At 43.1% G+C, this 121,896-nt stretch overlaps 4 protein-coding genes across 10 annotated transcripts; 2 read left to right on the forward strand and 2 right to left on the reverse strand.

The window, feature by feature from the left end:
• The first annotated feature begins 48,631 nt into the window (after positions 1-48,631).
• epn1a (epsin 1a) lies at positions 48,632-92,289 on the forward strand. Of its 6 annotated transcripts, XM_084336905.1 has the most exons (14): positions 48,640-48,653; positions 49,275-49,333; positions 55,433-55,619; positions 56,072-56,173; positions 56,572-56,730; positions 57,013-57,141; positions 70,435-70,555; positions 72,674-72,831; positions 72,997-73,110; positions 76,897-76,980; positions 77,708-78,002; positions 79,113-79,277; positions 79,910-80,161; positions 90,837-92,289. In XM_084336905.1, the coding sequence occupies exons 4-14, from the start codon at positions 56,105-56,107 to the stop codon at positions 91,289-91,291; spliced, it is 2,001 nt and encodes a 666-aa protein (XP_084193031.1). In that variant the 5' UTR covers positions 48,640-48,653; positions 49,275-49,333; positions 55,433-55,619; positions 56,072-56,104; the 3' UTR covers positions 91,292-92,289. The 6 variants fall into 6 exon arrangements, with proteins under 6 accessions (XP_084193028.1, XP_084193027.1, XP_084193031.1 ...); XM_084336900.1 differs by lacking the exon at positions 72,997-73,110; XM_084336901.1 differs by lacking the exons at positions 49,275-49,333; positions 72,997-73,110 and having other exon boundaries at positions 48,636-48,653.
• A 2,812-nt stretch (positions 92,290-95,101) lies between these two features.
• Positions 95,102-100,838, reverse strand: foxj2 (forkhead box J2). 2 transcript variants are annotated; one of them, XM_084336457.1, is made up of 10 exons: positions 100,589-100,838; positions 99,823-100,171; positions 99,113-99,187; positions 98,876-98,974; positions 98,524-98,685; positions 97,402-97,855; positions 96,921-97,025; positions 96,706-96,807; positions 95,972-96,319; positions 95,102-95,555 (listed from the first exon to the last, which is right to left on the reverse strand). In XM_084336457.1, exons 2-10 carry the CDS (start codon positions 100,144-100,146, stop codon positions 95,443-95,445), a joined length of 1,782 nt encoding a protein of 593 aa, XP_084192583.1. In that variant the 5' UTR covers positions 100,147-100,171; positions 100,589-100,838; the 3' UTR covers positions 95,102-95,442. The 2 variants fall into 2 exon arrangements, with proteins under 2 accessions (XP_084192583.1, XP_084192582.1); XM_084336456.1 differs by having other exon boundaries at positions 98,870-98,974.
• Positions 100,839-101,767: 929 nt separating this feature from the next.
• On the reverse strand, positions 101,768-110,700 carry isoc2 (isochorismatase domain containing 2). Its single transcript, XM_084336458.1, has 7 exons — positions 110,563-110,700; positions 110,294-110,381; positions 108,969-109,093; positions 107,236-107,448; positions 105,962-106,032; positions 103,298-103,415; positions 101,768-101,896 (listed from the first exon to the last, which is right to left on the reverse strand). Coding segments are annotated over exons 2-7 (594 nt in total). The 5' UTR covers positions 110,295-110,381; positions 110,563-110,700; the 3' UTR covers positions 101,768-101,830.
• Positions 110,634-121,546, forward strand: atg12 (ATG12 autophagy related 12 homolog). The gene is made up of 4 exons (XM_084335705.1): positions 110,634-110,858; positions 116,562-116,698; positions 117,867-117,929; positions 121,230-121,546. Exons 1-4 carry the CDS (start codon positions 110,756-110,758, stop codon positions 121,287-121,289), a joined length of 363 nt encoding a protein of 120 aa, XP_084191831.1. The 5' UTR covers positions 110,634-110,755; the 3' UTR covers positions 121,290-121,546.
• Positions 121,547-121,896: the final 350 nt, after the last annotated feature.

A 121,896-nucleotide genomic window follows, 5' to 3' on the forward strand; every position in this document is an offset into this window, starting at 1 on the left:
AAACAGAGGATATGGAGAGTTTTTTAGATTAATGCGTTAATTATATTATCGCGCGATACTAGTATAGCGTTAACGCAGCACGTTAACGCCGTTGACGGCCCAGCTCTAATATATACACACAAACTCAAAATATTATAACAACATAAAGAAATGAGTCAAAACAAACATAGAATAGCTCAATAATAATAGACAAAGAATTCTAAACCAGAAAGAAAGTCGCTGGATCGATAGACTACAGGCCACCTCACTCCCAGGTTTAAATGATTCCATAGACATGGTATCATTTTTATAGGCCAGTAGAACACTTTATTTATTTATTGTATTTATACATTGTTATTTATTGTATTTTGATAGACTACAGGCCACCTCTTTGCAGGTTTAAATGACTCTATGGACATACTGTCACTTTTATAGGCTAAGTAGATTACATTATAGTATTATTTTTTGTCTTGCATTACTCAATGCTCTTACATTGTTGTTTTTTGATAATTTTTGATAATTGTTTATATTATTATTGATCTATTCTATGTTTGTTTTGACTCATTTCTTTATGTTGTTATAATATTTAGAGTTTGTGTGTATATATACATATATAATATACAAATTTGTTTATTTCTATTTAGTATTATTGTATATTTCCTCAACTTGAGAATGTTGCTTTGCCTCCATTCATTTGGGACCAGCTGTCCCCCATTGTAATTAGTCACTCCCTGAGTTATGTTTTTTCCTTTTTTCCTCTATTTAGTCACAGTATTGCTTTTGTCACAGCTACAACACCCTGAAGAAGGCCATGTAGGCCGAAACATGTCGGTTTTTTAAAAGACATTTTCTAAATAATGTAAGCCAATAAATAAAGGCTTTTTAAAAATGTGTAGAGCTGCCTTGGATCTCAACCTTTCTTTTATACGTGTGCATAGTGTTTAAGATAAGTGAATTCTGCATGCCCACAGGCTTGTCCAGGTCTGCCCCGCCTACGCACCCCTCAATATTCTATGGCTACGGCTAACTCTGAGAGCTTCAAGCTCTGCTCCTGGAATGTTCGAGGTCTTCAGAAGTTAGCTAAGAGGAAGGCGATTCTGACCTTTTTAAAGAGGGAGAATGTCTCTATTGCTTTTTTACAAGAAACCCATATGGGGCCCAACGACACTGCTAAACTCCAAAAGAGTTGGGTGGGACAGGTCTTCGCCACAAACTATTCTACATTCAGTAGGGGAGTGGCCATATTGATCAATAAAAATCTCCCCTTTAGACTCATAACTTCCTCCTTAGATAGCCAAGGTTGCTGTGTGATTATCAAAGGGGTTCTTAAGGGTAAATAAATGACATTTATGAATGTATACTGTCCCCCAGGCTACTCCCCTGACTTTCTATCCAAAATATTTACTGAATTTAATGGCCTGGCCTCTGAGAATGCTTTTGTGGGCGGAGACTTTAACTGTCACCTTATACCGTCTCTTGACAAACTCCCACCCAGTCTGGCTCCCCCCTCTAGGCAAGCAAAGATGCTCACCTCCCTATGTACAGACATCGGATTCTCAGATGTCTGGAGAACCCTTTGCCCGTCCGAACTGAAGTTCACCTTTTTTAGCGGTCCACACAAGAGCAACAGTAGAATAGACCAGTGGTTCTCAAACTGTGGTACGCGTACCACTAGTGGTACTTGGTGGTACTGCTGGTGGTACTTGAAAACATTTCCAAAAAAGCTAAAAAAAAAAAGAATTTTCTTTTTTTTACAGTCAGGCCACTGAACTTAGAAGCAGGCCAGGCCAGTGTTTCTGGTTGCGGCAGCGCGATAGTTAGATAATCTAAGTGGGGAACAACCAGGAGATCACTGTGACAGAGAGTAATGCAGTCTAAACAGTCATAAATCTGTAATTCAACTTCAGCCCTGATCATAACCATTTATTTTTAGATTTCTTGTAATGTCAGATAAAAAATGAAATACTCCCACTTTTCTGAAAAGAGTTGGTGTTAAATCTGACATTACAAAAAATCCATCAAAATATGTGTTGCTGCTAATCATTGACACATGCCTAGCCTGTAATAATCCCCCCCAGAAAAATTTACTTTGCATTTGATATATTGTAAATATTTTACTTTTTGTGTGTTTTTTTTAACAATAATTTGTGATGCCATCACACAAACTGGCATTTAAAGGGTAAACATTCAAAAATGTATTGAATATGTGTTTTCTTTTATTTTTTACAATAATTTGTGATGCCCATCACAAACACTGGCATTTAATTTTTGTAACAAAATAATTGTGTGTGTGTGTGTGTGTGTGTGTGTGTGTGTGTGTGTGTGTGTGTGTGTGTGTGTGTGTGTGTGTGTGTGTGTGTGTGTGTGTGTGTGTGTGTGTGAGTGTGAGTGTGAGAGAGAATGACGGACAATTGCTTGCTGTGTGAGAGAGGGAGAGAGAGAGAGAGTGAGAGAGAGAGAGAGAGAGAGAGAGAGAGAGATAGAGAGAGAATTAAGTACATTTGCTGAAATACAGTTGTTCTTAATTTTCTCACTTGCTATGTGAGAATGTTAGTTATTATGTTCTCAATGCCCCTTGCAATGTATGAGTTGTGTGGAAGCGTTTGCTAGTTATAGTGCTATCCCTTTGTACATTGTGGCTGTGTCTGACAAAAGTTAACAATAAATAATGGTATTAGGAATACATTTGCCTCCTGCGTGAACTGTGCATAGCTGAATAGACTGTATTTTAACGCCGGTCATATGGTGGTACTTGGAGAGCCAGCTACGTTCTCAGGTGGTACTTGGTGTAAAAAGTTTGAGAACCACTGGAATAGACTATTTCTTCATCCCTTCCTCTAAGCTCTTTCTAGTATCGTCCTGCACAATCGGAAGTATCGTTTTTTTTTTAAATCTTTTTCCCCCTCCTTTTTCTTCCGATTTTCTCCCATCCCAATGTTAGTCGTTATGCCAATTCCCAATCCCCTTCCTGGTCGCTGGGCACTTACCCCCCACAGTCGGTCTGGGAGAGTGGAGGCTACCACATGCTTCCTCCGACACACGTCCAGCCAATCAACCGCTTCTTTTCACCTGGCAGCGCGGATTCTCACTGAGAGGGCGTAGCGTGTGGAAGGATCACACTATCCCCCTCAGGTCCTATCCGCGCTTAGCAGGCGCCCCGACCGAACTGTAGGAGTCGCTGGACCCACCCCGCCAGCTTCTCCCACCCTCTAATACTGCCAATTGTATTAGTGTGAACGGCCAGCCAAGCTGGTGACAACCCCGGAGCTGTGAGCTGGATTCGAACATGCGAATCCCGGAAGTATCGTTTTATCGGATCACGCCCCTATATATCTGGTCTACTCCATGTCAGAAGAGAGGGCGCTGTCGAGGCGTTGGCGCCTCAACCCATACCTCCTCAAAGATGATATGTTTGTCTCCTATTTCGAATCGGAATTTAAAATGTTCTACTCAATTAACTCGCATTCTACGGATAACCCGTCTCTGCTCTGGGAAACATCCAAGGTCTTTTCTCGCGGACTGATTATATCTTATGTATCATCCAAGAAACGCAAAAAAAATGAACAATGCAAACTTCTTGAATCCAAACTAGCCGATCTTGAAAATCAACATGTTTCAAACCCAGCCCCAGCTGTGCTTATAGAGCTTACGGCCACCAGAACTGCGTTAAACACTCTTCTGATCCAGGACGCCGAATACTCTCTTAAATTTGCCAGACAGAGAATGTACGAACACGGTGACAAGCCTGGTACCTGGCTAACTTGGCAAAAAAAGGGCGGACACCCAAGTAATAGCCTCAATCTCGGACTCCAACAGGGTCAGGTCCTTTGACACAAACTATTAATAAAGAGTTTGCCTCTTTCTATGCCCAACTCTATAGGACCGAGCGACCCGACGGTGCTCTCTCTGACATGCAAGCTTTTTTCGCTGACTTGCACCTCCCTAAGGTATCGAAAGATCAGAACTTGCTTATTAACGCCCCAATTACGAAGGAAGAAGCTCTGGGCGTCCTTAAGGCTATGCCATCTGGTAAGGCTCCGGGCCCGGATGGTTTTGGATGCGAGTTCTATAAGGAATTCGGTCATATTCTTTTGGATCCCCTGCTGGCAATGCTTAATCACTCCTCTGAGGTGGGGATATTACCCCAGTCCCTACGGGAGGCTAATATTTGCCTTCTCCTTAAGAAGGGTAAATGCCCTGAAAAGTGCGCCTCCTATAGGCCTATAGCCCTACGTAATTCGGACCAAAAGTTGCTCTCCAAGATCCTGTCCATGCGCCTGGAAAAACGACTCCCTTTTATTATTAACGAAGATCAGACTGGTTTTATTAAGGGTAGGAACTCTACCGACAACATGAGACGGCTCCTTAATATCATCCAAATGACTCGTGAGACAGACCAGGTGGTTCTGTCTCTCGACGCGGAGAAGGCATTCGACCGTGTAGAATGGCCATATTTATTTCTAACCCTCGCTGAATTTGGCTTAGGAGACACTTTTATTGACTGGGTCAAGGTTCTTTACAACTCGCGGATGTCGGCGGTCCTGACTAACGGACTTAGGTCTAACAACTTTCCTCTACAACGGGGGAACCCCCAGGGGGATCCTCTTAGCCCTTTACTATTTGACATAGCCATAGAACCACTCGCGCAGGCCGTAAGGCAGTCAGCCGAGATCTCAGGTATTAGAGTGGGCGAGAGGGAACACAAAATCACTCTTTACGCGGACGACGTACTGATCTTTATATCTAAGCCTGACTCTTCAATTCCATGTCTAACCCGCATGATTTCCACATTTGGAACCTTCTCGGGGTACAAAATTAACTTTTCCAAATCCGAAGCAATGCCACTTGGGACACTTAACCTGTTAAGCCTTAAGGTCCCCCTATAGGGGGACCCTGCTTTTCTTTATCATAGATCTATCAATAGAGACCATATTAGATCCCCAATTATCATATCATGGGGTATCCTTGGAAAGCCACACTCATTGGCTACAACCCTGTGCAAAGATTTTCGAGATCGCCAAATGATTGACGGAGCTAGAGCCCCGGGAGTCGGGGGTGGTAATTTGTACTTTTGCGTACTTTGGGGCACGCCTCACATATCGGCATGTAACTCGAGAACCGCTGAACGGATTTTGTCACCTGAAAGGGAAATCGACAGGCAACAAATAGGGCTTTAATTCTATCTATATATTGCATTAAAAGAAATGCACACCCGAGCCACTAGAGGTCGGCAAAGAAGCGTCCACATGTGGGCCCTTGGATGTTAAGAGGTCAATGTTTTTAAATTTTTTTTTGTAGCCAAGAGTAAAGACCATAACCCTATCAAAAACAGTAGTCAAATTGTATATTTTCATTTTTACCGATGTTTTATATGTTTTATCGGAAAAAAAAATGTATCGGAAAATGCTAATTATCGTAAAAAACGCAAGAAATGACTAAATCCAGATTCAACCCTGCCATTGGAAAGAGGAGCATTTTCCCTATCCATAGATGTATGATTTGGCCATAATAAGGTCAAGGTCAAGGTCAAATATGAATTTATAATTAAAGTCGATTATCATTAATTACTGTATCTACAAATCCTTCTGTTTAATCATCTTCCCGCGGTTAATTTGCTTAGATGTTTGTACACATGATCTCAATAAGGTGGTGAATGAGCTCAGTGAGCATTTTCTCGTGCCCCGTATACATTTTTGATCATCATCATCAAAATCATAAATCATAATTAATCATAATTAATTTATTCATTACAATTTACTCAGCCTAGTAACAGACACAATATTTCTGACACTGGAAATACATACCCCCAGGTCCCTAGATGTTCCTAGATACCAAGAACATGCAAATTGACCTTGCAGAAGTGGAGCAATCTTCCATTTACTTAGGCATGTACCTTTTAGGCGAAAACGGTCTACAGATTAACAGGTCCATTCCGATCCTGCCCGAGCCCTTCCCATTTCGCTGGTCGCCCTCCGGCTTTGTTTACCTAGGAGTATTTGTGACACCCACCTACAGTATGATACATTGTTTAAGGCCAACTTTCCCCCCCTTTTAGACACTATAAGGGCAGACTTAGTTAGATGGGCCCCTTTACCGATCTCCTGGCTGGGTAGGATAGCCCTCGTCAAAATTAACGTACTCCCCAGACTATTATACCCTCTCCAAATGATCCCGGTGCTGCTGACAAACAAGGTTATCAAGGTGCTGGAAGGCTGGCTAAGCTCATTCATTTGGAATGGGAAGAAACCGCGTCTGAAAATGGCCAAATTACAGATGGATAGTGAGGATGGGGGTCTAGACCTACCTAATATCAGACATTACCAACTAGCAGCACACCTTAGGGTACTGGTGGGCTGGTTCAGATCAGACCCACTGTCAATCTGGCTGGACATTGAATCCTCGCAATCTAAGCCCCCCCTATGGAACCTACTATTTATCAAAGACTTTAAGTCTAGGGGTGCACCGATGTATCGGTCGGGTATCGGTATCGGCCGATAAGTGCCTTGTTGACTGCAATCGGCCTATCGGCCGATAAGCTCAAATGTGCCGATGGCAGTAGCCGATAAATATCCATCAATTTGTGTAGCGTCAAAAGGCAAAAAAAAAGTTCAGTCGCGACCTGCACAACGCCGCCCCCAGTCCCCCACACAGTCACACACACAAGCTACTGCATCAAAGTTACTACTTTTTTTTTTTATCCACTTTTTCTCCCATTTTCTATATTTTCTCCCATCCCAATTTCGTATCATCCAATTCAACCCTCCCCTGTCACGAACGCTGTTTCTTGCCTCCCACAAGCCGGCTGCAATGTGGACTAAGTCATACATAGCACAAGTCCCCTCCGGTACTTGAGGTAACGACAGTCGCATCTTTTCACCTGCGCAGCTCGATCTCTCAGTGGCGAGGAGTAACGCGTGGGAGGCTCACGCTGCCCCCGACACTTCCTGATTCTACTGCGCAGGCGCACCAACCGACCTGTAGGAGTCGCTGTCCACAACGCCCGATCCCCACCCATCAGTTTCCCACCCCCTAATACGGCCAATGTGTATTAGTATGAACGACCAGCGAAACTGAAAGCAATGTGGAGCGCTGGGCTCGAACAAGCGAGCCCAGCGTCTCCGCATTCGTGGTGAGCGCCTTGCCCACTACGCCACGTAGCTGCCCATCAAAGTTACTACTTATGATTAACAAAGGCATTTGTTTTGTGGCATTAACGTTATATAGTTAGTGTTACACGTTCAATAACATCAGCATATTATTTACCCGAACTTAGCAAGTAGCAAGCATTACTCGTTCATAGCTCAGTTCCATTCCGTTGCTCATAGAGCCCTGAGTTGTACCCATTCTGCAATCTGTTAATAAAGTTTTCAATCAGACAAATGTATAGAAAGGCTTTGTTTTATTATAACATTCGTTGCAGTCAAATCATTATGCCTCGTTTGGTCATCCTGCGGAGCGCTTGTAATCTATCGTGGTCGGCGGGGAGCTAACGTATTAGCTACGGTAAGTTTGTTGTGCTTCTCGCAAGCAGGTCAATGGCGGCATTCCCGGAAGTAAAAAAACGAATAAACGCTTGCCGATTGGTGGTAACAGCAGAGGCGGGTGCAAGCGGTGTGACGTAATTGGCAGAATCAACTGTCAATCAAAATTGTTCTGTTGCATTGCATTGGTTGAGAGCTCTGGTTGAGACAATAGTATCCAGCTGCAGCCCGGCAGACCATACAGTGTGAGAGAGAGAGAGTGCTATTTCTTGATGTTTCCTTTTTTCAAGTAAGTAAAGAGGCCTATGTTCATATCGGTGAGCACAATTTGTAACACAAAAAGAGAGACGTGTAGCCTATTTATTTAATATTTTATTTATTAATTTTATTATTATTATTTTATTTGTTTCCATGGCTAAAATAATAGTCAAGCATAGGGCTAAAACATTTTCATAAACAATAATATAATTAGTTGTTATTTGGTTATAATAAGGGCTTTTCTATGCATTTGTCTGATTGATTGATTGATTGATTGATTGATTGATTGATTGATTGATTGATTGATTGATTGATTGATTGATTGATTGATAGCTTTATTGACAGATTGCAGAGTGGGTACTATACAGTACAGCTCAGTGGACCAGAAAAAGACTTCCGGCTTTTTTACATAAGGGTCCTCCATTTTCAATTCATCGAAACATTTAGAGACATACAAATATACAGTAGTTTCATAAAAAAAATGATATAAAAAAAATATATATATATATTACAAAAAAATATATATATATATTACAAAAAAAATTTGCCACAAATATCGGTATCGGTCGATTGTGTTAGTTGAACAATCGGTATCGGTATCGGTGGCAAATTTTCATATCGGTGCATCCCTATTTAAGTCTGTTAGGAAAATGTGCTCCAACCCCATCACACTATGTTCCGTCAAGGCCTGGAAGACTGTCCGTAAGGTGGAGGGCCGAGCCAAGCTGACCTCTCCTCTTACCCCGATCGTAGGCAATCCTGACTTTAAGCCAGACCAAATTGGCGGCGGCTTCAAGACCTGGCATAAGCAGGGCATAACTGATCTTGGCCACCTGTTTGATGGCCAGACCCTAATGTCCTTTAGCTGCAGCAGCGGTATGGCCTATTGAAAGCGGAATTTTTTAGATACCTACAAATTAGGCAGTTTATCACCAAGGACACCTCACTTTTAACTAACAGCTCCACCTCGTAGGTGGAGAAAGCTCTCTCCTTGCAGATCCCCAAAAAACAAATATCTATCTTCTATATGTAGCAGTCTGGAAAATATGGTATATTATTCAGAACTGCTGACTGTGTTTTATATCCCTTTTGTACACAAAGACATTCTAACTAGTGTCATTGATATTCACACGAGCAATGACACAAGCGCCCCTTCCGAAGAGCATTGGAATACGGATTATAAATGACAGTACTGATTCATATTCTACAATGCGTCTCCCCTTGTGACTGGCAGGCGGGACCAGCAGGGGGCGGTAGCAGGCAGAGAGTGGCGGAGAGAGTTGGGAAGTGATATATGGAGGAGACCAGCGGAAGTCGTTCTCTTCGGCAGTGAACTTGACAACGAGTAGTCGCAGCTAACGGGGCTCTGGATAGCCCTGTTGCTGACGTTATGCCAGAGGGCCCCGTGAGAGGACAACGGGTGATAGCGAGTACTGGCTAGTGGACACGATATCCTAGCAGTACCAGCGGTATTATATGAACAATAAGTGCAGAGCCAGGCACTAGCAATCGAGTTATAGTAGTTACAGTGTGCGGTATAGGTAACGTGCGGTTAAACAATTATCCAAGTCTTTAACTACCGAGTTATAGTAGTTACAGTGTGCGGTATAGAGTGCGCGCACCAGGACGCGTCTACCTTAATGATAAGCAAGCAGTGCAAAAATGCGGAAGCATTCGTCACCGCACGCCACTACGGTAAAGCGCCTTTCTTTTCAGGCCCGCTTTGGGAGCTGTCGCGCGGAAATAGGCTGTCTATTGCCATTCTCTTTGACAAACTCTAACCTTAACCAGCTCCTTAATAGCGCCTAAACTTAACCGTTCTAACCTTAACCAACTCCGAAACAATGCCTAACATTAACCTTAACCATGCCTAACCTTAACCATAGAAATTATATTGCCATTCTCTTTGACAAACTCTAACCTTAACCAGCTCCTTAACAGCGCCTAAACTTAACCGTTCTAACCTTAACCAACTCCGAAACAATGCCTAACCTTAACCTTAACCTTAACCATGCCTAACCTTAACCGGCGAAAGAATACACGTTAAAAAAAAAAATCACGTTAAAAAAAAAAATATTCGATGGGATTCGAACTCGCCAGCAAACGAGCCATAAGATCCACAGCCATGTAGTCTTGCCAATTGAGCTATTTCTAGATACTGAATAAGGGGCGGTGACTTATATATATTGAGCTCCGCTCGGATCTCATGCGCATGCGCGGGCACCTCGTGCGAGCACGCCGGCGCACGCACGCACCTGAGCGAGCACGCCGCCGCCGGTGCACGCACGGGCGCTGGGCGGCGGAAAATGAAAGGCGCATTACCGCACGCCACTACGGTAGAATGCTTCCGCATTCTTGCACTGCTTGCTTATCATTAAGGAAAAGGCCACCAGGACGAACGTGGGCCAACAACCATTCTGCTCCGGCTGACTTCGACCAGACCTGCAACCGGCTGCCTGCATTCAGCCTGCTCCGGAGGACTTCACTCAGACCTGCACCAGGCTGCCTGTGGCCGACGGGAGTTCCGCCCATCCAGCAGGGGTCGTCATCACTCAGTACATGCTCTCAGCCAGCGCTGCCTCTCTGCCTAGCTCCGCCTGCTGACATCCTCGCGAGAGCGTTCAACGCCATCTTGCCTCCCGGACAACAGTGGAGTGGCGAGGCGGCCATTTCGGATGAGTACAAATGAGCCCGCGGGCGAAAGTAACGTTGCTACTACCAGTTCATAGGGGTACCCCGAACAATATATGCCGGCATTAAGATAGGACTTTATTATAGTATTTCATAATAATTCCCGTTCAGTGAATCCCTTTATTCTCTTCCCTATGCTCCCCCTTCCTTCCCCATATTATCAACCGGGAACAGTATGAGTGTAATTCCTTAGAGAAGGTAAATACTGTGTTCCGCCCAGACGTGGGCAGCACTTAGTCTGGGTACCTTGAGAGCACTTGGTGCCTGGGTGTAATACGATAATTGATTTATGCCAGTGTAATCATTGTGTGGATACCCATGGTGCAGTAATCACCAGACGTAGCATTGTTGTAACTAGGCTGAGTTACAATACATCCATCCAGAACGGGAGCACTGTGTGCATGTCTTTTATTAATCCTAACCCTAATCCTAACCCTTTGATGCGGGTAATATATTTATCATTAACCCCTTCCTATTCTACCTTCCATTTCCACTGTAAGGTTTCTGGTGTTACTAAGGGAGGGTACTGCTTGCGGGGGGAACCAAGTTATTTCTTTACCATCCAGTCATTAGGTGTGGGAGGGCTAAAGAGACAATCGTGGAGCGTGAGGGTGTGTTGGGGAGTACTGCTGACTGCTCCAGAGAGAGGGAGGAAGACCAGAGTACCGGACCAGGTTTGTAAACCCTGGGCCTCATACATCCCCACTGCCAGCCTCCAGTTGACGCTCCGGACCCCAAAGACGGAGGTGCAGCTGGCCAGAGTGCTACTGTGTCTCGCTACCTAGTGACTGCGCACCACAGTTCCCACGAAGCAGGGATAATACACCCTGCTACATATAGTACTCTGAACCTTAATTCATCTTTATCTTCCTTTGTTACTAAACAGTCCTGGGAAAAAGACCTGGACATAGAAATCACAGATGCAGACTGGCAGGATGCATGGACCTACGCAAAAAGAATCTCTGTTTGCAACCGCACCAAGGCTATTCAAGTTAGAATCTTGCACCGCATTGCACCGGCGGAACGGTGGTGTAGTGGTTAACACTGTCGCCTCACAGCAAGAAGGTCCAGGGTTCGATTCCCGCTTGGGGACCAGGTTTCCATGATGCCAAGTACCCAGGTGGGGTATCTCCCAGGCCTTTCTGTGTGGAGTTTGCATGTTCTCCCCGTGCTCGCAAGGGTTTCCCCCCCCGATAAGATAAACCCAATGGAAAAACATGCTCAACAACAGATCGCTAACGCTGTGGTGTCCTTGACGAAGACGGACAGGAGCACTTGGATTGGTCCGCGGGGCGCGGCTCACGTTGACGCCCTATCTGCTCCCGGCTGCCCATGGGGGGAAGGACGACGGGATGGGTCAAGCGCAGAGACTCAATCGCATCGGCGACTGAGGAAAGACAATGCATGTGTGTGTGTGTGTATCCCGGTGTGTGTGCCACTTCAATTGCATGTCTAGTTCGTTGCATGCCGAATAAAGACCCCCCTGCATTATTATTATTATTATATTACATTTTTTTTGGTGCCCCCCTCTGGGTGGCGCTCTAGGCGACCGCCTATATCGCCTGTAGGAAGGTCCGCCCCTGACTATACGACTAAGGTACTCATGTACATGTCAAAACACTTCCCAAAGGTCAGTGAATACCACAACCACAACACCAGAGGGAGCTCAACAAATCATGTTAAACCCAGATTCGGCTCAAACAAGGGACTAAACACGTTTCGCAATTATGCCACATCAATGTGGAACGCCCTACCCAAAGCTGTAAAGGAATGTGAATCCCTACCCACATTCAAAACCGCTCTTAAAGAGCACCTACGGGAGGCTGCAATTCGAAACTGGCCACCGTAAAAATGTCCAACCCCCCCCCCCCCCCACCCCCTCCTAATAGACAGTCTCCTCCCCACCGTAGTTTCAAGTTCAAGTTCAAGTTTCTTTATTATTTGTCATACAGAAATACAGAATACTTTGCATGAAATGTTTCTTTCTGTTTCACTCCTGAGAGTGTGCTAGATAATAATAAGATAGTATAAATAAGTATAATAAGTAAAAAATAGAAAGTCAAGAAGTCAAGTAAACACAAGTGTAAACAACAATTGTTCAGTATACCTCTATATACAGTATATACATCTGGTACAAAAATGGTGAGGTATAGCTTAGCTTGTGGTGCCACCGTTGTGGTGGTGAGGTGCAATAAGGAATAAGGAATGAGAGATGTGCAGTTCCCTTACCAATAATATAAATATAAAGTGTAAAGTGTGATAAAGTGGGTGTTGTTTATTTAAAGTGAGTGTGTGTGTGCTGTGGGTAGGGATGCCCCCCGGACCCCGGTTTTAAACGGGAACCGGTACTATATTAGAAAATACCGGAGTATTTATAAGCTCTGACGTCCTCGGTACTGCTATCGATACTCTAGAGAAATTATTATTATTATTATTATTATTATTATTATTATTATTATTATTATTATTATTATTTAAAAGTTGCGAACGATCCTCTCTCTGTCTCTGCACGAGAAGCGAGCCGCAGCCAGCGAGTCAATTATTACACACACTCCTCGCGAGTCGCTCGCTAGTGCTACACATAGACATACGGGTACTACATACGGGTACTCCTTAATGAAAGTTCTGTCCCCGACGCCCCGTGCTATAGCGCGCGGCACACAGACAGCAGCTCTGCATGCACTGAGTCGTGATCATGGCGGATAGAGCGAAGCGTTCTAAAGTATGGATATACTTTACAAGGGTCAATGCCGACAATGCACGTTGCCACAAGTGCAACAAAACATTTGCCAGTAAGGGTGGCAATACGAGCAAATCAATTTATCAAAACATCTGTTGGCAAAACATGATATTAGTGTGCAGAAATGCGCGTATTCGACTGCCTTGCGCGCAGTGTTCCATCTGCATACTGCAGCCGTAACCCAAGATACGGAGTTGCCTAGGCTAATAACGAATTATTACAAATAGGCTAATAAACAAAACAATTGTTTAGCTACAAATACTACAATCTAAACTTTTTATAGATCGTCAAGCTGAGGCGTCAGCCACTATGTCCCAGCCCAGTGAGCCCAGGGCCACCACACATCCTCCCTCTACCTCCCTCCACCACCCAAAGTCCTTTCTCCCTATAGCAGCTAGAGGAAGGATGACAGAGGATAGGGTGAACGAGTGTCACAGTTCTGTTAGCCTTTTGCATTTGTTGTTTATTATAAAAAGTCTATAATTCAGAGTCAGACACATTTAAAACATTGTTGCTGCTGTTGCTGAAGAAATTATATTAATTTATTATATTTATTTATAAAGTTATATAAAAGAACATTGCTGCTGCTGTTGCTGAAGAAATTATATTTATTTATAATACTTATTTATAAAGTTGTATTTATAAATAATAAAGCAATGTTGATTCTGTTCTTAATTAATTGTCTTTTTTTCTTGCAAAAAAATAACCAAAAAGAACCGATAAGAGTATCGATAAAGTACCGAACCGTTAAGCAGTATCGATAAGAGTAGTAGTATCGATAAAATCCTAACGATACCCATCCCTAGCTGTGGGTGTGTTGCTGGCCTGTTATTGTTCATTGTTCAATCATTGTTCATTGAGCAATCATTGTTCATTGAGCATCCTGATGGCCTGGGGATAGAAGCTCCTTCTGAGTCTCTCTGTGCTTGCCATGAGACTCCGGTATCGCTTGCCTGACCGCAGCAGTTCAAAGAGGCAGTTGTTTGGGTGGCTGGAGTCTTTGATTATTCTCTTATGTATATATTCTGGAGTCTTTGATTATTCTCTTATGTAAGTATATATTCTCTCCCCACCGTATGTATATTTCTCTCCCACCCACCCACCCCCTCCTAATGTACAGTCTCCTCCCCACCGTATATATTCTCTCCCCACAGTATGTATATTTCTCTCCCACCCACCCACCCCCTCCTAATGTACAGTCTCCTCCCGATCATATGTATATATTCTCTGTTAGGATCTATGGGTAACAGTTCTGTATTATTTGCATATCGTATATGTCACAAATGTAACAGTACTATACCTGTATGAGTGTATGTCATGTATGTCCCTATGCCATACATGTCATGATGTCATGTATGTCATGTATGTCATAAATGTCACTATGAATTGAAAATGGGGGACCCTGATGTAAACAAGACAAACGTCGTTCTCTGGTCTGCTTCCCCTTAACAATTGTGTGTATTGAGCCGTACTGTATTGTACCCATTCTGCAATCTGTTAAATAAAGTTTTCATTCATTCATTCATTCATTCATTCATTCATTCATTCATTCATTCATTCATTCATTCATTCATTCATCTTGGAAGTAATTTCTCACCAGGTTTGTGATGGTATGCTATGCTATGCTTTCAGCAAGATGTTACTATTTAATATGACAGATGTATAATAAAACACAAGATATAACAGATAAGTAGGGGGAGGAGAGGCGAGCAGCATGCTGCTGGTGGAAGATTCACTTCCTCCTCCTCCTCCTCCCTCCTCCACCTCACACTGGTGTCAACCGTGTCACAGCAGCTACAACACGGATAACTTTGATTGGTGCCGCACCCCTCGGCTCCTCGCTGACCTCGCTCTGCTTGGGAGGGGCTGGTGGTTGAGTAAACAGCGCTCGTCTCTTCAGATTATACCCGGAAAAAGGTGTACTGTATCCCCACTGGAAATATTACCAATAACTAGTGCTTACTAACGTTAGCGTCTCGGCTATTTCTGACCAAATGAGTAAATTATTTGTCTACACCAGGACCGGGGGGGCGGGGACGCTCTCTCGTTGTCGGAACACAGTGTGAGAAGAGCATTTATGCATGTGAACACCAGGAAGGCTGCTGGCCCAGATGGTATAACAGGACGCATACTTAAGTCCTGTGCCAACCAGCTGGCCCCGGTGTTCACCGCCATATTTAATCAATCCCTGGTGGAGTCAGTGGTCCCTGCCTGCTTCAAGATGTCTACCATCATCCCTGTACCGAAGAAACCCTCCCCAACATGTCCAAATGACTACAGACCGGTGGCACTCACCTCTGTGGTCATGAAATGTTTCGAGAGGCTGGTCAAGGACCACATTTGTGCCTCCCTCCCCAGTGATATGGACCCTATGCAATTTGCATACAGGACAAACAGGTCCACTGACGACGCGGTCTCCCAGGTACTGCACAGCACCCTCTCTCACCTTGACCGTCAGAAGGGGGGCTATGTGAGACTGTTGTTCATTGACTACAGCTCAGCGTTCAACACCATAGTCCCCACCAGACTGGTGGACAAGCTGATCGAGCTGGGTCTGAGCTCCGCCCTGAGCGCCTGGGTACTGGACTTTCTGAGTGAAAGACCCCAGGCGGTCAGGGTGGGGGGTCAGACCTCCAACACCATCACCCTGAGCATCGGGTCCCCCCAGGGCTGTGTTCTGAGCCCCCTGCTGTACTCACTCTACACACACGATTGTGTGGCCAAGTTCAGCTCCAACTCCATAGTGAAGTTCGCAGACGACACGGTGCTGGTGGGGCTGATCTCGGACAACGACGAGAAGGCCTACCGGGAGGAGGTTGAGGTACGCTGGTGCCAGGACAACAGCCTGCTCCTGAACATTGGTAAAACCAAGGAGCTGATCGTGGATTATAGGAGAGGACAGCAGGAGACACACACACCACTGATGATTAACGGGGCTACCGTGGACAGGGTGAGCAGCTTTAAGTACCTGGGGGTCCACATCTCAGAGGATCTGACATGGTCAACACACATAGACACAGTAGTAAAGAAGGTGAAACAGCGCCTCTACCACCTGAGACAGTTAAGGAAGTTCAGAGTATCGGGGAAGATACTCCAGTCCTTCTACTCAGGAGCTGTAGAGAGCATCTTGACCGGAAACATCACTGCCTGGTATGGAAACAGCACGGCACAGGACAAGAAGGCCCTACAGAGAGTGGTGCGCTCAGCCGAGCGTACCACGGGTATTGCACTACCTCCCCTGCAGGTTCTATACAACAAGAGGTGCAAATCCAGAGCCTGCAGAATAATGAAAGACCCCCACCACCCCAATAACAGCCTGTTTCAGCTGCTGAGGTCAGGCAGACACCTGCGAACCCCAGCTACTAGGACAGAGAGGCTTAGGCTCAGCTTCTTCCCCCAGGCCATCAGAGTCTTGAACAATGAACATTGAGTACCACAGAACACTGAACTATCCACACATAAGCACACATGAGCACACACACGACACGCACGCTGTGCACGCTCACACACTAGCAGCCACTTTGACACTTTAACATGAGCAGGCACACACTCATGCCGCACACACCCACACTTATTGCCAAAAGGAAAGGCCACTTTAAACTAGTATTAGCAACAGTAACAGTGTATTGTACTACCAAAGCTACCTAGCATGTCCTATATACTCTGTAAATAACTATGTACAAATGCCGAGATGTCACACCATGTTGCCTGTTACCTGTTATTGCACAATGTTTTTTGTATTGGATTCTATTATATGTTGTACCACTGTATTGCACATCGTTGCGGGCAAGACCACCCGCATTTCATTGTATACTCGTATGCCGTGACAAATAAAACTCTTGACTTGACTTGACTTGACATTATTCACAAGGACTTTGCGCTGGTTTCCCACGCTGGACTATGGGGTCGAAAACGTATATAAAAGATATGCCGTTTTGTGCCTTTTTTTGTCATAAAAAGGCAGTTACTATCAAACAAACGGGAATATAAGTGGTTAAATTCGAAAATATTTGTAATCTTTTATAGATATGTTGAGGTTAGGCTCTTAGTGGTAATCGTGGGAAAAAAATTATATTAAAAAAAAAAATTATATGACCTTGAACTTGATACACACTTTCGTGCTCTAAGCATCATGAGCTCATCATGTAGTAAGGAAGGCACAAGGAAGTGAAAGTTTCAAAACGTTCAAATCTTCTAACAGAATGACCTTTTCTAACTTCAAGGTTTTCTGTATTTCATTCATAAGCCAGTTTTACATGGTGTATCTAAAGCTAAGTAATCCTGTGACCTAGTACCATAATGTGCTGCATTTAAAAGCAATCAAAATGAATGAGGTGATAATGAGGTGATTTAAATTAGGCCAATCTATTCACAATAGACGTCTGCTACTGCTATACCATTGCTATTTCCACTACTTTTGTAGTTTAATAGCATTACACAGAGATGCTACATATTGTCTTGGTATAATCACTATGATGTTGATGATAAATAGCTTAGACTGCATGACTTCACACGACTTAGAAATCCTGTCCATAGCCCTACTATCACTTAAGATGTATGATAATCCAAAATCAGAATTGGAAACACATTAGTCTCCATATATAATGTATACACGTGGAATTTGCAATGGTGACAAATTGGTGTAAGATAAGTTTCACTGTATGACAGACACAAATGGTACAATGAAAACGGGGTGTAATGCTTGGTGTGCTAATGAAGTTGAGAACACAGTTTGCAGACAAGGGAGAAGGAACGTAGGCAGAGACGAGGAGCGATGCTTGAAGAAGGGTGTTTACTTCTTATCCAATGTAAATACAAAACAACACTACTAATAACACAACGAAGGAAAACAAGAAAACGAACGAAGTATACAGGCAAGGACTCACTAGACATCAACGGGGAAGGCAGGCACGACACGGGGAACACACAGGATACTGGAGGAATGTCGCCACAAGGAAGGGAGGACAGACAGACACCTAAATACCACAATCAATTAACACTTTAATCGCCAAAAACGCTGTAGGATGTCTTTCCCCGCCATGCTCATTCTGCCAAAGACGCCGTACCACGTCTTTGATATCAGCGGATCGCCCAAACAGGAAGTGATGCAGATGAAGTGGTGCTCGCCCATATTTCGTCCGGGCACTCGCTATCGTTAGCGGGACTCCATCTTGATACACTGGACATCGATCGGTTGCAAATAACTCGATAAACAACATGATTTGGACGTATATACTATTATACAACCTGGAAATGGATCGCATATTTCTACATCCCATAATAGGAACATTTCTGTTCCACGCTCATCGCCCAACGGCCCGAGGAAGCTACGGTAAGATTCAGCGTTATTTTTCAACGTGTTCGATACTAACTGCTCTAATGATCATATCACCCACACTAGATGAATCATCTAACGTTGGCCACGGAATTATAAACGACCCCCCCCCCCCATCCGGTCAACATCAGATCATACTTAGTAACTTCTAGAAGCACGTCCATTTGAATTTTTTTATCTCGCGCAGATTCCTATCAAACTGTATTTCATTATCAATATAATGCATTTGGGGCTATAAATCACGTTCTGGAGAAAGCTGCAGAAAACGATAAAAACATACTTATACTTTAGACCGTATTTTAGTATGAATATGTGAATGAAAAAGTATAACGTTGCTACACCCTGAACAATAGATATAGGACGTTGAATGGGCCATAGTAATGTCAATTTAGCAATACAATTTAAAAAGTTATAGCCCTGCAAAGAAGGGGAACTTCTCCATATTAAATAGGGCTGGCGAAGGATGGTAAATTATGAATTTAAGCCTGGCGATCAAAGTGTTAATAATCAACAACACCTCACCAACACAGAATCACAACACAACGACAGTAAAGCAATGACAAACTAAACAACAACTAGACACTACGGCAATGACACACAACAACATAACAGGGGAGTAACATCACACATAGACAGGGGTGGCCCAAGACAATAAACAATTAGACACTATATCTATTACTTGGAACCACAGTAAAATGGCCGCCTGTACCAACAGGCTAGTCTGGCCACTAGAGGGTAGGAGACCAATGTCAGGAGGAGAGCAATGTCCAATGTTATTCTCCTGCCGGTCAGCAGGACCGGCCCTTGGATCGTAACACAGGGCTCACATACAGTGAACAGGGATAGCACGACAGACCATTGCCAGTTGATTGATTGATTGATTGATTAATTGAATGGGAATGAAACAAAAATGGACAGCAGTGCAACCTATCTCTATTGATAAGCTATGTATGTATATATATACATGTATACAAAGCTCTATAACACACAGCTGGAGATTCTGAGAGTTAAGTCTAATTAGTGTGGGTGACCTGGCGAAGCCAGGTTGCCACCCACACTATAGTAATCTATACTCTTTTTATTTTTATTCTTTATTCTTTATTCCACCGATTTTGCAAACACAACTCCTGCCAGAGCGTTCGCGCACCATACACGTGAAAGGTATCAAAACTACCGGCTTGATTATGGCAACAGCGCTATTGCTTGATTATGGCAACAGCGATATTGCTATCGGAAAGTTTCACCGCACCGTTTGGCTACGAATCGACTTTAAACGGGAACATTTCGGTCCCATTGGAAATGCATTGCACTACCTTGGGTAAATTGATCTCAATTTTGGACGTAGAAAAAAAAACACATCAAAACGATGACACGGCTGTCTGTTCGCTCACAAAATAAAAATAAATGGAATTGGACATTTCTATCTCAACTGATGACCATTTGTTTGAAGGTTCTCCTCCCCATAGACACCAATGGCTAGCCACTCTGGAAAAAACAGATTATTTTGCTTTTCCCCCCCTTCTGTTCCGATCGTCACCACGGAATGCCACAATATCGCACACAACCCTTCACCTACTCCTTGAAGTGCTCATGTGCGCGTCACAACGCTTCATCTCTTATCGTTTGCTTTTAATCATCGTGACAATGCAGTCATGCATCTGCCCTCATTGAAATACATTCAAAGTGAAAGTGCAGAGTCATTCGTGATTGCATCACCTGATGCATGATTGCATCAGCCTAACAGGTGTGTGGCTCATGGCCCATGGCTACAGCTGACCTGCCAATGACCTCTCATGGACTTAACCCTTAAGTTACCCTCTCCTCTGTGTTGCAGTACTGAATTGCTTGACAGCGCCCTCTGTCTTGCGGGATGTGTCATTGTACTCAGTAGGGATGTGCTCTTTCATTGGTCTATGTTGACCCATTGGACTCGGTAGGGATATCCTCTTTCATTGGTCGATGTTGACCACTCCCCCGATCCTTAGACCACGCCCCCTTAGGCCACACCCCCTCAGTGTATATCTTGAACCGTTTGTCGTAGAGACTTGCGGGTTGTGCCATTGGACTCGGTAGGGATATCCTCTTTCATTGGTCGATGTTGACCACTCCCCCGATCATTAGACCACTCCCCCTTAGGCCACACCCCCTTATTGTATCTCTTGAACCGTTTGTCGTAGAGACTTGCGGGTTGTTCCATTGTACTCGGTAGAGATATTCTCTTTCATTGGTCGATGTTGACCACTCCCCCGATCCTTAGACCACGCCCCCTTAGGCCACACCCCTCAGTGTATCTCTTGAACCGTTTGTCGTAGAGACTTGCGGGTTGTGCCATTGGACTCGGTAGGGATATCCTCTTTCATTGGTCGATGTTGACCACTCCCCCGATCCTTAGACCACGCCCCATTAGGCCACACCCCCTCAGTGTATCTCTTGAACCATTTGTCGTCGAGACTTGCGGGTTGTGCCATTGGACTCGGTAGGGATATCCTCTTTCATTGGTCGATGTTGACCGATCCTTAGACCACGCCCCTTAGGCCACACCCCCTTAGTCCAGAAACATTTTAAAAACTAGGAAAAGTCAAAAAAAAAATGTAACTGAAAAGTCTGAAAAATTTCAAAAACTCGGAAAAGTTCAAAAAATTTCAAAAACTCGGAAAAGTCCGAAAAATTTCAAAAACTCGGAAAGTCCGAAAAATTGTAAACTCGGAACAGTCTGAAAAATTCAAAAAACTCGGAAAAGTCAGAAAAAATTCAAAAACTTGGAAAGTCAGAACAATTTTTAAAACTCGGAAGTCAGAAAAATTCTAAAAAACTCGGAAAAGTCAGACATTTTTTTAAAACTCAGAAAAGTCTAAATAATTCAAAAAATTCGGAAAAGTCCGAAAAAGTATGGAATCCTCCCCCTAGACTCAGTCTGGAGGAGGGATATACCAGACTTGGAAATAAATTTTGATTGGCAAGAAGTCTGGGCAAACGTTCGAATTGCGTCACGTAACCCGGACCACCAACAAATTAATCTTAACTATATTCATAGGACATACCTGACTCCTATAAGATTGAACAGAATGGGACTTAAACAAGACTCCAGATGTTCCTTATGTACAAATGGGGATGAGGGTACATTTATGCACATGTATTGGGATTGCCCACCAGTTAAGATATTATGGAAAGCTAGCACATTATACTAATGGAAAAAAATTTATTACATGAAAAGATCTACAATACCACACATATTTTTAGAAAGATAAGAGTCCGTAAAACAGAACTGAATGATTTCCATTATTCATATGCGATATATTTTTAAAAAAAAACACCCAAATATGTTTGTCAATGTTAATAATATGCAAACGTCCACATTACAGTTCTACTTTTGTTTTGATGTGAAAAGTGATGCTGCATAAGATGACTGCACTTAGCACTGACTGAGAAAGTAATTGTACTGCCCATAGTCCTCTAGACTCACAGAGGTGCAGCTGAGAGCGTTGTTTCTTGACTCTCAGCTGAGAGCCTAGTTTCTTAAAATTGTCAAGCTACAATATTATAAAATACAATATTATAAAATCCTGTCAGGAATTGTGCCTCAAAGCATGAATGAACCAGCATTTAAGTGCTTCACAGCGCGACTCAGGCGAGAGCATAGTTTCTTGGAGGTGAACTGGCGGCGTAGATAAGGGGGGCATAATAGCGTAGGTCAGTGGCCAATCAGAGCACAAAACTCGAACACGGAAATACGAGTTGTTTGGGCTTCGAATAGACGCGTCCTGGTCGTTGTAAACAGCGACTCCTACAGTTCGGTGGGGGCGCCTGCTCAGCGAGGAAAGGATCTAAGGGGGGTAGTGTGATCCTTCCACACGTTACACCCTCTCGTCTTTCACTTTTGCGTGGTCAAACCAGCCGCTCCTGTTTTTCGAGTGCGCGATTAGTTCCAGGTTTACGGTAATGCATTAAAACAACCCTGGGAAGCTGTTGTAATTAACCTATACAGTCTCACAAGTAGATCTTACAGAAATACTTAATATGACATTGAATGCGCATCGAATCAATAGGACGTTTCGTATGTGCAGTATTATTGAACATCGAATCAATAGGACGTGCAGTATTATATATTCAACCACTAAAGCTACAGAGTAGACAATTCAACGTTTCAACGTAAAGGATGGCATTTGTGGTTAATTTCTATTATTTCATAAGTAGTTTATGACACTGCCATGTTTGTACTTAATACTTCTTAAGACTACTCGCACAAATAATATGAACAAATTTTACTTTGAGCCGCGGCTCCGCCCCTTCCTCGATGATTTACATTGATGAGCGCGCTGCTTTCCAAAAAAGTTGAACTAGTTTCAACTTTATGAGCTGGGAGCGCTCCGCCAAAAACGCTGCCGTCGAAAGCTCATAAAACGCGAGGCGCGGCTCTGGGAAGAGGAGCGCGCCTGACGCTTCTCCAGCATAGAAATTAATGACAGAAAGGAGCTGACAACTCATAGAACGTCCCCTATGGACACAAGCCCTTAGACTACTTTCCCAAATAATATGAACACGTTTTATTGTGTACTTTTTGAGTAATTTGAGTTTCAAAGTCCTCAAGAATGAGCATTTTCGACTAACTTTGATGTGGAATAAAAACCATTTATTCGATAAGCAGTTTATGAACCTGCCATGTTGTACTTAGTACTTCTTAGACTACTTGCACAAATAATATGAACAAATTATACTGTGTACTTTTTGAGTAATTTGAGTTTCAAAGTCCTCAAGAATGAGCATTTTCGAATAATTTTGATGTGGGATAAAAACCATTTCTTCCATAAGCAGTTTATGAAACTGCCATGGTTGTACTTAGTACTTCTTAGACTACTTCCACGAATAATAATATGAACAAATTTTACTGTGTACTTTTTGAGTAATTTGAGTTTCAAAGTCCTTTCCATAGAACAATGAGCATTTTCGACTAACTTTGATGTGGAATAAAAACCATTTATTCCATAAGCAGTTTATGAACCTGCCATGTTGTACTTAGTACTTCTTAGACTACTTGCACAAATAATATGAACAAATTATACTGTGTACTTTTTGAGTAATTTGTGTTTCAAAGTCCTCAAGAATGAGCATTTTCGAATAATTTTGATGTGGGATAAAAACCATTTCTTCCATAAGCAGTTTATGAAACTGCCATGGTTGTACTTAGTACTTCTTAGACTACTTTCCCAAATAATATGAACACATTTTACTGTGTACTTTTTGAGTAATTTGAGTTTCAAAGTCCTCAAGAATGAGCATTTTCGAGTAACTTTGAGGTGGAATAAAAACCATTTATTCCATAAGCAGTTTATAAACCTGCCATGGTTGTACTTAGTACTTCTTAGACTACTTGCACAAATAATAAGAACACATTTTATTCTGTACTTTTTGAGTAATTTGAGTTTCAAAGTCCTCAAGAATGAGCATTTTCGACTAACTGATGTGGGATAAAAACCATTTCTTCAATAAGCAGTTTATGAAACTGCCATGGTTGTACTTAATACTTCTTAAGACTACTCGCACAAATAATATGAACTACTTTTACTGTGTACTTTTTGAGTCATTTGTTTTTCAAAGACCTTTCCATAGAACAATGAGCATTTTCGACTAACTTTGATGTGGGATAAAAACCATTTCTTCGATGAGCAGTTTATGAAACTGCCATGGTTGTACTTCTTAGACTACTTGCACAAATAATATGAACAAATGTTACTGTGTACTTTTTGAGTAATTTGAGTTTCAAAGTCCTCAAGAATGAGCATTTTCAACTAACTTTGATGTGGGATAAAAACCATTTCTTCCATAAGCAGTTTATGAAACTGCCATAGTTGTACTTAGTACTTCTTAGACTACTTTCCCAAATAATATGAACACATTTTACTGTGTACTTTTTGAGTAATTTGAGTTTCAAAGTCCTCAAGAATGAGCATTTTCGAGTAACTTTGAGGTGGAATAAAAACCATTTATTCCATAAGCAGTTTAAAAACCTGCCATGGTTGTACTTAGTACTTCTTAGACTACTTGCACAAATAATAAGAACACATTTTATTCTGTACTTTTTGAGTAATTTGAGTTTCAAAGTCCTCAAGAATGAGCATTTTCGACTAACTGATGTGGGATAAAAACCATTTCTTCAATAAGCAGTTTATGAAACTGCCATGGTTGTACTTCTTAGACTACTTCCACAAATAATATGAACAAATTTTACTGTGTACTTTTTGAGTAATTTGAGTTTCAAAGTCCTCAAGAATGAGCATTTTCGAGTAACTTTGATGTAGAATAAAAACCATTTATTCCATAAGCAGTTTATAAACCTGCCATGGTTGTACTTAGTACTTCTTAGACTACTTGCACAAATAATAAGAACAAATTTTATTCTGTACTTTTTGAGTAATTTGAGTTTCAAAGTCCTCAAGAATGAGCATTTTCGACTAACTGATGTGGGATAAAAACCATTTCTTCAATAAGCAGTTTATGAAACTGCCATGGTTGTACTTAGTACTTCTTAGACTACTTTCCCAAATAATATGAACACATTTTACTGTGTACTTTTTGAGTAATTTGAGTTTCAAAGTCCTCAAGAATGAGCATTTTTAACTAACTTGGATGTGGGATAAAAACCATTTCTTCCATAAGCAGTTTATGAAACTGCCATGGTTGTACTTAATACTTCTTAAGACTACTCGCACAAATAATATGAACTACTTTTACTGTGTACTTTTTGAGTCATTTGTTTTTCAAAGACCTTTCCATAGAACAATGAGCATTTTCGACTAACTTTGATGTGGGATAAAAACCATTTCTTCGATAAGCAGTTTATGAAACTGCCATGGTTGTACTTCTTAGACTACTTGCACAAATAATATGAACAAATGTTACTGTGTACTTTTTGAGTAATTTGAGTTTCAAAGTCCTCAAGAATGAGCATTTTCGACTAACTTTGATGTGGGATAAAAACCATTTCTTCCATAAGCAGTTTATGAAACTGCCATAGTTGTACTTAGTACTTCTTAGACTACTTCCACAAATAATATGAACAAATTTTACTGTGTACTTTTTGAGTAATTTGAGTTTCAAAGTCCTCAAGAATGAGCATTTTCGACTAACTTTGATGTGGGATAAAAACCATTTATTCCATAAGCAGTTTATGAAACTGCCATGGTTGTACTTAGTACTTCTTAGACTACTTCCACGAATAATATGAACAAATTTTACTGTGTACTTTTTGAGTAATTTGAGTTTCAAAGTCCTTTCCATAGAACAATGAGCATTTTCGACTAACTTTGATGTGGGATAAAAACCATTTATTCCATAAGCAGTTTATGAACCTGCCATGTTGTACTTAGTACTTCTTAGACTACTTGCACAAATAATATGAACAAATTATACTGTGTACTTTTTGAGTAATTTGAGTTTCAAAGTCCTCAAGAATGAGCATTTTCGAATAATTTTGATGCGGGATAAAAACCATTTCTTCCATAAGCAGTTTATGAAACTGCCATGGTTGTACTTAGTACTTCTTAGACTACTTCCACGAATAATAATATGAACAAATTTTACTGTGTACTTTTTGAGTAATTTGAGTTTCAAAGTCCTTTCCATAGAACAATGAGCATTTTCGACTAACTTTGATGTGGAATAAAAACCATTTATTCCATAAGCAGTTTATGAACCTGCCATGTTGTACTGTACTTAGTACTTCTTAGACTACTTGCACAAATAATATGAACAAATTATACTGTGTACTTTTTGAGTAATTTGAGTTTCAAAGTCCTCAAGAATGAGCATTTTCGAATAATTTTGATGTGGGATAAAAAACATTTCTTCCATAAGCAGTTTATGAAACTGCCATGGTTGTACTTAGTACTTCTTAGACTACTTTCCCAAATAATATGAACACATTTTACTGTGTACTTTTTGAGTAATTTGAGTTTCAAAGTCCTCAAGAATGAGCATTTTCGAGTAACTTTGATGTGGAATAAAAACCATTTATTCCATAAGCAGTTTATAAACCTGCCATGGTTGTACTTAGTACTTCTTAGACTACTTGCACAAATAATAAGAACAAATTTTATTCTGTACTTTTTGAGTAATTTGAGTTTCAAAGTCCTCAAGAATGAGCATTTTCGACTAACTGATGTGGGATAAAAACCATTTCTTCAATAAGCAGTTTATGAAACTGCCATGGTTGTACTTAGTACTTCTTAGACTACTTTCTCAAATAATATGAACACATTTTACTGTGTACTTTTTGAGTAATTTGAGTTTCAAAGTCCTCAAGAATGAGAATTTTTAACTAACTTGGATGTGGGATAAAAACCATTTCTTCCATAAGCAGTTTATGAAACTGCCATGGTTGTACTTAATACTTCTTAAGACTACTCACACAAATAATATGAACTACTTTTACTGTGTACTTTTTGAGTCATTTGTTTTTCAAAGACCTTTCCATAGAACAATGAGCATTTTCGACTAACTTTGATGTGGGATAAAAACCATTTCTTCGATGAGCAGTTTATGAAACTGCCATGGTTGTACTTCTTAGACTACTTCCACAAATAATATGAACAAATGTTACTGTGTACTTTTTGAGTAATTTGAGTTTCAAAGTCCTCAAGAATGAGCATTTTCGACTAACTTTGATGTGGGATAAAAACCATTTCTTCCATAAGCAGTTTATTAAACTGCCATAGTTGTACTTAGTACTTCTTAGACTACTTCCACAAATAATATGAACAAATTTTACTATGTACTTTTTGAGTAATTTGAGTTTCAAAGTCCTTAAGAATGAGCATTTTCGACTAACTTTGATGTGGGATAAAAACCATTTCTTCCATAAGCAGTTTATGAAACTGCCATGGTTGTACTTAGTACTTCTTAGACTACTTCCACGAATAATATGAACACATTTTACTGTGTACTTTTTGAGTAATTTGAGTTTCAAAGTCCTCAAGAATTAGCATTTTCGACTAACTTTGATGCGGGATAAAAACCATTTCTTCCATAAGCAGTTTATGAAACTGCCATGGTTGTACTTAGTACTTCTTAGACTACTCTCCCAAATAATATGAAATGTTTTTACTGTGTTCTTTTTGAGTAATTTGAGTTTCAAAGTCCTCAAGAATGAGAATTTTCGACTAACTTTGATGTGGGATAAAAACCATTTCTTCCATAAGCAGTTTATGAAACTGCCATGGTTGTACTTAGTACTTCTTAGACTACTTTCCCAAATAATATGAACACATTTGACTGTGTACTTTTTGAGTAATTTGAGTTTCAAAGTCCTTTCCATAGAACAATGAGCATTTTCGACTAACTTTGATGTGGGATAAAAACCATTTCTTCAATAAGCAGTTTATGAAACTCCCATTGTTGTACTTAGTACTTCTTAGACTACTCTCCCAAATAATATGAAATGTTTTTACTGTGTACTTTTTGAGTAATTTGAGTTTCAAAGTCCTTTCCATAGAACAATGAGCATTTTCGACTAACTTTGATGTGGGATAAAAACCATTTCTTCCATAAGCAGTTTATGAAACTGCCATGGTTGTACTTAGTACTTCTTAGACTACTGTCCCAAATAATATGAACACATTTTACTGTGAACTTTTTGAGTAATTTGAGTTTCAAAGTCCTTTCCACAGAACAATAAGCATTTTCGAAAAAATTTGATGTGGGATAAAAACCATTTCTTCCATAAGCAGTTTATGAAACTCCCATGTTTGTACTTAGTACTTCTTAGACTACTCTCCCAAATAATATGAACACATTTTACTGTGTACTTTTTGAGTAATTTGAGTTTCAAAGTCCTCAAGAATGAGCATTTTCGACTAACTTTGATGTGGGATAAAAACCATTTCTTCCATAAGCAGTTTATGAAACTGCCATGGTTGTACTTAGTACTTCTTAGACTACTGTCCCAAATAATATTAACACATTTTACTGTGTACTTTTTGAGTAATTTGAGTTTCAAAGTCCTTTCCATAGAACAATGAGCATTTTCGACTAACTTTGATGTGGGATAAAAACCATTTCTTCCATAAGCAGTTTATGAAACTGCCATGGTTGTACTTAGTACTTCTTACACTACTTTCCCAAATAATATGAACACATTTTACTGTGTACTCTTTGAGTAATTTGAGTTTCAAAGTCCTTTCCATAGAACAATGAGCTTTTTCGACTAATTTTGATGTGGGATAAAAACCATTTAGTCGAAAATGCTCATTGTTCTATGGAACAATACAACCATGGCAGTTTCATAAACTGCTTATCGAAGAAATGGTTTCTATTCCACATCAAAGTTAGTCCAAAATGCTCATTCTTGAGGACTTTGAAACTCAAATTACTCAAAAAGTACACAGTAAAATTTGTTCATATTATTCGTGGAAGTAGTCTAAGAAGTACTAAGTACAACCATGGCAGTTTCATAAACTGCTTATCGAAGAAATGGTTTTTATCCCACATCAAAGTTAGTCCAAAATGCTCATTCTTGAGGACTTTGAAACTCAAATTACTCAAAAAGTACACAGTAAAATGTGTTCATATTATTCGTGGAGGTAGTCTAAGAAGTACTAAGTACAACCATGGCAGTTTCATAAACTGCTTATGGAAGAGATGATTTTTATCCCACATCAAATTTAGTCGAAAATGCTCATTGTTCTATGGAAAGGACTTTGAAACTCAAATTACTCAAAAAGTACACAGTCAAATGTGTTAATATTATTTCTGCAAGTAGTCTAAGAAGTACTAAGTACAACCATGGCAGGTTCATAAACTGCTTATGGAAGAAATGTTTTTTATCCCACATCAAAGTTAGTCGAAAATGCTCATTCTTGAGGACTTTGAAACTCAAATTACTCAAAAAGTACACAGTAAAATGTGTTCATATTATTTGGGACAGTAGTCTAAGAAGTAGTAAGTACAACTATGGCAGTTTCATAAACTGCTTATCGAAGAAATGGTTTTTATCCCACATCAAAGTTAGTCGAAAATGCTCATTCTTGAGGACTTTGAAACTCAAATTACTCAAAAAGTACACAGTAAAATGTGTTCATATTATTCGTGGAAGTAGTCTAAGAAGTACTAAGTACAACCATGGCAGGTTCATAAACTGCTTATGGAAGAAATGTTTTTTTATCCCACATCAAAGTTAGTTGAAAATGCTCATTCTTGAGGACTTTGAAACTCAAATTACTCAAAAAGTACACAGTAAAATTTGTTCATATTATTTGTGGAAGTAGTCTAAGAAGTACTAAGTACAACCATGGCAGTTTCATAAACTGCTTATCGAAGAAATGGTTTTTATCCCACATCAAAGTTAGTCCAAAATGCTCATTCTTGAGGACTTTGAAACTCAAATTACTCAAAAAGTACACAGTAAAATGTGTTCATATTATTCGTGGAAGTAGTCTAAGAAGTACTAAGTACAACCATGGCAGTTTCATGAACTGCTTATGGAAGAGATGGTTTTTATCCCACATCAAATTTAGTCGAAAATGCTCATTGTTCTATGGAAAGGACTTTGAAACTCAAATTACTCAAAAAGTACAGTCAAATGTGTTAATATTATTTCTGCAAGTAGTCTAATAAGTACTAAGTACAACCATGGCAGGTTCATAAACTGCTTATGGAAGAAATGTTTTTTATCCCACATCAAAGTTAGTTGAAAATGCTCATTCTTGAGGACTTTGAAACTCAAATTACTCAAAAGGTACACAGTAAAATGTGTTCATATTATTTGGGACAGTAGTCTAAGAAGTACTAAGTACAACCATGGCAGTTTCATAAACTGCTTATCGAAGAAATGGTTTTTATCCCACATCAAAGTTAGTCGAAAATGCTCATTGTTCTATGGAAAGGACTTTGAAACTCAAATTACTCAAAAAGTACACAGTCAAATGTGTTAATATTATTTCTGCAAGTAGTCTAAGAAGTACTAAGTACAACCATGGCAGGTTCATAAACTGCTTATGGAAGAAATGTTTTTTTATCCCACATCAAAGTTAGTTGAAAATGCTCATTCTTGAGGACTTTGAAACTCAAATTACTCAAAAAGTACACAGTAAAATGTGTTCATATTATTCGTGGAAGTAGTCTAAGAAGTACTAAGTACAACCATGGCAGTTTCATAAACTGCTTATCGAAGAAATGGTTTTTATCCCACATCAAAGTTAGTCCAAAATGCTCATTCTTGAGGACTTTGAAACTCAAATTACTCAAAAAGTACACAGTAAAATGTGTTCATATTATTCGTGGAAGTAGTCTAAGAAGTACTAAGTACAACCATGGCAGTTTCATAAACTGCTTATGGAAGAGATGGTTTTTATCCCACATCAAAGTTAGTTGAAAATGCTCATTCTTGAGGACTTTGAAACTCAAATTACTCAAAAGGTACACAGTAAAATGTGTTCATATTATTTGGGACAGTAGTCTAAGAAGTACTAAGTACAACCATGGCAGTTTCATAAACTGCTTATGGAAGAAATGGTTTTTATCCCACATCAAAGTTAGTCGAAAATGCTCATTGTTCTATGGAAAGGACTTTGAAACTCAAATTACTCAAAAAGTACAGTCAAATGTGTTAATATTATTTCTGCAAGTAGTCTAATAAGTACTAAGTACAACCATGGCAGGTTCATAAACTGCTTATGGAAGAAATGTTTTTTATCCCACATCAAAGTTAGTTGAAAATGCTCATTCTTGAGGACTTTGAAACTCAAATTACTCAAAAGGTACACAGTAAAATGTGTTAATATTATTTGGGACAGTAGTCTAAGAAGTACTAAGTACAACCATGGCAGTTTCATAAACTGCTTATCAAAGAAATGGTTTTTATCCCGCATCAAAGTTAGTCGAAAATGCTCATTCTTGAGGACTTTGAAACTCAAATTACTCAAAAAGTACACAGTAAAATGTGTTCATATTATTCGTGGAGGTAGTCTAAGAAGTACTAAGTACAACCATGGCAGTTTCATAAACTGCTTATGGAAGAGATGGTTTTTATCCCACATCAAATTTAGTCGAAAATGCTCATTGTTCTATGGAAAGGACTTTTAAACTCAAATTACTCAAAAAGTACACAGTCAAATGTGTTAATATTATTTCTGCAAGTAGTCTAAGAAGTACTAAGTACAACCATGGCAGGTTCATAAACTGCTTATGGAAGAAATGTTTTTTATCCCACATCAAAGTTAGTCGAAAATGCTCATTCTTGAGGACTTTGAAACTCAAATTACTCAAAAAGTACACAGTAAAATGTGTTCATATTATTTGGGACAGTAGTCTAAGAAGTACTAAGTACAACTATGGCAGTTTCATAAACTGCTTATCGAAGAAATGGTTTTTATCCCACATCAAAGTTAGTCGAAAATGCTCATTGTTCTATGGAAAGGACTTTGAAACTCAAATTACTCAAAAAGTACACTGTCAAATGTGTTAATATTATTTCTGCAAGTAGTCTAAGAAGTACTAAGTACAACCATGGCAGGTTCATAAACTGCTTATGGAAGAAATGTTTTTTTATCCCACATCAAAGTTAGTTGAAAATGCTCATTCTTGAGGACTTTGAAACTCAAATTACTCAAAAGGTACACAGTAAAATGTGTTCATATTATTTGGGACAGTAGTCTAAGAAGTACTAAGTACAACCATTGCAGTTTCATAAACTGCTTATGGAAGAAATGGTTTTTATCCCACATCAAAGTTAGTCGAAAATGCTCATTGTTCTATGGAAAGGACTTTGAAACTCAAATTACTCAAAAAGTACACAGTCAAATGTGTTAATATTATTTCTGCAAGTAGTCTAAGAAGTACTAAGTACAACCATGGCAGTTTCATAAACTGCTTATGGAAGAAATGGTTTTTATCCCACATTAAAGTTACTCGAAAATGAGGGCGGCTACGTGGCGTAGTGGGCAAGGCGCTCGCCACAAATGCGGAGACGCTGGGATCGCCTGTTCGATCCCAGCGCTCCACATTGCTTTCAGTTTAGCTGGTCGTCCGTACTAATACACATTGGCCGTATTAGGGGGTGGGAAACTGATGGGTGGGGATCGGGCGTTGTGGACAGCGACTCCTACAGGTCGGTTGGTGCGCCTGCGCAGTAGAATCAGGAAGTGTCGGGGGCAGCGTGAGCCTCCCACGCGTTACTCCTCGCCACTGAGAGATCGAGCTGCGCAGGTGAAAAGATGCGACTGCTGTTACCTATAGTACCGGAGGGGACTTGTGCTATGTATGACTTAGTCCACATTGCAGCCGGCTTGTGGGAGGCAAGAAACAGCGTTCGTGACAGGGGAGGGTTGAATTGGATGATACGAAATTGGGATGGGAGAAAATATAGAAAATGGGAGAAAAAGTGGATAAAAAAAAAAGTTAGTCGAAAATGCTCATTCTTGAGGACTTTGAAACTCAAATTACTCAAAAGGTACACAGTAAAATGTGTTCATATTATTTGTGCAAGTAGTCTAAGAAGTACTAAGTACAACCATGGCAGTTTCATAAACTGCTTATGAAACTATAGAAATTAACCACATGCCATCCTTTACTTTGAAATCCTCACCGGAAGTGTTCCTCTGTGGAATTGTCTGTAGCTTTAGTGGTCGAATATATAATACTGCACGTCCTATTGATTCGATGTTCAATAATGCTGCACATACGAAACCGACAGACCGACTGTAGGGGCAGTGTGCGAACCATGCCATGGTCTTCGGGGGAGCTCATAATTTTTAGGGGGGGGGGGGGGGGGGGAGTCCTCGCAGGGAGGACTTTACTGTGACGCTTTCTGTACTCGACATACTGTAGGCCTTGTGTATGTATGTGACAAATAAACCTCTTGAATCTTGTCATATATTCAATCAGTTTCAGTAACTACAGAACAGTACATATTGTAATAGACTCACTTGTTGTTGTTTTGTGGTCCCGCCGTCTGGGCTTGCACTTTCCATGATAAAAAAAGTATCCATTTAGTTAGATAGATCCAACACTGTCTACAGTATCTCGTGATTATCTCTCCGGCTCCTGACTTAGTATAGTCGCTAAGCTAACTCACTCAATGAAATACTCCTGGTTCCAAGCATTATTTTCTCTATCCTGTGTTCTGAGACCACCGGCACCACCGGGCGTTGTCAGAGAAATAGTCCCCTGCCGCAGCAGGTGTAACAGCGTCGTCGCCAGCTGTCAATTTGTCTGCGATCGAAGTAGATGATCCCGGCTCCTGCTCTGTCAAGTCGATTGGCTGCTTCGCCTTCTTTGTGAAACCAAAATGGGTTAAAAGGCTTACTTGTTGGATTTTTCGTTTCGACATTAACCTGTCAAACTATCAGTGTCACTGTCGCTGCTGTCAGATTACAATGCGGGTGAAGTTTGATTTGTGCGTGCCTGCAGGCTGCAGCGCCGCCACGCTCCAAATGGTAATCGCAAGAATAGCATGCATGTTGCCATCTATTACGGTGAATTAGTGCGCAAATCATTAATCATACATCAAAATAGCAACATTTTATTATTATACACGATGACGACGATACAGAAAATTACAGAAACATTTGAAATGCATGGCAAAAATTGCATTTATTGTCAGTATTTTAGAGCCCCCCCAAAAATTCACAAATCATGTTTTCAGGGGAGCTGATGTCTCATCTAGGGGAGCCATGGCTGCACCTAGTGTAGGGGGTATAGGTGCTCAGCGACCAGGAAGGGGATTGGGAATTGGCATAACGACTAACATTGGGATGGGAGAAAAACTGAGGAAAAAGGAGGAAAAAGGAGGGGGAAAAAGATTAAAAAAAAAAAAAAAATATTCATCATTCTCTGCTAGCATTTTGTACGACATACATCGGTGTTAAGACTGTATTCATCATTCTCTAGAGTGCATTTTGTACGACATACATCGGTGTTAAGACTATATTCATCATTCTCTAGCCAGCATTTTGCATGATATACATCAGTTTTATTCATCAATCTCTAGCCAGCATTTAGCATGACATACATCTGTTTTAAGACTGTATTCATCATTCTCTAGCCTGCATTTTGTACGACATACATCGGTTTTAAGACTGTATTCATCATTCTCTAGTCAGCATTTTGTACGACATACATCGATGTTAAGACTGTATTCATCATTCTCTAGCCTGCATTTTGTACGACATACATCGGTGTTAAGACTGTATTCATCATTCTCTAGTCAGCATTTTGTACGACATACATCGGTTTTAAGACTGTATTCATCATTCTCTAGCCTGCATTTTGTACGACATACATCGGTGTTAAGACTGTATTCATCATTCTCTAGTCAGCATTTTGTACGACATACATCGGTTTTAAGACTGTATTCATCATTCTCTAGTCAGCATTTTGTCTGCTATAAATCAGTGTTACTGCATTGTTGTGGCTGTGAGGGACTTCGTGGTGTGGTGTAGACAGTGAGTGTTAAATAAATAGAAGAGTTAAAGGTGCTGTAAGTCGTATTTTCTTTGTTGAAATACGTGGTCTACATGTTAAAAATAATAGCTCTACATTCCAACAGCCATCACTGATGTGTGTTTGGTCAGTAACATGGGCTCTGCAGTAAACGGAAAATAAATGTTCTGGTATCCCTTCCCACTTTATCCAATCAGGAGAGAGAACTCCACATTGCAAAAAAAAAAGTAATAAAAACCAATGTGTGCTTGAAACAAGTAAAATAATCAGCCAGCAAATTTGGTAATAAGGAAAAAATATCTAGGGTTCTCTGTTGGGAACGGGAAATATATTTTCTGTTTACTGCAGAGTGGAGGGACTGGGAGACCCATGTTACGGACAAAACACTCTACAGTGATGGCTGTCGGAATGTAGAGCTATTTAACACTTGTTTAAACAAAGAAATACCACTTACAGCACCTTTAAACCTGCTCTACCTATTGTAACTCAGTTACTAATTGTTTCTACTCTGTATTGTATATTGTATTATGTATATTGAACACTTTTGTTTACACTTTGTTTACGTACTTTTGACTTTCTATTTTATACTTTATCTATTTTTTATCTATAGCACACTCTCAGGAGTGTATTTTTGTATGACAACTAATAAAGAAACTTGAAACTTGAACTCTGTGGAACTTTTTTTTATTAGCAAACTAAACCAGTGAGTAGGGCTGAACAAGATATCTCAAAAGACGCATGAAACACAGTGAACTGTCCAATACAAGCTCTTCTGTATCGGGCACGACCAAAGATAAATATATAAATAAAAGGCTACAGTCTCATTCCAAGAGCATAAATGTGAATGATGTGAATGTCAAACAGTGTCCAAAGTTACCTTGCACTTTGAATGCCCAACCCGAGTTTTCTCGGGTTTACCCCCCGCGGGTTGAATGCCCATCATGAGAATTCTCGTTTTTTCTCGTATTTTTTTTTATTAGCAATCTGAATTCATATTTCATCAACCGAGTCTACCGTTGGTAAATCAGCCACCCCAGGCGCTCAGATGTGAAAAAAGCGCCCCCTATTGTCTCCCAGATGGTAATTCACCCTTTTGGATTGGATTCAATGAAAATGCATGAGAAGAAAAAAAACGGACTCCACATTTTACTTCTCACGCATGTAACCGGAGTCGATCAGCTTCATGCTGGACTCTCAGGACAGCGTGGTTACTGTGTTTTACAGTACGTAGCATTGGATCAATAAAAGGAACGATTTTCGGAATGGCGATCAGGAATTGGAATAATCCATTTGGATACCATCTGATCTCAGGTAAGGAATCTATTTTACCAGTATTAGGATAATCAGACCTTTTTTCACGGAGATATAAGCGTTTCCCCTATAATGTGATATGGCTGTTTGACTGTAAGAGTGATCAGGAGGGGGGCTCCAGTAGCTCACCGCATATCTCGGCGCTATTTCTGCGTCGGGGAAAACCGTGCTGCGTCACGGATCTGGTGGACTCGAGTTCGATTCCCGGACCCGCCGTCATTTACCAGAATGTCTTCCCCTGATCTATATCCCGTTTCACCCTGTATCTGTCGGTCATGCTTGACCAGAAAAGCGATAAACGCTAAAAAATAAAGTTTAAAAAAACGTACACATATACTATCGATAATCTAGCGTTTATTTGAAAACGATTCATAAATAGGCCGAATGGATCTAATCAGTGGATTGCATATTTTCTTCAAGAAGCGGAATAAGGCTAACCCTCTCTGCCTATTGGGACATCATAATCGGGCTACCAACTTGAAGACGTGGTCATTTTTGGATTATCGAAGCTTTTGGACTGCAATAAGAAGATTTTGGATCTGTTTACCGCGCACAGGATCTACCAAAATGAACTAATACAGGGGTCGGCAACCTGCGGCCTCGAGGCCGCATGCGGCTCTTTAGCCAATCAGCTGCGGCTCCCTGCCCCCCAAAAAAAAAAAAAAAAACATTTTACCTTTTTTTTGTTTTTTTACTTTTTTTTTCTCTTATTTTGGAGATCGATGTCATACTGTGACACTGAAATGAAAAAATATTTCATCAACTAAGATATTTAGTCAACAAAAGGCTTGCCTGTATGCCTGATATGTGGTGCAAAATTTGCGAACAACGAAAAATGTACTTTTAATTTTATAGATTTTCCACAAATAAGGGAAGGACTCTAATAGAGCTGCATAGTTCAGGGTTTTATTTCAAAGTAGGTCTACAGATGTCAGTGTTTTTTCTCCTTTTCTGTGTTTTATTTCAAAGTAGGTCTACACATGGTAGTCTTTTTTCAAAGTGGACTACTTTTTATTTGATAAATGTTCCACAAATAAGGGAAGGACTCAAATATACCTGAATAGTTCAGGGTTTTATTTCAAAGTCGGTCTACAGACACCAGTGTTTTGTCTCCTCTTCTGTGTTTTATTAAAAAATAGGTCTACACAGCCAGTATTTTTTCTCCTCTTCATAAGAGTTTGAGGTTTTCCTTTGTTATAACAGGTAAAAACAGCAATTAAAAAGTCAAAATTTTTCTTTTTGTTGCTTTTATAATCCCATTAATGCAACAAACTGTGTGCTATAAGTATAAAGTATAATAAATCGCAAATTACTTTGGGTATGCAATTGTCAGGCATTTTATGCTAAATGTGGGGTATGCTTAGGGATATATAAAACGTTATACACTGTGTTATCTTCATTTTAAGGGTAAATAGGTTGTGCGGCTCCCTGAGCATTTTATTTTGTGGGACGGGGGAAAAGTGGCTCTTTTGATACTAAAGGTTGCTGACCCCTGAACTAATAAGACACTTGGACACTTGGACTAATAATGCATTCAGTCATTTGGACGGAGTTGTTAAAACTCACTCCACTCAAATCAATAGAGTTATATTCCACTCTATTCAAATCAAATTTAAAGTGACGTGGCTGGGATAAATTGTGAGCCAAAACAAATTCCTGGACCAAGGTCGAACCCGAGAGCTGTGGAGTCGAAGGCCCTCTGGGAGATAAGAGTGGCGAGCGGCTTCCCACACCCCCAATCCCTACCTCCCCCACCCAGGACTTGGCTTGTGCACTCCCCCCCACCTTCCCCCCCCCTCCAGTCCCACCCCCCCCCCCTTCTTCTGCATTGGCGCTGCACTGTCGGCTGCCTCGTGTGAGGGATCACTCCCCCCCCCCCCTACAGCCCTGTAACAACCCCAACCCACTCCCCCCTCCTTCCGTAAATGGCGCTGCCTATGACGGCTGCCAGTCTGTTTTTTCGGTGGTGAATATGCATATGTTTGTCTCAAGGCTCTGTACCATTATTACTATCTAAAATGTAATAATTGTGGAATATTACTGTAATGAGCTGTATGTGTATGATCCAAGCGTCCTATGATCCTCATAGGAGCATAACAGAAAAAAGCATTCCATGTGAAGGTATTCTGTATCTTTGCATGTCAACTAATAAAGAAACTTGAGAACTTGAGAACTACAGTAAAGGGCGATTATCATGGAATCTCTTCTTTTTTCCGTGAAAACGAGGGCTTTTCAAAATGCTATCAAACGGAAATGAACCGATAAAAAAACAATCCGCTTCGACAATGTTGACTGGAAATGGGTCATTGATAATGCGACGGGCAGATTAGACACATAGCCATAATTTAAAACATAGATTAGGCGATATTAACGTTAACATTGGAGTGGATGGTGGGCATTCAAGCACTAAATAAGCGCCCCCTGCGACATTTGTTTTTTGTCACTGTTTACTGTTTCAGCTGCTGCCGTTTCAACTGCTGCTGCCTGGCATCCTCAGGGCCCGGACCAGCAGGCTCCAGTACAGCTTTTTCCACCAGGCAACCAGGCTTATGAACAATGGGCGCTAACGACCTGTTGCCTGTTGGTCTGCTCAACATTTTAATACTTTATTTGGTTCCACAAATTATATTACATAAACAGGGAATCAAATATATCGGGGCCAAGCAGCACTGAACACTTAAGGGTACACATAGCACCTCCTTCTCCACGTGGCTAAGCTGCCAATAATAGCTGAGACAGAGCAATATTTGGCCATTTGTTTGGCTTTTCTTTTAGACATTGCAGCAATTCTCAGACCGGTCATGGTGCATTTGTGTACATGGCCCAGACTTCCGAACACAAGTACACTATATCTACACCTATACCCAAGGTCAGCCATCACACTGAGCAGTGGTTGGTATTTGATATACTTGTCCCAGAAGGCCTGGTCCATGTACAGATCAAAAGTACAGCCTACTTCTATGACCAGCACCTCCCTGTGGCTGGTGTCAACAAAAACAACGTCCGGTGTATTTGGTATGTTAGCAAAAACATCGTTGGTAAGGCCAAACCACTCTGGTTTCACTCTGGCATGTTTGTACATTGCTGCACTAGATGGTGATATGTTCCGTACCACATCAGACACAATGGGTCTCATTCCCGAAATTTTTTCAAAGATATATTCTGGAAGACTTATCTTGGAACCACTGAGACATAATCAATGACAAGTTCACTCTGAGTCCTGAACGTGCTGGTAATATGTCTTAAGTGGCTAAAAAGGTCGCACAAATTATATGATCTGATATCTGCTTGGAGAATGGCATTCTGTCTTAAACTCGAAAGCGTGTTCCCGTTCAGGTCATTTGCATACAAAACAACGCCTCAAGCAGTAGCGGCCCGTACATTCTTCTCCATGGGGGGCGCTATACCAAACATTTTGCAAACATGTACCACGCATTGGCGAATATTTAATTGGGTACAACTGTCACCATTGCCATCAATCAATTATGATCACAGTCAGTCAAATGCAGCCAATATGCCCTACACAATCAGAGAGAGTGAGAGAGAGAGAGAGAGAGAGAGAGAGAGAGAGAGAGAGAGAGAGAGAGAGAGAGAGAGAGAGAGAGAGAGAGAGAGAGAGAGAGAGAGAGAGAGAGAGAGAGAGAGAGAGAGAGAGAGAGAGAGAGATATCGCAACTATACCTTGTTAAGTTGAAACGCACAGTGGTCCAGCAGGCAGAAGGGCTTGATAAAGTATATCCACTCCACTCGCCACTGTCCAGACTGTGTTGATGTCCATTGTATATGCATGTCCGGCACACTGCATCCATATATAGCTTGTTGTTAGCCAACAAGAGTGTGAGTGAAGAGCTGTGTCTTTGTCCATTTCCGCGTCAAACAGCCTGCAAACTACCTGACAAACTCTAACCTTAACCAACTTTGAAAGAGTGCCTAAGCTTAACCGTCGAAAGAACTTGCCGTCACGCTCTAAGACAAATAGCTGCATCACAACCTATGATCACAACAACACAAGTTACACAACAGAACAGCTACAACAGAAACTGACGTCGGCCAATCAGAGAGCGTCTCCGCGAAATGCGGCTACGAAAAAAAAAACTGCCGTCGGCCAATCAGAGAGCGTCTCCGCGAAATGCGGCTACGGAAATTGCTAAGGCTGCTTGCCTAGACCGCTTCAAATCGCGCCCGGCTTCCATCATAAACATCATATTTCAACGCACAGCGCGTTACGCACTGATTGGCTGCGACGGATACAGCGATGAAACAGTGACGCGCACTCAGAGCGCTATTGCGTCTAGCCCGGGCCGAGAGAAATGCGGCTAGGAGAAATGTGAGTCACTTCCTGTTCAGGAAAACGATTATTTTTATTTGATATATTAACGTTATATTGTGCATTGGAAACACAAACATACTTAAAATGAGTAAATATTATTCATTTTAAACATGTTTATATTATTTATAGGGCTATAAAACAAAAAAACAAAAAAAATATCTCTTGTTCTTCTCTCTTTTAAGAACCAATGGGATACATTGCATGTTGACTTGCATTCTTTCAAATGTATATAATTAATCATTAAAACAGATGTGTAACAAATAAGAAATACAAATTCCACAGAAGGCATTAAATAATAATTATTTTCAATCATTTCACAATAATTGCATAATTGTGTTTGAATATCTGAGTAATTAAAGTAATTATACATTTGTCCAAAATAGCTGGTTCAGATATGGTTAAGCAGCTGCCCTGTGATCAGATGAATCCATATTATTTATTTTTCCGAGATCAAATGCGTAATTTCTTATCGTACAAATATTGTCATATTTATTTTAATTATGATTAAGTAATTAATTCCAAGGAGGCCTGTAGCGTTGACATGGTGGAATCACTATGAGAACACAGTCTGTCAAGTTATAATGACATTTTAAATTAGTCAATCAATCATGAGATTTGATTGTGGCTGAGAGCAGATTTAAGAGTGCTCCTCAGCACTCTTAAATCTGCTCTCAGCCACGATCAAATCTGATCTCAGGAAAATTTGGGGACTCCCACTCCCAGCCCTAATATGTCTTAAATGGGCCGAAATCTGGCTAAGACGAACATTTTTGTCGTAACTTCGTTCGGGAATGAGACCCAATGTCCACAATACGGTCATGACGAGCGATGTACAGGTGTTTCTATGCATTACATCCGTTTGTTATGTGTGCAATGGATTCTAGGTGTTGTGAATCCTGATGGTTTAAACAGAATGGACTGTGAGTTTGAGGATACCAAGTGGACAGATTGTATTGAGTGGGTAATACCTGCAGTCTTGCTTTGATGGTAAATTTTTAAACATCCTCACCAACAGCGGCATTCTTATACACTGAGTGTGAGTGGTCAGCAAACTCCAAACAAGCTATAGCTTTCCCTGTAGTCTGAGTCCACACTAGTGCTGCCTGATCTCAGCCTGCTTCATGCTAAGCACAGAGTAGATTATCCATGTTGACATTGTATTGTATTTTATTGCATTGCATTTGGCTGTACTATTTGCACAGTTTTCTTTCTTTTTTCTATTGTTGCTGCAGGGTCAAGGGGTCAAAACTCAAGGATTTCACTCTGTTGTACATGTAGAAATAATGTAATAAAAAAGGATCTGAATCGTATCTGCCATGTTTAAACGCAGTGCTGTTACCTACCTCTCATTTTAATATGAGATAAGTTGTGAACAGGCTTTGTCTAATAAAATGATTGATTAATACCATAATAAAAATAACCTTGAAAATGTCACTGGTCTTTTATGGCCACTCAACCTGTTAACAGAATTCGACTATAGGGCGACAATAATGTGGTCAAGAGGCATGGATTCTATCTTGAGCCTTAATGTGGCGTGGTTTATTATTCACATGGAAAGCAGCAGATCTACAGTTCTTCTATCTCTGAGAGACATGGGGGAGAGAAGGAAGTGGGAGGATACATTCACTTTTATACTTGCCCCAAGGTGGTGTACCTGGGTGGTTCCGCCTAGAGCGCCCTCTAGTGGGAACATATATATATGCAACTAGACAGTCACTGGTGGAGACAGTTATTATGCAGGTAAACAGTTACTAGGGCAGGGGTCAGCAACCTTTACTATCAAAAGAGCCACTTTTCCCCCGTCCCACAAAATAAAATGCTTAGGGAGCCGCACAACCTATTTACCCTTAAAATGAAGATAACACAGTGTATAACATTTTATATATCCCCAAGCATACCCCACATTTAGCATAAAACGCCTGACAATTGCATACCCAAAGTAATTTGCGATTTATTATACTTTATACTTATAGCACACAGTTTGTTGCATTAATGGGATTATAAAGCAACAAAAAGAAAAAATTTGAGTTTTTAATTGCTGTTTTTACCTGTTATAACAAAGGAAAACCTCAAACTCTTATGAAGTGGAGAAATAATACTGGCTGTGTAGACCTATTTTTTAATAAAAAACAGAAGAGGAGACAAAACACTGGTGTCTGTAGACCGACTTTGAAATAAAACCCTGAACTATTCAGGTATATTTGAGTCCTTCCCTTATTTGTGGAACATTTATAAAATAAAAGTAGTCTACTTTGAAAAAAGACTACCATGTGTACTGTAGACCTACTTTGAAATAAAACACAGAAAAGGAGAAAAAACACTTGCATCTGTAAACCTACTTTGAAATAAAACCCTGAACTATGCAGCTCTATTAGAGTCCTTCCCTTATTTGTGGAAAATCTATCAAATAAAAAGTACATTTTTCGTTGTTCGCAAATTTCGCACCACATATCAGGCATACAGGTAAGCCTTTTGTTGACTAAATATCTTAGTTGATGAAATATTTTTTCATTTCAGTGTCACAGTATGACATCGATATCAATTTCTTTTTTTTTAAATAAAAATAATTTTTTTTTTTTTTGGTCAGGGAGCCGCAGCTGATTGGCTAAAGAGCCGCATGCGGCCTCGAGGCCACAGGTTGCCGACCACTGTACTAGGGTAATCAGCCATATGTACAGTTAGACAGTTACTAACAATCCTACACAGAACCTCGGATCTCAACACTCCCACTTAGGTTTGTACTAGCACACTGGCTGACATCTTGGAAAAACATTTGACAAAGGAAATAATATAATCCCAAAAACATCAATAGGGTATGACAGTCAATATCTTCACATTAAACATGACCCTTGCAAATCCCTTAAGGTTCCCTCCTAGTATCTACTGATCTGTCGTCCATTGGACAGTAAACCGGTGTCATTCTTTCTTATCTCATGACATACCTGATGAGATGATATTATTTATAATGACATGTTTACATCTATATTGACACATTGGGTTCCTAGCAATCACAACGGTCCCCTGGTTGTCCTAATAAACAACAGTCTCCATATATACACAATGTCCATCATTTTAAACGGTTTTGACAGAACGCCCATTCTTCAAAAACACCATATTCAGTATAGAGAATACATTTCAATTACCTACTGCATTTTGAGCAATATATTCATAACCTTATCTTCATCACTTCGAACAGTTGCTCTAGATAAACACATTTTGCATTGTCATAGCTAGCAACATATTCTCAGCTTCACAGGCTGATAGTATCACTGTAGGCTTTAATCCTTAAACCTTTGTTATCTTTCCTGAAACACTGCTGTCCGTCTGCTGCACCTCTGGGATAACGAAAAACATATTTTTGACGTAGTTCAATGGTTCTCTGTGGGGTCAACAAAAATACTATGACACTCTTACTCACTACAGGGCGAGTACAGGTTGTCTAACAGAATGAAGCTACCCACAGTTTATCTATACATTTCTTACTTCAGTCAAAACATCTTAGGACATTTCCCACATATCTCTTCTGGGATATTTTTACACAATTTTGACAGACTGTTCGAAGTCCATACCTATAAATGGTTTAACCTGCCTAGGTCTTTCTATTGTTGTCTGGTGCGATGATCAAATCCTCAACTTCTGTATTTTAAACATAGATCCTCTTTTGTATTTAAACATTGCAAATCACCCACCTCTATACTTAAACATGGGGCTAAACATAAGATTAATTTCAGTATTTTAAACATGGTAACTCATCCACCTCTGTACTTAAACATGGGACCCATTTCTGTATCTAAACGTGGAACCAAACATAGGACTCATTTGGAGTGTCCTCCCTCAGCATTTAAGCAATTTTCTATGAACCATACTTTGTATTTACCGTGGTCTTCAATACCCTTCTGGATTGAATACAACCATTTCCCTCCCACTGACTGTCTGCCCTCTGGTAACTTGGTTGAATACATCCATTTCCCTCCCACTGTATGTCTGCCCTCTTCGGGGGACAATATGGCCTCCTTAAAGGTCGGGTTTACCCCACTGACTACCCTGTAGTAGTACTCAACGGGGGTAGGTATATTGTCCTCCTCGTCACTCCCTTTCCTGGCATAGTCTGGCAGATATTCTGGGGGTTTGTGTTCCCTTGGGGGATACCTCCCACTGCTTGGGGCACTGGACGTCACTCTCAGGTGCTCCTCGTCATCGCCCTCTGGGGGTTGCTGACTGTCTGTCTGCACAACTGTACTAAGTACACGGGGTGATGTGTTTCTGTTTCTACACACCTTGCTCTGGAGTCCAGCTCTGGCTCCTCTGTCTGTGTCTCGCTCTCACAGGTTGTCTTTGTGACAAACTTGACTAGCATGTGTTTCTGCACTCTCCCGTTACCGGGGTGATAAACTAGGAAAGCAGGGCTTCCTCTGTCGTGTCCTACAAAAAATCCTTTTACATCCTTGGACTTGGGTTTTCCCCTGTCCTGCAGGTACGCATAACACACTGATCCAAATCGGTGCATTCTGGCTAGATTACACTTCTTTCCTGTCAGCGCTGTATACGGGGTGGTGCCCGAGTGCTTATTAAAGCACCTGTTTCTGGTGTAAGCGGCTGCTTGCACCGCATAATGCCACAGGCTCTTTGGTAAGTTACTATCTGCTAGCTTACACCTTGCCATTTCGAAAAGGGTGTGCCATTCCCTCTCTGCCACCCCGCTCTGGTGTGTGGGATATGGACGTGACGTCTCGTATCTTACCTTATACCTTCTCAACAGTGATTGGAACTCTCTGTTTGTGAACTCGGTTTCGTGGTCGGACCTCAAACATCTTACTGTACCATAAGGGGCTACGTCTGCCAGGAATTTCTCTGTGGTCTGGAGTGTGTCACTCTTTGCTTTGATAAAGTAAACAAACACTGCCCCTGTACACACGTCTGTAAAAGACTGTACATATCTAAAACCTCCTATGGGCTCGTTGCTTACTGGGCCTGCTAGGTCCATGTCAACTAGTGCAAGTGGTACCCTTACTTTGTCTGTGGGATTTCTGTATCTTGGTTGGGTAAACTTCCCCGTTTTGCACATTGCACAATTTTTGTCAGGTCTACACTTCTCCCCTTCATTGTGCATGCCCTCTGACACTACTTGCAGTTTCAGTAAATCCTCGTAATTACAATGACCCATAATCTCGTGCCATGTCTGAATATCGTGACGGGCCGTCCCGCTACACACATCATCATTATCATTACACTGGTCGTTGTCATTACACTCCGTTTTCAGATAAAATATTCTCTGGTACATCTTTATGTCAAACCGGGTACCGTCAGGTTCTACAAGAACATTTTTACCTTTATCGAAGAATACCTTGGCGCCGCTTGCAGTAGCAGCTATTACAGAGAATAGTCCTTGTGGGAACGATGGTACGTATAGAGCGTTCTTTAGCGTCACCATACGCCGGCGCCCCTTGCTGTCCGTGAGGCATACCTGTGCGTCTCCCCTCTCTTGTGCCAATCCGTAGATGCGTCTACCGTCCGCCAGCTCCATGCAGTGCCTCTCCGGGTGGAAAGTGTCGTCAAAGTTCTTGAACCGACTCCTGTCGTTGATGACATGGGACGACGCACCCGTGTCCACGATCAGTCCCCTTCTCTGGGCCCGCTGCAGCTGGGCCGGTCCGGCGATGCCCGCCGTCCGCGCTCCAAAAGCGCAGTCTTCTTGTCCCGTTATTCTCCGGGCGTCGTCTCGACTCGCCTCACGTCGATCGTTGCCGCCATCGATTCTCCGGGCGTCGTCTCGATTCATCTCACGTCGATCGTCGCCGTCATCGTGTCCGCTGTCGTCACCCCGTCCACAGTCGTTATCTTGTCCGTAGTCGCCATTTTGTCCGTGGCCTCCGTCTCGTCTGTAGCCGCCATTTTGTCCGTGGCCTTCGTCTCGTCTGTAGTTGCCATTTTGTCCGTGGCCTTCTTCTCGTCTGTAGTTGCCATTTTGTCCGTGGCCTCCGTCTCGTTCATGGCCGTCGTCTCGTCCGTAGCCGCCATCTTGTCCATGCGCGTATCGCGCGCTCTGGTTGTGTTTCTTCATGCACGCTCTGTCTGTGTGCCCCGTGGATTTGCAGAAGCTACACCAGACAGTCTTTGTGCATTCGCTTCTCCGATGGCCTTTATCTCCGCATCGCCAACACGCCAGTTCCGTCGTGGTCCTGGTTCTCTCTCTTGGCGTCGCTCGGGCCTTTAGCACCCTCTCCCCCTCCTCCGCGGCGGCTGGGTGGGTGTCTTCTGAGGCCTCGAAGTTCCTTAACTTAGCCTTGAACTGTCCCAACGTAATGTCCGTTGAACCGTGTGTTACCAGGAGTGTGAACGGTTTGTACAGCTCCAGTAGTCCTCTCATTATCATCGCCATCATTAGCCCATCGCTTGGTGCTTCTCCGGCACTCCTCAGTGGCGTCGTGATTTGCTCCGCTCTGTTTACGTATTCGGTCACGGTTTCGGTGGTCCCCTTCCTCAGGCCCGTTAGTGCTATGTAGAGGGCCACGACTCTGGGTCTTCCTCGCCCGATGAAATGCTCTCTCAGTACCGCCAGGCTTTCTCTGCCTCTGTCTTTAGTGTCGCGGAATATCAGCCCCAGGCTGGTGTCGTCGAGCATCGGCGCTAACTCGCAGTACGCGCTTGCGTTCCGCTGGTCGTCCAGGGCTTGCTCTTCCGCTGTCAGTTCTACGGTGGGGGCCGCCAGGATTGTCTCCTTCAGCCCCGCCCCGTGCATGCAGCACAGCATGCGCTCTTCCCAGAGCTCATAGTTCTCCGCTTTTCCATTGAATGTCGGCCATTTGTCTCTTCTCTTGTTTTCCATCCTCTTCGTTAGTGGTATGCTTAGCTTTTGCTCTTGTTGGCCTAGCGTTTAGCCATGCGGTGCTCCGGGCGCTAACCTAGCCTATACTTCAGCTAAGCTTGCTACAGTACCCTTATTATTTCGCCCCGGCGTTATCTGGGCCCATAACCTGTTAACAGAATTCGACTATAGGGCGACAATAATGTGGTCAAGAGGCATGGATTCTATCTTGAGCCTTAACGTGGCATGGTTTATTATTCACATGGAAAGCAGCAGATCTACAGTTCTTCTCTCTCTGAGAGACATGGGGGAGAGAAGGAAGTGGGAGGATACATTCACTTTTATACTTGCCCCAAGGTGGTGTACCTGGGTGGTTCCGCCTAGAGCGCCCTCTAGTGGGAACAGATATATATGCAACTAGACAGTCACTGGTGGAGACAGTTATATTATGCAGGTAAACAGTTACTAGTGTAATCAGCCATATGTACAGTTACTAGAATGTAGACTCAACCGCAGTAGTCAGCTTTGTGAATGAGGACTATGTAGACTCAACCGCAGTAGTCAGCATTGTGAATGAGGACTACTGTATGTTTGTAGACTCAACCGCAGTAGTCAGCATTGTGAATGAGGACAATATACTGTAGACTCAACGGTTCAGCCTTGTGAATGAGGACAGACTCAACCGCAGTAGTCAGCATTGTGAATGAGGACTATGTAGACTCAACTGCAGTAGTCAGCATTGTGAATGAGGACAATATAGACTCAACTGCAGTAGTCAGCATTGTGAATGAGGACAATATAGACTCAACTGCAGTAGTCAGCATTGTGAATGAGGACTATGTAGACTCAACCACAGTACTAGTAGTCAGCATTGTGAATGAGGACAATATACTCAACTGCAGTAGTCAGCATTGTGAATGAGGAGGACCGTATTTTTGACTCAATTGTTTTAGTCAAAAAACTATTTTATTTCGTTAATTTATTTAGGCTATTTGTTCAGTTAGTTATTAACTTAGTGTATATGCTAAGTACACAAGTAAGTAAGAAAGGAACTTTGTACCAGCCGTGGCCCATTTATGGGGACAGCGTTGAGCGCTGATAATAAGTCACTAATAATAATTGTATGCATACTTTTAGTTACTGGTATGCATTGAAGAAATGGAAAAGGGGACTTTAATCTAGATTTGTTTCCATCCCCTTCTCCCAGACTCCACACACAGTGCGGGTTTTCCTGCAGGTGCAAACGGAACCGGAAGTTCGGCCATCTCCTTGTACCATTCAAGCTACAACAGGGTCAGTGCTACATACTTCATTTAGACATTTATTGTGCTATATATCTTTAACATTTATTAAACACAACTGTTTTGTATTTTGAAAGTGAACATTCCGCTTTGTTCTGAAGTAGAGAGAGTGTCACTGAATCACTTCATACAGTCTAGCAATTGTATTATGTTGTTGCCACTTTACGAATGAGCGTAGCAGTAGCTACTAGCTAACGTTCACTGTGGCTTGCTAACGAGCAGAGCTAGAAGACGTTATAACAACAACAACAGTCGAGGGCTATGGTCAAATAACGTTATAGCAAGTGATTGATTCTTTAGTTTACTTTGGTCTGCATGTAACATTCATTATAGCTAATATTATTATTAACCAAGCCATACCGTTAAGTTACGGTCCGTTTTGATTCGGGGCTGTGTGACAGGAATATCAACACTTGGTTGACGTTAGTTAGTTTGTCCCCATTGCTACTTATTATACCTTGTCCAGTCTTATGGACAAACCTTGAAATCAAATAAACCTCTCACCTTGATTTAAATGGTTTGATCAGAGAGACTACTACTGTGTTTCGTTTGATCACGATTGTATGAGTGTCGATTGCTAACCAGCTATAACGTTATCTATCTGCATTTACAGATGACAGCTAACGTTGTCTTGCTACTAGCATGTTCCTGTGGCTCTAGATCCTGCCTTTAGTAAGACGTTATTGTTGCTAAACTGATTTTCCTGGTTAACGTTGCTATAGTTGCTCATTGTGTCGAGACGCCTGGCTGTGTGTTTAATGAGCTTTAATCTGTCAGAAACCCGCTCTAGCTACTGATAAATGTCATGTATGTTGTTATTAACTTAAATGCCATAAATATCATGTATGTCACGTATGTCATAAATGTCACTATATGAATTGAAAATGGGGGACCCTGATGTAAACAAGACGAAAGTCTTTCTCTGGTCTGCATCCCCGTGTGTATTGAGCCGTACTGTATTGTACCCATTCTGCTATCTGTTAAATAAAGTTTTCATTCATTCATTCATTCATTCATTCATTCATTCATTCATTCATTCATAACGCTAACGTTACCTTATTGCAAGCTAACTGGGTGGGTGGGGGTCTCTGGTTCAGAGGGTGTGTGAATCTGATAACTGGGTGGGTGGGGTCTCTGGTTCAGAGGGTGTGTGAATCTGATAGCGGTAGGAGGAATGAGACGAAGGGTCCAATCTGAACAAGTAACGTTATCTATGTACCGTTAGTTAAGCTTATTTGTACACCCGAAATTATTATTAGATGAATTGATATATTTCATCTAGTTAACGTTCTAAGCCAACTTTGCTAGAGACCCCCGTCCACTACACGCTTGCTAATGACCGTAGCAACGTGCAGATATTATTGCCTAATGTTTGTCCCACGTATCAAGCTTGTTGGCTATAGCTTTGCTAAGTTTATCCATAACTTACTGCAAGTAAATAACTTGTTGCATATGACATCCGACCAAATACAACGTGACAATAGAGTAATGGTAGGATCATGTTGCACAATTCGTTTACATTTGACAGGAATTAACATTACCTCCCCCTTGGTATAAGCTTATCTTTTTTTGCTATTACCAGTTGGATAATGGATACAGTGAAGTTTATGAGTCTATTGGACCGTCCCACAATAATTTAGTTTACAGATAATTGTTCACTTCTGTCTTAGATGGTTCTCTCATAATTGAGATTTGGGTCAGTCATCAGAGATTTGAAAAGGAATGGGGCCTGAGCATGACTCTTATTGCAAAAATGATGATGTCATCGTGTTTGAACTTTGGTACAGCGCCTCAGGAATCTCTGAACTGACTTTTGGAATGGCTATCAGTGTTATGTTATGCAACCTGGTCTCATATTAGTACCCATAATCTTTCACACACGCCTACAGCACTTGATGTGTGTCAGTGCCAGGAGTGGAACAGTTCACAAGTTTATCATCAGAAAAAATGCCATTGCTAATTCAAATAGTATTTGGTAAAAATATTAAATAATAAAGTTTTGCCTTCAATGCATTAGCTGAAAGCATAAGAAACACTTACTTGCCTATTATCAATTATTTGGTAGTTATAGGTGGCTCTCATAAGGGGGCGTGTCTGAATAACTTCTCATTTCGGTGTAATAAAATAGTTGTGAGCAGTCTGGTAGCTTTGCTCTGGGGGTCCATCCCTCTGTGTGGCTTATAGTGGTTGTGTTGGATAACTCTTTGACAATTAGGCTATACACAAGGTCTGTTCCCAGTTTGGAAATTACCTGTTGCTGAAGTGACTTATGAGAGGAAATATTAACGTTGTGGCTCAACATTATATAGTGTACTGAAATAAACTACCTGCGACTGCATTGGGTTGCATATAGTTTCTTTATATAACAACATTAAGGATTTGATTATGGATTTTCCCTGTCTGAATCTAAACGCAGTGTGTAAATACGTTGAGAAGGAGTTGTGTTTGCCTTCCCGGATCCCTTGTGCTGGTAACTGACCGGGGCGATGCAAAGTTTGCAAACTGACCCATAAGTTATAAAGTTTAATATATTGACGCTCGCATACACCAGCGTAGTGCAATTCTCACACTCGGTCACTATTTAATTAATCTCTATCGTTGACAACACTAAATCTGTAATTCACCCAAATAGCAGACTTAACTGCTATTTGCTGGAGAATATTATGTAATATAGCTCGTCTTGTCCACTTAGCCTGTACCAGACAGTAGCCTAATATACATTTTCAAGACAAACTGACTTACACAGCTGCACTCACAACCTTGTCTGGACAAACTAAAAGGTCCTGCTTGGTTTTGGATTGAAATGCAGTGGACATGAAATGAATGACTATGTTATTAACTGAACTTAATATTCCTTATTCTTAGTGTTGTATGACAGTAAATGGAAATAGTCAAAGGCTTAGGCCAGTTATACAAACAAAAGCATTCCATACACACCCCAGGAGTGATGTATTAGGCTACAGCAAAGAGTTCCACAGTACCAAAGTAAACCAAACGGTCTCTAGGTGCCCCGAACTGTGGTGGCCGAACCAAACGTTTCAGATTTTTTTACCGTTCCATCCCTAGTCAGTGGCAGTGCAAAATAGATTTTCTGTTAATGTAGAACTAGAAGCATGGATGTTCCTAGAAATTTTCTAGTTTATTCTATGTCGGACATGTAGATGTCTTTTTTGTTATGACACGTCTCTTAAGATTGTCTTAAGGCTCTCTGAATGGCACTCATCTCATTCATCTCAACAAGAAGGTAAACATGGTATTTATTCAGTCTTGCTTCTATTGGATAAGGTATTAAAATGAGGTAATTCTTAAGAGAAATTCATTCATTCATCTAGTCTTGACTATTATATTTAGATTAGATTAAAATGTATTGTCATCATTATACAGCACAAGTACAGTACAATGAAAATAAGGTAAGGCATCCAACCAGAGTGCAAATGGAACAGTAAAGTGCAATAGTAATATACACAATGTACAGGTGATTAAACTGGGTATAAAATATATAGGCCTAAATGAGTAGTACTGAGTAATAGTGCTAATCAGATGTATGTACAGAGTTGTATTATGACTCTTTATTTTGATCTCAATGAAACATCTCATCTGACATTGCCCTTGAATAATGCAAAACTTTGACCCTAAGAACAAAATGAGACAACTGTACGACAACTGAGGAAGTAGGATCTGCCACTGTTGAGCCAGTTCTACACCACAGTCTGTGTGCTTCCACCGCAGTCTAGTTCAGAGCAGACTTCAGCGTACAATAAGAACAAATCGCTGGTGCCCCTCGAGGGCTTGGTAGTCTTCGAGAGCCAGGAAATTGGCAGGGAAAATCACTACAGATCCCTCAGACCCCGGACACAACCTTTTTCAACTCCTCCCCTCTGGCAGGTACTACAGAACCCTTTATACCAAAGCAATCTCCCCTCCGGCAGGCGCTTACAGAACCCTGTGTACTAAGAGCCATATGAAATCCGCGATCACGGAATCGCGGACGGAATCGCGGAATTGAGCAATAAAAATGGAATCAACTGTAAATAAAAAAATATATATATATATATATATATTTTTTTTTATGTTGTGGGACTTGTACAGCACTTTGTTCAACTTTGTCAGTGCTGTAAAGTTTAAACCTTTTTAAATCTTAGACAAACAAAACACTTTGCTTTCATGAAATATTGTAAGCCGTCATTTGAGGCTTTATAAAAGCAGCACAATGAACACAAATCTGTCAGTGCCGAGTCCGACCTCATCTTAAATAACAAACAGCATTGCTTGTTGTAGTTAACAAAGAGAGGCAGAGTTGATTTAGCAAAAAATATATATATATCATTTATATTTTAATATTTTTTAATAATCAAATTTTATTTTCATATTCGAATCCCATGCCCATCGAACGAAGCTTCGAAGTATTTAAGACAGCCCTATTAAATGGACTGTTATACCTTATTAAATTGTGGACATTTATTCATTCCCACTTATTAGACACTATTTCTGATGGTAAAATGAGCGTACAAAGCAAAATACAGAATTCTGAAATATTAAAACGGAAAAAACGGAATTTGGAAACAAATTAAATGGAATTTGGAAAAAAATCAAACGGATTTCATATGGCTCACTCTAAGCTCCAGAGAGGCAGAGGAGCAGTTCCCCTCCTCATGCCACCACCCTCACACACAGCCGACGACCAGTGCTCTTGTTTTTCAGATAGCGGAGATGGCTTCACATCTACAAATACTGTATTGATTCACATACTCATACATCACAATTTCAATCCTGTCCTGTGCGTGATGCACATTATTGTCTATATGTATATTGATTGTCTCTAGTCTAAACTATGTTTGTAAATAGTATATTATTACTTGAGAGACACCGACAGCCGGAAACAAATGACACCGACAGCCGGAAACAAATTCCTTGTGTGTTTGCGTGTAACATACTTGGCCAGCAGACTCAGACCATTATTGCTCCAATTCTAGCCTCTCCAGCTTAGCTTGAATGAATGAATCAATGAATGATTTTATTTTGGTCTTTTTCTTTTTACAAAGCATAGATAGTAGTAGAACTTATTAAAAAAAAAAAAAACGAAAAGGTGTAGGCTGAAGCCGAGGCTTATAATTGCCTACCCCTTTTACATTACACTATTTACACCAAAAAAGAAAGAAAATACAAAAAAGAAACATAATTCAGTATATCATTTAGCAAAGGTTACAAACGTTTCATAGTTTTATGTACAAAACGTGTATGTTTTCTTCAAGGTGAATTCAGAAATTATTTGAGGTATAGTTCAGTTAATGGATTGGCCTCTACATGGCATGTCTGACTTTTCTCCCTACAAACAAAAGCATAACTTTAGGTCTACAAGCTCTATTTTCTCGATTTTAAGGCGATCAACCTTTTGCTACTAAGACCCTCTGCAGAACAGCTCTCCTGACAACATTTACAGTAGGACTCGCTAACTATATAGTGTCTTGTAAGTAGGGCTGGGCGATATAACGATAACGATAAATATCGCGATATATTTTAATAATCGATATCGAATATCGAAATAAAAGAAAATCGAAAAATCGTTTTTTTTTTCTTTTTATATAATTTTTTTTTGTGACCTGCAACAGGGCAGTTTTAAAACCAGAGACAGTGGACAGACTTGTCTTTCTTGCCTGCAACTTAAAGTAATGGCTTTGCTTGTCCAAATGACAATACTGACCAAATTGAGATTTATTTTTCTCTTGTCCATTTATTTTGTTTGCTTTCTAATTTAAAATACAGTTTGAAACCGTCTGTACACAGTAGGCTATGTGTGCTAGCAGAACTAGACTCCAGTCACGAGTCACGGTGCACATGTGCGGTGGTTTGTCCACCAAAAAAGCGCCAAAAGATCGAAAATAAACTAGCAGAGCCAGAACTGTTCAACTCCCCTGGAGCCACAGCCAGCAGAGAAGCCGGTTTACTTTAGCTTTTAAACCAGCTGCAGCCTGAGAACTGGAGTGTGAGGGGATGTAACACTAAAGATGGCGGCAATGACAAAGAATTGCTGCAAAATAAACATACATCTGTTGTTTATAAAAAAAAAAATATTATACTTATAACAATTTCGATAATTATCGATATTGAGAAATATGATAACATTATCATATCGTTATCGCGATATGATTTTTTTCCATATCGCCCAGCCCTACTTGTAAGTTTCTGTTTAAACACGTTTTTGTAAACTTGCATTCAGCTAACTATTCTTTCTCTTATTATTACTTATTTTTTTACTTTAGCTTAAATATTGCACTTAAAATTGTTGTTTTATCTGCTTGATAGTCTAATGAAAACCTGCAAGTGGGCCTGTACAAAGCCAGAAGTCTCAGTCAATTGCGTTTCAGGCTTGTTGATAGTAGTCTTGGTTAAGAAGGAACTGGCATTCATTGTAAAAGTAGAGGGCCCATTGTTTGTGCTTCCGTTTTAAAACACTTAGTAACGTTGCTAAGAAGTTCCCCCTAGTTTCAGCCAAGGGTTTCTAAATAGGCTGAATAGGAACAGTTTGACCAGTTTTGCCTTTCCTACTTTTCAAGAGACACTTTTGGCAGTTATATTTCCCTGTGAGAATATGAAATATTCTAAAAGTCTGTTAGTTGTGATAGTCGTTGTAAAGTCGGTGTATAGAGAGACCTTGACACAAGCAGCCAGATGGAACAGCTTGTGTACATGGTGTCCCAGTGTATGAGCCGTAGTGAATCGTTCAAGATTCATGTGATTTCAATACTGAGTAGCAGCTTTGTCTGTCCATAGAACTCATCATGGTCCCTGAACAACCGCTCCTCTCTTCCCTTCCCTAGCAGCATTGCTGTGACATAGTTGGTGAAGCTTTAACATAGGCTTTAGCCTAATAAAGTTTTCTCTAAACAGTCCGAGAGAGAGAGGGAGAGAGAGATGGATGGAGGGAGGGAGAGAGAGGGAGAATATACTTGTGTAACAGGTGTGTACAGCACTCTCTTTGCCTCTGTTGGCAATTTGGCATAAAGACGCCGTATGTATGTCTTATAGAGTTTGATATCCGGTTTAGCTTCCCATCTCTTGCATGCTGTGATTTAGTCCTCAAGGTCTGCCTTTGTTGCTTCCTCCCACACTCTCTCTCACTCACTCTCACTCTCTCTCTCACTCTCACTCTCACTCTCTGACTCTCACTCTGACTCTCACTCTGACACCTTGGGCTCATCTATCTATCCCTGTGTTCTCCCCTTCCTCTTTTTTCTTCTTTCACTCTCCCTCTTCTCTCGCTTCTGCTCTTTTCCTGTTAGTATTAACTAACTGTATGAGTATTTCTGCGTTTTGTTAGTATAAACCGGCGGTGTACTTTGCCCTGCTGCTATTTGTTTTGTGTTGTATTAACTGTTTTTACAACCCCTCTTCCCTGTCCGCCGTTTGCAGATTGCAGCGGAACTCGACAGCCAGACGGTTGCCATGTCGACCTCATCGCTACGGCGACAAGTGAAGAACATTGTCCACAATTATTCAGAGGCTGAAATCAAGGTTGTATCCCTCTTCCTTATCTGTTACTCCTCCTTCCCCCTCGCTCTTGACTTTACCTCGTCGTCACGCACGCACACACAGACACACAGACACAGACACACACACACACACACACACACACACACACACACACACACACACACTCTTCTTCTGCTATCTGGGTTAATGTAATCATGTTATCCATTCATCATTGTGACCTTCCAGCCTGTGTCCCTTGATACGGTTTACCCCCTCCCCTCTTCCCCCCCCCCCCTTCCCCTGACAGTATGGCAGTAGGTAAGACCCACCAGTCGTCAGGCCTAATGTGATGCCCAGAGTGTTATAGTCTCACCAAAGGCCAGTTAGATGACAGTTGATGGAAGGTTGCATTCTCCTTGTGCTCCTCCTTTGATGTCCAGGTTCGGGAGGCAACATCCAACGACCCATGGGGCCCCAGCAGCTCTCTGATGTCAGAGATAGCAGACCTGACCTACAATGTGGTGGCCTTCTCTGAGATCATGAGCATGGTGTGGAAGCGCCTCAATGACCACGGCAAGAACTGGAGACACGTCTACAAGGTGTGTGTGCGTGCGTGTGTGTGTTTGCGTGCGCGCGCTTGCACGTGGGTGGTCCCGACAGATTAATTATGGCCTGTTACCTGCTTAAAGTCATGGTCTCAGTTTCCCAAAACCCTCTTAGCACTAAGATCAACTTAGTGTCATTCTGAGTCAATGGGCTAAGATGTTCTTAGCGCTACTATGCTTTTGGGAAATGGGTCCCTGCTGTTTTTTTTATCATCATACTGTAAGACCTTGTCCCACACACTCTCCTAACTGGTTGTGGTGTGTGTGTGCCACCAGGCTATGACTCTTATGGAGTACCTGATAAAGACGGGGTCAGAGCGTGTTGCCCAGCAGTGCAGAGAGAACATCTACGCAGTCCAGACCCTCAAAGACTTCCAGTATATAGACAGAGACGGCAAGGATCAGGTATGAAAATCTCCAGTGCATAGACGGACAGAGGCAGCATGGATCAGATATGAAAATACACAAAGACACACATGTTTGAGCAATGGTTGAATAAGGGTCAGTTTCGTTGGAATGTAGATTTGGTGCACACAAGCACACGCATTGTCAAACATGAACAAAGCAGCTCTTTCAAGGGCTTTTTTTTTTATATTGCACATCTGACCTCTTGTACAAACATACAGTCAAAAGCCAGCAATATGATATTTTTTTGTAGATGGTCATAACTGAAACAATGGTAAGATGGCAAACAGTGCTCAACTGCCAAACAACAAACAAATGAGTAAAAGTGAATTTAAAACATATTAACACTTTGGTTGCCTTGGGTTAAATTAATGATATACCATAGATTGCCAGCGCTATTTGTCTATGGAGAAAGTCCCCTTCTTTGCAGGGCTATAACTTTTTTAATTCTATTGCTACATTGCCATTATTAGGGCCCATTCAAAGTCCTATATGTATTGTTCATTGTGTAGCAACGTTAAACTTTTTCATTCACATATTCATAGTAAAGTATGGTCTAATGTATAAGTATGTTTTCATCTCTTTCTGCAACTTTCTCCAGAACGTGATATATAGCCCCAAATGCATTATATTGATGATGAAATACAGTTTGATGGCAATCAGCGCGATATAAAAAATTCCAACTAGACGTACTTCTAGAAGTTACTACACGTCATCTGATGTTGACCGGATGGGCGAGGGGGCGTTTATAATTCCGTGGGCAGCGTTATACCAATCATCTATTGTGGGTCAAATGTTGATAAAAGCAGTTAGTATCGAAGATGGTAACGTTACACGCTGAAACTCACCCCAGTCTCCGCGCGCCGTTGGGCGATCATCGTCGAGTAGAAATTTTATCATTATGGGATATATTATTACCCGGTCCATCTCCAGCTTGTATAATGGTATATACGTCCAAATCATGTTGTTTATCGAGTTATTGGCAATCGATCGCTATGTAGAGTGACGAGCTAGAATGCCGGAACCAATACCGAGTGCCCGGAAGTAATAGGGCCGACCAGCAAAACCTCTACTGCGCTTCCTGTTAAGCGGTTGCGCCGATCGGCCACCAGATGGCGCTCCTGAACCGCCAGAGAGCTCAGTGGGTCCTGCTGGTGGACCTCAGGCCAGCGGAGGGGGAATATGAATCCGATTCCAGATTTTTGAAATATTGATATAAGGACGCTGTACAGCGTCCCCCGGCAACTTTAGCATGGCCAGCAATGACGCTGTAAAGCGTTTTTAGGCAGTCAAAGTGTTAAGGCCTTTTAAAAAGACACATCACCACCCTGCTTAACATTTCAGTAATAGTAAACTGCATTTTGACTGGATCATTCTTTGAGTTAATAACTCAAAGAATGATCCAGTCAAAATGCAGTTTACTATTACTGAAATGTTAAGCAGGGTGGTGATGTGTCTTTTTAAAAGGCCTTAATATGTTTTAAATTCACTTTTACTAATTTAAAGGCCTTAAAAAGCATGAAATAGTCTTACATTCAGTTTGGGAAGATCCTAAATATGTATTTATTGAATGCTATAAGCAGGATCCAAAATGAATGCCAAGCCAAATGCCTGTGAAATTAATCTAGGGCAAAATCAATTAGAGTTAAATTCGAATGCCTTGATATCATGTTACAGTCTTTGGCTTTTGCTATTTGTGTTCTCAAACTTTGTCCCTCATGACCACCGTCAACTCTCTCGTGATTGGCTGAGGATTAGTGATGGGTATTACGGTTCTTTGAAGGGAGCCAGATCTTTTGGCTCCGTTCCTTTACAAGAGCCGTTCAAAAGAGCGGCTCATGGTTATTTTTTTTAGGGGGCCGAGGTTACTTGGTTTATCAGTCTTAAATCAAAATCTTTGGTTTATCCGCAGAATAATCACTAGGATAATGATAGGATAAGATTTGGATCAGATTCAAACTTAAAAGATACTTAAAGCCCCTGGAAACAAAGCCTCAAATCGTATGATATCCAACCTGAGTGTCATATTTAGAGTCCACCAAAGTTTGAATGAAAAAATATAGGCCTATATTAACCCTTTCTGTGCCATTAACGTATATATACGTGTTTGCTCGCCAACCGCTGAGTGCCAATCACGTATATATAAGATATTTGGTCCGTTTTCCCTTTTTCCGATTTTAATATCCTATACAGTCTCACGGACCTCTGTGTATCATTGGAACTCATTCTGAGACCCAGAGAGTGCAATACCGGCCGAATCCTGCTAGGTGGCAGTATCGCCTACACTTTGAAACCTTATTTCACACTGTGTGTTACATTGTATATGGTCCGGGCGGAGAATTTAGACCATGCCAAGTGAATCACTTCATCCGAGCACTTTGGAACGAGTTCAGCACACTTCATGCATATTTTTGTGCCGTTTCATGTCAGGGACCCGATGTACATCAATACTGGAAGTCGCGATCAGACAATTATTATTTTTGGGATACCTCCTAGTAAAGGTAAGGACAATATGACATGAATCCTACTTTGATCCAACAATGATTTCACATCGATCGCAACGATCATATGTAACATACTGTCATAATCACAGCAAGAGCGTTCTTCACTCCTCCTCATTCCCCCCTCACATTCACCACACGCCCTCCTCACTCCTCTTCATCCTCCCTTCCATCCACCACGGAAGCCTCACGCCCATATATGGTCAGCACCCCTTCACCCCCTGTCACTCAACTCAGCCGCACCTCATCCCCTGATTCGCACGCTGTCAGGCACCTCACTCCTCACAGCTGTATCCCATCCCCTGTTGATGAAGACCCTACTTCTACCGGACGACGCTGACCAGAAGTCGTCGTGGTGTTAGTATCATTACCTAGGTACGACACCTCAGTCCGAAGACCTGCTTGACATCCCTGTGTGATTATTCCCTGTTCTAACTTTCCTCTCTTGTGCCCAGGACCTCCGTGCCAGCGTGCCCCTGTCTGGACCCCCTGGAACATACCAAGGAGTTCCTGCTCCCTCTCTCGACACGGACCCGTGTCTTCCGTCCGCAGTAGCACTGGAGTGCACCTGCTCCCATTACCCCAAGAACATTCCCAATTCATATCTGTTGTACATTTCTGGATGTAACTCTTGCCTACTTGGGAATACTATTAAACAACCTGAAAACGCTCCATTCTCTCCTCTCCTGTGTTCAGCGATTGGGCTCTGCTTAAAACCCATTCTCACAGAACACCACGACCAATGATGTCAGAACCAGCTACACTCGAGATCGAGGAATGGAGGAAGTTTCAGAGGCAATCCGTGAGTATTATCAACGGCCAGACTGCTCGGGTAGACCAACTCGCCCACTCAATAGAGGCCGTCACTGCTCAGCTTACCGCTCTCACACTCGGCTCTGCGGAGCGAGACAGACAATACGGCCGTTTCGAGGCATACGTCACGGCTCAGCAAGCCCCGCCAGACTCCCCACCCACTGCTGCGATTCCCCTGCACAGAGAGCCCCACGTCCCCGCGCCGGAGCGTTATGACGGGAGCGTCTCCAAATGTCGAGCCTCTATCTTTCAGTGTTCGTTAGTTTTCGTGGCAACAGTCACACACTTTCCAAAGCGAGAGGTCTAAAATCGCTTAGCTGTCGGCCCTGCTCACGGGTGCTGCGCTAGACTGGGCAACTGCTCTCCACTTCAATAATTCTCCCCTCTGCGAGTCATATTCCGCATATATTGACGACATGCGCAAAGTCTTCGACCACCCTCCGGGGGGCTCGGATAGAGCCGCCGGTTTATTCACAATCCGCCAAGGAAGTCGCAGTGTGAGCGAATACACAATCGATTTCCATATCCTGGCAGCCGGCTCCGACTGGGGTGACACGCCACTGCGAGGGGCTTTCCGCCAAGGCCTGAGCGACGTTTTAAAAGATGAACTGGCGTCTAAAGAAAAGCCGGATTCCCTAGACGAGCTAATCCACTTAGCCAGGGAACTGGACATGCGCCTCAAGGAACGCCGGCTAGCGCCGCTCGCCCACCTGTGCCCAGCTCAACTCGCTCTCCCCCCGCCGTCCGCGCTGAAAGTAGTTCCCTCGAGCCCATGGACCTAGACCGCTTGCGCCTTCCTCCCAACGAACGCCGTCACAGGCTCGCTACGGGGGCATGTTTATACTGCGGCCAACTCGGTCACTCCGTTTCCTCATGTTCGATTCGCCCAAACGACGGTGCTCGACAGTGACGCTGGGCGTCTGTTTGAGTCTTGATGTTGCTCCCAGCTCCGGTCCAAACATGCAATTCAGTGCCACGCTGTGTCTCAATGGTCAATCACTCCCGCTGTCCGCCCTGGTCGACTCAGGTGCCGACGAGAATCTCATCGACGCTGGGGTTGTTTCCCACTACCACATCGCTACCGACACCCTGCCAATACCCTGTGACGCTCGCAGGTTAAACGGGAAGCTGCTCACGCGAATAACTCGCCACACCGTACCCCTCCGCCTCCTATTATCAGGAAACCATAGCGAGAGTATTCGTTTTCATGTCACCAACTCTCCCCACAATCCCATTGTCCTTGGCATGCCGTGGCTCAAACTACACAACCCCGTCATAAACTGGCCTACTGGCTTGGTGACTAGCTGGAGCGCTCACTGTCACGTATCCTGCCTGCAATCAGCTCGGCCGCCACTAGGGGTAGCTGGTTCCCACCTTCCCAACGAACCCATTGACCTGTCTGCTATTCCTCCTGTCTACCATGATTTAGAGGCTGTATTTAGCAAACAACAGGCTCTCTTCCTACCTCCTCATCGCGAATACGACTGTGCTATTGACCTGCTCCCAGGAGCACCGCTCCCCGCTAGTAGCCTGTTCAACCTCTCACGCCCAGAGAGGGAGTCGATGGAGAAGTACGTCCACGAGTCCTTGGCCTCAGGCATTATCACTCCCTCCTCCTCTCCTGTCGGCGCAGGGTTCTTCTTTGTCTCCAAGAAGGATCGTTCCCTTCGCCCCTGTATCGACTATCGGGGTCTCAACAACATCACAGTCAAGAACAAGTACCCCCTGCCTTTGATTAACTCTGCTTTTGAGCCCCTGCAAGGTGCCACCATCTTCACGAAGCTGGACCTCAGGAATGCCTATCACCTTGTCCGCATCCGGGAAGGGGACGAATGGAAGACGGCCTTTAAGACCCCGCTCGGTCACTTCGAGTACAAGGTAATGCCCTTTGGGCTGACCAACACCCCTGCTGTCTTTCAGGCCCTCGTCAATGACGTTCTCCGCGATGTCCTTAACCGCTCCGTTTTTGTTTATTTGGATGACATTCAGATTTTTTCCCGCTCCATGGAGGAGCACGTCCGCCGGGTCCTCCAACGCCTTCTGCAGAACAAGCTGTTCGTCAAGGAGGAGAAGTGTGAGTTCCACATCTCCTCCATCGGGTTCCTCGGCTACATCATCGAGGGCGGCAAGATCCGGGCGGACCCCGAGAAGATTAAGGCGGTGTCCGACTGGCCCCGTCCCACCAATGTCAAGTAGCTCCAACGCTTCCTGGGGTTTGCTAACTTTTACCGGCGCTTCATCAGGGACTACAGCCGGGTCGCTGCACCCCTCACCCAACTCACCTCGCCTTCCGTGCCCTTCGTCCGGTCTGACAGAGTGGACTCCGCCTTCGCCGAGCTGCGCCGGCGCTTCACCACCGCACCCATCCTCGTCCAGCCGGACGCGTCCCGCCAGTTCGTGGTGGAGGTGGACGCCTCTTGTACCGGAGTAGGGGCGGTTCTTTCCCAACGCTCCGTCCTCGACCAGAAGCTGCACCCCTGCGCCTTCTTCTCGCTCCGCCTGACCCCAGCTGAGGTCAACTATGACATCGGAAACCTGGAGCTCCTGGCAGTCAAACTAGCCCTGGAGGAATGGAGGCACTGGCTGGAAGGCTCAGAGATCCCCTTCCTGGTCTGGACGGACCACAAGGACCTCGCCTACGTCCAGACGGCCAAGCGCCTGAACTCCCGCCAGCTGGGCGCTGTTCTTTGCCAGGTTTAACTTCACCCTGACCTACAGGCCTGGCTCCAAGAACACCAAGCCGGACGCTCTCTTCCGGCAGTTTGTCCCCGAGGAAGGTCCCGCACACCCCGACACCATCCTCTCCTCCTCCTGCTTGGTGACCACCGCCACCTGGGAGATCCAGTCCATCGTCAGGGAGGCTCAGCGCGTCCAGCCGGACCCAGGTAACGGTCCACCTAACCGGCTTTTTGTCCCCGACCTTGTCCACTCCCAGGTGCTCCAGTGGGTTCACGCTTCCCGGTTCGCTTGTCACCCTGGGATCGACCATACCCTGTCCCTGCTGAAACGGCACTTCTGGTGGGTCTCCATGAGGGAGGACACCCGCGCCTTCGTCCTTGCATGCACCGTCTGTGCTCGTGGAAACGCTTCCCATTGACCACCCGCCGGTCTCCTCCGTCCGCTCCCTGTTCCCGGTCGTCCCTGGTCGCACGTCGCCCTGGACTTCGTCACCGGCGCTCTCCCCAAACTCCCCTCTGCTTCAGAGACCGCGGACCTGATGGTGCTCCACGTCTTCCGCCTCCACGGGATCCCGGTGGACATCGTCTCCGACAGGGGCCCTCAATTCGTCTCCCAGGTCTGGAGGGCCTTCTGCCGGGCTCTGGGGGCCACGGTCAGTCTCTCCTCCGGGTACCACCCACAGACCAACCGCCAGTCGGAGCGGGCCAACCCTGACAAGCCTGGGCCGCCAGGAGGCGCCCGTAGAGGGGGGGGGTCCTGTCATAATCACAGCAAGAGCGTTCTTCACTCCTCCTCATTCCCCCCTCACATTCACCACACGCCCTCCTCACTCCTCTTCATCCTCCCTTCCATCCACCACGGAAGCCTCACGCCCATATATGGTCAGCACCCCTTCACCCCCTGTCACTCAACTCAGCCGCACCTCATCCCCTGATTCGCACGCTGTCAGGCACCTCACTCCTCACAGCTGTATCCCATCCCCTGTTGATGAAGACCCTACTTCTACCGGACGACGCTGACCAGAAGTCGGCGTGGTGTTAGTATCATTACCTAGGTACGACGCCTCAGTCCGAAGACCTGCTTGACATCCCCGTGTGATTATTCCCTGTTCTAACTTTCCTCTCTTGTGCCCAGGACCTCTGTGCCAGCGTGCCCCTGTCTGGACCCCCCTGGAACATACCAAGGAGTCTTCCGTCCGCAGTAGCACTGGAGTGCACCTGCTCCCTTTACCCCAAGAACATTCCCAATTCATATCTGTTGTACATTTCTGGATGTAACTCTTGCCTACTTGGGAATACTATTAAACAACCTGAAAACGCTCCATTCTCTCCTCTCCTGTGTTCAGCGATTGGGCTCTGCTTAAAACCCATTCTCACACATACTCCAAAACGTATGCCGTTGCTGACGATCAGAGCATCAAAAAACAACCCCCTTCCCCCTTTGATGCATTCATGATGAAACACAATACCTATTATATACCTATGATTTTGAAATAGTAACGTGTCCAGGCGAGCAACGCAAACGACTTTAGCTAAATTCACATAGCGCTCCATAACTCAGCTTTTCAGGAATTAGCCCGGATCACTCTGAAACTATACAATATTCACCACAGGATAACACGCGAACATATACATGAAAGAATTTACTCTTTTTTTACATGTTGGACGAGAGATAGTGACTGTCAAATGAGCCATAGTATTGTCTCTATAGCTATAATATAGAATATAGATATAGCTCTGCAAACATCGTGACGCACAGTGAAAATAGGCAATGGAAAGCTGGCGCATTGACTACAGGGATGAGGGTAATAGCTGGCAGTGAATGAATTAAAGGTCCCATGGAAAGTAAATAAAATCACTTTTTGGGTAATTTTACACAATTCCTGTGAGAGTATTGAACACATCTGTAAGGTTTTTTTCAATACATTTCATTGTTTTGTATTTTTAATCAAGTACTGTGGAGCCCCACTTTCTGCCCTTCCAATGTCCAAGCTGTTTTTGGCTGGGCTCCGCCCATACTCGCAATGCGCTTTGAGTGACAGTCACCCACCTGCACTAGCAGATACGAGAGAGCGAGAGTCCCCCCCCCCCCCCCCCCCCCCCGAGTTCCCGAATCCCTCCCACCCATTTTATCTAGTGAAGCTGCTTCTCTGTGTGTGATTGGGTTGGCTAGCTAGCGGCTAACGTTACGTTAACTTTATGAGGGTGCATTGCAAAGCTTATTTATAAGCATTGAAGTTTTCACTGCACATAGAAACAGCACAGGGGGGTAAAGCTGGGATTTATAAGCACTCTGGAGCTATGTTGTCAACACTTGAGGAAGTGCTGAGAGTGGAACAGCTGAAGGTCTCTGCTGTCGAAACCGCTTCTGCATTATTTCCACTCGCTGCTCATATAAATGTATCACAGTTGATTGTGGGCGGGCGGTGGCAGATCAGCTCCTATTCACGTCAGCGAGCGAGTCAAATCAGAATGGCTCATTTCAGTGGGGGGGGGGGTTCTTCTCAGCTGAACTGAAGAAATGGGACTGGGTAGAGATTTCACATCTAGTCAGTGTTGGTACAACCCCACATTGCTAGAAAACAATGCAAACCACTGGAAAATGCCATTTATAAGATAGGGGACCTTTAACACATTCAGGGCCATTGGGATCCGTCTAATCTCACTCTATACGGCCAGCATATCAAAACAAACTTTCATTGTGCGTGAGGCTGTTTGTAGAGCTAAATCTATACTTTATATTATTCCTATCTGTCCATTCTCATTGTCAATTGACACTCTAAACCGTCCCTTCAATATGCCTTAAATAAATAAATGTTTCATCAATACGTTCCCATTTTATAGCGTTGTGAATATGAACGTTATAGCAGAATGTTCTGGGGTATTTCCTGGAACGCGAGATAAAGGGTGCTAAGCTAATAACGTTAAATCGAATGGCGTTTCGGCTATAGAGAAGCTAGAGCTAAAACTCAAAATGCATATTGTCGGTATCATGGTTCACCATGAATGCATGAAAGGGGGGTGGGGGACATCGTTTCTGATTATTGATTACCAATAACGGCATTAGCCTCAGTAGCCTTATTCGCTGATCGGCTGGTTGAGTATGATAACAAGGCCTGATCAGCATGTAATTTACGTGAAAAAGCTCTTAACTGTGGCCGATTGGATCCCAAAAAGGATTTCCCAGTTATCGATCGTCATCTGGTAGATCCATATGTCCATTGGCTGATGATATATTCCTTTACTGCATACTGAATTCAGCGTCCCAAAAACTATTCCAGGCCATCGGCTACACGCATAGCTTTAGGCTAACAGAAAATTCCATTCATACTAAAAAAAAAAAAAAACACCGGTCTGTAACAGGGAACACTACATTATCGAGACAGCGCCCCTACGAGGATCTGGCCGGTAATGCACTTTTCCGAATTCCAAGAGTAGGGTAAATCTGCAGTGCCGCAGGGTGACATTGAGTAGGATATTACAATGGAATAAAAGCCAAAACAACCTTACCACGTATATATACGTGGTTGGCCGTCAAGCGTTGGATCCGAAACATGTATATATACGTGGTTGGCCCCGAATGTGTTAAGGTGACGAGATGTCCCCAATTTTGGTGGACAGTCCCTGACCCATGTCAACTGTCCTCGACCATATCCGTTGTATCCTTATAATATCCTTATTGCCTTATAGAAGGTAGAGGGGGGAATTACATTGTAAATAAATCTAGCTTGTTGCAATGTCAGATTAAAAGAAACTCAGTTTTTTGCGCTTTAATTGAGAGAGTGCAAGTGAAATTAATGATATAATGCAGCAATTTTTTTAATGAAAATATAAATAACGGCTCCCACCAGGTATGACTCGTTTCCTTCATTCGTACCAAAAAGCCGTTCAAAAGAGTTGCATCGTTTGCAAACATCACATCACTAATATGGATGGTATGGAGCTAGCTAGTTGGCTAACCAGGCAAACACTCTGGCTGAGGGCCTCATAGAGCCTTTTCTCCTGTTAATCTCCTGTATTTCAGATCAAGTCTCATTCATGATAGTTAATGAGTGTCATTGCAGCTGTTACTTGAACTGGTGATTTGCATTGCATTGCAATATTTGGACATGTTGTAAAAAAGTAGGGCAGTCATCAGTCCTATCTAGAGAAAGTTAACTAGATTCACCATGACAACAGACTGCCGTTAGGCTAAATATGACCTTATTTATCTTGCATCTAAGGAGGGATTTACCCTCTGAAGCCTACATAGACAAAGGTTCGCCTGGACATAGTGTTATATTTCTGCCAATTCTGAGCTTGTTCTTTGAGTCAGTATCAAGTGTTATACCTTTTACCCTTAATTTCTGGTGCAGTGTAAAGTCACCATCATACATTACCTTTGTGTGAGCAATGCATACAATATTGACATAAAAGAAAAACGGCCAGTGAAAAAACCTTCTGTTATGTTGAATTACTCCATAGTTTACCAGAGATCTTTTATTTTTTCAACATGATGTAAAGTTCTATTTAGGTGTTTTTAACCTTTTAACCTACAAATACACCTGTTCCGCAGTGAGTGACAGCCATTTATTTGGATATTGTTCAGGGCGTCTCTTAGCAGACAATGAGAAAATATATCAATTTTGGTGTTTCCTTCATATTTGGACCAATATCTGACCCCCTCCCCCCCTCCTTAACTTACCACCCCCCTATGATGGCATATGGCTTTCCCCATTTTCTGTTGTGGGCTCCTATTAACTCATTCAGGATTAGCCTGGTCCCGTTCTAGCTACGCCACGCTTTAAAGATAGGAGTGCGTCACCTTGTTTGTATAGCTATATCTATATTCTATATTATAGCTATGGAGACAATACTATAGTCATTTGACAGTGACTTTCTTCCGTCGAACAAGCAAAAAAGAGAAAAAAATGTCATGCATACGTTCGCACGTTATCCCGTGGTGAATATAAGTATAGTTTAGGAGTGATCCGGGATAATTCCTGAAAAGCAAGTTATAGGGCGCTACGTGTATTCTACTATAAGCATTGGTGTTTCTTGCCTGGACTCGCTACTATTTCCAAATCAAATGTATATAATAGGTATTATGTTTCATCATGAATGCTTGAAGGGGGGGGGGGGGGGGTCGTTTTTTTATGCTTTGATGGCCAGTAACGTTATTCGTGTTGAACACTACAGACGCTGTTCATTGTTGGATCAAGCTGAAATTGATGTCAGATAGTCCTTACCTTTGGTCGGGGGTATTCCAAAAAGAATATTCCAATTGTCTGATCACAATTTCCAGTATTGGTGTCCATCTGGTCCCGGACATAATTTGGCACAACTTATGGATAGAGTGAGCCAAATGCGTTTAGAAGTGGTCGGATGAAGCGATCTACTCGGCTCCGTCTAAATTTAGCGCCCGGAGGGATTTGAGTGTAACACAGGGTCTGGAACAGGGTTTACTGCACTCTCGATACTGCCACCTGGCAGGACCTGGCCGGTACTGCACCCTCGGGGTCCCAGTATCCCTTTTAACGGCAACATACAGGTCTGTGCAATTGAATAGAATATTAAAATAAAAACGGACCAAATAACGAGTTTACTCGTTGTTGGCGCTCAACCGCTGGCGGCCAATAATGAATAAACTCGTTGTTGGCGCAGAAAGTGTTAAGGTGTCTCTGCATCTTATCCAAATAGCATAGTTACACACATGAATCATCAACAGGTGACTTTCATTCAAGCACCACAATAAATAATATAGTTGTCAGATCAATTGATACAAGAGTAGGTTACCTCAAACCAAAAAAAAATCCTTCACTATGTTTGTCATCATCACTGTCCCAGCTATCTGGCTCAGAGTCCTTTTCATTTATATTATCTGGATCGTCCTCAACATCCACAACAAGTTCCATGTTATTGTTGAACATTATACCTCCTTTCATGTCTTTTTGACATTTTATTATAAAACCAGGGACAAGTGCCTCTGTCCGCTGTCTGACAGCCCAGAGTATGGAGAAACTATACCATTGACCATTTCTAGCATTTCCATTGGCTATAGGCTAAAAGCTCAATGAGAGATAAATAAAAGCACTGGATTTACTAGTCTGCATGCGGAAGACAGAAAAAGACCAATCTAGGCTGTTTCAAGATTTTAGTAAATTCTAAGCTTCCGCGCTCCGTCAAACATGCTGTGGGTGACAGAGAGATACTTCAATTTTAGGCAAAACCTCTCTATTCAGATACAATTTAAAGTAGGGCTGGGCAATTAATCGGAAAAAAATCGCGATCTCGATTCATATACCTATGCAATCTCATTTCTAAGTTATGACGATTTTCTTTTATAAAAAATAAAAAAAAGTAAAAGATTTTTTGTAACTTTTTACTTTACTTTTTAAATGATTTTATTGAAAAAATAAGAATCGTGATCTCAATTCTTAGAGAGAAAAATCGTGATTCACATTTTAGCAAGAATCGCCCAGCCCTAATTTAAAGCGAAGCTTTATCACAAACGGTTCCAAAGATATTTAATGTTGTGTAAAACATGTCTAGTGTTGCGTGGGCACGACACTGCTTCAGAGGGTTAAAGCCATGTATAAACTATGAAACAGAGAACCACCATAATAACACTGCCGGGGTCTAAATGACTTCTGGCATAGAAATTGTCATTCTACCTCGATATAGTCTCAACATGGCCAGCCCAACCACAGAAGCCACACACTTCCTGCTAGCACAATACACTATTGTGAAAAGTAGGCCTACAGGAGCCCTTGGCAAAATTGCAGACTGGCTGTAAGAAAATCAATATTAATATCATTAAGGACAGATATATTTGTTCACATTAATAAACATATTTGGACAACATTTTCTTTAAGTCAACCAGTTTTGACAAGTCAATTGTCATTTAGCCTCACTGATAATTCTGAACTGACATGTGTATTTACTCATTATACATTTATATAAATATAAATGTCTATAGATGGTTTCACTGCAATTGTGTTGCAAAGAAACATCTCTAGCCCAAGTTTATTCCCAGTCAGTTATTGATATTAACAAACACTGCAACAGGAAATAAACTTGGGTCCATTTAGAAGTTTTATGTTATGAAACCATCTGTATTTTCACATTTATTGCTTATTTTTATTGCAAAATCTGCCTCACTAAAATAACGAACTTGCTGATACCTGTAGACACCCTGTTTAGGAGAATAAACAACACTGCAAATTGATTTTATTAAACATTTTTTAATATTTAATGTCAATAAATGGTTGTGCTAATGATGGTCTACTCTACTGTGTGTGTGTGCTTGTGCCATGTTCCAGGGAGTGAATGTGCGAGAGAAAGCCAAGCAGCTAGTGACTCTGCTGAAGGATGAGGAGAGGCTACGAGAGGAGAGGATCCACGCCCTCAAAACCAAAGAGAAGATGGCACAGACCTCCAGTGGTGAGACTCGCTACAGTAACCGGCACCCCGTACCCACCCAGCAAACTAGTTGTGAAGCGGGGTTGAGGTCTATACAAAAAGGGCCCAATGTAGTTCAAAGTGAATAGACGTGGCTTTAAAAAGTCTTAAAGGTGCTGTAAGTGGCATTTCCTTTGTTCAAATCATAGCTCTACACTCTGACAGCCATCACTGATATAGTGTGTTTGGTCAGTAACATGGGTCTCCCAGTCCCTCCACTCTCTGCAGTGAACACAAAATACTTGGTATCCCGTTCCCACTTTATCCAATCAGGAGAGAGAACTCCACAGTGCAAAAATAAGAATTTAAACAAATATGTGCTTGAAACAATTAGAATATTCTGCCAGCAAGTGGAGGGACTGGGGGAGACCCATTTACTGACTAAATACTCTATATCAGTGATGGCCGTCAGAATGTAGAGCTATTTAAAACGTATACAAAAGAAATACCACTTACAGCTCCTTTTTAAAAAGGTCTTAAAATGTATTGCGTTAGGAAGTTACTTCTATGTTGCAATACCTTCTCTGTATCACGTTTTTAATGTGTTTGGGGGAGTTCCCTCCCCAACAATTCAGTTCAGTTATTTTTTATTTCGGGTTTTGGACACATAACAATGGTCATTCAATAAATCGCCAACGTTTTACCATCGTTTTTTTTTTTATTATACATACATAGTACATACATATAGTACACATTACAGTACATACATATAGTACACATTACAGTATAGTATACCTGCTGTATATAATAGTATATATAATAGTATATAGCATATAATAGTTTATACAACACATATATAATGAGATATATAGTACATGATATATACAATATAATATAGTACCATAATATAATAGTATTTTTTTGTATTTAATTTTTTTATTATTTTTCTTTTTAAAACAAAACATAAAATTAGACACACAAGCATTAACAGTAAACATCCAATGTAAATCATAATATAATAGTATATAGTGTAAATATAGTTTAATATAATATAAAAATGTATTATAATATGATTATATAATATAACGTATAATACAATATCATATGTCTTTTTTTATTAATTAAATGCAATTCAATTTAAATTATTTCCAACCATTTTTATGGAAATAAATCAACATGGAACCAATCATCACTAACTTTGCAATCCCCGGTGATAATCAGAAAACACCCAGCTAGCAACTGCACCATGTGCCTAGCAGCCAGGCTTAAGCTAGCAGTCGGAGCCTGACGTAAAGCTTGAGCTAGCAGTCGGAGCCTGACGTAAAGCTTGAGCTAGCAGTCGGAGCCTGACGTAAAGCTTGAGTTAGCAGTCGGAGCCTGACGTAAAGCTCGTAAAGCTTGAGTTAGCAGTCAGAGCCTGACGTAAAGCTTGAGCTAGCAGTCGGAGCCTGGCGTAAAGCTTGAGCTAGCAGTCGGAGCCTGACGTAAAGCTTGAGCTAGCAGTCGGAGCCTGACGTAAAGCTTGAGCTAGCAGTCGGAGCCTGACGTAAAAATCTTTACTTTTGTAACTTTATGGGGAAGTCATATTTTTTGGAAATTCTGGGACTTTTTTCTTTTTTCATACTAATTTTCCTTCTTACTTTTTTTTGCAAGTATGGCCGTGAAATGGGTATTAAATTCTATTCATAGTGGTCGTAAAAAGTCTTCAATTTAACTTTAAGAGCTGGGCGATATAGCCAAGATAACATATCATAATATCTTTCTTAGTTTTGATGGTATTACGGTATTTGGTTTTCCAGTACAACTTTACAATGTGCTAACTGATAAGACATCTTTTTTTAATGTTGTTATCTTGTAATACAGTTGTCATGGTGCTGTTTCATTCAAAATAGTCTATTTTCCAGTTTCTTTCTTTTTTCTTTAAACGTTTTTTAATATAGTGCTGCTAGGAACAACTGTTTGGTTACCTTTAAAAAAAAATCTTGAGTATTCGTATATACGTTTATATATATATCGTCGACGGCGCTCTAGTAAAACTCCATACCTTTGCATGGATCCATGATGACGGTATACCTTCAGCCCTAATTTAACTTGTTGAAACCAGCAGGAACCCTGATTCGGAAGAGTAGCATTCATTTTGTGTATACATTTTTGCTCCAGCCTCCTCAGCCCCCACTGCACCTGGCCTGGGGGGCAGCCTGTCATTGGGCTCCCAGTCTGGAGGGGCGGACCCTGAGCAGGCCTGGCCCCAGAGCTCCGGAGAGGAGGATCTGCAGCTCCAGCTGGCATTGGCCATGAGCAAAGAGGAGGCGGACCAGGTAACGCCAAGCAGGACCAATCCGAGGTCTGGCAAGGGGAGTAGGCATAGCGATATGATAAGCGACCGCAGTACCAATGCTTATAACAAAGTATTTATAGTTGTTGTCCATCACAGCACCTGTTTACACAGAGGGGTTATCAGCTTATTATTCACTACATTACCCACTCACCTTTGCGCTCACCATTTGACCCCTGACCTCCCCCAGACAAGCATGGCCCCTCTGGAGGACGCAGAGCTCCGCTATGCACTCACACTCAGCAAGGAGATTCACCATAAGGTCAGGGGGCATAGGGCGTGGCCGACCGACTGGCCAACCAGCCCTCACCTATCTATCTCTCTTATCTATTGGAATCTTGTCAGACAGACATCAACTGTCAACCAATCAAAGCAATGAATATGAACTCTTTTACATTGTTTCCCTTTGATCAAGAAACACGTTTGGTTTCACTTTGCATTGAGCTCTTTTCTCTGTCATGGTAACTTTGTCTGCTTATATATTATTGGACATGCAAAAGAAAATGGATTACAAAGCACACATGTGTTTAAATGCCCAAAAGAATGGGAATAACTTTGTAATTTAGTTATTGTTAAATTATGCATGGCAAAGACCTCAAGAATATTGGAATGACAAAATTTAACACCAAGCAATTTGTGAGCGATTAATTCTTTCCTCATAATTCTTCTTAAAGCATGCCTCGAACTGGACACTTAAAACACACTGACCTTCTCACTTGCACTCACCTGTTTTGACTTCCCAGGACTATTCTGGACACAGGTATCACTGGAATGAAGAGCCTAGGTAAAGGGTGACAGGGCTCGACATTAACGCTTGTTCACTTGTCCAGGACAAGTAAAAATGTTTGGTCAGACAAGTCGGTATGGTCTCTACTGGCCCAAATGGACAAGTGAAATGTATTGGGGTTAAATGTGATCAATTCTCGCCGCAAATCACTTTGGACATTTCATGTAGAAGAAAAGCCTAGAAAGCAGATGTGAGTCAGCTGGCCTCATGGAGTGTGTTTGTGTGTTTCTATCTGCTATCGAAGCTACGTTTGTTGTCTGCATTGTGCGTGTGAGAGCTGGTGTTCCTCGTGGGAGTGGAGTTGAGCTGCCTCAGTGCTGCAGCTTGAGTTAAGCTAGCTCAGTGCTGCAGCTTGAGTTAAGCTAGCTCAGTGCTGCAGCTTGAGTTAAGCTAGCTCAGTGCTGCAGCTTGAGTTAAGCTAGCTCAGTGCTGCAGCTTGAGTTAAGCTAGCTCAGTGCTGCAGCTTGAGTTAAGCTAGCTCAGTGCTGCAGCTTGAGTTAAGCTAGCTCAGTGCTGCAGCTTGAGTTAAGCTAGCTCAGTGCTGCAGCTTGAGTTAAGCTAGCTCAGTGCTGCAGCTTGAGTTAAGCTAGCTCAGTGCTGCAGCTTGAGTTAAGCTAGCTCAGTGCTGCAGCTTGAGTTAAGCTAGCTCAGTGCTGCAGCTTGAGTTAAGCTAGCTCAGTGCTGCAGCTTGAGTTAAGCTAGCTCAGTGCTGCAGCTTGAGTTAAGCTAGCTCAGTGCTGCAGCTTGAGTTAAGCTAGCTCAGTGCTGCAGCTTGAGTTAAGCTAGCTCAGTGCTGCAGCTTGAGTTAAGCTAGCTCAGTGCTGCAGCTTGAGTTAAGCTAGCTCAGTGCTGCAGCTTGAGTTAAGCTAGCTCAGTGCTGCAGCTTGAGTTAAGCTAGCTCAGTGCTGCAGCTTGAGTTAAGCTAGCTCAGTGCTGCAGCTTGAGTTAAGCTAGCTCAGTGCTGCAGCTTGAGTTAAGCTAGCTCAGTGCTGCAGCTTGAGTTAAGCTAGCTCAGTGCTGCAGCTTGAGTTAAGCTAGCTCAGTGCTGCAGCTTGAGTTAAGCTAGCTCAGTGCTGCAGCTTGCAAACAGCCAGGAAAAACACCAAAACATCCATCTACTTATTTTCTGAAGCCATGAATGATGATGGGCTGTTTATCAGTAGTCTAGGCTGTTTTCGAGCGGTGTGTGATCTCTCTCTGGTGTGTCTTACACAAGCCTGCACACCCATCTCTCGCAGCAGGTAGAGCAACCCGTCTAATGAATGCACATGAGTAAGCTAGTATCTGCTAAACTGGGAGTAAAATTGCAGTTCTTTACATAATACTCCCAATGCTGCAAATTGTTGAACCACATGTGCTTGCATGGTGTTAACGGTTAGACAGACCACACGTGGCTAACTTAAATAAATACCAGGAAGACATACAAGGATTGCAGGTGATGAGCTGCTTTCTGATGTGTGTGGAGAAACATTGGGCCTAATTCCTGAAAATATATGAAGGAATAGATGGACCTACCTATGTTTAGCCTATACCAGGCATTTTATTTATCAAGAACCAATTTATGATCATTGTTTAAAATTACACACTGGTAGACTGTGCTGTAAACTAGGCTGTGTGGACATTTGACAGATCACAGTATAACAAATCTGCTTTGGTTGTCTTGTGGATGTGGCTTTCCATTTAGTGTGTGTGTCTGTCTGAGTGAGTGAGTGGATCAAAATCTGGTGGCAGAAACTTGGCAAATTGACGCAACATACATTATAGCACAAAGACACTATTTCTTTTAAATGGCTGTTCTTGGGAGTAGTGAACGCTTCCTCTACGTGTTGAAAGGACAAGCTTAATGTCAAGCCCTGAGTGTGCAAGGAGGAGTGTGCACCTTGAGGCCTTGTTGTGTGCAGGTACTGACTTAAATGTTCTGCTGTAGTTGGTGCAGTTGCCCATCTACCAATACGATAGTTTATCTTGGAACAATGCAGTGCAGATGAATGCCGACACACAACAAGGTCCAAAAGGGATTAGCATGGGGTGTATGATCAGTGTTGGTTCAGTTTCGCTGGCTCAACTTAGCTTACAATAGTGTAGTTAGTTGTTGATGCAGGTAAAGGAAGACACTCGTCCGATATGGTGCTTGTTAAAAGAAGGTGAGAACTGGAAAGGCTATCTTCAGACTCCCGTTTGTAGAAGTGAAAAGGCAGACTTGAGGACCAACTCTGTACAGGTTGTGCCCTTTTTGAGCATATGGTCCCTAGACGCTGGTCTAAGGTCAGCTTATCAGTTTCGACCATGATTGGTTCAGACTGTCATTTCAGGATATGCAGTGAAAGTGCATAATGTTATTTGATGAAATGCAAACAACTTTTGGAGACGCCCACCCTTGTTTGATTCCTTGGCATGTGTTGATCTTTCAACTATCTGTTTTGGTCGCTCTGATACTTTGTCACCACCGTCTTCCCAGCTTGTAGTTCACTTAAAAAAACAAGAGTAAGCGAGCCTCGTTGAGCCAGACCCAGCCTCGACACTCACGCGTGTGTGTTTCAACAATGGGCAGTCGGTCAGTTAGGGACATTTGCTATTGTAGGCCGACCCTCCAGGTCCGGCGATTACAACTGTGCTTATAGTTTGAATGGTTGCACTGTGGTGCAAGACACCGGACCATGTTGACTAAATGTAAAGCGGCTTTGTATCGAGCGAGCAAACGTTCACTACCTAGGGAGTTGTTATGTTAGACATAAGTAAGGCTGAGACGATATGCCATTTGGAAGAATCGATAAATCGGGACAAAATGTTCGATAAAAATCGATTCTTTCTATTATTATTTTGCATGTGTAAAAATAATTTAATTAAATTTATTAAAGAAAAGAACATTTATTTAACGTTAGTTTGTGTGTGTGTGTGTGTGTGTCACGTGCACTCACTGTCGTTTTTGCGATGCTGTAGTTGGCCCACGTCACACACGCAAGCTAACGTTAAATACATTTTTGTTTAGTTTTTTGACATGCACATTTTATGGATTTCACGCAGTTATCGGTAAATCGATAAGTGGTCTCAGCCTTAGACATAAGCAATCAAAACTGCAACAGCCAAGCGACCAAACAAAAATGGGCCGTGTCTGGCGACGACGATGGGTCTACTACCGAAGTTGACATTTCATCAAGTGATGCACTCTTGGCGTACCGTCCGTAAACTGATCCTACACCTGTGCCTACGGGCAGCGCAGGGGTCCAGCTGACATCACAGCTGTGTGCGTGTGATTGGCAGGAGGAGCGACTGCGCAGAGGTGACGACCTGAGACTGCAGATGGCCATCGAGGAGAGCAAGAGGGAGAAGACTAAACCAGAGGAGGTGTGTGTGTGGAACGTGTGTGTGCGCACACACTCTTTAGACAACAGTACCGCTCTGTTCCTCTCTCGCTCTCCCGGCGTTACCTGCTCTAGCTGTGTCTCTCACCTGTGTGTTGGTGTGTGTCCTCCTAGTTGAAGCCCAATGGACCTGTCTCAAAACCCTGCCCTCTTTTCTTGATCCTCCAATCACAACTGTCGCTTACCTCGGACAAACTTGGTTTGTCCGAGGTAAGCGACAGTTGTGATTGGAGGATCAAGAAAAGAGGGCAGGGTTTGAGACAGGTCCAATTCAAAGTCCCCATGTGCAGCCGAACGCTGTTTCTCAACTGTTGCCATCATTGAGGACCAGCGAGAGCGATAGGCTTTTCTCTCTTTTAGGGAACACTCGGAGCTAGATATGCACCTTGTGTTGATTTGATCTGGGTCCGTTCTATCTGGCTGGATCAGTATAGGTTCATGAACAAAGGGGTTGAGAAAATAGTGTTCACAACGCACGCTTGTTCACACAACTAGCTTATTAAACTGTGTGCATTTCTGTGTGAATACGGGTGTGTAATTCTGTTATTCTCTCTCTCTCTCTCTCTCTCTCTCTGTCTCTGTCTCTCGGTTGCCCACATTTCCTCTTTAAACAGCTTTTACTCACCACAATGAGTGTGACTATTTTGCCGTGTGTGTGTTTGTCCCTAACCATGACAGTGTAATGTAACCTGTACTATCACCCTGTCCAGAGTGCTCTCATGGAGCTGGGTGCCGTGGTCGACCCCTGGGGGGCCCCGGCCGCCGCCGCCGCCGCCTCAATAGGCTCCGCGGGCCCCTCTCCCCCACCCACAGTCCCCGCCCCCTCTGCCTCAGGCCCCTGGGGTGCGGCGGCGGCTGCCGACCCCTGGGGAGCGGCCTCGCCCACCTCTCCCCCGTGTGCGGACCCCTGGGGCGGGGGCCCGCCGCCCACGATAGCCCCTCCTCCGGACCCGTGGGGGGAAACCTCCAACAGAGTCAACCACGTCGACCCCTGGGGAGCCTCAGGTGAGTGGCCCCCCCGCGACACCGGTGTCCGCTCTGGTCTAGCTCTCGCCGGACCGCTGCGAACCTGACGGAACCGACGAGAGAACTGTATCTGTACAGGAAATGAGGAAAGGCTGCGAGGTCCGCATTCTGCATTCCCTCCATTCCATAATGTTTTGCAATCCTACTTCCAAAAAAAAACTGGCCCCCTATTTTCATTTCCTGTTATGTCTCCATGGTGTCCTCACCGCTCGTCCACTCTAGATGCTCTCAGTGCATCAGGAGGACCAGCCAGCATGCTGAGTCCGTCCTCCCCACGGCCTCTAGACCAGGGGATGCTTTCTTTTATCCTCTCGTTTCTGCTCAGGACTGACTGTGGCTGTGTCTCCAACAAGAGCGCTCTCTCTCTCTCTCTCTCTCTCTCTCTCTCTCTCTCTCTCTCTCTCTCTCTCTCTCTCTCTCTCTCTCTCTCTCTCTCTCTCTCTCTCTCTCTCTCTTCTCTTTCTCTTTCTCTTTCTCTCTCTCTCTCTCTCTCTCTCTTTTTTTCTTTCTTTCTTTCTCTTCTGGCCTCCGTGTGCTTCTCTTTTATTGTTTTGAGGTTAGCCTCTTCTCCTCCTCAGTGCCTCTCCTTCTTACCTCCACTGGCCCGGGCATCATTGAAGTAGTACGACAACAGACCCAGTCGGGACAGATCGGAAATCTGAGACGATCACGGCATAATTTGATCTGTATTGATTGGTATCCGGCGGCTATATTAAGCCTGATCAAAATTCTTATCCTTTTTTGTAAACAGTTATTCAATTACCAAGCATATTTTACCTATATAGGAAAATATCGGAGCAGTACTCTGTATCGGGGCAGATTCTCGATATTAAATTACTCGGATCGCGATTGTGGGACATCCCCAGAACTATGGCGGGACGTTCACGGAAGAATTTGCTCTCTTTTCACCTCATCTCACGCCAGTCAATTCAGTGGGAGTAAAGGGAGAGGTGAAGAAGGGGAGAAACACCGCTGTTGGAACGCAGCCCGGCTCTCCTGCTCCCCCTGTGGACGGTGCCTGTAGTGTAAAGTGTTGTGTGTTGTGTTAACCCTCCCCTCCCCTCCTGCGTGTGTCCCCCTCCCCCGTAGCTGTGACCCCCCCCAGTGCCGACCCCTGGGGCCCCCAGGTGCCCCTCAGCGCCTCCTCCTCAGGGGCGCCAGTAGACCCCTGGGCAGGGGACGGGGCTCTCCCTGCCTCTGACACTCTCACCTCTGACCTCTGGAGTGGCATCGCCACACACACTAACGGCACAGGTACATTCACCACGCAGTGAGGCATCCTCACATCTTACAGACACACCCTCACACATAAGGACGACATCCTCACATCTTACAGACGCAGCCTCACACATAAGGACGACATCCTCACATCTTACAGACACACCCTCACACATAAGGACGACATCCTCACATCCACAGACACACCCTCACACATAAGGACGACATCCTCACATCCACAGACTCATCCTCACACATAAGGACGACATCCTCACATCCACAGACTCATCCTCACACATAAGGACGACATCCTCACATCCACAGACTCATCCTCACACATAAGGACGACATCCTCACATCTTACAGACGCAGCCTCACGCGCATCACGTGGACTCAAAGACACCGACACGAAAGGTACACGTTCATTTTTCACTTCACAGAGACTCACGAATCAACAGAACAGTCGTCTTGTCCTACATGTCGTCCTTCTTCAGTGTGACTGTGTGATAACGCTGTATATTGCGGTCAATCCATACCATGCCAGTGGACTCCTGTACAACGAATCCTTGTGCATCTGTTTATTCTCACTTCTCCCGTTTCTTCTTTTTAAATTATTATTATTATTATTATTTTATTTTTATTTTATTTCTATTCCTCCTTTTTCTCAGGAGATCCAGAGCGGCGGGGGTCCTCGGCGATGGGGGGGGGGGGCGACAGCTCGTGCTCCCCGGTACCCTTTGGCCTCTCCTCCCTGGGCTGCCCCCCGTTTCCCGTTCGGAAGACCCCGGAGTCCTTCTTGGGCCCCAACGCGGCGCTGGTGGACCTGGACTCCTTGGTGTCGTCTAAACCCAAACCCAAACCGCCGCCTCCTCCCTCCATCTCCTCCTCCTCGGCACACAACCCCTTCCTCCAGACAACAGGTGGGTCTGCGGTGTACGGGACGACGCCTTGGAGTGACGTGTGACGTCAGGAGGATTGTGTTGTAGAACAGTGGTCACCAGGGCTGTCGAGTGTTAACAGTTATCCCCCGCCAGTAAGAATATTGACCGAAGGGGAGCTCCAGTAGCTCACCGCGTACCTCGAACGCTATTTCGGCGTCGGGGACAACCGTGCGCGTCACGGATCTGGGGTAGCGAGTTCGACTCCCGGACTAGCCGTATTTTCTCAGAGTGTCTTTCCCCCGATCTATACCCCCATTCAACCTGTTTCTGTCGGTCATACTTGACCAGAAAAAGCGATAAACGCGAAAAGAACCAGCTGACTGGTCAAAGTAAAAAAAAAAAAAAAAAAAAAAAAAATATTGACCGAAACGGTTGAATGAATGAATGATTTTATTTCGGTCTTCTTTTATATAAGGCAATGTACAGTAGTAGCAAATTTATAAAAAAAAAAAAAAAACGTGTACCGACCCTTTTTACATTACATTATTAATAAAACAAAAAAACATAATTCAGTACCCAATTTTGCAAAAACAAAAGGTTACAGAAGTTTCATAGTTATAGTGTACAGTTTATACAGTAATATACAATTTATTTTTGTCACGGTTGTAATACAGTTATATTATAATCAAATATAATTAGGATTATAATAAGGTTTTATATTTATGTATCTTATATTTGAACAATTTCTTAAATGTACGTATCGAACTACACATTTTTTATTCGTTGTCACAGTTATTCCACAGGTTTACCCCTTTAACTCTTTCTCTGCCACGCTGGGAACGGGATATGGCTATGTGCTGCCACGCAATAAACCAATGGGGCCTAACAAAAATAATAGTTGGTTTCAGGTTGGTTGTCAGTTTGGCCATGGGTAGGTAGGGAATTTATTTTATTTTTATTTTTTTTTTATTCTTTCCCACGGCGACTATGGATAGGGAATTTCTTTATTTAATTAACCCTTTCACTGCCACACGACAGAAGGTTAGCCCTTTACTATCACACAACCGACGGCGATGCTCCATCATTAGCATCATTAGCTCCGCATCCGCGGAGCTAATGATGCTAATGATGGAGCATCGCCGTCGGTTGTGTGATAGTAAAGGGCTAACCTTCTGTATTGTCACAGTGAAAGGGTTAACCGGCTGTCGTGTGGCAGTGAAAGGGTTAAAATGTTCACAACAACATGGATGCATGTACTCTGCCAGCATGTTTAATATCCATAATACTAAATGTTTGACTAAGATTTCTATGAAACTTTATTCTAAAAAAAAAAAAAAAAATGATTTTTTTTTTTTTAATATATAATTTTTTTTTTAAACTCATAAAATATATTGGGTCGCACCTAAATCGGCAGGGTCGGTCGGCAACCTGAAACCAACCATTATTTTTGTTAGGCCCAATGGAGTCGGTCCCCTTGTTTGCAGGCCTATAACTATATTCTATATTATAGCTATGGATGCAACACTATGGCCCATTTGACATCGAGTATCTATCGTTCAAGATGTGAAAAAGATTTTTTTTTTTTTTGTATCCATACATTCCCGTTTTATACCGTGGTGAATATAAGTATGGTTTCAGAGCGGTTTAGGGTAATTCCTGGGTGGCTTGTAATAGCATGTGACGTATATTATACTTAATCCATTGGCATTTCGTCCCTATACATGCTATAATAAAAAATTCAAATACATACTAGGGCTCTACAGTGCGACCATATTGCTCGCATATGCCCCTAGAAATATGTGTGTGCGAAACGGAAAAATCAATTACTCACACGGTGTGCGACTCAAGATTACAGCCTCAATCGTGCTTTTTTCTCCGCTATAATCGTTCAAAAACTACAAGTCCCACATTGCACTCAAGCCAACGGTCCAATCACAGTAGAGTGACGTGACTGGTTTAAAAAAAAAGAAGAAAGAAAAAAGGGAAATGACCAATCGGAAGCTCCCATTTTCTCTTTTACTTCCTGAGAGTCCGCCATTGTGATATGCGAGCGTTTTCTGAGACACAAGTAACATTAAGTTAATGTAATATTCTAGTCTTACCAATAGCAATAGATTTGAGAACACCTAGATGTATCGATAGCAATAGTAATATAACGTTAATGCAACAAAACTAATGCCTTGCTTTGTTAATCATAACGTTGATGCAGTAGCGTATGTCGTTGTGTTGGCTGTAACTGACATGACAATAACATAACGTGTACACATTTAAATTGCGATAATCGATTCTAACATTTTCAAATCGATGCAGTTGAATTTTCCCCTTAGGATCGATGCATTGCGATGCATTGTTACACCCCTACACCAAAGTAACCGGCCCACTGTGTATGTGTGTACAGCTAACTTGGCTAGCGTTATCAACACGCAGAGGTGGGCAATAGGGTCCAGCTGCAGCGCCGGACGGCCAGAGTGCAAGCGGTGTGACGTAATTGTCCGAATCTACCTGACACGCAAACTCATAAACAATGTTTCTGGACTGGAGGTGTACAGTATTTCAATAGGCAACCCTGAAAGGATTATTTTTCTAGAAGAGCAACACTAGCTCCCCCCTCTACTGATGGCCCTGGTGGTAATGCCAGTGTCTCCCTTTTGTTCAATGTCACTGCCTTTCTTATTAGGCCTAGTTGTTGGCTACAACTTTGCCACAGTAGGCATTAATCACTTAATTAATAGTTCAAATGTCTGTGTCCCATTCCCGTTTGCACACGCAGATACACACACACGCACACTGTGGGCCAGTGACTTTGGTGGTATGTGCTATTGCACAGATGTGTGTCCCGTTCGCGTGTATGCTTTCTACAACGCAGTTGGGTTTCCGGGTTCCTCTGATTGGCCACTAAGCCCACGTGACCCTACGCTATTACGCCGCCCTTATCGCCGCCAGTTATCGCTTACGCCCGCGCATGAGCCGCGACACGCCCCTCAGCCAGCCAGCAATACTAAGCTCCAGTTAACCTAATTTATACCGTAACGAATCATTAAAAAAATATACCGTTAACTGGAATATGTTGTTTCTTTACACATATGTTGGATTATGTACAAATCTAATCATGACATTTAAGACATGCATGACATACAGATATATATATCTCTGACTCTGAGCACCTGAAGACTGTGCTATTAAACCAGCAAGTGCAGCACTATGTCAGCAGAGTAGAGCTTCCACTACTGCGCTGCAACACAACTAACACAAGACTAGAGTGAACAAAAACGCTCATGGACCTCATGGTCTGTCATTGAATGCTCGTGTGTGTTGTTTGTTGGATTCGTTTTGGATTATTTGGCCACCAAAACAACTATCAAAACGTACACGGACCGCGGTCTCATGTTGACTGGCTTGTGTTGTCGCGCTGTGTGCAGACACTGGATGAACCCGCCCACCTCTACCTTTGATTGGCTTACCATGGCATTTTACTCAACCTCAGCCAATCGCGCGCTGAGGTTGGCTGAGAAGGACTAACCTCGTTCCCAGCTTTATAGAATGCCTCTCGGCGCAGAGATCTTTCTGATGAAGCCAGAGTTGCGCGATTTCTTATTGGTTTACATTTACATACACATTTACATTTAGTCATTTAGCTGACGCTTTTATCCAAAGCGACTTACAAGTTCTGTACGACAAGCCATCAGGAAGGGCACAACTCTATCAGCTGAGTAACAATGTTCATCAAAGTGTTGAGTGCTACAGTGTAGGTTAATTTATTAGGACAAGTGCATGACAGTATGGTTAGTTAGGGTTAGATAATTATTATTTTTTTTTTTAATACAGATAATGGTTGTCATAACAAACCAATTACATAATCCAACATGTGTGTAAAAAAACAACATATTCCAGTTAACGGTATATTTTCTTAATGATTCGTTACGGTACTACTCTGCTGACATAGTGCTGCACTTCCTGGTTTAATAGCACAGTCTTCAGGTGCTCAGAGTCAGAGATATATATATATCTGTATGTCATGCATGTCTTAAATGTCATGATTAGATTTGTACATAATCCAACATATGTGTAAAGAAACAACATATTCCAGTTAACGGTATATTTTTTTAATGATTCGTTACGGTATAAATTAGCTTAACTGGAGCTTAGTATTGCTGGCTGGCTGAGGGGCGTGTCGCGGCTCATGCGCGGGCGTAAGTGATAACTGGCGGCGATAAGGGGGGCGTAATAGCGTAGGGTCACGTGGGCTTAGTGGCCAATCAGAGGAACCCGGAAACCCAACTCCGTTGTAGAAAGCATACACGTGTCCCGTTCCCGTTTGCACATGCACGCACAGTACAAATATACATATATTTTTGAGAAAAAAAATAAACTCTGTTACTTGAAATATTTTCACTGTGCTCCTAAATATTTTTGGGTGCTCCTAAATTTCTTTGTGTGCTACTTGGGAAAAAGGTTAGCGTAGAGCCCTGCATATGATCGGTATATATAATGTTCTATCATGAATGCAGGCGGGTTCAAATGCATGATTAATTGATTGTCAATAACGGCATTCGTTAGTACAACAACATACGCTGATCAGGGCGATTGCTATGAAAACAAGGCACAATCAAGCTGAAATTGACGTTAAATTGCTCTTACCTGTGGCCGGTGGGATTCCAAAAAGAATATTCCAATTATTTGATTGCCATCTGGTAGATCGTATGTCCATTTGGCCCACGACATAACCCACCACAGCATAATGAATCGGGGGTCCCAAAAATTATTCAATGCGATCGGGTGAAGCCCGAGGTTACTAAAAAAGTCCGCCCGGAGGCATTTCATCAACGCACAGCCCCATACACGGAGTCTCAAAGGAAGTGCAAAACCGGACGCATACCACCAGGCGGCGGTATTGGACTTTTGCGATCTCAGACTCATTCCCTATGGTAACACCAGCCTTCCTGGATGGATAATGAATGGAAATAGCGAGTAAAAGAAATAATGATCAAATAACGAGTATACTCGTTGTTTGATTGGCGGCCAATAACGAGTATACTCGTCGTTGGCAGTGAATGAGTTAACAGATATACATCTACTTTTTATATTTGTCCTTGCCTTTGTGTTTTTGAAGACACATGTTCCCCTGAGTTTATACTGGCTCTCTCTAGTTTGGAACAACTTCTGAATGCAGCTGCGAAGTGAGTGGTTATGTGCTTTATACATTATTAGTGCTAAAAAGTTGATTAAGATAAGATATTCCTTTTATTGATCCCCCCTCTATTGAAATTCGGGCGTCATGGCAGCATGGGGGGGGGGGAGGGACAGTTATGGGCATGGTAATAGTAGAAAGACATACATTTAGGCAATACAATTATATAAAGATACAAATTTAACAGTTTAAACAATAGAATTAATTCTGAATATAAGAACATGAGAATGTAAACAGTGTAATCAAAGGTGCAGATGAGAGTCTGATTGCCAGACTTGTGGCACAGTGGCCAGATCGGCTGACCTTTTCAGTTCCCTAAAGTTATTTGCGAAAATGTCCTCAGATTCACTGCGAATAAATGATAAATGTTTTACAAAGAGGTTTTGCACATTGTGTGCATTGTGGCTCGTTTCCACTGTACTGTAGGGATGTTACAGTACGGGTAGGCTTGCCGTTTTACCTGTGTTGTATTTCCAGTATACACCTGGGCCCTCATTTATCAACAGTTCTTAGAAAGTGTTCTACTTTCGTTCGTAAGCACAGAATTTAGAATGTGTGTACGCACAAAAAAATCTGGATTTATCACACATGCGTAGACGTGTCCCACGCACACCGGCAAGTACTCCGTGTTGATAAATGTTCTACGCTCCGCACTCGTGCACAATTTTAACACTTTGGGTGCCGGGACACGTCTTCTCACGTCTTTGCTGGCCATGCTAAAGTTGCCGGGGGACGCTGTACAGCGTCCTTATATCAATATTTCAAAAATCTGCGATCGGATTCATAATGTCCCTCCGCTGGCCTGAGATCCACCAGCAGGACCCACTGAGCTCTCTGGCGGTTCAGGAGCGCCATCTGGTGGCCGATCGGCGCAACCGCTTAACAGGAAGCGCAGTAGAGGTTTTGCTAGACGTCCGTATTGCTTCCGGCCACTCGGTACATGTCCCGTGACTCTAGCTCGTCACACTACATAGCGATCGATTGCCAATAACTCGATAAACAACATGATTTGGACGTATATACCATTATACAAGCTGGAGATGGACCGGGTAATAATATATCCCATAATGATAAAATTTCTACTCGACGATGATCGCCCAACGGCGCGCGGAGACTGGGGTGAGTTTCAGCGTGTAACGCTACCGTCTTCGATAATAACTGATATTATCAACATTTGACCCACATTAGATGATTGGTATAACGCTGCCCACGGAATTATAAACGCCCCCTCGCCCATCCGGTCAACATCAGATGACGTGTAGTAACTTCTAGAAGTACGTCTAGTTGGAATTTTTTATATCGCGCTGATTGCCATCAAACTGTATTTCATCATCAATATAATGCATTTGGGGCTATATATCACGTTCTGGAGAAAGCTGCAGAAAGAGATGAAAACATACTTATACATTAGACCATACTTTACTATGAATATGTGAATGAAAAGGTTTAACGTTGCTACACAATGAACAATACATATAGGACTTTGAATGGGCCCTAATAATGGCAATGTAGCAATAGAATTGAAAAAGTTATAGCCCTGCAAAGAAGGGGACTTTCTCCATAGACAAATAGCGCTGGCAATCTATGGTATATCATTCATTTAACCTTAGGCAACCAAAGTGTTAAGTATTTGCATATAGAACTGCCCGTAATTAACCATATACGGTAATGGAACACCCCCATGAAATGTGGAAAAGTGGACTAAGCCGAGCGAAGCGTGTTATGGGAGAAATACGTGACAGGCTGACAGACATGTACACGTACGGTGATGTCGGATATGATATCTATTAACTTAAAGACCACATTAACTAATAAAGACCGTGCTGGAATATGACTGCCTTTTTCCGTTTTGTTCTATTAATACCCAGGGATTAAAGTTCTCCTCAATTTTATTCCAAATCGCGACGGATTTTCCGTCAATGTTCTACCTGCATATTATTTGTAGAGGCATACAATCTATTTTGTTGTCGGTATTAGGTAGCCTATATGAATGACATATAATAGCAGCCATAGCCTACATTATGCAACAGTAACTTGCGCATATATAATATATCATATCATATTCCTATATTTCTCCCAGGAATCGTGGGGCTCTGGGGAATAAATGTTGGGAAGACCCTGCCATTATAGCCTATCCTTTATAATGTTATAGGCTATTTCATTTACAGTTTACTCTATCAGCCTACCCAGCATGTAATACGTTCTTTGTTAGAACTCAACTCGTTATTATTTTGCGCATAGATTGCAGAAATACGGGAACGTTTTGATTTATATTTAAAAGGCTTTGACACTAAACGAAATAAGTGGAATTTCGAAGCTGCAAGCAGAATACAAGTCATATCACCCACACGATATGCTACCTGTATCCAGAGCATGTATGCTTTTCATTCATTTAAGACACATTTATTGCAAGGGTTTTGTATACACATAAACTCAACAAATAACCTCTGTTCTCGTTGCAATGCGTTTTTAATTCTTTCTCATACAGTAGGAAGGGGGAAGAACACTATATTGTGGGTGTTCATATGACTTGTATTCTGCTTACAGCTTCGAAATTCCACTTGTTTCGTTTAACAATGGCAAAGCCTTTTAAATATAATCAAAACATTCCCGTATTTCTGCAATCTATGCGCAAAATAATAACGAGTTGAGCTACGCGGAGCGCAGTCGGTACACCCCGTATATTCCGATAACGCTATATATAAACCATGCTGCATTCATTCAGAAGGAAAGACCTATTATTCCAAATGCTATTTATAGGGTTTTGACCATAATTACACTACTGTTGCTATTTTACAATTAACTATAATGAATTACCGGGGTCATACAGAACACGTCAGTCAAACTAATGAACGAAAGCTTATTTCCGCGTTGAAACTAATGCATGGAACTGATGAGAGCATAATGCCGTCCGTCTGCAGTATCCATATTCTACCGCCGGGCGCCGCCAGGTACGCACGGCCTGAGCTGTGCGTAGATATACGCACAAAGTCAAGTTCACATTCAAATTGATAAGTCACACACTTTGCTTAGAAATGATCGTACGCACGGGTTACGCACATATCTGTGTGTACGCAACGTTGATAAATGAGGGCCCTGCACTGGTGCCGCTGTAGGTGTTGGTAGGAGGAGCCGAGACAATAGAGGGAGGGGTTACTGGGCCCTGCACTCGTGCCGCTGTAGGTGTTGGTGGGAGGAGCCGAGACAATAGAGGGAGGGGTTACTGGGCCCTGCACTGGTGCCGCTGTAGGTGTTGGTGGGAGGAGCCGAGACAATAGAGGGAGGGGTTACTGGGCCCTGCACTCGTGCCGCTGTAGGTGTTGGTGGGAGGAGCTGAGACAATAGAGGGAGGGGTTACTGTAGGTGTTGGTAGGAGGAGCTGAGACAATAGAGGGAGGGGTTACTGGGCCCTGCACTCGTGCCGCTGTAGGTGTTGGTGGGAGGAGCTGAGACAATAGAGGGAGGGGTTACTGTAGGTGTTGGTAGGAGGAGCTGAGACAATAGAGGGAGGGGTTACTGGGCCCTGCACTGGTGCCGCTGCAGGTGTTGGTAGGAGGAGCTGAGACAATAGAGGGAGGGGTTACTCCGCCTACTGGGAGGAGCTGAGACAATAGAGGGAGGGGTTACTCCGCCTACTGGCGCACGTTTCACAACACAATGGAGTTGTTGAGGCTATGCTGTACTTTTTGGTGGGCATTTGGTTTTAGGTTAACCGTAGCTATTTTGTCAAATGCAAAAAAGAGTGGAAGCGATTGAGTCTGAGAGGAAGACATATTTTCAACTCGAGTGAACCTATAGTCTCCATTTGCATCTTTCAATTTATCATTTCGATGCGACTCAATCACAGATCAAATATCCAATCTCTTTTGTTCCCCATACGCTATGCTCATTCTACGGAGACTGAGTTTCACAGCCTTGTTGATAAAAAGATGAACGGCGGCGTGGCGGCGCAAAAAAACGTGTCTTTTAAATACTTGGCCTGCAAACATTTCACCTGCTTAATTCATAGAATCTAATTGTAACTATGATCTTTTCTGGGAAAAGATTATCGCTTTTTTGTGCATAGGTCACTAGATTTATCAGCTTGTAAATACGCTGCAAAGCTTGTAGTGCACCTGCCCATCAGAGGCTGCCGGGAAATATCTTTTGGGTAAAATTCAGCTTCAAGCTGCTGGTGCCTCTGGGAGTCTGCATGGGCTGGAGAAGTGATTCAGAGCTTGGGCCTAACAAAAATAATAGTTGGTTTCAGGTTGGTTGTCAGTTTGGCCATGGGTAGGTAGGGATTTTTTTTTTTTTTTGTTTGTTTTTTTATTCTTTCCCACGGCGACTATGGATAGGGAATTTCTTTATTTAATTAACCCTTTCACTGCCACACGACAGAAGGTTAGCCCTTTACTATCACACAACCGACGGCGATGCTCCATCATTAGCATCATTAGCTCCGCGGATGCGGAGCTAATGATGCTAATGATGGAGCATCGCCGTCGGTTGTGTGATAGTAAAGGGCTAACCTTCTGTATTGTCACAGTGAAAGGGTTAACCGGCTGTCGTGTGGCAGTGAAAGGGTTAAAATGTTCACAACAACATGGATGCATGTACTCTGCCAGCATGTTTAATATCCATAATACTAAATGTTTGACTAAGATTTCTATGAAACTTTATTCTAAAAAAAAAAAAAAAAAAAAAACTGATTTTTTTTTTTTTAATATATATATATTTTTTTTAAACTCATAAAATATATTGGGTCGCACCTAAATCGGCAGGGTCGGTCGGCAACCTGAAACCAACCATTATTTTTGTTAGGCCTTGGTCTATTTCCGCTGGCCAGGAAAACGCACTAATTTCCCCCGAAGTTGCCTACTGCAGCTTTAAGAGGAATACATTCCAGCTAACACGTTTTATCAACACTAAAATAAATGGAGATGTTTGAAGTGTGGAGAGGACTAGATCTTCTAGAAAAGGATTTGACACGCTATTCCGTCCCACAGTCTGTATGTTCCAGAATAGATTATATTTTGATGAATACAAACAACAGAATACCGGATGTGTCTGATCATAATGCAATATATCTGACTATACAAATTTATTAAAGGGGGAATACATTATGGAGCCTAAATGTATGCACTTAGAATAATAGGACTACAGTAGAGGACATCAAAAGACAGTTAGGGAATTGTGTTGAAGAACAATGGCCAGGTTGTTAAGGAGTTATGAGGGAAATTAATATGGAGGGCAGCCTGTCGAGAGAGGGCTAGATTGGGAATGTGTGAGAAATGTATATTTCAAACATCTTGACAATCTTAGCAGCCTATTGAGCTATTCAAAATAGATGTCTACAATCAAATATAGCAGGTATTAAACGACAACTGTGGCATTGTGGCAACGAATCATAATAATACTATGAATACAGGACCATGATGGACACAATACATTGACCGCTCTAGGTTATAGAGTGCTGTAGGACGGTGACCACCGCTGTTGAAGTGAATTAAACACGTGTGTGTGTGGCTAACTGTGACCCCTCAGGTTCGTCTCCGGCGCCCGGCATGGCGTTGACCCCAGGCAGCACCATTTCCAGTAGGGGGGTTTCTCCGACACCCCTCGCTTCCTCGAACCCGTTCGGCGCAGCCGCTCCCATGACCTCCATCTCACCTCAACCCTCGTCGCTGGGCCTGAGCGGCCTCCGCACCAGCCCCGTGCCGCCCAACTCCATGCTGGGCATGGTGGCCCCCGGCATGGGGTCCATGGGTATGGGGGCTCCGGGTATGGGCCTGGGGATGATGCAGCACATGCCCTACGCCCCATGCCCCATGCCCTACGGCGGGCTCTCGCCCATGGCCCCTCCGGGGTCGTCTCTTCTCATGGGGCCCGGGGGGGCGGCACCGCCTCCGCTGATTTTGGGGGGGGGGCCCGGCGGAGCAGGGGGGGCGGTGGGGGGGGGAGGTACGACAGGAGCCAGCACCAATCCTTTTCTCCTTTGAGGGGGTTTCACTCACTCGTCTCCACCTCTCCTGTCTCATCCACAGCCTCCCAGTCCATCCTCCTTCAACACAAACAGTTTGTGTCCAAAAAGAAATGCGTGTACATCTCTATATTTAAAGAAAAGAAATGCAAATCACAATTTATGTTCATTTCTTTTCTCAGAAAAACATTTATTTTTATTCTGCTCAAATGAGTTTCTTTTTTTTCTTTTTTCTTCTCTACATTTTCTTTGGTTCCTTTTTCATTTCAGAGTGGGAATGCGATGGGTGCGGGAAATAGAAAAATCTATTTATTTTGTTTTAATTCAATACTGTTTTGTTTTTAAATGTCGTGGGATTTCCTGTCTGAGATGAAGGTAGGTGTGTGTGAGTGAGTGTGTGTGTGTGTGTGTGTGTGAGTGTGAGTGTGAGTGTGTGTGTGAGTGTGAGTGAGAGTGTGAGAGCAGGAGGCTTCATCAGTAGTGTCACACTCTACGCTATTCTAATATTACTGCACTGAGAGAGAAACGGAGGGAGAGAAGGGACATATAGCCACTAACAAACTGAACAGAAACAAACTCTTGGACCTGCCTCTTCCTCTTTGAGCCCTCCTAGATGATGATGATGATGAAGAAAAAACACTGAAATGAATCGAGTGCATGAAGGATGATTTTATAATGGAACTCCTGACCGAGATCTAAACTTGGGGGGGGCAACAACTTGGTGTTACCATTTCAGATACAATGTGGTCAAATCGTTCAGCTATTTCACTTTTTAACTTAATTTAATGTGTAATATAATTTATTTTTTTCCAGTTCTGGGAACAAATAAACAAGAAAAAAAGAAAAATCATACGCGATCATTGATGCCGTTAAATCAAATGCTTGCTTACTTTCGTTCTTTCCTGATGGCATCGCAAACTAAAGAAAGTTCTTAACATTTATGGGCCGGTGGGGAAGAGATGGAATGTGTATTGTGTGTGTGTGTGTGTGTGTGTGTGTGTGTGTGTGTGTGTGTGTGTGTGTGTGTGTGTGTGTGTGTGTGTGTGTGTGTGTGTGTGTGTGTGTGTGTGTGTGTGTGTGTGTGTGTGTGTGTGTGTGTGTGTGTGTGTGTGTGTGTGTGTGTGTGTGTGTGTGTGTGTGTGTGTGTGTGTGTGTGTGTGTGTGTGTGTGTGTGTGTGTGTGTGTGTGTGTGTGTGTGTGTGTGTGTGTGTGTGTGTGTGTGTGTGTGTGTGTGTGTGTGTGTGTGTGTGTGTGTGTGTGTGTGTGTGTGTGTGTGTGTGTGTGTGTGTGTGTGTGAATGGCGATACGGATGCTAGTTTGTGAGTGCATGTGAGGATGCAATAGAGCAAATGCCTGTTTTTGTTTGTGTATATGAATCGGTATTGGTCTCCATTTTACCTGTGTCCCATCTTAATTTCAGTGACGCGGAAAAGCTACTACTATAGAATCTAATGGAGGACGTGCAGCTCATTTCCCTCCCCGTACTGGATGGCATTCAGTGGAAGAGAAGCTATTATGAAGTATATTGTGACAATAGGCTAATTAGGTTTCCCAGTCACATGTGACGTCACTCACACCCAGTGATGCCACAGATTACTTGTAAAAATAATCTGATTACTCCTTTAAAAAGTAATCTAGTTACTTTACTGATTACTTGATGAAAGTAACTAGGTTACGAAGTCGTCGTCGTCCCCCCCTGCTGCTGCCACAAGAATGACAACAGTTTTTAATTTTTTTTTTATAAAAAGTGCATAATGTCATCAATCATGATTGGCTGCTCAGACAGGTTATCATGAGACGTCATCAGCCATCAGGCCCTACTCCGGTCTAGCTGACTGTACCCCTGGCTCTCTTATCATCAGCATTATGAGATAGTAACTAAATAGTAACTCACAGCCACTTGGAAAAGTAACTAATCAGATTACTGGCTTGTAAAAAGTAACAAGTTAGATTACTATTTACTGAAAAATGTAATCAGATTACAGTAACTAGTTACTGGCATCACACCCTCCAGTGCATGACCTCGCAACAAAAACGTTATGAAGTGCCCGCGACGTGCGTATCTCATTGGAATGACGTTATGAAAGGTAAATGAATACATACTGGATGTGCTCCGGTGAGTCCCACTGACGTTATTGACTACCGGTAATTTAGTTAGCTACTGCAGTGCAGCAGGGTAATTTAATCATTTAGGACTACAAACTGGGAAGCTCTGTTGGCATTACAGCTTAAACTGCTAGGAATAGTGCTTCTAGACTTAAGTGAAAAATGCAGATGTCGGAGGGATATGAAGGAACAACTCGCCTTGGACCGGGTCAAAAACAAGGAACTTGTTGGCCACCTTCCAGACCTCAATAGTTAAAGGTAGAATCTGTAATGCAGTCAAAACGGTGACTCTTTGTACGGTACCGCACTTTGTTATTTTTTTGGTCTGACGTGTGGGTTGGAGTTGAGTTGGGAGAGGGGAGGGGTTTCTATTGCTGGCCACACCTCACACTCTGCCAAAAGAGGTCTGGAGAAATTCACAGTATAGGTTATTATTTAGCTATATATATTATACCTAATATATATATATAATATAAATAAAAGTATATATATATTGCTATATGGTAAATTATTAGAGGGACCCTTTTGCCTAGAGGTCACTGTTTAACAGCATTAGATTCTACCTTAAGACTAAAACCCCTTAAGAGCCTTCCCTGTGTTCTATTGACTGAAGCATGGTTAAGGGCAAATTACATAGATCCTGCATTCCAACGGGACTCCCTAAAACTTGGTATTTCATGTATACACTTACCTTAACCCTAACCTTAAACCTCATTGAATCTCACGCCCTACCTTAAGCGCCCATTGGATACCAAGTTCTTAAGTGAGTCCTGCACGCCAACATTCAAACCTTTCGCAACATATCGTGCCTTTTGTTCGTCGTCCAAATGTTCCACTTTCTTAGAAAGCCCCGCGTACGAACTAGGACCGCTCACTTTGCCAAAACATCCCCACATTAGTACTCTTCTGTGCTCCGCTTTTTGCCGTCCAGCATGGCTGGGTAAACAGTAACATGTGCACGTCCTCCTTTTTATTATTTTTGTTTTGTTTTTACAAATTCAAACTATCAATGCTATGTAATGTTGGGATTTCAAATGAGGTATTAACAAGGGTCAAACATTTCTCTGCCAATTTTATTTCACTTTATATTTTTTTGTATTAATCGGAAGCATTTTTTTTTTTTTTTCACTCTTTCAAATGGGACCCCTGGTGTACAGGACGTCCCACAGCACGACTGGCCTCTCACTTCATCCCGCTTTCCTACAGGGAGGGTGAGCTACAGATGCTTCTTAAAAAAAGAAAAGACAATTATTTCAATGAATGAAAGAAGAAAAAAAACAACAGGGACTGGATGACATGCTCCATGCTGTTCTTTTTAATTTAGGTTGATGAATTTATTGTTATTTTATATCAAGAAAAAGAAAAATATCTTTTATCGGGTAAGGTCAAATTTTGTGTGGTGTTAACTGTGAACATTCACATTTGAAAAGTAAAATGGGAAAAAAATCAAAAGAAATTTATGAAATAAAAAAAATATCCACAAAGGATGTGTGTTGTGTTACTTTAATACTAGCTTCAGATCCTTACTCTAGGCCAGGCAGCTAATTTAGGACTATTCTTCCTTTATATTTCTCATACATACTAGTAGTAATATGTAAGCAAATGTAGTCACCACACCTTGAGGTACACAAGAATGCGTAGGCAGTACAGTTTTATTTTCTCTGAACATGAAAAATGCACCCCCCCCCCCCCCCCCCCCTCAGTTCAAAGAAATTAAGAACCCATAAAACGTCCGCAAAGACGAGAGTACTACAGCAAATAAATCTGAACTAAGGATACTCAGAAATATGTATCCATCTAGAAAAACAGCACTCAATATATATTCAACATCAAGCTCCCCCTCAAGAGTTCAAAAGGCACAACGGTGAGGCAGCTCCTCCGTGGAGTTAGTGTATCTGGCTGTTGACCTGAAAACTAGGATCAAGTTTCTTGGTGAGAAGACAAGGTGTGCATTTCCTTCCTCATGGGACCAGTCCAGGTGACATTTTACGAGGAAGCTTTTATCTTTAATGCGACGGGAGACTTCCTGAATGGAACCCGCGTGTGTTGGGCCACACCCCACAGTCAGACGATGAGTGAATCCCAGTCAAAGTCATCTTGGATCTCTTCACTGTTGCTATGGAGATGTTTCATAGGAGGACGTGGACTAGGCGCCATTGGTGGAGGTTGGAACCCAGCTGAGAAGAAAAGTAGAGAACAGGAAATGAACCCTTAGCAGTTGCACGGTATCATTTTGAGGAAGTGAGATGGGATTGTATTGTGGGTTATGAGTTTCTTTTGACTTCAAACCACTTGCTCCTTTTTTTACAACTAGTCTGATTGCTTCTAACACTCTTTAGAAGCTGCAGGTTGCAACTCACACCAAGCTTTACTGCCAAGCATGAGCATCATCATCACACACTGGCTGGTTGTCGCTTGGTGTTAGACCTTTCCTTTTCCAATCACAACCGTTGCTTCCCTCAAGAATATTCTCCGTTAGTATTCTCACCGACGTCACAACCCTTTGAATGGCGTGTCACTCAAAAACGAACAAAATTAGCGTTCAAGTTGTGAAATTTGGGACAGAGGAAATTACAATGTTTCCAGGTCTTACCAGTGACGTTAGCAGGCTGCGTTAGCTGGGGCCTCTGAAGGCCCAGTCCGTGGGGCTGCAGGGCCCTCCGGGGAGGCTGCGCTCCATTGGAGGGGGGACCCACGGGAGGGTAGAGGAGGGGCAAAGGGTGGGTGAGGCTGGCCAGGGTAGGTGGAGGGTTGGAGGAAAAAGGTGGGACTTGCAGGGAGGTATGGGCCCCGAGGGCCAGTGGGGAGTTACTCCCAGAGGAGCAGCCAATCATGCCCTTCTGAGTGAAGAAGCGGTTCAGTGAATCACAGAGGGAGGTGAACATAGTGGGGTCCAGCGCCCAATCACAGAGCTCCGCTTGGCGCATGCTCTCTATCAGGTCTGAGAGCGGGGGGGGGGGGGGGGAAATGGTTTATTAACATACAGAGTTTCCCCAGGGTCTTAAAACGTTTTGAATTGAATGATCAGAACTGTAGGCCTTAAAAAAATTTGGATTAGGAAGTTACTTCTCTGTTACGATAATTTCTCTGTATCGCATTTAAATGTTTGGGGAAAATGTCCGGGCTGCAAAGTAAGCAGTATGGTAATAGCAAATCAGCGCCCATTTGTATGGAATTACGGTACTTCTTTCATAGTAATTTAACCTTCATACATTTTTGCCAGTGTGGCCGTGAAATAGGCATTAGATTCTATTCAAAGCGGTCTTAAAAAGTCTTACATTTAACTGAACATAGAAAACAGTGACTGTGGAAGAAGAAATCACAAACCTGGGTGACTGGAGAGGTCTATATTAGCCCAGTCTAGATTGCTGGCGATATGGACGCTCTCCTTCAGAGAGTCTGTGTGGTTGAACCAGTCAGCGGGCACAACTGCAGAGGGAGGGAAGGATCAGAGAGACAGCGTTGAAGGTTGGTTGTTGTAGTTGGTTTCCATCCGTTTCAAGTGACTCCGGGTTGATCAAGTAACTCGTAATGGGTCTCACCCATCTCAGTAGGGGGTGCGCCCGGTGCTGGCAGAGGTTGAGGGGACATAGGCAGGACGGTCGGAGTGTGCAGAGGAGTGATGTCACTGGTCAGAGTGACCTCCGCTGGAAAGCAGGAAGAATTGTCATCCCAAATGGATCATGGCTGAGGCGTCAATTCACTTAAATTCAACCACTTCAAAATATACATTGCAACCGGTTCACATGCTAATTATGTTCTCAATCATTTATTTGTGAACTGGATATGAGAAGCTTTTTAATGGCAAGATTTTCAATTGAAATTGATTCGAGCGTGAATTGAACCTCTGCCCCACAACGGATGGTATTGTAATCTGTATCGAATGGATCCACACAATCTCGTCAGGGTTTGATCGTACATGTTTCATGTTGAAATTCCACACTTCTTCTAGACTAGAAGTACATTTCTTGACAAGATTTGAAGGTTTAGTCAGTGTTCACACACACACACACAGTTACTTACACTGAGAGCCCCCCCTCTCTCTCACAGTCTTGAAGAAGGACTTGAAGGACGCGTACAGGTCCGGCAGGCCCATGTCGTCGAAGGTGAAACGGAGGGCAGGGTCGGCGGAGGAGTGGGACGGGGCGCCCCCGGTGGACACAGAGGCCACCGAGTAAACGGGCCCCGGCAGAGAGGACACGGGCATGGGGGCCACCGAGTGACCCGCAGGAGGAGGGGCGGAGAACGGGTTAGCAGCAGACACCACCGGCGCCGAGTGAGGAAGGACGGAGTGAGCGGACAAGGAGGGGGCTGCAGACGGCAGCAGCAGCGCGGGGACGGAGAGAGTGTGCGGATGAGGAAGAGGGGTGGCGATGCCGGACGAGGGGACAGTGGACGAGGTCACGCTCACAGGACAGGCGGACGGACGCGGGACAGCGGGGACGGAGAGGGGACATGGAGTGTAGGGCGATTGTTGCTGTGAAGAGAGAGACAAAAAGACAAGAACATTGAGAAACACCTCCCGACTATCTGGACCCATCTCAAACCCCGCCCTCTTTTCTCGATCCTCCAATCACGACTGTTTCTTTCAAACAGCTGTGACCTAGGCTGGTAAAGCTATGCCTCCTAAAAGTGTGAATCGGAAATACAGAACTACAGGCTTTCCGGTTTCCGGGCACCCCCAGTTCTGTTCATAGTCCCCAGTGAAACAAACAACAAGCAGACGCTCGTACATCTCGAAAACAAGACAATGGAGTTATCAGCGGACATTTTCAACAAAACAATTATAGAAACGTGTGAAGTGCACAATATTTCCTCGTTTAAGCCACTGCAACGGCTTTGCCTTAGGAATTTGCTACATGACCGGGACGTTCTAGCTTGTTTGCCGACAGGATTCGGGGGGGAGTGCATTTTCACGAGCACCCGTCGTGATTTCAGGGGCGGGACTTCCTACCCGATTCACACTTTCGGCCGTAGTGCTTTACCAGGCTTCACCTCTCGAGATGAAGCCGGGAACGAGGTTAGTCGTGACCAGAGGATCTTGATCTTGCTTTTTGAAAGAAACAGTCGGGATTGGAGGAATCCAGAAGAGAAGGCAGAGTTTGAGATAGGTCAATCGGCCGAGTCGGGTGGATGTTTGCTCACCTTGCAGGGAGGGGGAGAGAGGGAGATGTGGTGGGGTGATTGTCTTCGAAAGGCTCCCAGCGCTGCCACTTGGATCATCTCCTGGCGGTGTGTCTGGGAGGTCAGCTGAGGCTGTAAGGGGGAGAGTCCCTGCTCGGCCTGGGCCCCTCGTACCTGAGGCACCTAGAAGAGGAGAGCAGATGAAACAAAGCCTGCGTGACATTTGTCTGGGATCCTTTATAGTTTGGTGTCGTTACAACTCACTGTAATGTAATCCATAGACAGATGAAAGGTCTAACTTCTGTAAAGGGTCAGCATGGTGAACATACACACTAGTAGTGTTGTGCAATTAAAGAGAGAGACACACATGTACATTATACCCCTCCCTTTCCTCCTCCTCTTCTGGATGGGGACGTTTGGGTGCCCTCGCTTGATTTACCTCCGAAGGTCCATCCATTGTCCAATAGGAACCCTAGAAACACACCAATTCTTTGTCACCTTTAAACCCCATGTTGTGAGACAGTTTATAAGAAGGTGTATAGGCATCCGTGTAGCCACTATGACACTATATATTCTAACAAGGATAACAAAAAAACAAACATAGCTTCACCTTGCCAGGGTCACTCTGTGGTCGAGGAACTTTCCTGAAGTATTTATTGAGGGACAGGTTATGGCGAATGGAGTTCTGTTGGGGGACAGAATTGTCAACGTTCAATACTGTGTTCAACAGGTGTCGAGATGCATATTTAGATTAGATTAGAGCTTTTAGTAGAGACGTGTACTGCACAACTCCAGATTCTAGTGGTCGATTATTCTGAAATTACTTTAACCTAACCACACAATCAATTATTATCTCCACCAGGTGGAAATCATGTAAATCGGTCACGTGCGTCTATGAGTGTGTAATTGTATCTGTCCGCAGCTAATCCGACAAACTACAAGGTCGATTTGGATGAAATGTCACACATAGGCTGACAGCGGGCCAAGGACCAGAATTCTGAAACATATCGATCAATGACAACTTGACAAGTATTTTATTTGAATTAATTTCCATCTGTGTCCATTGAAATACATATTCAGTATGAAGTTACACCTTTTGAACACAAGAGGGTGATACTACACATGTCCGCTGGTAATGGGCTCTCTGGCACACGTTTACAACATGCCGTAGTGACCCTACTACTAGCGTCATTGATATACCTATGCATTAAAAACATGTATTATAATTTATTCATTTCTTGATTTGGGGATCAAGAAAAGAGGGCAGGGTTTGAGATAAATAGGTCAATAAAGGGTTTTATACTATAGGTGCGACGTTACCTTCCAGCCGCGGCCTGCTCTGCAGTAGTAGGGGAAGGTGTCGCTGATCCAGGTGTAGATGTCGTTCAGACTCAACTTCCTCTCCGGGGCAGACGCTATCGCCATGGCAATGAGAGTGGCGTAGCTGTGAGGGGGCTTCCCTTTGGAGTTGGAGGGAGAAGGGATCGGGATGGAGGGTAGAAAGTCTCCCCTTTCCCTCCCTCTGTCTCTCTTCTCTCCTCCTCCTCCTCCTCCTCCTCTCTCCCTCCCCGACCGCAGGCCACTGATCCCCAGCTGAGGCAGCCAGTCTATGCTGGTCAGGCTGGAGTCCAAGTCCGACGACATTCTGTCTCTCCTCCTTCAGAGGGGCCTAGGCGGGTCAGAGCAGCCGGCGCTGGATCAACAATCTATTTGCTCTATTTACTTACAACGCTGTGTGGTCAAACAGTGGGTTAAATGCTGTAGTGGAATTCTCCTGTGTACAGTATGTGTGTTTGTGTGTGTGTAATGTAATACTGTCCACCATTCTGTCCCTGCAGTGTGTGTTTGTGTGTGTGTAATGTAATACGGTCCACCATTCTGTCCCTGCAGGGCCAGCCAGTGTTGTTTACAACAGGCCAGTAAGCAGAGACTCTTCAAACCCTTGTGTTGCTGCACTTGCTACATTCCATTCACAAGATAAATACATAACATGAATATGCCAGCGTGTGAACATGCTGGTTCCATCATGAGTTCCCGGTATAAGCTATGCAGTCATTGCGCCAAGGAGGGAGAATGACTCGCTTACCTCTCTCTGTAGTCACTCAAGGCCCAAGGCCTCACACTGTGTTAATAGTTGATGTTGTCATCAGATGGTTGTTGCCTGGTCAAAGTGCTTGTTGGTTCTTCTCTTCTTCTGCCCTTTAGAGATCTCTCCTTCTCAACCGGTAGATCCTCTCCCAAGTCGCTTATCATGGTTTCGTTTAAAAAAAAAAAAAAAAGTTTGTTTTACCTTAGAGTAGAGGAGGGGAAAAACGTATCGCAGACTGCTTCCTTTCTCTTCCCCTCTCTCTTGTTCTAGCCCTCCCTTTCTGTCCCAGAATAACGTCACCCACTCCTCCCCCTCTGTGACATCAGACTCTCTTGCCCCGCCTCCGGGGGGGATGGGCACTCCTTTTCAGTTGGGCTCAGTCTGAGGTATAAGGTTTCTCTCCCAGTGCTCTGCTGCTGCTGTGCGGGGTAAGAGGCGCGGGGCAGCTGTTGGACCAGTGAAATCCAGAACCCATTACATAAAATAACATTGAATGCTCTTGCTTGTACACACATCTCTCTCATTTGCACCCATGTTTGCTGAAAACTTGATTTTATAAGTCATACATATATCATCTTAAGCGTTGGGGTTGACTTGAGGATACATGCCTAACTGGGTCTTCTATTCGTTTCCTAACGCATTTATGTTTCCGCGTTCGCGTTTTGCGCTCCGATTGGCCACTGATGTTTCTGGTCGCACCAATCGTGTGACGGCAAGTTCTTTCGCCGGTTAAGCTTAGGCACTCTTTCGAAGTTGGTTAAGGTTAGAGTTTGTCTTAGAGCAGGGCGATAGAACGCCAGCCCTGATTCCAAACTCTAACCTTAACCAACTTCGAAAGAGTCACCTAGGCTTAACCAGTGATAAACTAGGCGTTAGGTAGTTTGCTGCTGGTCGAGGTGGAAATGGGCGCGTCACGCGATTGGGCGCACATGTCACATGACCAGAAACGTCAGTGGCCAATCAGATCGCACCAGAAACGGCAGTGGCCAATCAGATTCGCAAAACGCGAACGCGGAAGCATAAATGCGTTAGGAAACGAATAGACGCCTCCTGGTTGGGTATTGTCTCACCTTTGTTTACTAACTACGAACAAGATCATCAACCAGGAATAGTGTCAATGTATAAATAAGTACCACAGCATTCAAAAGTTGAAATAGCAGCATTACTTTATTGCCATTTATTTTGTACACTGTGCGTTGACTGTGTTGACATACTGTACAGGGACAGAATCAAAGGCTCCTACAGAGAGCTGAAGAAGGCCAGCAGGTTGGTGTCTGGAGAAGGGTGGGCCAACAGCTTCTGGATCTGTCAACACAATGCCAAGACAACATGACTTAGTGATTTTCACTTAAAGTTATATCATCAACACAAAAGGAGAGAAAAAAAACATGTTTTTTTCTTTTTTTTTTGTATTTCTGGGAATGAATGCTTTACACAATTCCACCACATTACAGATAAAAAAATAACCAAGTAGAGAACCAGCTATTTACTGGGTTATTTTTCAGAAATATACCAGGGGTTTAAATGAAGATGAAGTGTATTGCTAGCATGTCACAGGGATACCAGGGTACTGCTAACCTAGAGCTAATGATACAACTGTCCAATACGACCTCACCCAGCTTAGAAACACAGTATACTGTATGTGGATGATATACTGTATCATTTCAAGAAACAATTTAACAAACAAGGGCAATTCCATATTATATCTGGTCTAAAAACATAGGATTACATGAAGGTAAACTAAACTATGAAGCTATTGTTGTAACAGAGAGGAACCTAAGCAAAACAGAATTGCTCCACCTGCCGGCCAAATCCTCCCCCCTGACCGACCTCTCCATCACAGTCGAGAATGCAGCTGTGACCGCGTCCCCGACCGCCAAGAACCTTGGTGTTGTCCTTGACGACCAGTTGAACTTCTCTGCTCACATCGCAGCGACAACCAGAACCTGCAGATTCCTCCTGAGCAACGTCAGAAGGATGCGCCCCTTCCTGACAAAAGAAGCCACCCAACTCCTCGTCCAATCAACAGTCATCTCCCGCCTCGACTACTGCAACGCACTGCTAGCTGGCCTCCCGGCCACTGCCACCAAGCCTCTTCAACTCATTCAAAACGCAGCGGCCCGCCTGATATCAAACCTACCGAAGTCGGCCCATGTCACCCCACTTCTTAGGGACCTGCACTGGCTCCCCATTGCTGCACGAATCCGCTTCAAGGCCCTCGACCTAGCATACCGTGCAGCAAAGGGAACCGCTCCCGCCTACCTCCGGTCAATGGTCTCTAACTACACACCCTCAAGACCCCTACGCTCTGCATCTTCTGGCCGCCTCAGACCTACTCCTATCCAAGCTCCCGGAGGGTCATCAAAGAGAAGCCGCCTATTCTCAGTCCTTGCCCCACAATGGTGGAATTAACTACCCATCCCAGTTATGACAGCCGAATCCCGTCCAATCTTTCGCCGTCGACTAAAGACTCACTTCTTCAACCACTATCTGAAATGATAAAAAAAAATAAAAAATCTAACCCTGACTAACCTTACTGTCATGCACTTGTCCTAATAAACTAACCTACACTGTAACACGCAACACTTGATGAACATTGTTACTCAGCTGATAGAGTTGTACCCTTCTTGCTGTCTTGTCGTACAGAACTTGTAAGTCGCTTTGGATAAAAGCGTCAGCTAACTGACTAAATGTAAATGTAAGTACCTCTCTGAAGTTGGGATGTTTGGCATCTTGGACGAGCTGCAGCAGGACAGCCTCTGTGGTGGTGAGGAAAGCTCCACTCTGTCTCAACCGGGACAGGGCAAACAACCGGTCTGTCTGGCTGGGGGGGAACAGAGAGGGGGACAGGGCAAACAACCGGTCTGTCTGGCTGGGGGGGAACAGAGAGGGGGACAGGGCAAACAACCGGTCTGTCTGGCTGGGGGGAGCAGAGAGGGGGACAGGGCAAACAACCGGTCTGTCTGGCTGGGGGGAGCAGAGAGGGGGACAGGGCAAACAACTGGTCTGTCTGGCTGGGGGGGAACAGAGAGGGGGACAGGGCAAACAACCGGTCTGTCTGGCTGGGGGGGAACAGAGAGAGGGACAGGGCAAACAACCGGTCTGTCTGGCTGGGGGGGAACAGAGAGGGGGACAGGGCAAACAACCGGTCTGTCTGGCTGGGGGGGAACAGAGAGAGGGACAGGGCAAACAACCGGTCTGTCTGGCTGGGGGGAGCAGAGAGGGGGACAGGGCAAACAACCGGTCTGTCTGGCTGGGGGGGAACAGAGAGGGGGACAGGGCAAACAACCGGTCTGTCTGGCTGGGGGGGAACAGAGAGGGGGACAGGGCAAACAACCGGTCTGTCTGGCTGGGGGGGAACAGAGAGGGGGACAGGGCAAACAACCGGTCTGTCTGGCTGGGGGGGAACAGAGAGGGGGACAGGGCAAACAACCGGTCTGTCTGGCTGGGGGGAACAGAGAGGGGGACAGGGCAAACAACCGGTCTGTCTGGCTGGGGGGGAACAGAGAGGGGGACAGGGCAAACAACCGGTCTGTCTGGCTGGGGGGGAACAGAGAGGGGGACAGGGCAAACAACCGGTCTGTCTGGCTGGGGGAACAGAGAGGGGGACAGGGCAAACAACCGGTCTGTCTGGCTGGGGGGAGCAGAGAGGGGGACAGGGCAAACAACCGGTCTGTCTGGCTGGGGGGAGCAGAGAGGGGGACAGGGCAAACAACCGGTCTGTCTGGCTGGGGGGGAACAGAGAGGGGGACAGGGCAAACAACCGGTCTGTCTGGCTGGGGGAACAGAGAGGGGGACAGGGCAAACAACCGGTCTGTCTGGCTGGGGGGAGCAGAGAGGGGGACAGGGCAAACAACCGGTCTGTCTGGCTGGGGGGAGCAGAGAGGGGGACAGGGCAAACAACCGGTCTGTCTGGCTGGGGGGGAACAGAGAGGGGGACAGGGCAAACAACCGGTCTGTCTGGCTGGGGGGGAACAGAGAGGGGGACAGGGCAAACAACCGGTCTGTCTGGCTGGGGGGGAACAGAGAGGGGGACAGGGCAAACAACCGGTCTGTCTGGCTGGGGGGGAACAGAGAGGGGGACAGGGCAAACAACCGGTCTGTCTGGCTGGGGGGGAACAGAGAGGGGCTGCCCGCTGCCGAGTAGGGCTGGGTAGTGGCATTGATTACCCGATACCCGAATTTCTATGTCCGATTCGATTAAAGATTCTGATTTCATTAAGTTCAATATTGATTCAATTAGGCTTGATGGCATTGATTTCAGGGGGCCAACAGTGTTATGTAAAAATATGTAATTTGGTCAATCGAGATTCCGTGGTAGTTCAGTAGAAACAAGGCAAAGTAACGACATCTGCACTGGGAAAGGAGCCGAGCTAGAAATAAGGTTTACGTGAAAATCTTCACAAATCCACAGAAAATAATCAAAGATTAAAATGTAATCTCTGAATTTTAAGAATCGAGATGTACAGGGCATTGGAATTCTTGTGCGGATCTCTCAATAAAGTAATAAACACACGATAAAAGACAGTAAAAGAAAGTGCACATAAAAAACAATTACTAATCAATATTATAATAATAAATAGTAGAGAGTCACATAATGTAAAAAAAAATGTAAATATACTTTCCTAGTGGGGGGTGTACTGACCCTGTTAACGTGTGTGAGTGTGTGCATGTAGGGAGGTTGGCTATGTGTGTGTGGGCATGCATTTGTGTACATGTGTGTGTGGGCGTGTGCATGTTTATGCGCTTGCACGCATGTGTGTGCCGTCAGCCTGTTGCCACAGTGTCAGATGGGTTTTGACTGGGGGCAGGGTATTTCAAATTGTATTATTATAGCCATATTACTTGAAGAGATTGGTCATCACAATCAAAGATTATATACTGAATAATACTTGTTTTATTCCAATCATAAACTGAATGTTTTAACCTGTCACTGACTACGGCCATTATTATTCTATCAAGAGCTGCATAATTCATTTTCTAATTTGGAAGGTGATCCCATTACATTTTGGCTGGACTGGTAAAAGAAATATCTTTGTTTCACAATAAAAAATGCAAACTGATAAAGGCTATAAACTAAACTAAACATACTGTATTAAATCTACACAATGATAATGAACACTGTGATCATGCCATTATTCTTGTAATACATAGCAAACTAATAAAAGTCAACAGAGACCAAATTAATGAGACCAATTATTTAGTCATAGAAACTACAGCATAATTGACAATAGTCTGGAGTTGAGTACATTCCTACCACACATACTGTATGTATAATGTATAAGAGAGGCACACAAAATAAATAACATGGCTTAATGTAAGTGACAGCAATGCCAGAGCTGAAGCAACACAATTGGAATAGATGGATACCTTCTGGATGAAACGGCATCAGCTACAATATGGACCTCTATCCCCTTCTCCAGCAGGTCAAAGGTTGTGCACTGGGAGGGACGGACCGGAGGAGGAGCATCATCAATCATAACTCATCATAACAAATACATTGGTTTAAATATGGCCAAAAAAACTATACTAATTTATTTTTCACATAATCTCACACCCATCCCAAAACTCTAAACACATTTGTTTGACAGTTATTGAGAGTAAATTTGTTTGAATATGGCCACCTGTGATGTCATCGGGGGCATTGGATCCTTGTGTTGTGGTAATTACAGCTCCATGAAATGATAAGGTTGCAGTCCCTGCAAAACAAGGTATTGCTATTTATTCGACATCGTTTCATGGAGCTGTAATTAACACAACACAAGGATCCAATGCCTCCGATGACATCACAGGTGGCCATATTCAAACTAATTTACTCTCAATAACTGTCTAAATTAACTAAATGAATGTGTGCAAATATGTTTAGAGTTTTGGGATGGGTGTGAGATTATGTGAAAAATAAATTAGTATGTTTTTTTTTTTTTTTTTTTGGTGAAGTGCCCCTTTAAGCTATAGGCATTGGTGGATATTTGGAGAGTGGTCAAGTAAGAGGGCAGTTTACCAGTGATGGCTTTGTAAATAAAAAAAAAAGAACACCAGTTTATCAATCTTCTGGTGGCTATGTGTTCCAGTGTAGCTTCTGATACAGGACACTATGGTGAGTGTCGTGGCACAATATTATCATGTCATTATAGATCTGTGTTGAAATATCATACATATTCGACTGTTCCTTTAAGGACTCCGGGCTCCAGAGAGAGGATGACTTTTGACCTAATCCTTTCCTTTTCTAGCAAGGTTGTTTAACAGTCCAGTGAGGGACATGGTGAACAACACCGCCTAGCCAAGGCTGGTTCTCCTAACTGGGCCATTTTGTTTACTTTCAGTCATATCGGAATGTCTAGTGTTACGGCTTTCAATGGTGTATTATTGTACGTCTGACCAGAGCTCTTGGTCACTTTGTGGTCAGACGCTTGTGTGTGGTGAACATGTTGTCTCCGATTGTAAACTGATCACTTTTCTTCTGTGGCCACGGATGAAATAAACTACGTTTCTATTTTTAATAACTCGACTCAGAAATGATTACACAACGGCTCATCCTTTGTCCTTTAATCATTTCCATAACATGAGTTAGTGGTGCAACATTAGTAATCAAACGTAAAGCTGAGTGGTAAAGTGAATAAAGAGTGAAAGCCCCGTGGTCTCACCGCGATACAGGCCTGGGCCTCTATCCCACACAGGATGGCCTGCTGGGGGCAGCCCAGGTCCGTGAGCTCCTGCTGCACCTCCTCGGTCATCATGCTGAACTTGGTCTTAGCGTGGGCCTTCAGGTCCCCTGCACCGAGCTCCACCACTGTGGGACCCAAGCCTTTAGGGTACTGCTCTGTCACGATGGAGGGGATGCCCAGAACACGGCTGGCCTATTGGGATATGTACATTTTATGAAGACAATTACATTATTTCCTTATTCGTGGAACACTTCTTATGCCTTATTATTACAAATGGTAAATGGCGGGCGGCTACGTGGCGTAGTGGGCAAGGCGCTCGCCACGAATGACGGAGACGCTGGGCTTGCCTGTTCGAGCCCAGCGCTCCACATTGCTTTCAGTTTAGCTGGTCGTCCGTACTAATACACATTGGCCGTATTAGGGGGTGGGAAACTGATGGGTGGGGATCGGGCGTTGTGGACAGCGACTCCTACAGGTCGGTTGGTGCGCCTGCGCAGTGGAATCAGGAAGTGTCGGGGGCAGCGTGAGCCTCCCACGCGTTACTCCTCGCCACTGAGAGATCGAGCCGCGCAGGTGAAAAGATGCAACTAGGGCTGGGCGATATGGCCTAAATATGATATCACGATATTTTCTGACCTTTCGGCGATACACGATACGCATCACGATGTTTTTATTTTTTTCCCCCAAACAATTCATTATGAGGCTTACCAAGACAGTATTTGAGTTTGCAAGCTAACATTAAAGACAAAATAAAATACCCATGCATTTAGCATTTTTATATTATATATTAGATTTAGATTATTGGATTATTAGATTATATATTGCATATATTTAGCAATGAGATATTATATGATTTAGATACGAAATATGATGAATTGAAAATGGGGGACCCTGATGTAAACAAGACGAAAGTCTTTCTCTGGTCTGCATCCTCCAGTCCACTGTTGACTGTTGTTGTATTGAGCTGTACTGTATTGTACCTATGCTGCAATCTGTTAATAACGTTTATATTCATTCAGTCGGCAAACAGAATCATTTTGATTGACAGTCGCGTCTGCCAATTACGTCACATCGCTTGCACCCGCCCTGCTGTTCTTAGCACCAATCGGCAAGCGCGTATTAATTTTTTACTTCCGCTATTGGAGAGCTCAATGAAAACAACAATGGCAGCGGTAGCTCGCCGCGGCCGACTTTTACCTTTTAGCTCTGCAGAATGACTAAACGACTGGAGGCATAATGATTTTACTGCAACGGATGTTATAATAAAAGCATTTTATTATTTATTTATACTGCTGTTGCCTCAAGTACCGGAGGGGACTTGTGCTATGTATGACTTAGTCCACATTGCAGCCGGCTTGTGGGAGGCAAGAAACAGCGTTCGTGACAGGGGAGGGTTGAATTGGATGATACGAAATTGGGATGGGAGAAAATATAGAAAAAGGGAGAAAAAGTGGATAAAAAAAATGGTAAATGGCTGCTTTTATCCAAACACGCTTTACAATTTGTTCCTCACATTTTACCCATTCACACAGACATTCACACACCAATGGCGGAGGCAACCATGCAAGGTGCCAACCTGCACACCCTCAACACGCTTCGACACGCTGCCCAGGAGGAGCGGGAACCTCCGGATTGCCAGACGACTGCTCTACCTCCCGAGCCACTGTCGCCCCTGCACTTACACTTATTATTGGTGTGTGTTTGTGTGTTACCTGGAGTAATCTGGCTGCATTGCTGACTACGTTGGTAAACTGGAAGATATTGGGTCTGAACTTCTCTTGCATATCACACAGCAAGAGCACTGATCCTTTAGTCGACAGCCTCCCGATGCCAGCCACTGGAAGAGCAACAGTAATGACAACATACTGTGTTGATCTACTCAATGAAGTGTGATGTTTCAGAACCATTATTGGTCAGGATTTAAGGGGAAATGTCATTGGACATAAAGGAAAACTCCAACATTTTGGGAAATTAGCTTATTTGCCATCTACCCTGGAGTTAGACAAGAAGATACATACCCTTTTTCTTCTCTGTGCATGCAGTAGGAGTAGGAAGACATGCACTGTTAGCCTAGCTTAGCGTCAGTCACTGGAAGTAGGTTCCCCCATTAGCCTAGTTCCCAACGTCTTCCTACCCTTACTGCATGCACAGAGAAGAAAAAGGTATGTATCTTCTTGTCTAACTCCAGGGTTCCCAAAATGTTGGTGTGTTAAGATACATACCCTTTTCTTCTCTGTGCATGCAGTAGGAGTAGGAAGACGCGCACCGTTAGCCTAGCTTAGCGTCAGTCACTGGAAGTAGGTTCCTCCATTAGCCTAGTTCCAAACGTCTTCCTACTCCTACTGCATGCACAGAGAAGAAAAAGGTATGCATCTTCTTGTCTAACTCCAGGGTAGATGGCAAATAAGCTAATTTCCCAAAATGTTGGAGTTTTCCTTTAAATGGTCTTACTAGTTGAAGATTGCCACTTCATTACCATATTGTGTGTAGAGGTCAGTGAGAAATGCACCATGACCAAGCTATTTTGCATTTGTTTGGACACACTGGGCTTTTCTTTCATTTATATAATACATGTACAATAATGCTGTATATATGTATTTATTCTTGCCGTATATCTATCCACATCTGTCTGTACATACCTGCATATAATTCCTTTTACATATCTGTAGATCTATATCTATATCTGTACATAATCTCCTACCTACTCTTACTAGTTACGCTGCTGGCCAGTATGACCACCATAGTGTCTTTACACCTGCTGTATCACTGTACATATTATACTACAACTCTGTACATACATCCGATTAGCACTATTACTCAGTAGTACGAATGTATATATTTTATACCCAGTTTAATCACCTGTACATTATATATTACTATTGCACTTTACTGTTACATTTGCACTCTGGTTGGATGCCAAACTTATTTTCATTGTACTGCACTTGTGCTGTTGCTGTATAATGATGACAATACATTTTAATCGAATCTAAATGCAAAACAGATTTAGAATTATTTTAATGAAATAAGTGTGACTTACTGTTGTTGCCTTTGACCCGATGTGAGGAATGGGTGAGAGTTCAATTTTAGGTGATTAGACTCTACGTGCTCTGGACAGGTGACGCCCCCTGAAAATATGGGAAAATGACATTACTTACTGTAATCTGCAGTTGCTAAATCTGGCATGCATTTGCCGTGTATAAGCATTAAGTAGAAATAAACTAAATGGTCTTAATATAATTGTTTATAAAACAATAACCTTTCAAGGTAAAGAATATAAACTCTGTCACGTTAGTCTGTCCACTGTACCTTTCAGCAAGGGTCTTCCTTAATAAACACCGCCCTTAAAAGCCAGTTGACCAATCAAATGAAATCTCTTGGACATTGACGTTTGCTTTAGCCAATAGTATCCACCATTTGTTCCGCCCTAAAATAGCTAACGAGTAGAGCTAGCGCACCAACACAGGAGAACACCTACACCCGTGATAGGCGGACGCTGAAGATGTCTGACAATGCAGAATCGCCCACAGAAACTCACAAAGATGAGCCTTCTGCCCCACAGCCACCAGCAGACGATTCAACGACCGCCGACGAGAAGAAAAAGAGTAAGAAATGGAAATTATGAAAGTATATAATCGGTTACAGTGAGGTGCCACTGCATCTGTTTACAAGCTACACCTCTGCTACTTCCGCAGACGTGACGTAAACAATATTGACAGTATTTTAAGCCTATAGAATGGGAACATGTATTTAAGCAACAAATGAACTGTCAGACATTTACCCAATGTTTAGAATGAGGCGGGACTTAGTTGTATGACTAATGGCGGTTAGCTATAATGGTAGCTAACGTCTTCTTCATACAATAATACATTTTTCCTCATTGGTTTCCATAGTACATTGGTAATGTTCCTGCAGCATATTGTATGTTAACGTGGCGTTATAAAGCTAATAATGTAAGGCTAAGCTATAAGATTTCAGGCCAGCTAACATTGGCTCATGTATCTTACCTTGAAGTTGGTTTGAAGTCTATTACGCCCCCCCCCCCCCTCAATACAATTATTTATTGATGTAGGCTATTTATTTTATAAACGTACCCAAATCTCCAAGAAGAGGTTGATTGATTGAAAACTTTATTAACAGATTGCAGAATGGGTACAGTACAATACAGCTCAATACATACAATTGTTAAGGGGATGCAGACCAGAGAGACTTTCGTCTTGTTTACATCATCAGGGTCCCCCATTTTCAATTAATCATAACATATATGATCTACACGACAAGGTAAGGTAAGCTACCTTATTGTAACGTTTTGAAGTTGTAAATGTTATACGACTCTCAAGGCAGGTTGTTAGTTCTCACTGCACTTCTTTATTCAAGCATCAGGTATAGCTTCGGTACAAGCGACTCATCCCTACTACCTCCCGTGCCTCAAGAGGCCGCACCCCCAGGTGCTCCACTCTCATAGCCTCCCCAGGTCGCGTGTATGCTTTTACCAACGCGTTCGTGTTTCCGGGTTCCCGTTTTGCGCTCTGATTGGCCACTGACCTATGCTATTACGCCCCCCTTTACGCTCTCGCCTGAGACGCGCCTGAGACGCCCTGTGAAGCACCAGCGGGGCGAGGCGGTGGTTTCTCCCCGGCTCCGTGCGCCTTGCTGCCGCCGGCTTGTCTCACATGACTCGGTCCAGCTCCAGCAGCAGCGGCCGTCTTCCGCCTGCGGTCTCCTCCCTCCAGGCCCCCGAGGCGGCTCGTTCTTATTATTATCCCCCATTGTTCAGGTCGACATGGTCGCACAAACACGTAGGTTTCAATCACTGAGCTGTCTGTCTGTTGTTGTGCGTCTTCTCTTAGGTTCGGCTACTGTACATGGAGATGAGACCCCCCCGCCTCTCTCTCCATACAGTACCAGCAGCTGCAGGTCTGACGAGCACAGAGTTGCCAGTCGATAATTCTTGCTATTTAAAAATATTCCTCTTCTTCTCCCCCACTACTCCTCCAACGGGTGGTGGATGGTTTTATGTTGACGGTAGATGGGGAAACGCAACTAACACTCGTCTTTATTAAATGTTGTTTCGGTTTTTAATGGGGGATAATAATAAGAACGAGCCGCCTCGGGGGCCTGGAGGGAGGAGACCGCAGGCGGAAGACGGTCGCTGCTGCTGCAGCTGGACCGAGTCATGTGAGACAAGCCGGCGGCAGCAAGGCGCACGGAGCCGGGGAGAAACCACCGCCTCGCCCCGCTGGTGCTTCACAGCGCGTCTCAGGCGAGAGCGTAAAGGGGGGCGTAATAGCATAGGTCAGTGGCCAATGAGAGCGCAAAACGGGAACCCGGAAACACGAACGCGTTGGTAAAAGCATACACGCCCCCAGGTCAGCCTGTGCACTCTCGACTCGGTCAACCCGCGAGAAGCATGCAGCTGCAGAGCCGCAGACTGGCGCTCTCAGGACCGGCGCTCTGACGGCCCTGCTGTGAGGCGTGATTTTCTCTGATTGGCTAGGCCGCGTACAGCGAAGACCTAACCCTAACCATAACTCTAAGCATAACCCACTTCGAAAGAGGACCAAAGCATAACCACTTCGAAGTAGTTTGTACGTACAGTCCTCTGGCCTGTTTGTAGCACGCAGTGCAATACTCCAATTCAGCCATTGAGTGGGTGGCGCCGGTCCTGAGAGCGCCGCTCTGCAGCTATATACTATTGCATCCCGCGGCTGGCGCGACCAATAGCGTCACCGCCAGCCCCGGGATGGCGGAGTGCAGAGTGACAGCTTGGCTGACCAACCGACCCAAATCCCAGGGTCGCTACATTATTAACTCATTCAGCGCCAGGGGTTGCTGTAAGTCAATGGGGCGCTTCGCTTTGTTCACTTGCGAGTGCTTAAAATATATTTTATATTATAGCTATGGATCTAATAACACCATCGATTTGTCAGTGAGTTGCTTCCAGTCAACATGCACAAAACCGAACATTCATCCGTACATTTCAGTTTTATACCGTTTTGAATATGAGTACATAGTTTGGGTGATTCTTAGTAATCCCAGGAAAAGACGCGATAATAGCGTTTTAGTGAAATCCACTAAACACCTTGTCATTTTTCGCCTGATTAACGAGTCTTCCTGAAATCAACGCTAGATTATCGTTATTATCCTTCCTCATGCACCCATGAAATGGGGCTTGTAGCGGGGCGCTCGCCCCACCGCCACCAACGGTAAACAGCACAACACAGTCCACACAGACCGCTTTGATCGCGGGAGAAAGAAATATCAGATCAACAGGGGGGTTGGGAATTGGCATAACGACTAACAGTGGGATGGGAGAAAAATCGAAAAAAAAGGAGGGGGAAAAAGATAATAACAAAACAAAAAAAAAAACTAGGGATGGGAATTGATAAGATTTTATCGATACGGGGCGGCTGATTGGCACAGTGGGCAAGGCGCTCGCCACTAATGCAGGAGACGCTGGGTTCGAGGAAGTCAGAGGTAAGCGACAGCTGTGATTGGAGGATCAAGAAAAGGGGCAGGGTTTGAGACGGGTCTATTGGCAAGTGTTAGAGGGTGGGAAAGCCGGTGGGTGGGGATTGGACGTTGTGGACAGCGACTCCTACAGGTCGGTTTGGTGATGCCGGTGCGGCGGAAACAGGAAGTAGCGGGGGCAGCGTGAGCCTCCCACGCGTTACTCTTCGCCACAGAGTTCGAGCTGCTGCGGTGAAAAGATGCGGCAGGCTGCCTCCTCGTGTACCGGAGGGGACACGTGATGCAAGGCTTCTGTCCTCACTACAGCCGACCAGTGAGAGGCATAGTCTAGCAACGTTCAAGACAGGGGAGGGAAGAATTGGATAATACGAAATTGGGATGGGAGAAAAATAGAAAATGGAGAGAAAATGTGGACAAAAAAAAATTTATCGATACGATTCCATTATTGATTCTGCTTATCGATACGCTTCTTTATCGATTCCCTCGTCGAGTCTTGATACATTTATAATTTAAATAAATTAATTGGAAATGCAACAGAACTAAGCTGGTTAGAATAGCAACATGCAACTTGACATTTCTGATTGTCATTTATCATTTATTGTTGAGGCCCCATGTCAGAAAAATACAAAAACTGTAAAAAAATTTATTAACTATACACTTAAATAAAATAATGTATTTGAGAACTAATTTAATCTATTGAACTGTAGTTGCATTCAACAGGTCGTTATTGCAAAAGAGAATTTGTTAGCAATAACCTACCTGTATAAATAAAGGCCAGCTCAGTGTTCTCTCTCTCTCTGTCTCTCTCTCTGCAATGAGCATGGCTATTTAGCTAGCTAGCGGCAAACGTTACATTACCATGTAAATGAATGACTAGGATGCAAAGCACTTTCAGTTTTCACTGCACACACAACGGTCGCAATATCGAGCCCTTTAGGTTTTCCTAGTCAAGGAATCAAATAGTCTGCTATGGCTGCAGTGCATGCGTGGCGCTAACGTTATTGTTTTTAAATGCGCAACTGTCGGAAAAACATGGCATCGATAAGAGGAATCGATAGTCACGGATCCATGCGATTCCAGGAATCTGACAATTAGGAACCGGTTCCCAATCGATTACGATTCTCGAGTCCCATCCCTACTCTTAACCTGGTGCATTATTGACCACAAAGCAGTTACATTCATGTTTAACACTTTCTTTGCCACGCTTATGTACATCATTATACCCCTCTCTGCCAGCTCTATTTGTCTATGGAGAAGTTCCCCTTCTTTGCAGGGCTATAACTTTTTAAATTGTATTGCTAAATTGACATTACTATGGCCCATTCAACGTCAATTATCTATCGTTCAGGATGTAGGAACGTTATACTTTTTCATTCACATATTCATACTAAAATACTGTCTAAAGTATAAATATGTTTTTATCGTTTTCTGCAGCATTCTGCAGAACGTGATTTATAGCCCTAAATGCATTATATTGATGATCAAATACAGTTTGATAGCGATCGGCGGCAGATAAAAAATGTCAAATGGACGTGCTTCTAGAAGTTACTACTTATCATCTGATGTTGACCGGATGGGGGGGGGGTCGTTTATAATTCCGTGGCCAACGTTAGATGATTCATGTAATGTAGGTGATATGATCATTAGAGCAGTTTGTATCGAACACAGTAAAAATAAACGCTGAAACTTACCCCAGTCTCCTCGGGCCGTTGGGCGATGAGCGTGGAGCAAAAATATTCCTATTATGGGATGTTGAAATATGCGATTCATCTCCAGGTTGTATAATAGTATATACGTCCAAATCATGTTGTTTATCGAGTTATTGGTAACGGATCGCTATCCATTGTGTCGAGCTCGAGTCCCGGGACCTATAGCGAGTGATCGGACCGAATTTGGATGAGCACCAGTTTACGTTTCCGGTTTGGGCGATCCGCCACCAGATGGCGCTCTTGAACCATTGGAGAGTTGAGAGGGGATCAACAGTAGATCTCAAGTCTCCGCGGGAGAAATATGATTGCGATCACGGATTTTTGAAATATTGATCTCAATGACGTGTTACGGCGTCATTGGCAGAATTAGCATGGCGGGGAATGACGAGTTAAGGCGTCCTTGGCGATTAAAGTGTTAACATGACCAACACACTACAGCAGTCAACACAATATAATTGTATTGTAGCATTTTTCTGTTTTTAAAGATCAATCTGGGATATTGGATTATTCAAATGAAAATCGATTAAAATAGATTTTCTTTGGAACCCAGCCCTATGTATATTCTATACCATACAGACTCCAGAGGGGCAGAGAGGAATGTACCTGATCAGAACAATGGGGCAGACTACTACTGTATATATGTGCATTTGTTAGCCATGCTATGATGCTAGTGATCTAAAGTTCTAAACGATCAATGTATGCCTAAACTTGCTATGTAACAGGTAATACTGACCGTCATGGTGATTTGACCAAATGGCATCCAGCCATTTTAATTTGAAACAACCTTTAGTCAGGGGAGTGCCATGGTTTCTTCATAGAGCCCCATTGTACTATTTTTTTTTTTTTAGCGCAGCAGCTAAACACGGGTCAGGGGCAACTCAAGTCGCGTCACGTGATTCAGCAGGTGCTGCTCATTGGCTCGAGCACAGTGTGTTTACAAACCAGAAACTGTCTACAAGGATAACATGTATATGTGATAGATGTAGCCAACATTGTAGGCTACATCATTAGATGGAGTTAACATTCCCCCCCCCCATCCAGAAGTTGAATGAAACGGTTTAGACGCACCCTGGTCAGTGTGGGTATTTACTGCTGTCTTTACTTTCCGCTCTCTCTCTATTTCCATAGTTGACGTGCTGTTGAAGGCGGTGGGAGACACGCCCATCATGAAGAGAAAGAAATGGACGGTAGAGAAGGGGAGGACGATACACTCGCTCTCTCAGTTCATCGCTAGCTACCTCAAGCTTGAACCCCATGAGCAACTGGTGAGAATAAACCTCATCTGATGTCCCCAATATTGACTTGTTTAGATGACACGCTTTTCTTTCTTTTGATTACCCCATCAGCCACGCCCACCCCTGAAGACACACAGACGCACTCTAATAATAAATGTTCACCCCGCCCAGCATTGCACCCTCCTCATGTCAAGAAGAGCTCTGTTAACCATCGACTCCATTGCAGCTGATTTGCAAACTCCATTGTTACTGTACACTTTGGTAGTTATTTATCACCCAGCCACGTCTGCACACATTTGCAACTGTAATTTATGCTATTACTACAGAGCTGCCTTTTTACATCCTTTGCTATCGATATCTAACACAACCGTGTCTGCAAAAATGTGCGTACAGTTGCAGTATTACTAGGGATGGGTACCTTTCACATTTGAACCGGTACCTGTGAATCGATACCGGTACCCAACGGTACCTTTTTTCGGTACTTTAGTCAAAAGAAATTTAATTTACCTACCTCAGTCGTAAAAAAATAAATCCAAACTTCAAATAACTACAATTTCGACAGTTTTCGGCTTGTCATTGCTCCGACTGCTTTGTTGTTGAATCAAGTCAAATCCTAGGTAAGCATATATCGTGCGTGTGAACGTTGACATGAAAAGAAAAAAGTTAAAAAAAAAAAAAAAGTTAAAAAAAAATTTCTTTTTTTTTTTAATTTTTTTTTCTTTTTCGGTTTCTCACTTGATTCGATACTCGGTAGTACCGAGTCCGACGTGTTTCGGTTCGGTACCTCAAAAGTACCGAATTCGGTACCCATCCCTAAGTATTACCCATGTGTCACATCTATGTAACACTGCTAACCTAATTGGAAATTGGACTCCTGCTCTTCTGGCCACTCACAGCTTCTACCCCTGCATCGTGTTTAAAACACGCAGCTGCACAGTTTAGGCCACTGTTAGTTGAGCTATGTGTATTGTCTGCCATCTATTGTATACAGTCTACTGTCTGACTGTAACGGTATGTACGTAGTGGTTTGTGTACTTTGTGAGGTTTGTGTACTTTGTGAGTCATATGTGTACCACGTACTGTATGCCATTATCAGTGTAATGTACATCACTTCACCATGAGCCAAGGCAAATTCCTTATATGAATGTGTTTCTAGTTCGTATTTTGACATAATCATTTCTTTCTTTCTTTCTTTCAGTTCATCTACGTCAACCAGTCTTTTTCTCCCTCCCCTGACCAAGAAGTAGGCGTCCTATTTGAAGTGAGTGCTTTAGAGATGGCCTAATTAAAGGATCAGTAAATTATAAAAATTATTATATCTCGACAGTAATTGATAGTACCAAAAAAAATAAGATGTTTTAACACCAAGATTAGAAATATCTGTTGTTCCGGTAAGGGGCAGGAGCTAAAACGGCATCCAATCAAACAAACGACCAAGTCAAATGATTGGAACGAGTAAGCGGTCTATCAAACCCTCTAGTCTAGCATAACGGTTGCGTGCGTACACAAAGGCCTGCTAGCTAGCTAACGCATAGCTGCCTGCTAGCTAGCTACCTAGCAGGGCTTGGCTTTGGAGGCACCCTGACGCGTTCTGATTCGGAAGGGCGCTGTCGAATTTGTTTGAAGGATTTGAAAAAGTTCTGCCCAGAATCAATGTTCGCCTATTGCTCCTTTAATGCAGTGTGCTGCAGTTCTCTATGAACCCACCTCACTAGTACACTGATGACTGTTGAACTGTTGGAATAGCTTCTTCCTTTTTTTAAATGGCACTAATCAGCTGGCAAGGTGTATTTCACCTCACAACTTGTATACCTGGTCATTTAGTTGTTGGTTGAATCAGAGAATATCACTGTTGCCACCTCTCTCATATTCCCACTCCCTTTTTTTTTCCCTTTCTATCTTTTCTCCCATCCCCCAATTTAGTCGTTATGCCAATTCCCTTCCTGATAGTTGCGCTGCCCTACTGTCAGTCAGCGAGGGTGTAGACAACCACATGCCTCCTCCGATACATATGGAGTCACCAGCCGCTTCTTTTCACCTGACAGCGAGGAGTTTTACTGGGAGAGTGTAGCGCGCACGGAGGTTCACACTATATCCCCCTGCTGAACAGGCCCCCCCGACCCACCAGCGGGAATTTAATCCAGAGTCTCTGCGGTGGTAGGCGAGTGCTTAGACCTCTACGCTACCTAGCCGCCCCCCATATTCCCACTCCTAACGGCATCTCTTCCAACGGGACGAAGGACAAAATAATGCATTTTGGGACTTCGAAGATCTTGAATGTGGCTCGACTTGGCATCCCTTTAAAATAAACACAAACGTGTATATATCAAATCAGATAATTTCATTCACCTTTTTGTTAATGCTGCAATAACAATTTCCTGACAGTATCTTTCACATTTTCAAAACTCTTTTTGAGCACCTACTATCAGAAGGTCTCATTGAGTCATGGTGTCCTACTCAAAACAACCCTGCACTACCAGCAGCCAGTCTGTTGTAATTCCATAATTTCCTTGTTTGTTTTTTTGCTCCGCCTATTTTATAAACGTATGCCTTTTAAAACTCTTAACACATTGGACGCCAAAAACGAGTATACTCGTTATTGCCCGCCATGCGTTGTGCACCAGAATGAGTTAACTTGTTTTTGGGATCAATATTTCATTTTTTCGCCATGGCATTCATAATTCATCCAGCCTCCCTCCGGGACTGCAGCTGGACCCTGTCTGATATTGCAACGCCTCAATACCGCCGCCTGGTGGATGTCGGGCGAGTTACACTCCAAGCCAAACCGGAAGTGGCGCTCGGTGCATCGAGGAAATTCCTCCGGCAGTAATATCTTGTAACGTGGGTCTAGATACACACTCGAGTGCATGGGATCGCTTTCGAAATGGCATAAGGATGGGCATACTGCGTGGCAGACAATGTGTTAATTACATCAATATTGTGCTGTCTGAACAGTATTATGTTTGCCGGTTTAATATTTACCTACCTTGTTTAACACTTTGATCGCCATGGTTAAATTCATAATTTACCATCCCTCGCCATCTCTATTTGTCTATGGAGAAGTTCCTCTTCTTTGCAGGGCTATAACTTTTTAAATTTTATTGCTAAATTGACATTATTATGGCCCATTCAATGTCCTATATCTATTGTTCAGGGTGTAGCAACGTTATACTTTTTCATTCACATATTCATACTAAAATACGGTCTAAAGTATAAGTATGTTTTTATCGTTTTCTGCAGCTTTCTCCAGAACGTGATTTATAGCTCCAAATGCATTATATTGATGATGAAATACAGTTTGATAGCAATCGGCGCGAGATAAAAAATGTCAACTGGACGTGGTTCTAGGAGTTGCAACGTATGATCTGATGTTGACCGGATGGGCGGGGGGTCGTTTATAATTCCGTGGGCAACGTTATATCATTCATCTAGTGTGGGTGATATGATCACCAGAGCAGTTAGAAAATAACGCTGGATCTTACCGTATCTTCCTCGCGCCGTTGGGCGATGAGCGTGGAGCAGAGATATTCCTATTATGGGATGTCGAAATACCCGATCCATCTCCAGGTTGTATAATAGTATATACGTCCAAATCATGTTGTTTGTCGAGTTATTTGCACCGATCGGTGTTCACTGTGTCAAGAAAGATGGAGTCCTGCTAATGATAGCGAGTGCCCGGACGAAATATGGGTGAGCACCACTTCATCCACATGACTTCCTGTTGGGCGATCTGCCGATCGGCCACCAGATGGCGCTCTTGAACCGTTAGAGAGTTGAGTGGAGCTCAGCAGTATATCTCAGGTCCCCGGAGGAGAAATATGGTATATGGCAGAATGAGCATGGCGGGCAATGACGAGTTTCGGCGTTTCCGGCGATTAAAGTGTTAACTACCAGGAAATGCCCAAGAGAAAGGTGTATGTATTGTAGTTGAAATTATGTATCTATGCACAAAAACTAATATTTTTTCCAACAAACAACAAAATTGTGCCAGTAATACATTTGTATATTTATACCTGATGATTACAGTGTTGCAGGTTGTTTACAGTGGCGACTTGCTGCCCACTAGTGGTCAGAAAAGTTATTTCATCTTTTAAACCTTGTCAACAGCTTCAGTTTTGAAGCATATAAAAGCTAAAAAACGCTTTGTGAAAGGCAATAGTTAGCAGGATCTGTAGGGGGAAAGCTAACAAATTAATCGTGTTGATGTTTGACCAGCAGAGGGCGCAGTATGACCAGGGACTAAATGTGTGTCAACATGTCAGTAAATTACCATGCCCACTCATGGTGGCCAGTAGATAATGTTACATCTCTCAGATTTCATCAGATCCTATAGTGGGTACAGTAGCCTAGTTAATCAAAAGGGTGTGTCCCCTGTCTGACTGTGTCGCTGGTAGAATTTAATGTGGAAGTGTGACATAACCCAGTGATTTTGGAGGCATTATCTAATGACGATACCACGCCTCAGTCTCCTGACAGTTGGCTCTTGAGTAAATGACTGACCAATTTTTTTCTGTCTGTCTTCTCCCCCCCCCCCCCCCCCCCCCCTCCTTCTCTCTTACAGTGTTTTGGCAGTGATGGCAAGCTGGTACTACATTACTGTAAATCTCAAGCCTGGGGATAACTATTTTGCTCGTGTTTGATCCTTCTGCCCTTTTCTTAAATGCACCCTGCATGACACATACATACATACATACATACATACATACATACATACATACATACATACATACATAGATACATACATACATACATACATACATACATACATACATACATGCATACATACAAATATGCATACCATGTTGTTTTTACCTGTCACTTTGCGTTTTCTTTTAATGTACATAACATAATGTAAATAAATTATTGTTACTGACTATGTAAACCCTACCTACCTTTCCTTTTTCTTTTTGGAGTAGACGATTGGCACACAAAACAACTAAACAATTCAACTCCTTTTCCCAAAAGTACCGGCAGGCACTCATTCATACCGAGCTCTTGTACTTCCTTTTAAACTCCACACATATGGAATGATTTAACTCGGGTAAAGGTTTAGTCTTGGGTTGGAAGAGAGAGAGCGAGAGAGAGAGACACACTAATAACAGATGGACATAGGGGGATTACATGATTCAGGATGGGTTTGTGACATAAATTCCAAAGAAAGACAGAAAAAGAAGGAGTGGCATCATGGCAGTCGGGAGGCGGACATTCAAATCAGATTCTCACATTTC

The sequence above is a fragment of the Notolepis coatsorum genome (assembly GCF_963971535.1).
Source record: "Notolepis coatsorum genome assembly, chromosome: 19".
NCBI lineage: Eukaryota > Metazoa > Chordata > Actinopteri > Aulopiformes > Paralepididae > Notolepis > Notolepis coatsorum.

Excerpts from the sequence above, each read along its gene's own strand:
- epn1a (XM_084336905.1), top strand. The coding sequence starts at position 56,105 with ATGTCGACCTCATCGCTACGGCGACAAGTGAAGAACATTGTCCACAAT. Across the intron at positions 70,556-72,673 it reads GATGGCACAGACCTCCAGTG|CCTCCTCAGCCCCCACTGCA; the intron begins GTGAGACTCGCT and ends TTTTTGCTCCAG. Across the intron at positions 80,162-90,836 it reads CCCCTTCCTCCAGACAACAG|GTTCGTCTCCGGCGCCCGGC; the intron begins GTGGGTCTGCGG and ends GTGACCCCTCAG.
- foxj2 (XM_084336456.1), bottom strand. The coding sequence starts at position 100,146 with ATGTCGTCGGACTTGGACTCCAGCCTGACCAGCATAGACTGGCTGCCT. Across the intron at positions 97,856-98,523 it reads TCTCTCCCCCTCCCTGCAAG|CAACAATCGCCCTACACTCC; the intron begins GTGAGCAAACAT and ends CTCTCTTCACAG. Across the intron at positions 96,808-96,920 it reads CGCACCCCCTACTGAGATGG|TTGTGCCCGCTGACTGGTTC; the intron begins GTGAGACCCATT and ends CTCCCTCTGCAG.
- isoc2 (XM_084336458.1), bottom strand. Across the intron at positions 106,033-107,235 it reads AGGCCCAGGCCTGTATCGCG|TGCACAACCTTTGACCTGCT; the intron begins GTGAGACCACGG and ends CGTCCCTCCCAG. Across the intron at positions 103,416-105,961 it reads GATGCCGTTTCATCCAGAAG|CCAGACAGACCGGTTGTTTG; the intron begins GTATCCATCTAT and ends GTTCCCCCCCAG.
- atg12 (XM_084335705.1), top strand. The coding sequence starts at position 110,756 with ATGTCTGACAATGCAGAATCGCCCACAGAAACTCACAAAGATGAGCCT. Across the intron at positions 110,859-116,561 it reads CGCCGACGAGAAGAAAAAGA|TTGACGTGCTGTTGAAGGCG; the intron begins GTAAGAAATGGA and ends CTATTTCCATAG. Across the intron at positions 116,699-117,866 it reads TTGAACCCCATGAGCAACTG|TTCATCTACGTCAACCAGTC; the intron begins GTGAGAATAAAC and ends TCTTTCTTTCAG.